General features: G+C 42.6%; 2 protein-coding genes across 6 annotated transcripts; one reads left to right on the forward strand and one right to left on the reverse strand.

Annotated features, from left to right (window-relative positions):
- Nucleotides 1–7,474: 7,474 nt before the first annotated feature.
- COL17A1 (collagen type XVII alpha 1 chain) lies at nt 7,475–50,376 on the forward strand (the record flags this gene model as incomplete). Of its 4 annotated transcripts, XM_082854270.1 has the most annotated exons (56): nt 7,475–7,526; nt 9,627–9,671; nt 10,919–11,023; nt 12,068–12,202; nt 14,424–14,471; nt 15,377–15,412; nt 16,431–16,478; nt 17,857–18,000; nt 19,230–19,388; nt 20,002–20,073; nt 21,392–21,463; nt 22,285–22,353; nt 23,437–23,598; nt 23,973–24,053; nt 25,187–25,231; nt 26,254–26,466; nt 27,047–27,268; nt 27,632–27,661; nt 28,040–28,066; nt 29,414–29,440; nt 29,543–29,605; nt 30,356–30,460; nt 31,233–31,295; nt 31,955–31,990; nt 32,623–32,676; nt 33,050–33,085; nt 33,617–33,652; nt 34,301–34,363; nt 35,562–35,597; nt 35,864–35,935; nt 36,717–36,743; nt 37,704–37,739; nt 39,550–39,585; nt 39,821–39,901; nt 41,029–41,064; nt 41,590–41,667; nt 42,549–42,602; nt 42,720–42,761; nt 42,924–42,977; nt 43,447–43,506; nt 43,819–43,845; nt 44,165–44,197; nt 44,278–44,352; nt 44,661–44,711; nt 45,184–45,309; nt 45,796–45,933; nt 46,263–46,331; nt 46,640–46,780; nt 47,265–47,354; nt 47,455–47,565; nt 48,049–48,195; nt 48,478–48,822; nt 49,285–49,422; nt 49,666–49,728; nt 49,884–49,964; nt 50,324–50,376. In XM_082854270.1, 56 exons carry the CDS (start codon nt 7,475–7,477, stop codon nt 50,374–50,376), a joined length of 4,548 nt encoding a protein of 1,515 aa, XP_082710396.1. The 4 variants fall into 4 exon arrangements, with proteins under 4 accessions (XP_082710396.1, XP_082710399.1, XP_082710398.1 ...); XM_082854273.1 differs by lacking the exon at nt 41,590–41,667 and having other exon boundaries at nt 22,285–22,357; nt 23,441–23,598; XM_082854272.1 differs by lacking the exon at nt 44,165–44,197 and having other exon boundaries at nt 44,278–44,343.
- A 1,886-nt stretch (nt 50,377–52,262) lies between these two features.
- Nucleotides 52,263–105,294, reverse strand: SLK (STE20 like kinase). Of its 2 annotated transcripts, XM_082855007.1 has the most exons (19): nt 104,545–105,294; nt 90,996–91,160; nt 88,753–88,801; nt 88,245–88,394; nt 81,691–81,763; nt 81,338–81,532; nt 80,444–80,525; nt 78,346–78,474; nt 76,629–77,999; nt 74,518–74,648; nt 74,167–74,290; nt 72,535–72,714; nt 70,006–70,098; nt 62,559–62,688; nt 61,835–61,959; nt 61,131–61,319; nt 60,451–60,576; nt 59,177–59,290; nt 52,264–55,979 (listed from the first exon to the last, which is right to left on the reverse strand). In XM_082855007.1, exons 1-19 carry the CDS (start codon nt 104,692–104,694, stop codon nt 55,833–55,835), a joined length of 3,723 nt encoding a protein of 1,240 aa, XP_082711133.1. In that variant the 5' UTR covers nt 104,695–105,294; the 3' UTR covers nt 52,264–55,832. The 2 variants fall into 2 exon arrangements, with proteins under 2 accessions (XP_082711134.1, XP_082711133.1); XM_082855008.1 differs by lacking the exon at nt 70,006–70,098 and having other exon boundaries at nt 52,263–55,979.
- Between the last annotated feature and the right edge of the window lie 38,870 nt (nt 105,295–144,164).

A 144,164-nucleotide genomic window follows, 5' to 3' on the forward strand; every position in this document is an offset into this window, starting at 1 on the left:
GAACAACAAGAAAGTTTTGTCAGTGGGAAAGAGAAGAAAAAGGCCAGTTAAGATAAAGTGAGCTCCAGTGGCCAGATTTCTTTGGTATTGTTTTCAGTAGTGTAAAAAGACTTGTGTTAAACTGTTTTATTTAAAATATGATGAGTTTATAATTCCTTCTCTCTCAATCAGTTTCTCTCTCCCCACCCTCCTCTACTTCCCCTCTCTCCCCTTGACAGCAAGAGGACAGCTCAGAGGTGAAGTTAAACTGTAGGTGAGTTGAGGCTTCTAGAAGTAGCCCCTGAGAACTAAGAACCAAAGTGCTGCCCGGGTGTCTGCGCTGGGAGGTTCTGATAAAGCTCAAGGGGTGGGTGGACACTGCTGTATATCACGCTTGACGATTACTACCCCTAATCTAAAGTAAAGTGGAATATCTGAAATGATATAATTAATCCAGAAACTTCCTGGAGGCAAACTTGGAACAAGAAAAAAAAAAAATCTGTCTTACTTTTACTGGCCAATTTGGGCCAAAAGGAATTCATTTTGGGGTGAGAATTACCAGTTGAGGTATCTCACTGGACCACATTAACTACTAACTGACAAATTACCACTTTACTTTTTGAAGTGTAGGCAAAGCCTGTGGTACCTCACTTCTTTTGAGAAGCGGTCAATTAGTAGCCTTAAGAGTTGGATTTGTTCTGTCCATAAAAGGTAGTGAGCGAGACTTTTAAAAGAAATTTATTTGGAGAGGAGAATTGTTTCTCCTTACACCCACATGCTTTCTCTTAGAGCTAAGGCACAGATCAAAGTCGGAACTAAACGAAAGCACATGTCCAGCCCCCCAGGGAGCCCTTCCGAGAGTCAGAGGGGGCTTGCTTTACTCTCAGCCCCTTCAAAACACTCACACGAATCTGATCAGAGTGGACATGGGGGCAGTTAAAGCAAGGAGTCCTGCTTCAAGCTTGGATAGAAACCCAGATTGGTGAAACCGATTTGACCTAAGGACTAACCACATTCTTAAATTATGCCTGACCGAAAGAAGTTTGCATCTGTCTGGTTTGGCTCATTTGCCATTGTTAGCGGCGGCAGGGTTTAACCAAACATGGCTCGCAACAAGCGGCATAATCACAAAGCCAGGGCCCAAGCTCCGTCACCCCTGGGTTATGAAAATGGAGGAAGCCAAATGCAGCAAGCTGGAGACCCATTGCTGGGGAGCCACGGGGGTGGGGTGGCGTGGAGTCAGAAGCCTCTGAAACAGTTAACGCTAGGGCATGGGTGTTCATACCCCCTGCAAACTGCTCGCCCCTTCTCTGTTAACAGAGCAAGAGCTAGTGGGTGGTTTTCCCACACTTTGGTTATTCCGTTGTTTTGTTTTACAATGTAGAGTATGCAGAGATTGGAAAGTAGAAAAACACTTAGCTTCTCTATTCCCTTCTTTGTGTCAAAGACCAAGTGTTTCATGAGTTGTTATAATAAGTTCAGTGAGGTGGTTTTCTGTTGGTATCAGCGGTTTGTGCCTGGGTTACACCCCATCTTCATCGGAATAGTTTCAGGTGGATGTGACATCATTTAAATGAAGGGGAAAGGAAAAAACCTCATACAAGTAGAAAAAGGATTTTGCATTGTGTTTTCTTACATAAGAAAATGACACAGGATCATTTTTACATCTTCAAAAGAACATTAAGTATTGAAATAGCCACAAAGCAGCCCCTTAGAACTATGGATGGAAATTAACATAATTTTGGAATTAAGAACTTGAACGACCTGCTTATCCTCGGTTCTAGTTAAGTGGCTCAGACATCCAAGAAGTTTAAAATTATGCTACTTGACTGTGCTTCCATTAAGTAGTGCTTTTGGAGGAAGGTGTACGGATGAGCACTGCTGGGAGAGGCAGGCTCAGACACGTGCCTGGGCATGTAACTTTCCTTTCCCTTAAGTTACACTTTTTAAAACTACCAGCACTTAAAATATTTAAAAAGGAAGTCCTGTGGGAAAACTATAGGCCCCATGGGATGATCCCTGTCCAGATTTGTGCCTCAACCCATCATTTTCTTTTGATAACTCACAGAAAGCTTCCCATTACCTCTGGTTTAAAGGAATCCACCTCCCAAAACATCTCTGCCATTTCAGACTATCAATCTGGGAAAGAGCTTTGGCAAAGTCAGCAGAGCTCCGTCCTGTGTACTTCAGGCCCGAGAAATCATCGTGTTAAGGCCATGGGATGCAGCCACTTAGGGGCTGCAGGCTGAGAGAGAGGCAAGAACCAATCTACCTGCACCCACCTAGGGGGCCTTCTATCCCAGAGCACCAGTCAGTGAAGAGCCCCCAGGCCCTGGAGGGGGGCATCTGATTTCTTAGCAGGCTGTCTCCTCACGCCCTCTGGAAGTTAGGGAACTCTTGGCTTTTTGCTGCAGATCTTAAGGCTTCATCATTGGGACCTAGGAAAAAGATGGGGGATACCTAGAAATGTCTGTTATATCTTGGGGTACAGAAAGAGCAAGAAAACACTTGCCAGTTTTGCTGCCTAGACGCTGAGACTCTTAACAAATGGAGTGGAGCTATCATCAGTCTGCCTTGATGGCTGCAAGTGGAGACAACCCAGCCAAACCCAAATTTATAGCTGCCGGCAGCAACTTTCATTAAAGGATCATAGTAAGCAATAACCTGTGGGAAGTTAAAGTTTCCATGGATTGTTATGAACAGTTCCTTTCAGGATAATATTTCATATCGATTCAGGTGCCATCCTAGGTGGCTCCCCACCAGCAGCCAGGGGCATTTTTTTTTTTTTTTTTAGCCAGGGGCATTTGAACTCCAAAATACCTCCTGCTTCATAGCTAATGACCAGTTGGGGGAAAATAATAAAAGGAGGAGGGATTTCAGAGGTACCAAAGGCAATTCATGCTTCAACAAAGGATTTCAGAGAGGGTGTCAGGTTGTAGGTAGGTTGGTGTGACATAAGTCATACAGGTAATAGCTGGAATGCAGACAGTCACAGGCTAGGTTTGGCCCTCTAATGAGGTTGGACTCCATTGTTAAATTGCTTATGGAGCCCCTGCTCTTTGGCTCTGGGAAACATACCTGCAAAGAACTGTGTCTTCTCAGATGCAGCCAGGAGTTTTTCCGTGGTGCCTCATTCCTTGCTGCATTTAAAAAACTCTGATGAGCAAAAAGTTGGCACGTTCGATCAGGCCCTGACGCTAAGTGTGTGGATCTTGGTGAATTTCCCTGGGTAGTTGACCAGTTGGTCTTGTGTGGTCTTGATTTTCAGTGGGACAGTCATTCAGGGCTGCACTAGGACTTCTGTCGGCCCTAGATAATTTTGCCCTTGTGGATGTCCTGCCTCCAGGAAAAAAACAAGCAATGACAACAACAACAACAAACCAAAGAAACACCTGCATTGAAAGAATATAATCCAGGTTGGATTGTGTTCATTTTTCCTTTCGATTATAAAAAAGTTCAAACATTTTTGTGGGCCCCTGAAGGTATGATGGGGCTAGGCACTGTGCCCATTGCACCTAATGGATAAGTAGACCCTAAGGTCACCAGGCAGGAGAAAAAGACTAAAAGCATTCAAGAAAGGGTTGTCCTGGGCAGAAGTAGCTTGCTCCAGAATTCTAGAATCCAATTTGAACTGCATCCAACAAATAAACGAGGAGGAAGGGAAGGTTGGGGGGCTGGGAGGAGAGAACCACAGGGAAAGCCAGATTTCAAGTCCCTGCAGAGCCTGAGACTGGGAACTACAGCCAAATGCACCCAGTTGGTCAGAGATCCTTGCCATGGTCTTCTGTGTGTTCAAGCCTGAATCACGCTCCTCCCCCACCCCCCAGCCCGGCCCCACCCCTTAAGTCAGCCTTGCCTTATCTCATCCAGGCTTCAGGACAGCGGACAAGACCTCAATGATTTTTCTACTCAGAACACAGAGTAAGAGTGAAGGGAGAACACAGATGACATGTACAAATATTTTCCTATGTATTTCAATAGATTTTACACTGATTTTCTTCATGTTTTCACTACTTATGTCTGTAAATAAGCATAGTAGGACTGGTGTGTTACGAAGAGAAAGTTTCATGTTGTAAGAAGTGTAAAGTATGACAAGTATGACCATTATGATTTTTATCCTGATTTGAATCCATCAAACATCATTCTCACATCCGAAATCTAAATAATGAAGCATGAATGTCTTGTATTCGTAGAGCTCCATATAGAACACTGAACATTATGGGATACATCAAAATGAATTAGTTGAAAGCACCATGTGCTTTGACAGATATCCTTCAGCTATGTGTTACTTGGGCAAAAAGTGGAAGTTTTATAGTCAGGGCACCAGATCTTCTATGTAAGACCTTTAACATTCAGCAGGGGGCAGCCTGCTCAATTAGACCTTAAAAAAAAAAAAGATCCCAATACAAAAGAATAGAATCCAAGGTGGAACTATTAAATTACTATCTCACTGATACAAGAAGTGGGAATGACTCATTAAAAAATATACATCGGGGCTTCCCTGGTGGCGCAGTGGTTGAGAGTCTGCCTGCCGATACAGGGGACACGGGTTCGTGCCCTGGTCCGGGAAGATCCCACATGCCGCGGAGCAGCTGGGTCCATGAGCCATGGCCGCTGAGCCTGCGCGTCCGGTGCCTGTGCTCCACAACAGGAGAGGCCACAACAGTGAGAGGCTCGTGAACCACACACATACACACACACACACACACACTATATATATATATATATATATATATATACACACACACACACACACACACACACACACACACACACGAAAGAATTATGCTTCGAATTCTAGGAACCAAGTTTTGAATTCAAGTTTGAATTCTAGGAATCAAATCACTATTATTCAACATAGTTTTGGAAGTCCTAGCCATGGCAATCAGAGAAGAAAAAGAAATAAAAGGAATCCAAATCAGAAAAGAAGTAAAGCTGTCACTGTTTGCAGATGACATGATACTATACATAGAGAATCCTAAAGATGCCACCAGAAAACTACTAGAGCTCATCAATGAATTTGGTAAAGTTGCAGGATACAAAATTAATGCACAGGGCTTCCCTGGTGGCGCAGTGGTTGAGAGTCCACCTGCCGATGCAGGGGACACGGGTTTGTGCCCCGGTCCAGGAAGAGTCCACATGCCGTGGAGCAGCTAGGCCCGTGAGCCATGGCTGCTGAACCTGCGTGTCTGGAGCCTGTGCTCCACAACGGGAGAGGCCACAACATTGAGAGGCCCACGTACCACAAAAAAAAAAAAAAAAAAAAAATCACCAAAATCTCTTGCATTCCTATACACTAATGATGAAAAATCTGAAGGAGAAATTAAGGAAGCACCCCCATTTACCACTGCAACAAAAAGAATAAAATACCTAGGAATAAACCTACCTAGGGAGACAAAAGACCTGTGTGCAGAAAACTATAAGACACTGATGAAAGAAATTAAAGATGATACCAACAGATGGAGAGATATACCATGTTCTTGGATTGGAAGAATCAACATTGTGAAAATGAGTATACTACCCAAAGCAATCTACAGATTCAATGCAATCCCTATCAAATTACCAATGGCATTTTTTATGGAACTAGAACAAAAAATCTTAAAATTTGTATGGAGACACAGAAGACCCTGAATAGCCAAAGCAGTCTTGAGGAAAAAAGACGGAGCTGGAGGAATCAGACTCCCTGACTTCAGACTATACTACAAAGCTCCAGTAATCAAGACAATATGGTACTGGCACAAAAACAGAAATATAGATCAATGGAACAGGATAGAAAGCCCAGAGATAAACCCACGCACCTATGGTCAACTAATTGATGACAAAGGAGGCAAGAATATACAATGGAGAAAAGACAGTCTCTTCAATAAGTGCTGCTGGGAAAACTGGACAGCTACATGTAAAAGAATGATATTAGAACACTCCCTAACACCATACACAAAAATAAACTCAAAATAGATTAAAGACCTAAATGTAAGACTGGACACTATCAAACTCTTAGAGGAAAACATAGGAAGGACACTCTTTGACATAAATCACAGCAAGATCTTTTTTGATCCATCTCCTACAGTAATGGAAATAAAAACAAAAATAAACAAATGGGACCTAATGAAACTTAAAAGCTTTTGCACAGCAAAGGAAACCATAAACAAGATGAAAAGACAACCCTCAGAATGGGAGAAAATATTTGCAGAGGAATCAATGGACAAAGGATTAATCTCCAAAATATATAAACAGCTCATGCAGCTCAATATTAAAAAAACAACTCAATCCAAAAATGGGCAGAAGACCTAAATAAGCATTTCTCCAAAGAAGGCATACAGATGGCCAAGAAGCACATGAAAAGCTGCTCAACATCACTAATTGTTAGAGAAATGCAAATCAAAACTACATGAGGTATCACCTCACACTGGTTAGAATGGGTATCATCAGAAAATCACAAACAACAAATGCTGGAGAGGGTGGAGAAAATGGAAACCTCTTGCATTTTTGGTGGGACTGTAAATTGATACAGCCACTATGGAGAACAGTATGGAGGTTCCTTAAAAAACTAAAAATAGAATTACCATATGACCCAGCAATCCCACTACTGGGCATATACCCAGAGAAAACCTTAATTCAAAAAGACACACGCACCCCAATGTACATTGCAGCACTATTTGCAATAGCCAGGTCATGGAAGCAACCTAAATGCCCATCGACAGACGAATGGATAAAGAAGATGTGGTACATATATACAATGGAACATTACTCAGCCATAAAAAGAAATGAAATTGGGTCATTTGTAGAGACGTGGATGGATGTAGAGACTGTCATACAGAGTGAAGTAAGTCAGAAAGAGAAAAGCAAATATCGTATGTTAACGCATATATGTGGAACCTAGAAAATGGTACAGATGAACCAGTTTGTAGAGCAGAAGTTGAGGCACAGAAGTAGAAGAAAAACGTATGGACACCAAGGGGGGAAAGCGGCAGGGGTGGGGGGTGGTGGTGGGATGAATTGGGTGATTGGGATTGACATGTATACACTGATGTGTATAAAATGGATGACTAATAACCTGTATAAAAAAATAAAATTAAAAAAGAAACAGGTTATGAATTTTTGATTGTTGTGGCTGGATTATGGGAACAGGGATATTCATTGTCCTATTCTCCCTGTTTGTATATATATTGTATTATAAAAAGTTAAAGTTGAAAGCAATTTAAATCTTTATCAGTGGGGAATGAGATAAATTATGGTGTCTCCATTCAAAAAAAAAAAAAAAATTCCCAATACGAAGGAGTAGAATCCAAGGTGGAATTATTAAATTACTCTCTCACTGATACAGGAAGTGGGAATGACTCTTGTTAAAAAAATATACACACGAAAGAATTATGCTTTGAATTCTAGGAATCAAGTTTTGGTTCTCAGCTTGAATAGTAGGGACCTATACTTATGAAGTGATGGTCATAGACATGGTTATTCATGGTTTCTGGCTTTTTCCATAGGGGGCGATGGTATGGATGTAACCAAGAAGAACAAACGAAATGGCAGTGAAGTCACTGAAAGACGTAAGGGCATGAAACGTGTCATTATAAAAGTAAAAAAATTTTTGGAAAGAGTAAATAATTTATTCCTAATTCTACCACAACTACTGTATCTTTTTTTCTATTTCTTTTGTTTTTAGTTTTTTCTTAGCTTTTTCTTTTTGCTTTTTTCCCCCACTGTATCATTTTAAATGTTTTCCTAAATAGACTATTTCTTCCTATAAGAAGCCTTTTGTTGATTTTTTTTTTTTTTGCGGTACACAGGCCTCTCCCTGTTGTGGCCTCTTCCATTGTGGGGCACAGGCTCCGGACACGCAGGCTCAGCAGCCACGGCTCACGGGCCCAGCGGCTCCGCAGCACGTGGGATCCTCCCGGACCGGGGCACGAACCCGTGTCCCCTGCATTGCAGGCGGACTCCCAACCACTGCGCCACCAGGGAAGCCCTGTTGATTTTTTTTAACACACGTGTAATCAAAATGTGTTCTGCTTTTTCTTCAAAGATGATAATCACCATTTCTATGTTCCAGTTTTTATAACCAGCATTTTTAATGGTTTCATAATATCCTGCTGAATGAATTTACAACAGCTTATTTAACCGTGTTCTATTTTAGGGATACAGGGCAACAGAAATCCAAGAGAATAATATCCCATTATTGCAGGGACAAAGTTGGAATCACACTGGTGTCACAGTTGCAGTCTACACTGAAAACTGAAAACAGACACATTTCTTTTGTGAAACTGCCCAAATAATAAACTCAGAGACATTAAAATAGCCCCTTAACAGCTCTGACTCTTTCATTTATCCTGTGACTTTCATATATTGCCAATAAAAAATTCTGGCTCCACAGACTTGGAACTTTTAGCTTAAGCAAGAATTTATTTTTATGTGTCATAGGATCCCAAAGGTCCACACAATGAGAGGTTTAGTGGAAGCTCAAGGACTATTATTCAAATCAAGCTGCCATTTTAGTCTGAAAAACCATTTCCTTTTACGCATGGAATGATGCTTCTGCTCCATTCATAACGCCATGTCGCTGCTAGGGCAACCAAGCTAAGGAACACGCAGGGTGAAGAAGGAAAGGGTGAGGGAGCAGTAAGACCGGTGTGGGATGCAGCAGTTGCCAGCAGCACAAAGTGATGCCCCACAATCTTCTTCATCCTTTTCTCCTTTCACCAGCCATACGTGCATACACAACACGCATATGAATATGCTTGGGCGTGTGCACAAGAAGGGTGCTTCTAGAAACCAGCGACCTTAGCTAGATAGGTGCTCCTTGATGTCCAACCCAGAGGGAGGTAGTGGTTGGTGATGGTCACAGGCAGAGCACAGAATTGGCCCAGTTACGGTTTCGGGAATCTACTCACCTCCCCATGCTGCTGTAGAGGAGAGAGTGATTCAGGAAGGCAAGAGGTTTTTCTTCTAACTGGTGTTTTCCAAAAACACCGGAAGCTTTTGTGACCTGTATAGACTCACCATCACTTGGAGTCTTCTCAGTTTCCGGAGGCAAAGGGACTGGTTCTTCAAGTCTGTCTTGGATGTTCATCTGTCCAAGCACCAAATGTGACTTACCGACCCCCTTCCTTCCTACACCTCCTCACACTCAGGGGTGGCCCTGAAGACTTTAGAATGAATTATGATGTCCTTGAGACACCCCCAAATTCATAAAGAGGTTCAAGGTAATTATTCGCATCACAGTGTAATCAGCCAGGATGATATGCTGGCCTCAGCTGGACCGGGTGACCACTTAGAAGGGGCAGTGCAGAGAAAGAGAGTGACTTGAGGGCCTGATCCTCCTTCAAGGGCAAATCCAGGCCTGGACTAGATCTAATTGTTATATGAGAGACATTAATGCAAGACAACTCATTGTTCAAATCAGTGAGTAACTAACTACTTTTGGTACCAAAGGGATATAAACCTGTTTTCCAGGTACGTTAAGCCCTATTGTTATTGCACCTATTTGCTTTTACAGTGGGTCAGATCAAATACCTTAAAGCACAAGTGTATAGAAGTCTATATTGAACCTAATTTAATGAGCCGAACCTGTGAACGATGTGAGACCTTGCCAAAGTACAGAGATTTCAGTACATTACTTAAGATCTCATCTTTTCTTTGTGTTTTTCTAGTTATCACGGAAACAATAACTACAAGACTTACGTCCTTACCACCAAGTAAGTGACCATCTTGAGAGCTTTCTTCTCAGTAAGTCCTGTGTGAAGGGCTCCACATGTAACATTTTCCGTGGGTGCTCACTCTCCCGTTGAGCAAGTCCAAAATATCTGAAATCTTTTATTTATTTATTATATATATTTTTTTGCGGTACGTGGCCCTCTCGCTATTGTGGCCTCTCCCGTTGCGGAGCACAGGCTCCAGACACGCAGGCTCAGCGGCCATGGCTCACGGGCCCAGCCACTCCGCGGCATGTGGGATCTTCCCAGACCGGGGCACGAACCTGTGTCCCCTGCATCGGCAGGTGGACTCTCAACCACTGCGCCACTATGGAAGCCCTGAAATCTTTTTTTCAAACAACTGTATTGAAATTACCTTATATCCCACAAAATCCACCCGTTCAAAGTGTATAATTCAATGGTTGCTAGTGTATTTACAGAGTCGTGCAGACCCTTTGCAACAATCTAATTTTAGGACATTTCCATCACTCAAAAAAACCCTCCACGGCCATTAGCAGTCACTCCCATTCCCGCCCTTCTCCCCAGCCCCTGAATACCACAAATCTACTTTCTGTCTCTATAAGTTTGCCTGATCTAGACACTAAAATTTCAGAAATCTTATCCAGCCTGGGCCTGGGGTGGAGGAGGGAACCACAGCCAGGCTTCTGTCTGAATCCACTTTCTTCTCGGGAGGTTATTAGGGTTAATGGATTCTATAATGGAGATCTGAGCCCTCAAACTAGCCCTGCACCTCTCGGGAAGCCTGGCTCAATGTGGGGAGTGGGGAGATCCCTCCATCCACACACGAGGTTGGAGCATGATGGGCTGCCAGGTGAAACACCAGCAACCCAGAGCTCTCACTCATCCCTCCAACACTTCCAGTGGCTGCCATGTCCAGTGTACCGACCAGGCATTCAAAAAAAGCAAGCCCAACCCAGGCCTTGGCCTCAAGGAGTTTTCGTCACTTGCTGACTTTTCAAATATTTAATTTTCCTAATCAGCAACTTGCTATGCTCCACCCAGGGAACTTTCTTTTTAAATTGGGTAGAATATTTGCTCTTGACATTTGTATCAAAAACAAACAAACTGAGAGCACGGCAGCATGTATCCTGCAGTGCAAGTGGGAAAGGGGCCCCAAACCAAGAGCCTCGTGGGTGAGAAGCCAGGGAAGGCTTCCGAGGGGCAGGGAACGAGGAAACCCTCTGCACTGACTCCACTTGTAAATTGTCACCTGCTCCTCCTTTCTGCAGAAGGGGGCACCAGCAATGGCTATGCTAAAACAGGCTCTCTTGGTGGAGGGAGCCGGCTGGAGAAACAGAGCCTGATGCATGGCAGCAGCGGCTACATAAACTCAAGTAAGTGGCTGCTGGTGTGAGGGCTGGGGTAGGGCAGATGGACAGGGAGAGAGAGGGTCCCGAATGGAGGGGGACCATTACCACTGTTTGTCACCCATTCCAAATACCCCAAAGAGCTGTGTAAAGGACACACATCCCACCAAAGGTGAGACTTTCAAATTACCCACATTTGAAGCCTACTTAAAATGGAATCAGTTATCATTCTGTCCCCCGATATAAATAACAATAATTAATTAAGAAGGCTTCCTGGGGAGTTGACTCCTTTCCCAATGAGTTACTCTCTTTAAGCCATCTCTTTTAGAAAAGGGTGTGCATGTCTGAGGGTTTACAGTTTGAATTAACAACAACAAAAGAAACTTAAGGATTGGGTTACTGTGCTAAGGAAATCTGGTGACATATGAACCCACACTTTGTGCATTTCCACTGGGCAAGCGTCCAGCACAGGCCTAGTTGTTCCCAAAGAAGCATTCTTTCATGGTAGCTTTCAAACTGAAACAAAACAAAGCAGGGAAAACACACACACACACACACACACACACACACACACACACACACACACACACACACACACACACACACACACACACACACACACACACACACACTACCGCTGAAGCCATTTTTAAAATCTTGGAATGACACTAAAGAAAAGACCCAAGACAGGCAAACAGCTGGGCTGACCCAGTGCAGCGCCTGCCCTTACCTCTCGAGGAATACTTCCACTTGGGGTTGTATTCTAGTCCACCCAGCAGTGCTCTACGATTGCAGGCCAGGTCCTCAAGAAACATCCCGCTTCTCCATTTCCATGCACTTTGGCCACAGACATAAAGGACCTCCCTACCTTCCAGTAGCAATAATTCCATCTCCCATTTCTGAGCAGCCGCAGGAATGCTGAGGGGTGGATCCTTTCGGACGTGCTCTCCTGAAGTCCTCTGGCCCCTCCACAGGGCCCTCCTTTATTAGGAGCAGTCTGTGTGCACTTAGTGGAACCGTATGTCGATCTGTGAAGTGCTCTGAGGGCCTGTGCTTTTTCCCCTCTTGTAGGTGGGAGCACACGAGGCAATGCCTCTACCTCCAGTTACAGGAGGGCCCCTGGTGACTTGGCCTCCACTCTGCCCAACTCACCAGGCTCGACCTTTGAGAGAAAAACGCACGTCACCCGCCATGGAACATACGAAGGTACCGGTCCCACAGATTTTAAGAGAGAGCTACTCTCTTCCCTCAGTAACTTCTCTCATCCTTTGAAGACTGAAGCCTCAGCCACCTGTCTTCACCTGGGCCTTCCCACCTTTCTTTCCACTCTTGTTTCGGTTCTTTTACGGACTCAGGTTTCTTGGGGATTTTGTTGATTTATCGACCCCTCATTTATTCATTTATCCATTTATCCATTTAGTCACTTTTTCAACTGGTATTTTATCAGATATGTACCAGGCGTTTAATGCCGTGCAGAATGCCTGGATGGACGCTTAAATGAGTCAGACCTGGATCTTGTCTTCAGAGGGCCTAGGATCTAATAGACAAGTTAAGATGACAGATAAGCTATAATGTAAAGTAGAAGGGGGTTATATTTCCAGATGGGTCTTCAGGGAAGAGTCTATGTGGGAGGTGGCATCTGAGCTGGGCCTTCATGATGTGTAAGACCTTTACCCGATGGAGAGCTGGGCTGTTCCAGGCTGCAGGAACAGCAGCACAGCGAAGACGGGAGTCCAGGGCTCAGGTACGAGCAGCAGTGGTACTTGTGTGAAGAGAGATGGAAAGACTCAGATTCGGTGCTAGGCCAAGACGTTTGGGCTTTATTCTGCACACAGTGAGGAGCCACAGAGATTTCTGAGCAAAAGCGTCCATCATGTCTGTGGTCCAGGACTAGAACTCTGGTTGCCATGCTCAGGACGAATAGGGCGGGAAGAGGCTGAACACGGTGACAAGTTAGGAGGTGATCAGTAGTCCGGGGAGGGGAACCTTGGCCGGGACTGCGGTGGTAGCAATGGGAGCCGACAGGAGGACCTGGAGTGAAAGGTGTTGCAGAGCTGGAATTGACAGGCTTGTTAATTATTCAGTTTTGGGGGGAAGGGAGAAAAAGGAGTCAGTGTTTCCACTGAGATTTCAGACACGGGTGGTTGGGTTCATTGTGGTCCCAAGAACTGAAGCAGGGAGGCCAGGGGGAGGCCTCCCAGTGGACGAGTTCAGTTATTTTGTCCTAAAGTGGAGCTGCTGCCACAGCTTTCTGCTGGGGGTACCACGCAGGCAGTGGGACACATAGGACTTGCACTAAGGGGAGAAGTCAAGGCAAGACACCCGGTTTGGGGTTTTTCACAAGGAGTTGTTAGTAGAGGTTGGAAAACTGAAGGAGTTGGCCAAGGAAAGAGTTTAAAAGCAGAAGGGGGGTTTCCCTGGTGGCGCAGTGGTTGAGAGTCCGCCTGCTGATGCAGGGGACACGGGTTCGTGCCCCGGTCCGGGAAGATCCCACATACCGCAGAGCGGCTGGGCCCGTGAGCCATGGCCGCTGAGCCTGCGCGTCCGGAGCCTGTGCTCCACAACGGGAGAGGCCACAGCAGTGAGAGGCCCGCGTACCGCAAAAAAAAAAAAAAAAAAAAAAGCAGAAGGGAACCTAGAAAGATAAAGTTGGGGGAAGACGGAGAAAGAACAGCCAGATCACAGAAAGGAGGAGGAGTCAATGGTGATGCCACTGAAGTCAGAGAGAGGGAGAGAGGGAGGGAGGGAGGGAGGGAGGGAAGTAGAGCGCTCATGACCAAGAAGGAGAAGGCGAGAGGAAGACATCTGGGTCCTGCTTCTAAGGTTACTGGAGCTCCTGGTGATCTGAAGAAACATTTTAGTGGAAAATAGACAAGCCAGGCGGCAAATGGGTCTAAGAGTGAATGGATATGGGTACCAACGATAGAGAAGCAGGATTAAGGATGGGTACCCCAGTAAATGATTTTGACCCACGGCTGCCAGGTGTAGGGAGAGCCCCAAACCTAGGCCAGGTGGATGGGGTCACCACAGTGCTTCCTGCTGCTCTGCCGGCACGTGGGCTTGTCTCTTCATTTCACAAGGCCCACATCCGGGACGAGCTGCATGGAGTCAGAGAACCCCTGGTGCTGACAGCACGTTCATTTGATCAGAGCCGGTTCGCTGGTGTCAGCACTGCATAGGGCCAATGCAGTCGAGGACATGAAAACAGAAAGGAAACGAAAACTTCCTGCTCTCCTTTGCTCAAACCTTGCCCCACCACAGTAGATCAGTGACCAGAAGGGAGTGCCGCAAGCACATCCATTGGGCGAATCCTGTTTAAATCTGGTGCTGAACACCCAGGCTGCAGAGCTTCAGAAAGGACCCACTCTCTGGGAAGCCGTTTGGGCCTAAAGGGCCATTTGTACTAAGTGTTTTTTTCTCTCTCCAGGGAGCTCCAGCGGCAACTCTTCCCCTGAGTACCCTCGGAAGGAATTTGGTATGTCCTATCCTTATTTTCTGGAGAAATGGTCAAACGTGCCTGGCGGGGATAGAGGGGGAGCATCATGAGTTAAGTGGATTCTTCTCGAGGAGTTTGACCTCTGCTGAGCCCTCTTCCCTGCTCTTTATCCTGAAGCATCTTAAGGGGACTGTCAGCCACATTAGTTTGCTGTCATAAGCCTTTGCTCGTGAAATGGCAAGTTATTCATACAAGGCTCAGGCTTGGACAGATAAGCCCTCAGGCCAGGCAACGGTCATAGGATTTTTCCTTCCACAGGACCCACAGAGACCTCCCTGCAAAGGGGAGCAGGGCTTAGAATGCGCAGATGTCCAACATCCCAGCACCTCCTCCAAAGCAGTCTCAAAGGGACACATTTTAACCAAATGAAACCCTAGGCTGTATCTTCACATGACTTTAAATCTTTAGTCCACATTCTTGGGTTCTCACTGTGCATATGAATTTGTGATATGATCATTGATTTTACAGTGATTATAATTTCATGCATTTATTTGCATACAGTGGGAAAATGAAGGCAGTCTCTAACAAAAGACCTGGAAAGGGAAGGACCTGGCAGTCTTTCGATACAGTTGATCAGTGTGGTCAGCCAGTCCGAATGGATCATGCTCCCAACTTCCTTAGTTAACACTAAGTGTGAGCCAACTTCACATTCATTTGCTAACTTAACACCCTAAATGCACTGAGGCTTACAAAACTTGCTCTGCCCCTTGGCTATGTGGGCATGACCTACTAAGCACCCACCATACATTAAAGCTTCGATCTGGATATAAATGCACTATGAAAACAACCTCCACCTCCCACCCAAATAGGTCTGCCTCCATGTCACAAATATTTAGCATGTCACCTCTTATATGTGCCTAATATTACTTTCCTTTGTTTCTCAGCGTCTTCTTCAACCAGAGGACGGAGCCAAACACGAGGTGAGCTCTGGTGCTGGATTCAGTTCAGTTCATTCAACCAGTATTTTCTGAGCTGCTAACGTGTGTCCAGCTGTGAGCCAGGAAATGTGAGGTGTAAAGAATGAATAAGTCACGGCTTCTAAGGAGCCTGTAGCATCTGGGCATCTTCCGCTGGCTCCACGAGGGTGGGAAGGGTAGATTTTGACAGCGACCTAGCAAGTACACGGAGTGGTTCGCACTGCTGTAGGTTGTCTGAAGGTGCTGGCGTCACATCTGGTTTCGCACCCAGCCTCCTGGGTGACTTTAACAAGATGTGCTATCATTGCCTTTGTGCAGCAAAAAGTGAGCACAAGCCCTTCTTTTTCATCGTTCCAGGGGACAAAGGGCTCCCTGAGAGTTTTGCACTCTCCACGACTGCCTGTAGATAAGGCCCTAGGAGGGAACGTGTCCTGGAGAAAGCTGGCCTTGATATATCCGGTGAGGGTGGCAAGGAGCGTGTGAGGGCTATATGGAAGGCAGAATTCTTCACAGGCCCCGGGAGTTCTCAATGACCAGTCTAAACTTCCCAGGGGCCTGGTTGTATTGGTAACTGGAAAGTTAGGCACATACCGACCACCTACAACTTTAGGCTGATAGTCCGAGAGAGGCCCATACTCCACCTGAAGCTCATAATGTTAAATCACCCACTTTCTGCCCTAAAGAGGCCAGAATGGCTAAGGAAACACTACAGGCTTTAGAATTGTCTTGTTATTGCGGAGAGGGCCCTGTGAAAGGGGCTGGTCATTGCCGATCGTGATGGAGTCTCGGGGCTCAGCCTGGCGTTTCTGCTCCAGGCGCCTGGGAGGTTAGCTGTGGGCAGGCTGGGGGGTGGAGAGAAGACGCCTCTTTCTAAGCACTCTTCCTGGGCACACCTAGCTTTTCTGTTCCCAGGACACAGATTGCAGAGCAGCCCAAAGATAATCTGCCGCTCAGAGCTCAGTGTCAGGCAGTGTGAACCAAGCTCCTTCATTCACAGCTTCTCCATCTCTCCCCTGTACAGAGAGCGAGATCCGAGTTCGACTGCAGAGTGCATCCCCATCTACCCGATGTAAGTGCTCAGGTCTTGGGAAGGATCCAGGAATCCAGGGCTACTGCTGTGTGTGTGTGCACGTGTGCGCGTGTGTGTGCAGTCACTCCATCATAAGTGACATGTCTAAGGCCTTCTCTGACAGGGACTCCGGGCTGGGTGCGGGGGGTGAGGAGCTCTGAGTCAGTCATGGTCCCTGATGCTTCACAGTTCACAGACTAAGGGGAGACAATAAACCTACCAACCATGACAGCTCAGGGAGCTGAGGGAGTGGGGGCCACAGGAGTCTCCCCGGGCTAGTCAGTCACTTGAAGGGAGACTGAAGGGTGGGTCAGCTAGACTCAGCGAGATGAGAGGGCAGAGACACGGGAGGAAGGTTCAGTGCAGCTGAAGGAAAAAGAGCAGGAGGGGACGCAGTGGGGCTGGTGAAGCTTAGAGAAGGCTCAGAAGCAGAGTGTGAGAGTCTGAACTCTATCTCGAATGTCAAGGATTTCCCGGTCTCTGTCTGTGACTGTGTTGGACTCCTGTTGTTTGCCATTTTGAAATGAGCCCAAATGGGTGAGAACCAAGTACAAAGACTAGGAGGAGAAAGATCTGGGTCGAGTGGCTCAGCAATCAGAGCCTGGGACTTGCCCAAAGAACTCAGGGCCTGGGCTGGACTCCAGGCCTGATGCTGTCTCACCTGAGTCCTTCCAGGCTCGGGGTGCTGAGCACAAAGGATGGAGCTCTCGGGAGAGGGGCTGCCTGGGCAGTCCTCCAGCAATGTTGTCTGAAGATGTCCTGTGCGTTGCCCTTGCGCGACGCCTCCCTCCCTTCTGTTTGTCACCTCAGGAGGCACGGGGTGCTCACTCCACTGAATCACCTCGCTACAGATTATATCAGCCAGAGGGTCTTGCAATTAACCCACAGGAAAGCAGTGTAATATTTAAGAGTTATGGGCCACAAATTCCATTTGACACTACAGAGCACACAAGGTCAGGGACCCAACACCTGAGGCATCCTGTACCCGGGATGAGACCACTGCTGAAGCATTTGTTTCAAGGGGTCTGGTGCTCCAACTGTCCTGGGTGTAAATGTTCCAGGATGACAGTGTCTTCCAGCCACAGAATCTTCCCTGTGCTGTCTGATGAGGTCTCATTAGGAAATATGTACTGAGAACTTTGACCTCCTTGTAGAGGCACTGTATTTATGCGGCCACTAATATTACAAAACACCAGGTTAATCGGTGCTATAAATGGACAAAAGGCAAAAATTATAAGGCTAACCAAAAATGTCCCGGCGGGTGAGGTGGAGGCTTCATCCTCCCTAGTATTCAGAGTGCCGCGAATGTTCCTCCCACTGCACTTGGGCTCAGGAAGGAATCCTGGGCCTGATGAAAAAGCGGAGGATTCCTTTACAGGGACGGAATTGGATGACGTCAAGCGTTTGCTCAAGGGAAGCCGATCAGCAAGCGTGAGCCCCACCCGGAATTCCTCTCACACACTCCCCATCCCCAAGAAAGGCACCGTGGAGACCAAACTGGTGACAGCCAGCTCCCAGTCAGGTAAGCCCCACAGCCCCGATCTGCTGTGGAAGGAAGGGAACAAGGTGGCAGATGTGTCCGGGCAGGGCTTTCAGGCTGTGGCAGAGACTTCACAAAACCCTGAGCATTGCTCTTCCTGCAGCGAGAAAATGTGGGATGCACCCTTCTCACCCCCATCTGGTCAACCATTCTATGTGCTGGCTATAGTCCGGCTCTAGATCCTAGAGATTCTCTCCCAGGAGATTCTTGACATGTCCTGGGAATGTGTTGGCCAGGTTTCCTGAATGAAGACTATTGGGGAAAGTTGCAGTGTCTTCTATCATTCACTCATTCATCCAATGAACATTTATTATATGCCAAGCACCGGGCACTGAGGAAAGACAGTGAGCAGGACGGACACGGCCACTGCCCGTGTGGATGTGAGGGCCTCTGGGGGGAGTCAAGCAGGATGAGTGTAGTTCAGCATTCATACATCACGTGCCTACCAAGGGCAAGGTCTCTGGAGGGAGATGAGGAAAGAAGCCAGTTCTGCTATGAGGTGAAGCTTTCCTCTCATTCACTACTGAAGAAAAACCATCTTGAGATAGTGATCTTGTGTTGTTCAATATAAAACCAAAACCTCAGGGTACTTTGTGACCTGAGTGGCTAACTCCCTCTCAGATAAGAAATAGGCAGAACTGACTTCAGACTTGAAGAAGTACCCATAGCCCCTCTTGGGGGCAGAGTGCCCCTTGGGTCTGGTTGGCACATGGGAATGTTTAAGGAGGGTTCAACCGGAGAAGGCTGCCACCCATGCGGCGTGGCCTTGGGACGGAGGGCTTCCCTACCTGTGCTGCTGTCTGCCTGGAATTCTACTGTAAGGGAGTCACAGGTTCATGGCATCTTGGAAGGTGGAGTCAGCAACAGAGGGAGAGAGAGACCGTTGGTGGGAACAGTGCACCAGGGGGTGGCAAAGGGGGCTTAGCAGGAGAAATGGGTGGACCGCAGAGCAAAATTTACCTACCTCAGATTTCACCAAGAGCCAACAAGAATTTCTAACCCAAGAGGTCAGGTTTTCACCAGCTCTGAGATTTCAAACAGAAGTGATATGACCAACTGTCCCAGTTCACCTCAGACTGAGGGGGTTGCCAGGGCATGGGATCTTCAAGCCTAAAACCAGGAAAGTCCTGGCAAACCAAGCCCACTGGATCCCCCCAGTACAGAGGGGGTTTGTCTCTCACTGGGGTGTGGTCGGGCATGTCTGTTTCCAGTGTCCGGCACCTATGACACAACCATCCTGGATGCCAACCTTCCCTCCCACATGTGGTCCTCCACACTGCCGGCAGGGTCCTCCATGGGCACCTATCACAACAACATCACAGCCCAGAGCTCATCCCTCCTCAACACCAATGCCTATTCTGCAGGATCAGGTACGTGGCTTGCAGTGCACATCCCCTCCCAGTGCTAAGCCCTCCACGCCTTATGATGGAGCTGAATGACCCCTCCGGCACTTGCCATCCCCAAGGCTTCTTAGAGGGGCTTTCTGTGGCCAAGCATCCCAAGATTTTTCCACTGGAACTTCAATTCAACTTCTATGGCATTTCCTCTGGTGGGTCCCCTATGGAAAGGACTACATGGTACCGTGTATCCAAAAAAAAAAAAATATATATATATATAATGGGAAAGAACATGAAAACAAATGTAAGGAACCTGGTTTCACTCCATGTGGATTAACTGTGTGACCTTAAGAGGTCATTTAACTTCTCTGGGCTTAAAGTGCCTTCTCTGTAAAATGGTCACTAACAAGAGGGGCTTGGCTGGAACTGATGTCCACTCAAACCCCACCGACCTGTGACCGCCCATTGGCTGTTATGACCCAAGGCACACCACAGACTAATGGTTGGTTCCGTGCTGCAAAGCAAGAGCCCAGGTTTTTCCTAAAAACAGAAATGTAACACAATGCAGTGCTGGCCTTTCTTCCTGTGCTTCTTTGCCCCTGTTCTGTGTGGACGTCCTCTCACCAGCCTTCCTCTTCCCCCACAGTCTTTGGAGTTCCAAACAACATGGCCTCCAGCTCCCCAGCTCTGCAGCCTGGAATCAGCACCAGCTCCTCAGGTCGGTGCTTGCCAGCTTGAAACAAACAGGGATGCTCTTGCCTAGTGAGGACAATGGAATGGTTTGTAGGGAGGATGTTCTTCCTGACCGAGAGCATGAGGACTTCCTCCACGCCCATGGCAACGTGGAACCAGCAGCCAAGGAGCTGCGTTAGAAGGCACAGAGCCTGCCCTCCATAGGAGACACGGCTCAGTCCTGGAGGGAAAGGGCTAAGGGGGAGGGCGCCGGAGACCACACTTACGTGCTTATTCTGCTCTGGTCCCCTTACTTAATGGGAGAGGTGGAGAGATGGAAATAAAGGGGCCAAGTGAGGCAGAGCTCAGGATGTTTTCAGGTGGAAAGCATTGTTAATTTAGAAAGAGCTTAACTTCACATCTTTTTATAAATATCGCAGTTCCTTGGCGGCTCAATAATGTTACTGCTTAACGTCCAAGGCAAACATAGGATCCTTTTACAGAAGTATGTGTTCACTCTAGTTCCACGTACATCGTAATAGCCTATACGTAAATAAGTGATCCGCCCACATCTTTTGTTAAAGCAATCTGCCTCCCCTCTGTGATATCATGACTAATAAATACGGTGATGGCTGGTATTCTTGGCTTCTGATTTTAACACCTCCAATTCACTAGAGTCCCACAAGCCCAGAAGACACCAGCTTCATGCTTTGTTCCTCCTGCCTTTGCTATTCAATCAATACTTTGCAAAGTCCTGACTGAGGAGGGCAGGCTGATGTTGGATCCATGATCTTGTGCCCCAAACTCTAGACAGGATGGAATAAGAGAAGCTGTTACCTGGGGAGGAATGAGCTTCTGCACATTGTTAAAAACAAACAAATAACCAGCCTTTGAAATCGTAATGGGGGCGAGGGGAGTTTTGTGTGTTTGAGCCAAGAAAAGAAAGGAGGAAAACAAGGGTCCTGCCCAGTCAGTGCTTCTTAGCCTCCACTGTGTCTGTATCCACAGTTCCCACACTGTACACCACGGCACCCAAGGGTCCTGCAGGGAAGGGAACCCCTGGGATATTTTAAATTTTTGAGGCATACAGCAACAGACCCTATGCGAACTACCGCTATTAAGTTGTGTGAACCTAACTACTCAATAAATGGAGCTTAGTAACTTTTGCCTGGGGTAGGGAGGTGGGGTATTAAAAAAATTGCCGTGTCAGTGAGAGTGTGGGAACTGAGAATGTCAGGGATCTCTGTCATATGCAAAGGCATTACTTGTGAAAATGGTTTGGGGAGCTCCTGGGACTGGCTGCCTTAACCTGGGGGGGCCTCATCTATGTACCTGCACTCACCTGTCCTCAATTCCTCTCACAGTGTTTGGCATGCAGAACAATCTGGCCCCCAGTTCACCTGCCCTGTCCCATGGCATGACCACCACCTCCACAGGTCCGTAACTGGGGTTTGGAGCCTAGGGGATGGGAAATAACGCCTCTTTGCAGCTATAACTCACAATAGCCCTTTTCAACAAGGGAATTAGAGGGGCAAAAATGTCCCTAAAAATCAATCGACCTTTCCCACCAAAGAAACAACCCTCCACACCTCGACCCAGAGATGCCAACCTGAATCATGTGCTGGCTCAGACATGAGTGGGAGCCTGTGCTGGGGGTGTCTCCTGTATATCCCCATGTCTCACTGCTGTCCTTGACAGCCCACTGTCACTGCAAGTCAATCATCTGGCTGACTTTATAGTGCACCCGGCGGGGTGGGGGACAGAAAAGGTGCGAGCCTCAGCCTTTGAACTCAACTTGCTTACTGTTAAGTTGGAGCAGAAAGTCTAAGACACATGAAACATCTGGGGGATCCTGTTAGCATGAATCAAGCTGTGCAGAGCAGGTGTTAGCTGAAGGAATTCAGAAGGGAAGGAGATGTGGGAGGGTCTGGGAGGACTTCACGGGGGAGGTGGCCTTTGGAATGGTCCTCCAAGGACAGGGATTATATCATAGACGTTTTCATCTAAACTCACTGCTGCCCCCAAGGTGGGAGAGAGTTGATTCCATTATTCATTATTATTCTGTTCATTATTATCGGGTTGGCCAAAAGTTCGTCCAGGATGCTACCGAAAACCCGAATGAACTTTGTGGCCAACCCAATATCTTCCTCTCACCTGGGGAGGCTGCCTGTCGGCCAGGGTGGGTCAGGCTGCTTCCACCAGCGTGGAGCTGCCCTCCTATGCTGGCTCTGCTCATTCATAGGTTCTTCTCTTGCAGCATATGGTGTGAAGAGAAACATGCCCCAGAGCCCTGCCGTTGTGAGCACTGGGGTGTCCACCTCCACAGGTGAGTGCTGTCCCCAGCTGCTGGGGGCAGGCTGGCCCACAGGAAGAGCTGTTTCTGAGTGACACGTGGCAGGAGGGGACATAACCCATTGGTGGTCTGAGGTCTGCAAATGGGACTCACCCCACGGGCCTCTTGGTTGTTTTCAGGAGTGGGCAGGGGGGTATGCCCCTTACCTTACCTTGGCCTTCCTGTCCCAGGGGGCCAGGAAGCTCCACGCCTGCCCGGGGTCAGGCACTCACACCCCAGCCCCCACCCTTGTTGGAAGCCCCTGGCCTGGTTACTGGTTACCCATCACAAGGGCCAGGGCGCCCCCCAGAAGCTGCTGCACCCTCCCTACTTCCCGTGGAATCTATCAACTTAGGCTGCCACGAGTCATGCGTCCATCTCTTCCGTTGCTCTGATTCTGGTGCGTTTCCCTCCATTCAACAACTCATTCATTCAAAAGCCGTTTACTGAGCACCTGCTTTGTGTGAGACCGTGTTCTGAGTTCCCGGATTACAGACATAGGCAAGGAGGCTAGATTCCTGCCCTCACCAGGCTGACAGTTCCAGTGGAGGAGGCAAGTGGAAACAAGTGGAAACAAGTATACAGGATAGTTACAGGAAATGACACATAATTGAAGGGCCGACATAATGCCGTGGTAGAGACAGGCCTGTGTGTGCGCTGGACGGAGTGGTCAGGAAAAGCGCCCCCAGGCTGCAAACACTTGAGACCTGCAGTTAGAAATGAACCCACTCAGTTGATTAAAGAAAGGCCTGCCTGACACAGCAACTTTTGACCATTCACTGAAGACCCTGTAATGTTCAGGTGGGGGGCAGCCCTTCAGGCCAGCCCCCAGCACTTCTGACGTTGACCCGACCTCCTGATGGCCAGGCCCAGCTAGGCAGGGGAGGGTGTCTCTGGTCCCCAAGATGCTTCTTAGTAACCACGGAGAGCAAGAGCAGGAGACCCTCCGACACACCCACTAACCCTTTCTTTTCCTCCACCCTCCTTCTCTTCCTCTTCTCCTTCTTCTGGTCATTTCTTCCCTCTTCCTCTCCCTCCACATTTTCCGTCCTCCTCACCCACTTCTTTCCTCTCCAGCCAGCACCACAAGTGTCCAGAACAATGACCTCTTGCACAAGGACTGTAAATTCCTGATCCTGGAGAAAGACAACACACCTGCCAAGAAGGAGATGGAGCTGCTGATCATGACCAAGGACAGCGGGAAGGTCTTCACCGCCTCCCCCGCCAGTGTCACTGCAAGTACGTGGGAGCCCACGAGACTTGGGTTTTGGAAGAAGGACAAACAGCGTAGACAAATGTCCTAGCAAGATGGTTTGAGACATTTGAATGATGAAACCACAGTCATCCCATTCAAATGGAAAATGGCTGACAAATAGGGTGTCCCAGGGTCTGCCTTGAATGCAGACAAGTCAGGGAAAGTCCAGCAAAGAGCTCCCAGAGTATCTTTGGGCAATAATAAGTCTCCTAACCACAGGCCCAGACCGGGGGGATTAACCCCGGGAAAGCAGGCCCTCTTCCTACCAGGCTAGCTTCTACCTCCACAAGCGGGAAAGGATGTGGGGTGGCGGGAGCGGGGAGACAATATCTGGGGTCATCGTGGGTTGTGTGCATAGCTTCTTTTTCAGAGGACACCCTAAAAAAGGAAAAGCAAGCTGCATGTACCACTGACACCTACCTAATGTCAGAAGCTAACGGTAAGAGCAAATCTGATGGCTGTCCACTTTGACTCCGGCCAATCCATCTGTCATTCATTTGTCTCCCAAGACCTCAGCACTCTGCGTGTGGTCCTGGACCAGCAGCATCTGTGAGACCTGGGAGCGCGTTAGAAATGCAGAATCCTGGGCCCTAGCCCAGACCTGCTGTGTCGGAGGCTGCATTTTAACAAGCTCCCCTGTTGAGTCACAGGTGCTAATTATAGAAGCAAAGTCTTCTCATGGTACATCTAAAGTCCACAGTGGTATTTTTTTCTCACCTTACTTGTCCTCCATAATTTTCAGAGCTAATAGAAAAAGGCTTTTCAAAGCACTTGCTAGCTTTATTTTTTTTCTTCCCAAATACCTGGCTTCTGTCTTGGATAACCACATTTCTTCACTGCTCTGCTTCCTGTGAATCTCTCCAAATCACTGATTTTAAGGAGGTCAGTAAAGGAAGAGAAAAGTTAAGTCACAGAACATTTTTTTTAAAATGCAAATGACATCAGTTATAATCCTCTCAAGGTTGGAAGCCAAGTCTTCTAAGTTAGCAGTTCCTTACATTTTAGGGGTGGAGGTGGGGTTTGGAGCCCAAAGATCCTTTTCAGAATCTGGTGAAAGCTATAAACAAGTTTTCCCAGAAAATTCCACACATGCCCACAAACTCAGTGGTCAGATAGCATCCAAGACTCATGCTCAGCCCTCCTCCAAGCCCGTCTTTGCCTTTCTGTTCCCTCCACCCCAGGTTAGGAACCTGTGTGCAGTCTTGTAACCAAGAAATCAAGAGTCATTTCTCACAGGCACATTTATTATTTGAATGCCATGATCATTCCTAACATGGTCCTCCAAAGAATGTCTTGGACTTTAGAGGTTGAAGGTCACAAGAAGGTTATGACACTGCTTTTTCCCACTGTGACTTGTTTGCCAAGCCATGTCTTCAACAATGTGATTGTTGCAAATATGAGATCTGTGAGGACTTAGTTAATAGATGTTCCTGCACGTGGCTGTTCCACAAGGTCCCTGGGGGCACATCTACTTCAAGCCCTGTCCCAAGTCCACGCACAGGCTGGACTGGACTGGGCTCCTGCAGTTGAAAGGCTCAGTCAAAACATGTGTTCTCGGTGTTTGTATTTCAGGAGACATGAAGACCGTGTCCGCAAAGGGCAAGGCCGCCTCTGCAGGTGAGTAAGACCTGGGCCCTGCAGTGACTGGAGCGGAAAGGGCTGGTTATGGTGAATGGAATAGATAACGGCCCCCTAGCCTGGAGCCAGGGCGTGCATGAGCCACCCAACTCTACAGATCTTCCCCAGAAGCCTTCAGTGGGAGCGGGGTGGAGGGCGGGAGAGGGGCTGGCTGGGGGCTGGAGCAGGGCTGCTGAAGGAGCTTAGCTCAGGAGATGTGCTCACGGGCCACACTGCCCCTGCTGGGTGCCCATTGTCTGCCCTTAGCTGCAGAGTCTGCCAGCATGGCAGGAGCAGCACAGCAAGGCTACTGTCGTGTCTTACAAACCACTCCCCTTCCCCCACCCACACGGGCTGCAAGGTGACACTAAGACCACACACTTCTCCAGTCGTTTACACTTTCCTCACTTGCTCCCATAATCTGTGAGAGAAGCAGATCAAGGGGTATCAGCCCATTTTAGATACTAAAAACAACACTTTCACTGAAACTAAAAAATAAATAAAAATAAAAAGCCTCCTGACCACCCCTTAAGAGCTGAGTGTAGTTCTAGGCACTGTGGGGATTACAAGGAAAGAGCCATGTGAACTGAGACATGAAGATGAGAATTATTCAGCTTTGGGCACAATAAAATGCAGGAGGTTGTAGCAGATCCACGTTCATAACCAAGGATTTTAAGCCTGGTCGTAACTGCTACATCCTCTGCTAATTACTCTACATGCCTTATCTCATTTCATTCAACATCCATCTCATGAAGAAAGGTCAGCTTTGAACTCTATTTTATAAAAAATGAAACAGAGAGGTTAAGTGACTTTCTCTGGGTCACACAGCTCAAGGCCAGGATTGTCAGACCTCCACTCTTCGCCAACCACAGCCCTGTGTTTTTTCCAGGAGCCACACAGGAACCTGAAAGCCCCACTCACATTCACTCAGGCCCACAGGAAGGCACCAAAAGTTGGAGAATTTGGAGGGAAGAGGGCAAGAGCTGCCTGCATTCACCTTACCCTTGCCCTCTCTTCCACAGACTTCTACGGCTACAACCACCACCGTGGGGGCGGCAGTAGCAGCGGCAGGGGCGCCGGCAGCGGGGTCTCCGGTGGAGGCGGCAAGGGCTCGTGGGGAGCAGCGCCAGCCTGGTGCCCCTGCGGCTCCTGCTGCAGCTGGTGGAAGTGGCTGCTGGGCCTGCTCCTCACCTGGCTGCTGCTCCTGGGGCTGCTCTTTGGCCTCATCGCTCTGGGTATGTGGTGATGGCAGCCCCGCTGCCTGTTCCGAAGGGCAAGAATCAGTGAATGTCCCAAGCGTCAGGGGCCAAGGGTCCAGAGATCATGGGTGCAGACCCCATGTTACTGCAGATGAGAAAACTGGGCCTCCAGGAGGCATCTGGCCAAGGTCCCATGGCTGCTCCCTGGCTGAGCTGGGACTCTAAGGCAGCTCATCGGTCCTGGCCCCAGGCCCCAACCCCGTGGCATCCTGCTCTAAGCACCTGGCTGCCCTTAACAATCAGGCCAGGCCTTTCATAGCCTTTTTACTTTCCACGTTCTGTTGCCCCTCACACCAGCTCCTGGGAGAGAGGGCCAGCTTTGTGACCATCTCAGATGATGGCCAGGCGTCTTCAAGGCTCGGTTCCAAATTTGAGTAGCTTATCCTGCTGGTAGCCACGACAGACTGTCTCCCCCAAAATATGCCAACAAAATGTCCGCATGGCATGAAGAAGCCGCCACAGACTCCAGAGCCCCCTTTTCAGGCTCCCCTGGAAGCTTGGAAGGCACTGGCTCAGGGGCCCCTGTGCTGACACTGCCTCCGTGTGTCCATTTCAGCCGAGGAGGTGAGGAACCTGAAAGCACGTGTGGACGAGCTGGAGAAGGGCAGGGGCAGCATGTTCCTTTACAACAAGAAGATGGAGAGGACCAGCCAGGACTCCGTGCAGGGTGTCGCGCCGAGGCTGGGCGAAGGTGTCGGCAAATCTGGGCTTGACGGCTACAGTCAGGAAGACCTATGGCAATTCATGAGGGGCAAGCTGATGGCAGAACAGGAAAACGGTGAGCACATCGCAAGGCAAAGGGCCAGTGGCTCCCGGTCCCGGCTCCTGTATGTGGCGTGGTACCCATTTAGGGCACTCTCAAGCTCCCCTCATTCAGCCCTCTTGACAGCCCTGGGAGGGAGGGAGGGAGGGAGGACCCATATTGCTATCCTGTTTTACAGCTAGTAAAACTCAGACCTGGGGAGAATTGCCCATGATCAAGATCACACAACCTGCACACTTTAGAATCAGATTGCTAGTCCTAGCCTCTGTTTCTTCCTACTGTACCACAGTGATCCCCTTCAAATGTGTGTGTGCATGTGTGTATGTGTGTGTGACACAGAAGATATGCGGCTAACTCAGGCTTTGCTGTCTCTTGTAGGAAATCTCCGAGGAAACCCTGGCCCTAAAGGTATCACAGTGGATGGAGCCCTTTCCCTGCTCTCATTTCCTGCACTTGGAGCTGGGTTTTCTGGGAGGATCGGAAAACTTCTCTGTTTTGCACATTGAAGGATGAGCAGTGGAAAGATCTTACAGAATCTGTTGGGAGGGTTGAGAATTGGCTCTACAGTCAGAATATCTTAGAATGAGAAGGGAACTAAGGCATCATCTAAGAGAGGCCGAGTGAGGTGCCCGAGAGACACAGACGGACACCGCGAGGAAGCTACACCACACGCCAGCGCACCTTGAAATGTCATTTACACGCTGTCAGCTGGCCTTAAGATACTAGGAGAGAATGGCCCTTGGGTTCTCACCCCATCTCACAGTTTTCATGTCTTTCTGATTTTAGGTGACATGGGAAGTCAAGGCCCTAAAGGTAAACAAAACCTGGAAAATTTTACCTTAAATATTAGCGAGGGTTGACCGTTTGAAGCGATCAGCAAGTGTCAGAAAACGCACCTCCCACTCCCCTGGCCATCTCCCCTTGTGGTAGGACCGGGAATTGCACACCCTCGGGCTTTTGGGACCCGGGGGCTTCACGGCAGAGCCAGGCTACATCTCTGGGGCAGCACGGTGGCGCTGGCCCCTTCTCAGGGATTCCCACGCCAGGGACCCTGAGGAGGCCTGCATCCAGGGCCTGCATCTCCCCCAGCTGCAAAGGGCAGCCTGAGGGCCTGCTACTGCACAACCCCTGGGGAGATTTCGAGAAATACAGATTCCTGGGCCCTGCCAGGAATCAGATGCTCTGGGGATGGACCCCCTCCCCCCAGGTTAATTCTGATGAACCAGGTCAGGAATCACTGATCCAGGTGAGAAGCCTGCTCTCAGGGGTTTTAGCCCAGGTAGGCTGGGAATAAAAGCCACCAGTCAGGAATGGAGCACCTGGAGGGGGGGAATTCAGTAGGAGCAACACCACCTGCCTTCAGGGGAAGTAGGGGTGTCTGGCAGGGAGACAGGACATAGTCACAGGAAAAGGTGCCCCTCAGTGTTGGTTAGCTGGGGGACAGTCACCTGCTAACTTGGGTGGCACAGTGTCACTGTAGGAAACTGATACGTGTCCTCAGAAAAGTGGTCTGACACTCACTGGGACAGGCCTAGGGGTGGCAGGAAGATCTTTCCAATCCCAGTGACCACAGAAGTGCCCCTCGATCTAGCTGAGTGGGATTCTCAAGATTCGGGGTATGTGGGAATTGCTGGAAGATTCTGGGCTCTACTCCCAGAGCCTCTGAGGAGCAGGTGTGGGTGGGGCCGTGAGCCTGTGGCCTGGATCAACCCCGGGTGGTTCTGAAGCCAGGGCTGCACAGACCATTCTGAGAATCACTATTGGGAATGACCGGGTCACCCCTCTCTCCTTCCCAGGGGATCCCGGTGCAGGAATTGGGGTTCCTCCACTCGGTGGCCCTCAACTTCAGGATTCCCTGCCCCGACACGCACACCCTGGGTCACCGCCTCAGCCCCCCTTCCTCAAGGCTCCAGCTTGCAGGTCCCACACCCCTCCTGACTGTAATATAGGATGCCCAGTCAAATGGGAATTACATATAAACACTGAATCGCTTGTCACTATAAGTAAAAGTTTATTCAATGTTTTCCTGCAATTCAAACTTAGCTGAGAGTCCCATGTTTTTACTTGCTAAATTTGGCGATCCCACCTGAATTCCACTGGTGGCTCCTTAGGTGACCCGCCTGAGTCCTCTGGCTGACTTTTTTCTCTCTGTTCCCACAGGAGATCGAGGCTTCCCTGGGACTCCAGGTGCGTAGCCTCTGATGGTTCTGCTGAGGTTGCAGGCTGCCCGGTCCTTGCTCCTGGGGTTTGGGAGGAAAGCAGGGCTGAGCTATTCTTGTGTGTCCACAGGTATCCCTGGGCCCTTGGGCCACCAAGGTCCGGAGGGACCAAAGGGACAAAAAGGCAGCGTGGGTGAGAACCGCTTTTCTGTTCACTTATTCCCTCATTCCCTCATTCATTCATTCATTCAGTGAATGTTCGTTAAGTGCCTGCTGTGTGTCAGACCCTGTTTTAGGTGCTGGGGAGACGTGGTGAAGAAAACAAAACCCCTGCCTACTTTTGGGTGGAGATAAACAATAGACATGATAAATAAGTGAAGCACATAGAGGGAGGCAGTGGCCCGTGAAATGGGGACACAGAGCCCAGTGGAGCCTTGGGAGGGCTGAGGGGTAATTGAAAATAGGGCTGGCAGGGAAGGCCTTGCTGAGAAGGTGACATTTGAGCAAAGAAGTGAAAGTGGGGCGAGAGCCAGGCCTGAGGAGATCTGGGGGAACCCTCTAGGCAGAGGGAGCAGCTACACGCCCTGGGGCAAGCGTGTGCCCGAGGATCCAGGAGCTTGGGGGCGGGGGAACAGGAGGAGTGGGGGCGGCTGCTGGAGCCCACTAAGAAGGCAGAGAGTCGAGAGGGAGGGGCCCTGGAGGCCTCGCGAGGGGTCAGCTTTTACTCCCAGTGAGTAGAGAAGCCGTTTGCAGGTTGGGGCAGAAATGGGACACGATCCACTTGCCTTTTCAAACTCTCTGGCTTCTGCTTTGAGTCTGGGCTACAGGAGAGAGAGAGAGGTAGGGAGTTGGGTGTGGACGCTCCAGGCAGGTGTCCCGCCAGCAAGGTGCTGCCTGGGGTGTCCTTCGCGGCCCTAACTGAGATGGACATTCCTGTCTTTAGGAGAGCCTGGCATGGAGGGACCCATGGGCCAGAGAGGGCGAGAAGGCCCCATGGGGCCTCGCGGTGAACCAGGGCCTCCTGGGTTTGGAGAGAAAGGAGACAGAGGTAAGACGTGATTCCTTCACCAGGAGGGTTAGCTGCGTCCACACTTCCTTGTTTCATCATTCTCCCTCCCTCTGTCTTTTACTAGCATTAGCTGAGCACCTGCCTTGAGCCAGGGACTGTGCTGGGCCCTGAAGAGACTGTGGTCTAATGAGGAGGCGTGGGCTGGGCTGTGCATTCAGGCCTGGGGCTAAGACCCCTGCAGTCTGAGTCCACAGAACATGGTCACAGGGAGAAATGATCTTCCCGGGAGGGGGTGGGGACGAGTCAGGGCTGAGGTGGAGAGCTCAGGGCAGGGCCTGACGGAAGACAGAGTAGGGTGCCTGCCCTGGAGCCTCTCATGGCTGGAAGGAGGCAGGGAAAGCTTCAGACACCAGCCCAGCCCTGGAGGGAGCTGGGAAGATGTTGCATTAGATACTTAACTGTGAGCCTGCTTTCACCAGGGGAAGTGAAGCACAGACACCAGAAATCCTCTCAAGGCCAAAAGATCGTGAGCAAGAATCTTTATTTTTAGCTTCACTCTCTCTTAAAAATATTGCTCACCCAGGCAACAAATACTTATTGAGCACCTACTGAGTGCCAGACTTCATGGAATATAAAGACTCTGGAGGTAGAAACTGAAGGTGTTTTGCTGATTCTTGGCCTCATGGAGGCCCCAGTGGATCAGAGACCACTGGCAGGGTGGGAAGTGTTCCCTCCACCCTGCAAAAGACACCACTGGGCTGGGTGGGCAACCAAACTGGGGTACTCTCTCAAAGTGCTTATTTCTCCCCAGGGGATGCTGGTCAACCGGGCATTCAAGGCCCACCTGGTGTCCCAGGTTCTGTGGGTCCCAAAGGTAAGCCAGGTACCCAGACGGTACCCAAGTTTGCCACAACCAGGATGGATCTCAGAGATCCAGGCGCTGGGATCCCAGATGGTCCTAACCCATGGTCCCAGGCCTGTGTGGGGTCGACGGGCCCACAGAGGGTCCCCCCACAAAGAAATCCCTGGGCATCAGGATCGGGGCTGTATTTTTGGCTCTGTGGTGGATTTGGGAGTCACGTTTCCATCTCTCTTTGATGGCCCTGTTATGTGGCCCCTAAGTAGGGGGATGGATCTGGAAACCAGAAGTCAGACAATTTCCTTGCTGGCTAGGGCCGAGATGCAAACGTTTGAGGGCAATATGTCTGGACAAGCCAGGCAAATGGGGCCTTCTCACAGTGTGACGCCCATCTGGCCCACTCTCCTCCCTGCCCCTGCCCCTACCCCCGCTCAAATGTTTGACCGGGAAGGAGCAAAGGGTCTCTTGATCCCAGCAGCTACAGCTTCCTGCCTAAGGAGGACTTTGCACTGGGATCACTCCTGGACCCACTGGCTCTGGGGTCCTGGTGTGCACACACAGCCCTCACCTGGGGGTGCGTGCCCCACTCCTTCCACCTGCCACTCACCATGGGGTCAGTGTCCCTGGCCTGTACCCGACCCATCTGACCATCGTTGTCGTGTTGTCCTCCTCAGGTTCTAGTGGTCTTCCTGGCCCACAGGGTCCCCCAGGTCAGTAGCCTTCTTCTCATAAATAGACGCTATTTCTGGGGAAAAGAGAGGGATGTTAATGGAGAAACAAACATTTTTAAGCAAATGAAGCAATTATAAAGAGAGCCTCTAAGAGACACAAAACTCACATCTGCACGTGTGTCCCCTGCGGCTGAGGCTGGTACCGATGGGTCCCCTGAGATCTGTTCTGACCTGACTTGGGGCACGAGGCCCTCCAGCAGCTTCAGCAGCAGGCAGCTCCCAGCCTGCCTTGATCTGAGCAAAGCGCCTGCCTCACCTGGTCCCCTGTGGGCCGGAGCTTGTCCCGCTGTCCTGGGAGTCTTGAGCTGCAGCCCACTCTGTGTTGCAGGCCAACGTCTCTGCCAGGGTCCCATGAGGGGTCCTCATCCCCGGGCCTGGTAATCTCAGGGACAAGGAACCTGCACCAGGACGATGTAGCAGGGACATGGGGAGGAGTCTGTGAACAGCAGCCCTTGACTTTTACTCCAGGGAGTGTGTGTGCCTATGTGTGTGTGTACATTTGTGTGCCAAATAGGTGTGTGTACGTGTTGTGTGTGTGTGTGCCGTGTGCATGTCCATCCCTTCCAGAGCTGGGGTCACTCATCCACCCATGTGGTTTCCTCTGTGTGCAGGCTCTGTAGGTCGCCAAGGGCTCCGAGGTGAAGTGGGACTCCCTGGCATCAGAGGTAAGCTGGGGGAAGGGGTTAGAGGGAGGGGACATCACCTTGTAGATGCCACTCACTTAAGAAGGAGGTCTGGGGGACTTCCCTGGCGGTCCAGTGGTTAAGACTCCATGCTTCCAACGCAGGGGGCACGGGTCAAACCCTGGTCAGAGATCTAAGATCCCACATGCTGTGTGGTACAGCCAAAAAAAAAAAAGGAGGAGGTCTGGGGGGACAGGGTCTGGTGGATATGCCAACAGCCTGTGCAGGCCAACAGGTGCATGAGGGGAAGGGGCAGTCAGGACTGCGGAGGAGCCTGTCTTCAGACACAGACTCTGCCCCTTGTTGGTCGTCCCTACCAAGGCTCTTTACACTAAGGTGTCCATTTCCTCTTCAGGTGACAAAGGACCTATGGGACCACCAGGACCCAAAGGTATGCTTCTCCTGCTGCTGCCCGGACAACACCACAGCCTGCCGACTCCTGGGAACCCAGATGTGACCCCTGTCCTGGTGTCCAAAAACCCATATGACTTGGCTCCTGGACCCTGGGGCTGGGAGGGATCTGAGATTCTAGTTGAACCTCTCAGGGAAACTGAGGCACAAAGAGGAGAAACAGTACCAGCATCACAATGCTCAGGGTGGCCCTCGGGGTGGCATCGATGCAGCAGAGGCTTCTCCCCTCTAGTGTGGTCCCCCTCTTGCCCACAGCACCCACTGGTGTGACAGCAGGGCCTGGGTCAGTGTGTGGGTGGGCCCTGACCCGGAAGAGATCTACCTAGTGTGCCTCTTGGGCTTTGTTAATGCCGAGTTCTTGCCAACATTCAGCTGACAGCAGCTTACAGGTGCAGTGGGAACCGTTCTGCAGCCCGGGGTCCCTCTTACTGGGTGAGATTCTTTTCCTTGCTTCTGACTGACGCTTGTTTCCTCCACCACCACCCCCACCCCTGCTCCATTTTTATTTTAGGTGACCAGGGTGAGAAAGGACCCCGAGGCCTCACAGGTCAGTCCCACACAGGAATCTACTGTGATCCACTAAAGACTTTTTGTAAATCCATTGGGTACTGGAGATGGGGGGAAAAAATACAGAAGTAGGAGACAGAATCTCTGTCTAAAACCTTCAGGGGACTTGCAATCTAGAAAAAAGCAGGACAAGATAAAATAAAGCCCTGAATGGAGTGTAAGCCAGCATCAACATGTATGGTCCAGACAGTAAATGTTTGGGGCAGAAGAGGGAGTTTATGATTATCTCTGATTCTTTTGAAGAATTGAGTTGGGAAAATTAAGCTCTTCCCTAAGTGGCAGAAAGTTTGCCTTACTTGTATCCACTTACCTCCTGCCAACTTGCATGATTAAAAAGGAATTTGACAGTACTAGTGCTTTGGCTACAAGGGCCAGCTTTTTGTTGCCAAGGAAATAAGACTCATACACAGGCCTCTTCAGACCAGGCGTGGCCTCTGGGCCAGTCCGTGCCTACTGCCGGGGGTGGGAGGCCTGACTTTAGAATCAAAGCTGACGCTGTGTCTCCAGCCTCTGGTTGGCACACCAAGCTCCTCTGGTTGGGGAGGTGGCAGGCCTGGGGGTGGCCGGGAGGGTAGAGTGTTCTACCACTGTCAAGCTCCTCCAAACACCTAGTCCATTTCCTTTGCAGGCGAGCCCGGCTTGAAAGGTTTACCTGGTGCTGTGGGCGAGCCCGGGCCTAAAGGAGCAATGGGTGAGTGTCTCACAGCAGCAGACGCCATGGGTCTGCCCCGCCGCAGTCATCGTCATGGCCCTAGAGTTGAGATTCTCCTAGAGCTGCCTCTCCCATTCTCTAATCTACCCACCCCCGGTAGAGGCTCCATTTACAGGCTGTTCCTGGATCTGGGCATCCCTCTTGGGGCTCAGAGAGCTGCTGTCTCTAACAGTTTCCTACTGCTCTGGAGGCGCTTGGCAGGATATGGTCCATTTGCCCCGGTTCCTGCCTCTAAGACCCTCAGGCCCTTGGGGAGGAGAAACAAGGGCTGAGGTTCTTTGGAACCCACGGAATTCCAGGCACAGCCCTGATACTCCAGGGTTCAGCCCTTTGGCTGACCCTTACTGAGGGACCTGTCAGCCAGGACAAGGAAGCTGGCTAAAGACCCCCCACGGGGCTAGGCATTTGACACCACATCCCAGAAGGGTCTAAGCCCCACCAATGGAGACGCGGTGCATTCATGATCTCATTCATTAACGAAGTGTTAGGAAGCGCTGAGGGTGTGCAGGATGCTGTGCTGGGCGAGTAAGATGCTTTACCTCCCTCGAGGGGAGATAAAGCTTGTGTGCGATGACAAGGGCCATGAAAGGTACAGGGTGCTATGCGGAAACAGTAGAGAGAGAAGTTTCTTCCAACCGGAAGGATGAAGGAGATGCCTTTTCAGATGGTTCTAAAAAGTAAAGAAGATTTTAATCACATCAATTTAGAAAATGCCACGCAGAGACATGAGTGAGGAAAGACAAAGAGGTGGGAAAAAGCAGGTGGGAAGAGCTGGCCCCAGAAGGACATCACTGTGGACGGAGGTTAGGGTGATGCCTACAGCAGAGGAGACAAGATCTTGGAGAATCTTGACCTCCAGGACCTGGACCAAATGAGGCCAACCTGTATTGAGCATCTGGTGTGTGCGAGTCCTGTGCCGTCGATGCGGGAGAGGCAGTGGGGGCCATGGAACAGTTCTCAGCAGGAGAAGAGGCATTACTGGTTTAGGAGGAGAGGGCAGGAAAGCTTTACCCTGCAGGTGTGACAACGACAGGGCTTCTTCCACGTCTGATGGCTGCAGGAGGGGATGCATGGGTGCCTCACCTAGGAGACAGCTTGGGAGGCTATAACGCAGTGGAGGGAGGGAGTACCAGAGTAGTTCCCAGAGTCCCTGATGAACTTGCATCTGCTTTCCTAGGACAAGCTGGCCCCGACGGACACCAAGGCCCAAGAGGTTGGTCACTCAGCTGCTCTCCTCACTCCCCCGGCCCGCCACTGCCCCCCCTGCCCACGTCCCAGCGCTCAGCCCCCAGCCCCCCAATCACAAGGCCAGAGGGCATACATCACGGGGAGGTGTGCAATCCCGGTCTCATCCCCCTCCTCCCTTCCACCTGCCAGCAAGTTACTCAGTAAAACCCCAAGAGACCATTGGCTCCAATGCATTCGCTGGTCAGCATGCCTAAAAGGCAACCGTTTCCACGTTGTTCATGCTTTCTCTAGGGGAACAAGGTCTTCCAGGGATGCCCGGAATCCGGGGCTTACCAGGACCTTCTGGAGACCCAGGAAAGCCAGGTAACAGAGTGGGAAGCGTGTGTGTGTGTGTGTGTGTGTGTATGTACCTTCCCTAATCCATTTTCCTCTAGCAGCTCATTAGGAAAATGCCACAACTGCTGGCTTGAGCCTTGCACAGCCGCTGTGAGTCCTGACACCTGAGTCACCAAGTCTGGCAACTTGGAAAAGAGAGATCAACACTGAAAGCAAGGAGTTCTAGAAAGGGGCAAGGAGTCTCCCAAAAATGCCAGTTTATCACCACCTCAGTGTCTGGGTCCCCTGTGGACCCCCTTGGGCCGTGCCTGGACCCTCGCCAATAGCCACCAGCCTGGGGAGATAAGCTGTTGTTAGGGTCTCCACCAAAGGCCTAGCAGGAGCAAGATCCTCAGGGCTGCAGGAGGAACAAATCAACACAAGCCCAGAAAGCCGGGAGGACGAGGTGGCAACCCTCAGGGGCCGATGAGGAACAGGGGGCCCCTGGGCTCCTTTGGTGGGCGCACAGATGGAGAGCACCCAGCACCCTGGGGGCAGCATTAGGGCTCAGTGAGTGTGTGAACTTTTGGGGCTTGTAGCTCTCAGACACCAAAGGGTCTTGAGCCCAAATGGGCTAAGAACCATCCCCTGATGGAGCAGTGAGTCAGAAAACTGCTCTCGTCCAGGGCTGCGAGGACCCTGGAGTCCGGCTGCCCCAGACACGGGGTTCGTCCTCCTGCGCCCACCAATCCCTTCCGCCCGCTCCTGCTGCTGAGGGGTCGGCTCCTCTGCCCTTCAACTCTCCTCTCATGTCTTCTACTCTCCGTAGGTCTCACAGGACCCCAAGGACCTCAGGGTGAGTCATCGGGTCACTGCCACTTCAAAGGCCACTGCCAAGCCTCCCAATCCCGGCATTCAGCAGACGCTTCTCCAGTCACCTTAGTGTGTCCTCTCCTTCCCTCACTCCCCCAGCAAAATGGGTTCAGGTCATTCTGATGTGAGTCTTGAGAAACACCTTAGGAAGGACAAATATGCACAGAACAATCTAGAAAGCCATTCTAGGAGAATGAGGTTAGGTCACGTGTGAATGCTGTCTGCTTGAGCCTGGTCCCCTTTGGTGCAGGGACCCCCAAGAGGAGGCTCCAGCCCCAGGAGTCCCATTAGCCCCACAGAGGCCCACATCCCCTGTGGCACGGTAGGGAGTGGGCACTCATCTCATGCAGAAGGGCCCGGCCTCCCTGGGACAGCCCCAGTGTAAAAGCCTGTCTGATAGTTGGACAGTGTGCACCCACTTGGATTTGAGAAGCTGTCACCACACCAGCCCCAACTCCTAAAGGAAATTAGGCAAAGATGTAAAATAAAATCAAACAGCATCACCCCTCAACAGTTGAGCGCACAGGGATATCTTTCAAATGCTCCCTGGGGGAGTTGTGGACAAAAGCAAGAGGGGGTGTTGCATCAGATACAGGAAGCCCAGCCCCTACTCCCCCAGGCTGCAGGGCCGGTGGGTTACAATGGCCGCTGTGCAGGCTGCAGGGGGCGCATCACCCAGAGGGACTGGGATCCCCCAAAGCTGGACCTGTGAGCCTCTGCCTCCAGCCCAGCTGTTGCTCCATTTCCTAGAGAGGGAGAAGGGCTCAGAGCAAGAGGCTCCCTCGAGGGAGCTGGGCTAAGGTGGAAGGTTGAGCCAGGTGGGTCTGCAGGTTTCAGTCAGCAGTTGTGGCCTTGCCAGTGACACAGCGCCAGGTGCTACCACAGGGGGTCTGGAATTGCTGGCCCTCAATCATCCTGACTGACTTGTTTTCAATCACACCAGGACTTCCTGGGACCCCCGGCCGACCAGGGGCTAAAGGTAAGTGATTTTCCAATTTAGACAGTCACCAGTCATTTTGGCAGGAGGGGAGGAATTGGCAGGAGGGGGAGGGCCCTGTGTGGCCAGAGCCTGGATCAATAGTGGCATCTAGTGGCTTCAGTGGAAGGCTGTGAGGCTGGGGAGCCAGGGATTCTTCTGACCAATTAAGCCCTGAGTCCTCAAGCCCCACCCTTCCCCCCACAATCCAGAGCCTCGCTTTGGTGCCTGGCTGCCTCCAAGCCCTCGATGGAGGAGGATCTGCAAGGGTGCTGTCCCCACCGCTGACTCTATAATGCCCCCCACGAGTGCTCTGTTCCCTCACTTAGGCGTGGTCCCCCCATGATGTGCCTCTTCCCTGGGACAAGTGTTATGGTCCACACAGGCCTCAGTGTAACGGGGACACTGCCACCCCCTTTCTGAGAGGGGGCTTTGATGCAGGCAGGGAGGAGCCTCTCAGATGTTACTAAGAGGCCAAAGTCAGAGTTCTCAGAGGGGCATCCTCAGGACTCGGACCCTTACATGTAGGGCGACATTCGCATCCGGTTCTGGGCCATCAGACCCCAACCCCGAGCCAGTCCAGGAAAGGGGCTGCTCAGGGACAGCCCTTCTCCTTCTGTCCCTGTGACCCCACGTTCCTGAACCCTGACGTTCGGTGGAGCTGCCCTCTGTCACTGTCACCTTGAGGGGGGGGACCTGCTTTCCAGAAACTATGGCTAACAACAGGTTGGGCCAAGGAGTTCTTTCAAGAACATCCCAGGCAGACACGTCTCTGGGTCCACAGATCTGCTCACGGATTGATGGCATCTTTAGTAAAAGATCAGAGGCTTGGGGATTCTCAAGGAGAGACACCCTGCCCTTCTCCAGGGCCTGTGACTTTCTGTCCAGCGTGCACAGAGGTGGACATTGTACCTGACACTGGATTGTGTTCCAACAAAAAGAAAGTCAAGTGCTTTCTCTCGGCCTTGACCTCGAGGGGCTGGCAGATTGCAAGCTTCCCCAAAGGGGGAAATCAGTATCACCCCTCAGCGTGTGGATGACTGAATTGCCCACAGGCCTTGGGAAATGACAAAAACGTCCCAGAAGAACCTCCAGTCAGGGTTTTTCCATCCTCTACTTCACTCACTTGGTTCTGAAGAATGTGGATTTCCATCGTGACAGCCTTGGGAAAGTGTGAATCTGACATTCCCTTCTTGGAAGTCCTCCATGCACATTCGCATTTTCAACCCTCTAAGACACAAGGCAGAGAAGAGATCTGTTAACCTTTACATGACTCGGAGTTTCCCAGACCACGGAACCCCCTCTTGACTCTGTGTAGACCCTACTACTGTCCCAGGGAATTAGCACCTGAGGGGCACTGGGAACCAGGCTCTACCCCGCAGGCTCACTGCCTCTGCTCTTTGACCTCTCAGTGCTTTTTGCACCTAAAGCAATTCCTAGTAAGAGCCTGCAATGCCCAGTGTGGGAGAAGATAGAGTGTGGGAGGGGGAACAGCTCCTGAGTCAGCTCATTCTGGCCTCACCACCAGGCAAACTCTCCAACATCCACAAATGAAGCCCCTTCGCAGAGTCCCAGCTTCTTCCAAAAGCTAATGTGGGCCAAGAAGATTGATGCTCGAGCCTCCAGGGTCTCCAGTGCAGAGATTGGTGCTTAATGCATCCTGTATGCTCCCCTTCAGTTCATTAAAATGCCTTCAGCCTGAGGGTTAGAAGCCCAGGAGTGGGTCTCAAATGCAATCAGAAGCCTTGAAAATGATTCATTGAGCCACTAACTGATCCTGGGAATAACCACTCTCCTTTGCCTCCCCTCCCAGGTGAACCGGGAGCTCCAGGCAGGATCGTGAGTTCAGGTAGGTAGACCCTGCACTGTGTACAGGGCGTCCGCCCTGGCTCTGCCTCAACACCCTGCACGTCCGCGGGCTCCGTGCTTTGGGCAAGGTGCAGTGCTGAACGCTTCCAGTCAGAAATGAGGAGGGTCGGGGGATTTCAGACGTAATACTGGCCCAACCTGGCCCACAGCCTGGCCTGGGTCCCCTCTGAGCGAGGAGAGTGGGGCTCAGCGTTCAACGTGCCTTCTGTTTTCAGAGGGATCATCGACTCTCACTGTCCCAGGTCCCCCCGGACCTCCTGGAGCCATGGGACCTCCAGGACCTCCAGGTGCCTCAGGTCAGTCTGTTATCTTGCTTTGCCCCAGATCAGCATCAGGCCTTGCTTGCATCTGACTATAGCAGCATTCGCTCAAATCCTGAAACCCGGGCCGGAACCCGGGGAAGAGTAGGAAGGGGCTGAGAAAGCCCCTCCCAGACAGGCTGCTGAGCCCTGGTCACTCCCCAGCATGTATCCTAAGCCCTGCATGGCATTGCTTCACTAGGTCCCCGCAGTACCATTGGAGGCTCGAGCAGGTAAATGACACGCCTAAGGTCACACGGATAAGAAATAGCAGAGTCAGGGTTGGGCCCAGGTCCTTCTGCCTCCAGAACCAGTATTGACGTGTCAGAGTCAGTCCTCAAATTGTTTCCTCTTGGAAAACAACTTGATAATATGCATCAAGAGCAACAAAAGTGCGAGGAATCTATTTGAAGCAAATAGCCCCAAATTGTCCAACAATAATGAGATGGCTACAGAAATATGAAGACTTAAAGTTGTTAGCAGATGACAGTGCTATTTAAAAGGGCAGGTGACACAACGTTGTAAATCAGCTATACTCCAATAAAAAATTTTTAAAAAATAAAAGAGCAGAATACTCGATAATGTGTTCTCTGTAGTTGCAACTATATTTATATACGATAAAAAAAGGCTGGAAGGAAATACAACAAAATGCCTGTAAGTTAAAGAATTGTGGGTGATACTTTTTTCTATTTATCCAAAATGCCTGTTTTTTTATATCTATTTTTTAATTATTTAAAATGTTTGTGTGTAAATGAAATACATTATCTAATATGACCAGTGCAAGTGTGGATCAACCTTCCCTCCTGATAAACTCCAGGGAGACTGGGGACACTGGGGGTGTTTAGAAGTCCCTAACCATCGGAGGACAGTGTCAGAGAGGGCAGTCCTGCCCATCCCAGGGGCCCCAGTGCCTGGCAGAGGAGTTCTCACTGGAATGGACCACAGGGCTGGTCTCAAATTGCTTATTGCTTTCAAATAAGCAAGATGACCTCTTTGGGCCACTGTTCCATGCCTTGTGAGGAAGGTACTTAATGTACCCAGACACCTGTCTTTTCTTCAGTTCTTTCTAGAACTCTGCCCCTAGAGGTGTGATAAAACCTTTTCTTCCCCAACCCCATTTCCAGGCCCCATTGGCCCAGCTGGTCTCCCAGGACAGCAAGGTATGTCACACCCTGAAAGAACGCATGACTGTAGGCTGTGGAGAGCTTCCTTCCTGGGGTGGCCCTGCACCCCATCTTTAAGTGAGAGATGTGCATGTTGGGAAGGGAGGTGAGGGGCCACCGGGCTCTTCTCCAAGGCCCCGGCAAGCTCCGTAGCCAGAGGAGACACCCCGTCCCACCTTCTTCCATGTTTCTGAGAAGGTAGGGGTCCTCCCGAAAGGGAGGTTGAGGCTCTTGGGTCAGGATCAAGCTCAGCTATTTTCACAGGCCTCAGGCCTCTGGTGACCAGATCCTGAGAATCGTGTCACTGTCCAGCAACTTATCCAAATATCAAAAAACGGACTCCAGGTCCTCCTGGGGTGTGTCTCGCTCCCAGCCAACACTCTGGCCCCGCCCACAGTCAGCTCAGCCCCGCCCACAGTCAGCTCCGCTTGGCCCTGCCCCACCCCGAGCACCTGGGCGGCTCCAGAGAGAAAGCACTGACAGCTGCAGGCGGTGTCCCCCAACTCTGTGTCCTCCCCACAGGCCCGCGAGGGGAGCCAGGACTTCCTGGTGAATCGTTCATGGGCAGCAGCAGCTCCATCTCTGAGGTCCTCTCCGCCCGTGAGTGCCACCGTGTTCTCCGGGACAGGTGACACAGGGGTGGGAGTGGGAGAAGTGGCCATGCACTGGGGCCTGCGGCAGCTGCACCAGTGAGTCATCGTGAGCCCCAGTGTAAGGATGGCCAGTTCCGCTCGCTGAGAAGGAACAGCAGGGGTTTTATCAGCTGTGGAGGATGAGTCACAGGGGATAGCACAGCTGTCAGAGAGGCTCTCCGGATTCCAGGAGGCCTCTGAACCCAGCCCTGTGAGTGTGACTGGAGGAGTCCTGAATCCCCCACACCATGAACAACGACGAGGGTCCCTGGGTTCTCAGCCACAGGCCCGGCCTAGGAGCGCTGACTCCTGGGTCCTCCGGTTCCCAGAGTCCTTTAAAGAGCCCAGGCAGAGATGCCGCTGGGCCTCCCACCTGGGCACCTGGCCACTTGAACAGCAAAGACAACGCTAGCCCTGGTCTAACAGTCACCACGTGCCAGGCGCTGTGCCTTGTCGTCCCACCGAGTCTGCACAAGGCCCTTGTGATGTAGGTCTTGGGCCTCTGGTTTACAGTGGAGGAAGCTGAGGCTGAAAGGTCAAGAACTTGCCCACAAGCTGGCAGTGATGAGGCAGGATTTGAACTCAGGCTGTCTGACACCGAAGCCATGCTCTTAATCATCACTGCACACCCCCATCAGCCACCAGGGAGCTCGACTCAGCCCTGCCCTGCCTCTGAGCAAAAGGCATCTCTAGCAGAGGGGGCCTTGGAGGGTCCTGTGCCACAACCCATGACCCATGGCCTGGTGTGTGGGTGTGAGCACAAGCACCGAGGATCCTGGTGAGGGGTGAGGCTGGCGGAGAGCAGTCTCATGACAGCTTTTGCTCATTTCTGGTTTCTCCTTTCCACAGAGGGTCTTGATTTACGAGGTCCCCAAGGCCCACCTGGACCACCTGGGCCACCAGGTGAGCACCTCAGGGATCTTTGGAAGGTGGGGAATCTTGGGGGCAGGGGGCTCAAGGCACTTAGTGAGGAAGCCAAGATCCTGGGTTGCATTGCCTCTTCCTCACCCTCTTCTACAGGACCATCCATTCCAGGACCCCCAGGACCCCGAGGCCCAGCAGGTGAGAGCTAAGCAATGGGAGATGAGAGACGATGGGACCCAGAGCCCAGGCTTCTTCCGGGCCGGCTCTTAGGAAAGAGCTTCTCTGTCACTTCTGCTCCTGGGCAGAGTGTTCCTGGCCCACCTCTTGGCATTAATAGGTCTTGGGTGCTCTCTTACCTAGGGGAAGGCTTGCCAGGCCCACCAGGCCCACCAGGATCTCTCCTGACCAGCTCAGGTAATGCTGGGGAGTCAAGTTGCTCCTGTTCTCTACCTCAGCCCCAGCCCCAGCACATGCCATGGTCATGGGCACACAGCCTTTCTGACCTACTCACCATGCTTTCTCCTTCTGACTTTCCACCGTGAGTGTGTTTGCATAAACTCCATGCTACCGGCTGCGTGGAGAGAAGGTAACTGATGCCAACCCAGCCACCCTGAGAATCCCTGGTTGCCCAGCCTGGGGGAGATCTGCCTTTGGGAAGCTTCTGGGCCAACTGGGGAGACCTAGTTCCTGTCCTCAGGGAGCCCAGCTCTGATAAAGTAGGTAGGACACATGCTCATGAAATGAGATAAATGCTGACAGTATAACATAGAAACATATGGAAATAACTTTAGAACATACTTTAGCCCAGAACTTGTCTCTAGTGGAAAATTCATCCATCCATCCATCTATCGTCCACACTCAAAACTGTTTCTTTCCTCTACAGAGACCTTCTTCTCTGGCCCTCCAGGCCCACCTGGCCCCCCAGGCCCCAAGGGAGAGCAAGGTGAGCACCGTGTCTTAGGGAGCGCAGGAGCCTGTGTGAACCCCAGCTGACCCAGCTGGTGGCCGGGAGAGTTCTGATGAGGCTGGATGAGCGGGCCTTCACCCTCCTGCCCTATCCCATTAGGAGCTCAGCAGCCTGCAGCAGGGCGTGGGGGGGGGGGGGGTCGGAGCTCTGCCAAGAATATCTGCCTCTGCTTTGTCCTGATGGGAGGGAGAGGCACGAGGGGCCCTGGAGCCCCGACTCCTTCCCCACGGGCCCCTTGCAGTCACAGCATCTGGGTGGGACCTGTCTCATGACTGTCTTCTCCTCCAGGTGCCCCAGGCCCCCGAGGACACCAAGGTAAATAGAACTGGCATCAAACAAACCTGGGGTAGGGGTGGGAGTGGCAAAGGCTGACCTTCCAAGATCCCTGAGCTTCTTGAGTTTGGTCCAGATGAGGGTAGATCAGTGTGTCTCTGATGGTTGAGAACTTACATGCGTGCGTGCGTGTGTGTGTGTGTGTGTGTGTGCGGCAGCTCTAGATACCACCCAAGGGCCAGCGCTGCCCCAGCCATCATGAATCTTGGGGAGCCTCGGGAGGGAGGTGGTGTCTTGGGCTGGGGCACGGGGAGAGGGAGGCCGGCACAGCTGACTGTTCCCTCTCTGCTGTGTCCCTCAGGCGAGCGAGGCCTCCCAGGGTTCTCAGCCTCAGGTAAGTGCTGAGCCCCCTGCTGCCGGCTCTGCCAGAGCCTCTCCCCACCTGGCTGACTGCCCTGTGTTGTTGGCCTCCAGGCTCCAGTTCTCTCGGACTCAACCTACAAGGACCGCCAGGCCCACCCGGCCCTCAGGGACCCAAGGGTGACAGAGGTCAGTGAAGGCGGGGAGGAGTGGGAGCAAGGCTGGCTCCCAGAGCCCGAATAGAGGGCAGCGAGTACTGGCTGATGCTACAGATTGGAAGGAAGAAGAGGCTGAAGAGAGGAGAGCCTGGAGGGAGAAAGGGACGGGGGTGGGGATACAGTCTCTGCCCAGGGAAGCTGTGACACCATTGCAGAAATGAGACTGAGAAACATGGGACAGTTGTTGAGCCACAGCTGACAGTGTGGTTGAACTTGAGGAACCAGGGGAGGCTTCCTGGAGGAGGTGATGCAAACAGAGCTGCTTGTTTTGGATTCCAGGTGATCCCGGAGTCCCAGGGGCTCCCGGCATTCCCAGTGGGCCCTCTCGAGGTAAGAAGCAAAGGTGCCCAAAGTTCTTCTCTCCTTCTTCAAGCGAGGCTGATCGTGCCAGTGAGGATGTTAATTAACGAATTCATTCACTTATCCACGACTCAGTGTTGATGAGATACTTTCTCCACGTGCTGGGATCTCTGAACTGCCTTTAAGGAGGTTACAAGTTAGCGGGGGTGGGAGGGAAGGATGCCTGCACGATAAAGATGACTAGCAACGCCGATGATGAATGACGGCGAGAACAGAGCCTGGGAGCTAGGGGTTCAGGGGCGAGGGAGGCCATGTGGGCGGTGAGCAGCTTGCCGTAGGAAAGGGAGGGCTCGGCCTGGGAGAGCTCCTAGGAGCTCTTTGCCACTGTCTTAGTTCTCCTACTGAGAAAGAATCTCCCTCCTCAGACTGTAAAAGCATTGCCTGGGCTCCCTTGTTGGACCCCAGGGTGGAGACACCAACTCAGACGCTTTCTCTCCTGCAGGGGAATCGTCATCGAGCACCAGGTTCATGCAGGGCCCGCCAGGCCCACCAGGGCCCCCCGGGCCTCCAGGCTCCATCAGCAGCTCTGGCCTGGAGATTCAGCAGTACATCTCTGACTACATGCAGAGTGAGTGCCCGGTGCCTGAGTGGGGCAGCGTGCGTGCGTGCGTGCGTGTGTGTGTGTGTGTGTGTGTCCACGTATTGATACATAGACTTCTCCTCACCCCAGCAGAGGCTCGTACACCCACATGCTCATCCACATGCACGTGTGTGCACACACACACAACTTTCACACTGGTGTGCACTCCCCCAACCTCATCCGTGTGCTGTGGAGGTGAGGGTGTGATTTCCACACATGTGGGCACCAGAGCTTTGTCAAATGGGTGGCTGACTGGAGTCTTGTTACTCTACAGCCATGGAGATCCACCTGGCCCAGCACAGTCTGCCTCAGTTTCTCCATCTATAGCAAGGGGAGTCTAGGCTCCCTGCTGGCCCTGCCTTGGCTGGTGTGGGATGGGTGGGTGCATTTCATCAAGTACTTCAGGTCACCTCTGTGGGGAGGACACGCCCTCTTGGTGACAAGCCTGACTTTTCTTTATTTCTTTGTTGGCAGGTGACAGTATCAGGTCTTATCTATCTGGAGTTCAGGGTCCCCCAGGCCCACCTGGTCCCCCCGGGCCTGTCACCACCATCACGGGTGAGACTTTCAACTACTCAGAGCTGGCCAGCCTCGTCGTGAGCTACTTACAGAGTAAGCCTCTCCCCAGCCCCTGTAATGACACCTTCCTCCCAGGGTCCACGGTTATTCCTGGAGTCTCGTCTCTTAATTTGCTGTTTGCTTTGCCCTTTTTCTGAATGTGATGTTCAATGCTGAATTCACGGTAATCAGGCCGCCGAATCTAGCTTCAAAAAAGGTTTGTTCAGATTAAGAAATATAGACATTATAAATAGCCTGCTACCACCCCCGTGCATTCACTGCCCCCAAACGGAAACAGCTGGTTGACCGGGTCTGTGATTCTGGAGTAATGAGTGCGTTGCTTCAGTACCAGCTAAGCGGGTAACCGGTTTCCTTCCCCACAGCTTCGGGGTACAGCATCAGCACGTCCTCCACCTCCATCTCCTCTGAAGACATCCTGGCTGTGCTCCAGCGTGAGTCGGCTGTGGTGGGCTAGAGGGTGGGGTGCCTTCCCTCTCTCCTGGCCGCACTTGTCAGGCACACTTGGCGGTCCCTTGGGACAAGGAGCCACTCCCTCCTCGCTCCCAGCAGCCAGCTGGAAAGGGGGCATCAGCTCTCCCCTCTAAGGCCAGGCAACCGGGCAGGAGCCCCTTCAGCTCCCGGAAGCTTGTTGATGTCCCCCTGGGGGTCTGAGAACCCCCAGCTCACACGTCACTCGGGCCAGTCTGTGGGGAGGTTAGGCTGGACGTGTGGTCCATACCGGCGCCTCCTCTCCTTTCAGGGGATGACGTGCGTCAGTATCTACGGCAGTACCTGATGGGCCCTCGGGGTCCCCCAGGGCCACCAGGAGCCAGTGGAGGTTGGTCCCTCCAGTCTTTGGACTACGCAGAGCTGAGCAGCCGCGTCCTCAGCTACATGTCCAGTGAGTGTCCGCCTCCGTGGCAGGGCGGGACATCCCGGAAATGGCCCCCTGGCCCTCTCCCGCCAGGCTGCACCCAACCCAGAGGGAGCGGGGGCGCTTCAGAGCTGTTCAAACCTGTGGCCCCAGAGCAGGTCACGGAGCTGGGCGAGGGAGGCCAGAATGAGTGTCCCGGGCACCGTCCTGCACACGACTCACACACACACTTCTCTATGCACACACGCACACACCCAGCAGGAGGAGGGCTGTGGGCACTTCTGACCTGCTCTCGTCCCCGGCCCTGGGGCCTCTCCTCCGTGGCGCCGTTACCCAGGGTCTCGCGTCCGCGTTACCCTCTGCCGGTCTCTTCCCGCTGCCCCTCTCGCCCCTATCCCAGCCTCCGCTTCTGTTCAGGTTGCTTCTGTCTGGCTTCCTCTCTGACACGGTGTTTCCATCTGCCCTTCCCTGTCTGATCTGCATCCATCGCAACTTGGGATTTGTTCCTCAGGCTCCGGAGTCAGCATTGGGCTTCCTGGCCCCCCGGGGCCCCCAGGCTTGCCGGGAACATCCTACGAGGAGCTCCTCTCCTTGCTCCAAGGTACGGCCGAGCAGGGCCATCTGACCGAGTGCTTCGGGGTGGACGGCAGAGTTCCTTGGCCCAGGCTGTGACCGATCCTTGCTCTTCCTTGGTGTCTCAGGGTCTGAATTCAGAGGCATTGTTGGGCCCCCAGGTCCCCCTGGGCCACCAGGGCTCCCAGGCAGCGCGTGGTCCAGCATCAGCATGGAGGACCTCTCATCCTACCTGCAGAGTAAGGAGTGAGGCAGGCGAGGGCTGCAGCCTGACCTTCAGGGTTCCCGCGGGTCTGAGCCAGGGCAGCCATGCAGGGCTCAGCCCAGGCACCAGTCCTCCTAGAGCGGGTACAGGGCCGGGCTCTGGGGCCCTGGAGGGGGACACACTTGACGTTGAGGTGCTTTCAGCCCTGGCAGGGGGAGAAGTGGGGGGACACCATGTGTCCAAGTCACGAGAGAACTCAGGGGCCAGCGGGTGACCAGGTGCCCAGCCGGGAGCCCCAACTCCCAGCGGCAGAAGGGCTGAGGGGAAGGGATATGATTTGGGTTGAATGAGGCCCGGGACTGGGGGTGGAGAGCAGCGGGGAGCAGTCACCCCAGGGGAGGACGGGACATGCGTGTGGGGGCCTCCCTCCCCGCCTCCTTCCAGACGGGCCCAGGCTGGGAGTTCCGCGGTCCTGGCAGGGGATCCCTGATCTTTCTTTCTCTTGCCCCCTGCTCAGCTGCTGGCTTGTCATCCATCCCAGGCCCTCCTGGTCCCCCTGGCCCCCCAGGCCCTCGAGGGCCCCCGGGTGTCTCAGGAGCTCTGGTGACATACGCAGCTGAAAACAGCGACAACTTCCGGAGCGAGCTGATCAGCTACCTCACAAGTGCGTGTCCCTGACGTCACTCTCCCTCCTCCATCCCCTCCCAGACCAGGCTTCTCCCTGTGAGAGGGGCAGCCAGCGGGGCTTGAAGGGAACTGGAGGCCAAACACATAAGCCGCCCTGGTCGGTCGAGGAAGCCCGGCTTCCTCCCAGCCCACATGCTCCCGCTCGGTGCGAGTTCACATGCTGCTCAGGGGTGCTGGGGCCCTGGGAGAGACACCCCCCAGTCCCACTGCTTTCTCTCCCCCAGACCTGGCTCCCACTAACGCCGCTTCTTCCCCACAGGCCCTGACGTGCGCAGCTTCATCGTCGGCCCGCCGGGTCCTCCCGGGCCCCAGGGTCCCCCCGGGGACAGCCGCCTGATGTCCATGGACAGCTCCTACAGCCGGGGCGGCAGCTCCTCTTCTCTCGGTCGGGCCTCTTCCCACAGCTCCTCCACGGGCATAGGAGGAGCAAGCGGAGGCTCCCTGGGCGAAGGGGGAGCCTTTGGCCTGGACACGGGCCGGGGCCGAGGCTATGGGGCAGCGGCAGAAGGCGGCACGTATGGTGGTGACGGTGGTTTCGGGGCCAGCTTTGCTGGAGGTCTGGATTACAACGAGCTGGCTGTTCGGGTGTCTGACAGCTTGCAGCGTAAGTGGGGACACATAGGCTTCAGCGCTGCGGGGTTACGGGAGCATGTGAGCATCTCCACATCCAGGAGGACAGCAGTTCTGGAATCAGACGGGTAGGGACTGAAGACAAGCTTAGTTCAAGGGGCCCAGTCGGGACTGGAACCTATGCTGCAGGGAACAGAGATGCTGGGGTCTTTGTCCTTTGTTTTCCCAGAAGAGTCTATATGACTATGAAGGTTTTCTGGTGGGGCTGAGGGAAGGCTGTTGACTAAGCCTTTCCCGGGCGGCTCACCAGCACAGCTATGCAGTAAAAGGCCTGTGAAACAAGCCCACGGAGGCGAGACGTGCCTGTCAACAGGGGAGACTAAGGAGGCTCTTCCCTCGCTGCCGCACAGAAGAGTTTGGGATGGGAGCCAGACAGTCAGAGGGCACCGCGCTCCCACCGTGAGGCTGCCTGTGCCCACCACTCTGGTTTTTACAGGTCAGGGCCTGCTCCAAGGGATGGCCTACACTGTGCGGGGCCCACCAGGCCGGCCTGGGCCCCAGGGGCCCCCTGGCATCAGCAAGGTCTTCTCCGCCTACAGCAACGTGACCGAGGACCTCATGGACTTCTTCAGAAGTAAGGGCATGCCCCGATTACTTTCCCAACACTTCACTTGCCGTGTAGTCTGCTCCACAGAAACCAATCTCCCCAGAAACCTTGTTAACACTTGAGATGCTGAAAATCGGATGAATTCTGAACCGTTTTCTTCTTACAAGTCCAAACTCTACCACTACCTGCCTGTGTCAGTCTGAACGAATCACTTTACTTCCCAAGCTCCAGGACGAGCTCTCGTCTAAGGCCAGTTTTTCCCCCTTGCAGCGTATGGAGCCATCCCAGGACCCCCTGGGCAGAAGGGAGAGATGGGCATCCCTGGCCCCAAAGGTAAGTGGTGGCAGGAAACAGCCACGAGGATCCCATGTTAACGACTGCCTCTTGTGGGAAGCAGCTCCCTTGCCAGCGCCGTGCTGGGAACGTGTGCGGCTCCTTCAGGCCCTGCGCTGTGCCTCGCTTAGCCGTGCCCCCTTCTGTCCTCCTAGGTGAGATGGGCCCTGCTGGGCCACCAGGTCAGCCTGGGCCACCCGGCCCTCGAGGACACAAGGGAGAAAAAGGAGACAAAGGTAAGCCTCACTTGCCACAGTTCCTGGAGTGCTGGGAAGCAGGCCACGTGTTCCAGAGCAAGCCTGAAAATTTTAGGCAAATGCCAGCTACGAAAGGCAGGTACTGGCAACAGCATACTTTGTGTAACTATCAAATGAACAGCCAGGGAGAAAGGAAGAAAAGTGTCAATGCAGGGAGGAAGAGGAGAACCAGGCTGGTAATGAAATAGGGTAATCAATTTCAATCAGCTGACAGTCTTACAGAAGAGTTCATCTTTCAAGCTGGTTTTTAGTAGTCACAGTTACTGTAATTACCCAAGCGGAAGTCTCCACAGACCACAGGACATTTTCTAACTTCCCATTCATCTTCCAACTTCTAGGTGACCAAGTCTATGCTGGCCGGAGAAGGAGAAGCATCGCCGTCAAGCCATGAGCGACCCTTGGCGGAACAGCCGCCTGGACCAGTTCTTGCAGTGGCTTATGGCGCTTATGTCAAGACCTCTCCAGAGGGTAAAAGCTGGAATCTCACTGTCCTACTGAGGCAGCACAGCAACTAGAACCGTTATCTTAGTCTGGAGCAAAATATATGTATGTAGAATTCAGTCCAAGGTACACAGTCTGAAACAGCTTCACGGGGTAGACCCAACAGTGGCCGCATGCAGTGTGGGAGGATGAAGCTGGCCTCCCTGCTGTCCAGGCCTGAGCTCCTCGGCTTCTTTAACACTGAGTTCAAGCCCCAGCCTAGGAAAGCCAGGTACATAAAAGTTGTTTCAGGAGCCCTTGAGCTTCACCTTAAAAATGAGCCCAGAAAATGGAAGATGGGATGGGGGGGGGGGTGCCTTCCTGGGAGCCACTTGATGGGACTGTTCTGGTCAACGCTGCAAGGCTGTGCTCTCACCTCCTCTCTCCTCTCTTCACTCTGCATTCTCTAGTCATAGACAAAACTCTCAGCTGAAAAAACTTAAGAAATCCACTTCCCCTGAAGGTGGTGACAGGGTTTCTACTAGTATTTCTCACTATGTATCACATTCCCACTTAGGAAGTTTGACTGCAGCTATGATCTGTCTCCATAGGTCCACGCTAGAGTTGATAGTATGTTACACTGAACTAGGTTGCAGCCAATAGGAAGAGAAAGGCAGGGGGCAAGGAGGAAAGAAGGGGAGGGGAGGGGAGGGGAGGGAGAGCAGACTGCCTGACACCGGAAGCCGGCACCCCTGCTCTGCACTTAGGAAACGCATGGGGGACTGGGCGCAGTTGGTTTTATTGCACTTTTCAATGTCTACAAATATTCACGTGGTCTATTAGATGAGTCATTTCAATTGCAAAATTTCCAATTAAAGGGTTTTTTCTTTTTTAATATGCTTAATGTGATCCATCTAACCAAAAAAAAAAAAAAAAAAAGAAGGGAGGGGAGGAGGGAAGAAGGAAGGAAGAAAGGAAAGGAGGAAAAGAAAGAGGGAAAGGAAGAAAACATTTTCGGTTAATTAAGTTTGACATTTTACTGTCTAATGAAAACTTATGTATAATGAATGAACGCATCGTGCCTTTCTCATATGTTAGTTTTACCTAAAGGCTGACTCAATTTGTTTTTGTAATAGTAGCTTTAGAAGCTCAAGTATTATATCCCCTTTAATGATTCTGACCTTGATTAACCAGACTTTTGAGTTTTGTCCTAGTTATGAGATCTGCCTATCCAAGCTATCCCAAAGTCTTCATAGAATCGTATGCCCAAGAGAAATACGGTAAAAGCCCAAACTCACTAGCTTCTCTGGACAGAACCCAGGTATGAGATATGTCCTCAGCTGGATGGCGGTGGATCTTAGCCTCTTTTGTTTCATAAAAAAAAAAAAAGTCAAGCATGAGCTCCACAGTATGCAATGCTCCTGGATTAGAAAATGACATGCTGTGCCTCCCTCCATCCAAACTGACCACGTGCCAAATGGTCAGCCTAGTATGTCTACTGAATCTTGCGTGAATGATGAAAAGAGGTTGTTTTTAGCAGAAGTGACGTCACAGTTTGTGAAATGTTTGGTGAGAAAAATAATCCATTCCAAGGGGAAAAAAGGACATAAAAAAAGGTATATATACATATGTTGATGGAAATATTTTAAGTACCACCCAAAGGCGGGGTTTGGGCAATGAAAGACCAGTTACCAGTCCCAAGTTACCAGTAAAAAGGACCCTCTTGTGTGTGATGACTACAGATGGTCTGGAATGCTAGTAAGTCTGAAGGGTCAGAAGATCTGGAGGACTGCGAGTTTTAAAATATAATTAGGATTTTAAAAAATGCTACAAAATGTTCTCACACAGGACAATCTAGTTTCAAATAGTCCCAATAAAAGACTGCTTCCCAAAGTAGAGTAAGAAATAACTTTATTTTTCATTTGCCAACCCCATGATTGAAAAGACATGTTGCTCCCAAATAGACAAGAGGCATTTTCTGAAACAAAATTCTTTCTGAAAATTTAGCTTGTGAAGTTATTACACTGCAAATCAGAGAAGGATTACAAAAAGCTACAGCCAACATTTAAAACTGGTATCACATTCTACCCCAAGCTTGGTAACAGAAGTTTTAAAGCTGTATCAAAACCATGTCAGCCACAGGATAGCAACAGTAGTGGCATTAACTGTTGTGCCTTCAACTTAAGAAAAGCATTTAAAATATCCCATTTCCTATAAAAGATCATTTCCCAGGAAAGAACTGATTTATTCAACCAGAAGCCTATTAGAACTGGAACTACAGAGCTCGCCGCCTCCACCTCACAGCTCTACATTTCCCTGTAATCAACAATATCTCTAGCTAATCATTTGACAGAATTTGGCTTCTCAGAAGAGTCTTTGTCATTTAAGCACAGTGTGGAATGGGGAAAAAAGTGTGTAGTTACAAGGGAACTAGGAGACTACAAAAGACAATCACTTCTGAAACTCACTGATGCTCAAGAAATCAGAGACCCTCCATCACAGTGGGTCTCATATGCCTGAGAGCTTTGTGCTTGAGGAAACACTACTTAGAGGTAGCTCTGGTTCTGGTTTATATTTAATTACAATTTGCTGTATCCTGTCACAGGAAAGTTTCAACATTTTCAGCAAGGTATAAGCACTCCAAATTTCCTCCTTACCCACTCTATAGCTTCCCCATAGAAAACGGTAAGAAAAAGCTTAACTGTGAGTCCATATAGTATAGCGGCTAATTCAGCAATTCACACCCGACCATGGATTGACAGGACTAGGAAAGGCAACCTGGTGCAACGAGCTCCATGAGCTAGACCTGCAGAAGCGTGGTGGCCTGGCATGTCCACAGCACGCAGGGAGAGGAGGGGAGGCTGAGTAATTAGGGGGCACACATGGAGAATTTCTTCTATGCATTTCATAGCACATTCTGCCACAGCAACAAAACCACCAACTCAGGAATGCCTTTGACTGCACTCTTTGATTTCAAAGATGTCTGTGTCCCTCCCCAACCCCCCACCTACACTTCATGCAAGAGAGAAGGATCACACTTCTGTACGTGAATACAGGGCCTACAGCAAGAAGTGGGCAGGGATGGGTACAAACAGCATGGTCTATACAACAAAATACCTTTTGAAAAGATTTATGTAACTTTAAGTATTAAAATGAAGGTTTTTACCTCTACATGAATATCATTCTGTAGTCCTGCTCCTACATGCACATGGTCTGGTCACTTTTGAAAGAGAACTCGAGCGTGAACAAGGAATCCAAAGGGCAGTTTTACGGGAGATGCAAGAGGTGCTAACAAACTCACCAGCGTGTCAATCGTTCTACTCTGAGCCTCTTTATTCAATACTCTGTCAACTTGAAAGGAAGAAAAAGAACCAAATATTCAGACCAAATTAATTACGTGCCATAAACTATTCAGCACACAGGATATCCTTTAAACGATACTGAAAAAATGTCCACTGCCTGAAGTATTAATTTTTAAAAAGCCAATAAACTGAAAATTTCAAAGGAGAAAGTGGTATGAGAACCTTCTTCCTCTCTCCCTCTTCAAATAAATCATTAAATACACTGGGTAACATTATACTGTCATTTCTATCATAACAATATAAACAATTTCCATCATCACCCTGAACATTACTTTATAAAGATATATATTTTAAAAGTCTTTCAAAACATTTTTCAACCCAGCATTTGAGAATAAAGCATTAAAAGAGTTTCGTATACAGTAACACATTCATGTGATAAGTGTATGAATTTACAACCATACATAATATATATATATGTATATATATTTATATAAAAAACAAACTTGGCCAGAAGTTAAGGCTACCTACAAAGTTGTCCAAGTAAATTATGCTTGTCAAAACAATTACAAAATTAAAATCACATGCATTTTTAAATCATCTAAACCACTGAAAAAATAAGGTTCAGCATTCAAAGTTTTCAAATTAACTGCAAGAAAGTGCTACAGATATTTACATTTTCTTAACATGAATCAGTGTTCCCACAAAGTTCCATTTGCATTTTTCACGAGCCTCAAATGTAATATAACTAAAAACTGAAATTTCTACAATTTGGTACCTGGCACTCATGACAGAACAGGCGCACATGGCAGGCAGCAAGCTTCGTCTACAAATGGACTGTCTCACACCCGAAATACGGTTTATAATACTGTTTCGAGCTGACACGTGCTTGAAATTCTAACCCTCAAAAGGGACTAGAGTGAACATTTCATTAATAATTACACGTATCAGCACCCTCATGATAAAGGTTTCAGGCTTTTCCCACTCAAATCAAAGTAAATAATTTAAACATGGAACAAAACAAAACCAAAATATAAATGACTTGATCTCAAAACAACGAAAAGTCATTTCTGATATTTGCCTAAATATTTTAAATTCTTAAAAACTATTCTGAACAAATGCCTCTTTTAAGATTAATTTCATAAAAATATATTCATAAATATAACTCAGAGCCTGCCAGCCTCCAACAGTTTTAAACAGAATTTGCTAAGATGGGAGAATTCATTTAACCAGCTCATGTATTATTTTAGGAAATAAGCTGAGATAGCTATATCTGTATTTTTTTTAATTTGGTGAGTTTTACATTTCCAATTTGGACATCTAAAAGCTACCGTTTATTTTTTTCATCTTTCCAACTTTGTACAACATATACTTTAGGATGAAAATTTCTATCAATTGGTAATAGGAGCAAGATTTAAAAAACAATAATGCTTAATGCTAAGGGTGTTTTGTCCCTGTTGAATCAAAAAAGGAAATGCAATTTTAGACTCAACTGAAATTTAGTGTTTTAGGCACTATTTTAATAAAACTAGCACCCTTAATTATTAGCTCATGTCTAAACAGGTAAGTATTTTAGACAAATTATTGAAATAATTTTTCTCTTTTAAGAGTTTGATGCTAACATTTAAAGGTAACAGATTTATTTACTGAATCAATATCATATTTTGAGCAACTCATAGTTTTTTCATGAGAGCTGATTCACCAAAAAATTAATCCAACTCTCTACAGCAGTTTCAACTATAGATTTTAGGCATCATTGAGAAGTTAAGTCAGGAAAAAAGATATTTAGTAATACTTAAGTGACGTAACAGGGTTTTTTAAAATAACTTTAAACATTATCTCTCTACCAGTTTTTCAGGTAACAGTATCTAAACAACACAATTTTTAAGATTATATACAAAAATCACCTTAGGGAATTACTGCAAGATGCTACTTTGCCAGCATGGCCCAGCATCTGTCTTAGTGCCTTTCCCTTTATCTTTGCTAAACAAAACAAACAAAAAAACATCTGGAAGGTGAGGCAGGTGATTGTCTTCGTGAGCTCTCTGATACAGACTATGGCAGAAGATGAAGAGAACAGAATGACATACTTAAGAAGACAAACCCAACCACAGAATGCTTCCCATTGTTACGATCCAGTGGAATGCAAGCTAGGAATAGGATAGAATTTGGAAATCCGGCTCTGTGTTGATGGGTTAAGGCATTCAGACTCCCCGGTCATTTTAAAGAACACTTCCTGTTCCTGTAGTTTCCTAGCAAACTCCTCTTCCAGTGTCTTAAAAAGGAAGGGAAAAAGAAATTATGCACTGGTATTAAAAACAGAATTTACTCTGACAGCCCAGATAAAATTATTTGCCCCAAAGACTTTGTTATCCTAAGGGAGAAGAGACTGCTCAACAGCTAGGACCATAGGCTGTACAGCCAGCCCAGGGTTCAAGTCCTGGCTCAGCCACATGAATGGATAACTTGGGGGTAATTACTTAACTTCTCTATATTACAGAATCATTTCATTCTTCTGCTATGAAACAGCGATAATACCATCTACTTCGACTGGGTTGCTATGAGAGGATTAAATGTGGTAATAAAGTACTGAGCACACACTAGGTACTCAACAGACGGCACCTATTATTAACTATTGATATTAACTGTCTCTTCCACATGGAACTTACCATTTTCTGTATTTTTATTTTGATTACTGACGTGCATGTCTTTTCTTTCACACTGAACTATAAACTGTTTGAAGGTAACACCTAAACCAGATTCATCTTTACAACCCCACAATATGGAACAAATATAGTAAGTGCTTGATAAATATCTGAGCTATCAATTACTTTGTGGACAAGTGACTCAGGAGAAGTACTGCTGTAAAAATACAAAGTACAGGAAAAGATGGAAGTATAGGAAGGTTTCTCAGAAGAGGAAAACCATGAGCTTAGTTTCAAAGGAAAGATAAGAATTTGACAGACAGGATGGGGAAGACACGCCAGACAAAGTGAGCTGAAACAATGCACAGAGGCAGGAAACTGTGGAGTTGCTGTGAGTAACGGTGATTATACCCAGTACTGGAACATGAACCGGGAACAAAGTGGCTAGTGGGAGACGAAGCTAGAAGGGCTGATATGGGCAAAGTGTGGCACTATGAAGGCTTCAAAGTCAAAGTGAGGCGTTTATATTCTACTCTGTTGGAACTGAAGATTTATCAACACCACTATGACAGTAACAGAGATGCTCTTGAGGATAAACACTCTGGTGATGGCAGGCAAGTAGGAGGAAAGGGAACAAGAGACCAGAAGGACCATTAGGACATTACTGAACAATTTTAAGCCAATAGTAGGAAGACAGTAAAGGGAAAGAGAAATATTATGAAATAAGAGTCAAAATTATTTGTCATCTGATTAAATGTGGGGTGTGATGGAAATGAAAGGTAATTCAGGTTTCTAGCCTAGATGTCAGTTAAGAGAACAGAAATGTTAGCAAGAACACCTGATGGTGGGTAGGACTGGAGAGGGGGAAAGATGAGATGGAGATGAAAGAAAAAAGATTTTGAGTTTAGTTTTATCTCCACTGAGTTTACAATCTTTAGTCAACGTTCAACAACATTCAACAGGTATGTACTGATCATTTACAATGTGCAGGAATTGTTCCAGAAGCTGGGTATATATCAGTGAACAACGAGATAATGTCCCCGCTTTCAAGGAGCTTACATTCTGGTGGGAGAAGACACACAATAAAGAAATGTGTCTGGTGGTGATGAATATTATGAAGAAAAACAAAGAAAGGTTGAGGGGATAGAGAGTGTTCGAGGTAGGCATTGAAGCTATATTTTATATACAGTCATCAAAAAAAGAAACCTTTGATGAGATGACAATGGGACAGAATGAATGAAATGAGGAGGAATGGAACATCCATATGGAAAATGAGAGCTGAGAGCACGAACCGATAATAAAAACAATAAAATAATAACCATAACAACCATTCACTGGATCCTGACCACATCTCAAGTCCTGGGACAAGTACTGTACACGCATCACTTCCGTTAACTGTCTTAACAACCCCAATTAGGGAGGTAGTAACATCCTCATTTTACAAATGAGGAAAACTGGGCTCAGAAGTGTTAAGAGACAAAATTAATCAGTGTCAGCACTGAGATCTGAACCCAGACCTGTATGACTTTATAATTCATGTTCTATACAAGTTTTGGAATTGTCCTTAAACGTGCAGCTGAAGCCATGACAATCTACAAGATCATCAAGATAAAGAGCAGAGGTAAGAGTGTAAAAGTGGAAAATGTCTACATTTCCGGTGACTAGATGACAAAGAAAGAGCACAGAGAAAGAAGAGAGTATGTCACAAAAGTCAGGTGAGAAGAAAATTTTAAGAAGATTTTTAAGAAGAACAGGTAGATAATGCCACTGGTGACCACTGTCAACCAATTCAACTGGGGAGGAATTTGAGGCGAAAGCTAGACTGCAAAGGGTGAAAGGAGGAACTGGAGAAGGGACTTCTCACTTTCACCCCTCTGTGTACCCTTTGAATGCAGAAACACATGAATGAACTACCTATTCAAAAATGTAACAAAAAACAAAATTCAAGTTAAAAAGCCACACTATTAGCACATGGTAGGTGCTAAATACATATTTCTTTGATTAACCCATTGGGTGAATGGAAGAAAGGAATGGTTGAAATGTATAGCAGGCAGGAAGCCCAAGAGAAAATAAAGGTTTAAGTTTGACAGTTGGCAAAGAGAGAGAATCATACAGTAATAGCAAAGACAGAGTTGAAATGGTTGACCAGTTGGACAAGGCTAGCAGGGAGTCAAGTGCAAACAAAGAAGATAGCTGGCTGGCTGGCTGGCTGGCGCAGTGTAGGAAGCCATCCCTATTTTACTAAATTGTCAATTAACACAGCACACAAGGGCCGTGTAATCTGGCTCCAGTCGACCCATCCAGACAAAGCTGTCATCCCTTCCCTCTCTCCCTCCCTAATGCTTACACACAGGCACACACTCCCTCTAATGCTACAATGATAGGGAGCTACTTATGATTCCTGTACACATTATTTTCACTCATTCTCTTTTCTGTACTTAAATTGCCCCCATTCCACTCCAATCTGTCTGTCCTCCTAGCAAGCTCTTACTCATCTAACAAGCCTCACTTGGCTTACAAGGCATCTCCTCTCTGACCCTTCCTGACTTCCCTGAGCAGACTTATGCACTCCTCTTCCTTTGCTGGCACACTGTGCTCCTCTGCTCTGGATCTTGTGCTTACCTCCTTCAGACAAATGCTGCTACTGATCTGCAACGGCTTGTCAACTAGATTCTGAACCTTTCGGGGACAGGGACTTTGACTCTTCATCTCTGTGTCTCCTGTCCCTGACACTGTTCCTGACACATATTAGGTAAAGAGCCAATAGCTGGGAGGATGGAGGGATGGATGAATACAAGCATATTTTAATTAAAGCTTTTAAAATTACCTTTTTCCTAGGTCTCAATTTCTCTCTCCATTCCTTTAATTCTTGGCTGTGTTCCTCATCTAACTCCTTCAGTTTCTGAGTCTCATGCTCAACCAAGAGGTGGCATTTTTCATTCTGAAAATAAAGTTTGGATTTAAAAAATTTCAGATCAAGTTAGCAATTTTTCACAAACACAATTATCTTCCAAAATAATAAAGTATTCATTAAACATAAAGCTATTACTGAGGTTGAAATTCTCCTCTAACAACCGAAGGCCAAGAATTATGAAAAGAGTCATAACTTCATTTTTGCAAGTTTAGAGGCTAGATCTGTTATCCATATGAAAAGAACTTGAATAGAAAGAAGTAGTTTGATCCTGATTATCCTTCTAAGAAGGTTTACTCACAAAACTGACACTTCAGAGGGCAACTTGCAAGCATTTTATCCAATGGTACCAGAACATGGGGTTAGAAACTATTCCACTCTAGTAAATTAAGCAAATATGTAGCATATCCACAATGTATACACTACTCTGAAACTGTAAACATTTTAGAAATTATATTACATTACAATACATTATATTATATTAGATTATATTAGAGAGCTGCGTACTCCAGGTAAGGTTCAAAAACAGTCCTCTCTAAAGTAATGTTTAAATTCCTTAGGAAAAGAATTCTCATATACTTATCACCTTTTTCAAAAACCTTGAAGAAAATGAACTATTTCTCCTTAAATAAAAAGAAATTTTAAATTCAGAATGATAAAAAAAAATGCCTACATCATTTTTAAAACTTTGTTCATCTTCTTTGCAAAATACACTAAAAATTCTCAATAGTACTTTTGAAAGATGTAACTTCCTTTTTTTTTTTTTTTTTTTTTTTTACTGGTACGCGGGCCTCTCACTGTTGTGGCCTCTCCCGTTGCGGAGCACAGGCTCCAGACGCGCAGGCTCAGCGGCCATGGCTCACGGGCCCAGCCACTCCGCGGCATGTGGGATCTTCCCCTGCATCGGCAGGCGGACTCTCAACCACTGCGCCACCAGGGAAGCCCGAAAGATGCAACTTCTTATATCATAAATTAGCTTCATGTTTATACTAATCACGGCTGTGTAAGTTCTAAACAACTGCGATACTAAACTGATCTTCCTTTGGGTCTACAGAGGAAAGAAAACCTTTAAATCCCAGCATCTTCACAAGCAATGTGCAGCTTACTCTGAGTAGCTATTATTTCCTCAAAACCAGCCACCTGTACTGTGCATCTAGTACCATCTTTGCATTCATGCTTCTGCAGCTAACCTGCAGCTGATGCAGTTCTCGGACATTGGCTTCACACTGCAACTGAAGATCCCGCATTTGATTTTCATGTTTTTGATGCTGAGCCATTCTCTCATTTTTCTGCCTCTTTTCTTCTTGAGAGGCAAACTATAAGTAAGAAAAACAAAAGATAAATATGGTTAACAAGTAATGTAATTTCTGTAACTTCCAAAGGTGTAATTAGGGAATGTAACAAAGCTTAAAGTACAATAAACTAAAGCTTCAAGTTGTAATATGCTGGGACTCAAAGCTGGAGTCTACGTCATGGCTTTGGTGGAGTGTAGGGAGGTGGAGAGAGACTTCTGATTAAAACCTTCTTCCTCCTACCTGCTTAGTGACCTCAGTTAATTTGCGTGTGGGATCTGTGACTGTAGAAGTATAGTGAGACCACACGTTTGACTGAAAAGCTGGCCAAGTCATCTTATTCCCAGAGCTGGTCTTAGGACCAGCCTAGCCCTGGATCTGGTGTGGGGCATGGAAGAGAGCAGCTCTCCGTGGCCAGCACCCGGGGGAGATTGAGTTGGTATATGCCATATGTGTACAGAGCCATGGTGAACATCAGCGAGCCCAAGGTAGCGCCAAATGTTTACAGCACAATTATGTGGTACTCCTAAAGGCCACTCAAAACGTTTAAACTTAAAGAGAGTAATTTTCTTATTTACTTGTTTAATTTTTTCACGATCCTGATCTGGTGTTGCTGTTGGGTTAATTCTCAAACTCTTCTTAAACATGGCCATGCGAGTCTTGGCTTCACTGCGCTGAATCTTAGGCAGTCTTGCTCTTTCTTGAGTCTGTCTGTTTTTCAACTCCTCAATAAGTCGTTGATTGTAACGCTGCATTTGTTCTGTTTCCTAAGAAAGTTTCAGAGTCCAGTGATGTAGATATAATACTCAGTACCCACATGTATGCTCAAACATGTCATTTTGCTGTTGCTTCCCCAAATTACTCTCTCCCTTGTTGCATACCAACCAGCAAAATACTAGGCAAAAAATAATTTATAAGAAAAATAAGCTATTAGTAATAAGAGATTCATATTGACTCTCGTATACTAAGTACAGGGAGTCCACATTTTTAAGATACCTGAACCATAAATGGAGCCAAAATAGCTAACTCTGAGAGACAAGATGAAGATTATAATGTATAAGAGGTCTTTAAGCATTGTAATTAGTTACCTTCCTTGGAATTTGTAGAAAAGAGTTTGCAATCGTGACCAACATACAACTAATTACTCCAAATTTCAAAGAAATTTTAGGATAAAAGAAAGGAAACCTGAACTTTATTCTGTAAAAAATATAAGTTTCAAAAATAAATAGCTCGGCACACTTTAAAATGAACAAAAAAGTGAACAAATTTTCCTTTCATTAACCTTCTCATGGCGCTTAAGGAGCTGATGTCTTTGCATAAAATACTGATCTTTAAGTTGCTGTTTGAGCAGCTGGTGTTTTTCTTGTAAGTGTCGTTCTTCAAGCTCCCAAATTGCAGCTTCTCTAGCTAGAAGAAGAAAGCAATTTCAAAATGTAACTTTGCTCTTTTTACTAATGTACTTTGGTCTTCATTTTAATATTTACATACAAGTGTTCTAATACACTAATTAATACACACGGACATTCTGAGCTATAAATGCAATATTACCAACATAAAGATAATGTCCATTACCACTTTCTGTTCTGCTCTGATGTCCTGTAAACAGAGAATGCCCTACCCACAACACCAAAATTCCATTTAATCATCTTAATGAGAAAGAAAAAAAATATAAGGTATTTGTTAGGGGAAATAAGTGCTTAAAATTTCATTCTATCATGTAGCCAATTTAAGTATACCAACACTGTAAGGCATAATGAGTACATAAAATTATTCAGGTATATTTCTACCATCATCTGGACAAAAAAGATGTTTTAAGGATTATATGTTTATGTTCACTTCTATTGCAGTATTTCTTAATTTTATAAAGTATTTTCCTCTTATTTAAGTTGCTTCATCTTTCCCTCTACCACTCTAGCAAAAGAAAACATTCAAATAATTTCCAAGGTATATCTCTGCAATGTTTTGAGATATATATATACATACATATGCTGCATAATTTCATATACCTCTCATGAGCTGTTGTTTGTTATTCAGGCACTCTCTTTCAATATTGGCTAACTCTGCCTTCTGCTGTTGGATGATCTTTTTCAGAGAGCCATCTAATTCTTGTTGTTGCTTCTGAACAAACTCTTGTTCCTATTAGACATAGTTAACCATCAGTTAATAAGTATCTACTGAGCAAAACATCCATTTATCTATACCTCTGTATATATTAGTGATTAACAAGGTTTCTGAACCAAGTTTCTAAAGTCAACTAGATTTAAAAATCACCAAAATTAAATAGTATAGACATAACATAAATGTATTAGTCACCCAATTCAAGCCCAGAAAGGAAGTACTAGAATACATAATATTCTAAACTATTAAGAATAACACATACAAAAGAAGTCCATAACCCACTCATAATTAAAATGCCCTACATCTTTGGGAAAAAAAATAAATTTACAGTTTCTAAAACTGACTATTCATTTCACTAGAGTGTGGACAAAACAAGAATAAACAAGAAATGTCTTTCAGGAAGAGAGGCAATAAAGAGCAAACAAGAAAAACATACCGGGATTTTAAACTCTCTATTTTTCTATTAATAAAGACGAAGCCATACCATGGCTACACTAACAGAGAAAGACAGATTCTGTATCTTTAGCCTGTGCCTAAAAAGAACAATACTTTAAGGATTTAATGAGAAATAATGCATTGCTAGAGAAATGTGAACTAGAAATAGGAAAATGAGTTAACATTTTATGACTCTACAAACAAAATTCCTTATAATTAGAGAATTCTACCAACATGTAAGGGATTCACTCATTCATTCAACAGTATTTACTGAGTACATACTATTTTTGCCCGAATGCCAAACTTATACTTTCAAAAAAAATCCTTCAATTACTGTGTAAGGAAAGGGAAGGTTGAAGTGACTTATGGTCATTATGCTAGATTATACATTTGCAGAAGGAAAGGAAGCATACTCAAATTGAAGAAATGCAAATTTTGCCAGTAAACATTTGGCTCTCCATCCCTCTCTTGGCTGTTACAGCAGTTTGTGATCAGCTCAAGGGTATTCTGATCAATTTGAGTATAGATTTAGAAATTTGGGGTTGAGCAGCACTTCACCTATAATCCCTCCTCTTGCACATCTAAGAGATATAAAACCTCAAGATCCATTTTGGAACTATTTTTTAGGCCTTGGACAGAGTCTGACAGGATCTAGATCACTACCAGCCTGGTCTTCAGTGCACAAAGAGTGAGTCAGCAGTGCTCCTCAAGATGCTTGTCTTACTACTGTTTCTCTGGAGGTGAGAATCAGGTCTTACCATCCATGACATCCTGTTAGTTTGTTGTCACAAATGCTGCTGTTTCATCTACATCATGATTTGTATTTTAGCATAAATACAAATATACAGTTGCTACTGTATAAGACTAATAAACTGTCTCTATAAAATACAATTGCCAGTTGCAAGTGGAATAACATGTACTTTTGTATTTATTGAGCTATGGTCTTATGTACTGGGGACAGGAAATGTACTTATGTGTCGTTAAACAAAAATATCACGCAAGTTGTCAGTTCCGTAGATATAATAAATGCTGAGCAAATTTATACAAAAAAAATTTACAATTGCCAACTTGACTACAGTCACCTACATCGCTTTATCACAGCAAAGAAAAAAATAAAAACTCAATGAATATTTAAATTCAACTATCTAGAATAAGGCTTTTGAGCTTTATTTAAAGAGATGCAAAAATCTCCATCCTATCTTATAAGCAGTTATAACAAAGTAAGTTGTCAAGCTTCTCTTTTCCTACAGTAAATATCATTTGTAATAAAAATTAAATTGATTCTCTAATTTCATTGTGAAATTTCTATGTGCAAACTTGTTTAATAAACAATATAACCTGCAGATATATCAAAAGTTTTCTTTTGTTCAACATTTTTACCACTAGTTTGCATAAATAACTTTTAAAAAATATCTGTGTGGACAGAAATAATGGGTCCAAATTATCATAAATAAAAATATTACATTTATAGTTATCAAAAAAATCAAGTGTAAAAGATGGGGCAAATAAATATTTATATGAAACTAAAAAAGGTAAACACAGTGGACCCTTGAACAACACAGGTTTGAACTGTGTGGGTCCACTTAAACGTGGAGTTTTTCACTAAGTATGTACTGCAGTACTACACATTCTATGGTTGGATGAATGTCCAGATGTGGAACCACAGATGCGGAGGGCCAACTGTAAAACTATATGTGAATTTTCAATTGCGCGGAAGGTCAGCATCCCAATACCTGAGGTGTTCAAGGGTCAACTGTATAAGCCAGTGCCACTAAAAAAGTGAACGTGATTTCTTGTCAATGCAGTTTTTGGTCATATTATTATATTTATGTCTAAATTAAACAAGATAAGAGTTCAGGTCAAAGAAAACCTTTATTAAGCACTTAGTAAATGCTGGGGACTGTACTACTTACAGGGTTACTAAAATTAATAAAAGACAGTACTGCCTTCAAGGAGTTTCCACTCTATTGGTCCCAAATTGGTTTTATCTGTCAGCCCATATAAAGAGTAGTGGGTCCCTTCCCTTAGTAACATACTTTGAAAAGTTCAAAAGTAAACCACAGAGAACTCAAAGCAAGGAATAAGGGTCCAGAGATCAAGACTCAAAATGAATGACAAGGAACTACAAAGGCATGCCCTGAAGCGGCCAGTATATGAGGAAAAAGGAGCTAAGACTGTTATATAGAAGCGGGCAGAACTAGCACTGTGCTGCTCCAGAAGGTAAATAAAGATCAACAGGTCAAGGCAGGCAATGTATGGAAGCGTTTCCTAACCATCAGAGTTTGCAAAGACACCAGCTGCCTTACAGAGCTATGGACTTGAAGAATCAAGCAGAGTGTGGATGATTACACAGTCAAGAATACTGCACATTTGATTTTTTTTTATATTAAGGCCAAAAACTACCGAAAAGGTCCGTTACACATTAATATATTTTATTACCACAAAAGAAATGAAAATTTAATTATCACTGAGCTTTCATTAAATTTCCTAACTTCAAAAGCCAAGTATAATACATTCACAGTGGAATCTGTAATTAGAAATTACTCTTAGGATCTAAAAGAAAAGTGATCTTACATTCCAAAAAGACTGCACAAATTACACGCATTTAAAAAAATAATAACAGATCAATTTGATCACTAAGAGTAACAATTTCAAAATGGACACAGAAATTGTAAAATGAGTGTTCTTTAAATGTACAAGTTTTAATTCTGATAAGGAATCTTATCCTATTAGTCAGATAACTGTGAACGTTAAAATTACAGCTTTGGGTTCTAGAAAACTCTAAGAAAGGGTTATGATACGTGGCACTATTTGTACATCATCTGGTCACTTTAACTTAAAAGCTAAAAATGGTAATGATCAGAAAAGTGTTCGTAATTCATAATTTCTCCCTCTCGTCAAAAAATAATTAACATTTTGACTACTCTTTCAGAAAACTATAGAGTCCAATGGCTGACAATAATATAAATAAATAAATAAATAAATAAATAATTTCAGGAGGGGGGAAGGAGGGGTTGAAATCAAGCTGTATTCTATCTACTCCAGTTGTGTATATCAAACATCACAAACAAAAATTACAGTGTTAAATAAGCTAGTCATTTCCCTATAGAAACTGTGAGAAAGAATACAGCCTGGAACTCCAGACTTAATTTAAAACTGCAACATGGAGAATAGCAACCCACCATTCATTATGGACAATTTGAACAGTGAAAACTAAATGGAACTAAAATCACCACTTTTAACATGGCTTTTCTGACCATATCCATAATTAAAACATCTACATAAACATATAGGCAATCAAAATGTCACTTCACACGAAGATAAAAATCTAACCACAGCATTCAATTTCTCACATGTGCAAAGTTCATAAAATACTATTGAGAAGATATTTCTTGAAAAAGGTGAAAATCTCAGATTAAAATTTGTGGTGGTGTAGACAGAAAAAAGAACACTGTAGTAGAAGTGTTCTAGTTCCAGCTCTACCACTAATCTCTTTTGTGACTTTAGGCAAATCACTTAGTCTTCTGTGCCTCGATTTCCTCATCTGTAAAACAGATACACTCCATCCCTATATTAGGGGTTGGCAACGAGAATCAAATGTGAACTCTTCAAAGAATACTGTACTATAAAGTTCATGTCAGGTTATTACTATTGTCATCACTGACATTATCATCTATCAATCTTCTAGATTTACAACAAATGAAGCTAACAATGAAAAGGCACATGTGAGCCAAAGAAAAAGCAGGTAAAACAGAAGAAGGCACCCTCCCACAAGGCACGCGGGACTTACGTCCTGCATTTGGGCGTTGAAGACTGCACAAGATGACAACTGAAAAGACTGAATCATGACCTGAGCAACGCCCTGTGGATCAGAATACAACGCACTTCCCAGGTAAGAATAGAGCTGAATGACTTTTTGTAAATGGAAAGAATAATTATACAAACGCAGAGTTTCCTGAGGCCTGGAACAAGTCACTTAACAAAGGGGTCTCTTTCTCATCTGTAAAATGAAGGATTTGAACTAGATCAGTGGTTTCCAAACTCTTAATTTGCTGCCATTGTTTTTAAACCAGTTGAACTCTCTTTTTAAAAAACTCACCAAAACAATCTCAGTTTATAAAACAGATGTAAAGTGGTCCTGCTCTGGAAGCAGGGGCCCAGAGCCCTACTGTCCTTTTTTTTGTTTTTGTTTTTGTTTTGCGGTACGCGGGCCTCTCACTGTTGTGGCCTCTCCCGTTGCAGAGCACAGACTCCGGATGTGCAGGCTCCGCGGCCATGGCTCACGGGCCCAGCCGCTCCACGGCATGTGGGATCTTCCCGGACCGGGGCACGAACCCGCGTCCCCTGCATCGGCAGGCAGACTCTCAACCACTGCGCCACCAGGGAAGCCCTGTCCTCACTTTTTGAAGGATTCTCGAGATGCTTCTTCCAAACTCAAGAGCTCCTGAGAGTACAGTTTGAAAACCACTGGACTAGATGATCAAATACATTCTAGTTCCACGACCATATGGCTATTATTCATAAACTCTTTAAAAAGTTTAAAATATTAGACTCAAGTTATCACGTGTTAACACCTTCATCAAAAGTGGTAGCTAAATAGAAATACTTTTGAAATTTGTTAGATTACTAAATTCTTCATTAAATTTACAGATAGAAATTTACTACTGCTTTCAGCTTTAGTTGGAAAATACAGGCTAGCCCCTCAAATTATATGAAAAATCATCAACAAAGTTTTATTAAAGCATTGGATCACTTACCATTCAACACTAAATCCTCAATTTCAACTCTGGAGTCTGACATATTACCTTTTGGAATTAAAAACTTTACATTCCTTTACAAGGCTAAACCAAATTGTTATCTTCTGGTTTGAAATCCAAATTACCCCAAAATTGATGTGTGGCCAGCAAGGACTTCCTCTTCACCTATTAATAAGACATGGCCAACAACCACTGGGCCAAGCCAATAATTTAGATTAGGCACAGAAGGGGTAGCTTAAATACAAGAGGCAGTATGATGTGGTGGTTCAGTGTATGAAACATGGAGCCAAACTTGCCTAGATGAGAATTCTGGCTCTACCACTAACCAAACGCGTGAACGTGGGAGAGTCATTCAACCTCCTGTGCTTTAGTTCCCTCACCTGTTCATTTAGAACAGTATGTGCCATACAGTAAATGCTGTGTTTGCCATTATCACCTTAACTACAGGCATACCTTGGAGATGCTGTAGGTTCGGCTCTAGACCACCGCAATAAAGCAAGTCACATGAATTTTTCAGTTTCCCCAATATATAAGCTATGTTTACGCTGTAGTCTATTAAAGTGTGCAACAGCATTATGTCTAAAAAACATACATACCTTAATTAAAAAGTAGTTTATTGCTAAAAAATGCTAACCATCACCTGAGCCTTCAGCAAGTCATAGTAGTAACATCAAAGATCACAGATCATCATAACAAATATAATAATGAAAAAGTTTGAAATATTGTGAGTATTACCAAAATGTGACACAGAGGCACGAAGTGAGCAAAGCTGCTGGAAAAATGGTGCTGACAGACTTGCCCAATGCAGGGCTGCACGAACCTTCAATTTGTAAAAAACACAATAACTGCAAAAGCGCAGTAAGGTGCAGAGCAATAAAACGAGGTGTGCTTGTAGTAATTCCCATACCAGGCCAAGACAAAAATTTTCATTGGCTCACAGGAAGAAAAAAACAACTACATTTATTCAAATAGGCTAGTTTTATTAAAATTTTAAATTCTGAGATAGTTTCCTTATTTTTCATGGTGTTAAAATCATCTCTCTTTTGAAATGATGGTGACAAATAAAGGGCAGTTTCAAATAACCTTCCTTGTCAAAAACAAAAAAAATTTTTAATGGTAACCCATTTGTCATGCCTCCCAAAGGGTTTTGTTGCTTCTATGTTTCTTTTCATGAATCTATAAAATCCAAAAGTCTGGGAACCACTTTTTAAATTACATAAAACCCACATTAAAAAGATAATTTAAAGCAACAAATAAATAATCCATGTCTCTTCTTCCTTTCATTAACATCTGTAAATACAAACTGAGCTCACTTTTCTCTTTGCCTCCCAGCTGAGTGCAAGCTTAATTAAAAGAAAGGTGATCCCAAGTATAAAAGACCTCATACTCATGTGAGATACTTCTAGAAAAGTCTGTTGAAAATACCAATTTATCTATTTTGTAGAGAATTCACCCATCAATTGGCTCAGCCTTATCATAATCTAGAATCAGGTTTATATAGGTAAAAACTGTCTATTTTTGTAACTGCTGGATTCTGAACCAAAAAGAAAAACAACATACTTAACATTTAAAATCTGGTTTTAAGTTGCTTACATTGTTGAGTTTAACAGTAATAAGTATTTGATCTACCATTTAACATTACCATTTACCAGGCTTGCAGGATCTCAGTTCCCCCGACCAGGGAAGGAACCCAAGCCACAGCAGTGAAAGCCCGGAATCCTAACCACCAGGCCATAAGGGGACTCCCGAATTAATGGCCTTTTAAATATGCATTCCTTTTGTATGCATAAAGCTTATATACTCACCCTCTATATTCTTTTGCCCTAAAAATCTTCTATCAACCATTGACATTACCACTTAAATACAAGCTTCCATCATGATTAAAATAAGAATACAGTGGATTATACATTAACATACACGTTTATTTCATCTGGAGTCAGCTTTCCAAACATTTCACTTAATTTCACGTTAGCAACTTAAATGTCACCATTAGTGTGAATTTAGTACTACATAAAGAATGCCCTGGGAACCTTTGTATAAGGAGACGTCAACAGTACCGAATTTACCCTTTCAACCATGGTTTACTGAGCTGTGAGAATATTGCCGCTTTCTGTTTTTAGTAGCATTAAGCTGCTGCTGTTACCTGAGCATGCTGGCTTTGTGCAAGCTCCTCTTTCCTGCGTTTCATGAGCTCTTTTCTCAGCTCTTTGGGTGCTTTCTCCACTTCATTTATAACCTACAGTGTATAAGCATGCAGGAGGTGGGGAAAAACACTTTCTCCACAGCAAGCATTTATGTGAGCAGACAAGCTACAAGTCAAGTCAAGTTGTTAAAAAGCTCCTTTCAACATGCATTAGCACAGGTGTTAGTTTGGTGAAAAAGAATGAAAGGATAGAACATGCTTAATCTCAGTGCAGAAAGGGACATTACACCATATAAGGAAAATTAGTTGCTTAATTATCCCTACATATCTTTCTCTCTTTAGATCCTAAGACAATCAGTAAAGAATTACTTGCAACGCTAACGCTGAACTAAAGGTGATAAACTCAACTGACCCTGAAAGATCATAAAATTATAAACATATCTACTGACATTGCCTGAAATATTGGATATAAGGAAAACAAATGCCATTCATTTATAAATCTGTAAAATTTCATAATTGGCTTGATAAAACCAATGAAATAATTCTAAATGAAATCCACTTAATGAGATCAAAAGAAAAACAAAAGGGAAAGTAAGCACTAGAATACACAAAGGAGAGACAAATGGACACTAAGTTTTCTTTTTTCATAATAAACTATTTTATATATGGTGCAATAAAAATGAACACATCTGATGATTTTGGGATTAGATTAGAAAAACATTCTCCTTTGCTGATAATTTAAGCCAAAATCAATTGTCAGCTTTAAAATCAGTAATATAACCCCTCATAAAGTAAGTTCATATGCTATGATTTATTATACCAAATAAAGTATATTATAAAATGAAGTGTATTTTAGAGCTCCTTCTTCCAATCATTTCAAAACCCTAGATATGTATTCCACCTAACAATAGATCTGTAATCCAACTACGAAAGACGATCACGTGTTTATAAGTAGAAGCACCAAAAGCAACCAGATTCCAAATCACCACACGCCATTGATGGTCTGTGAAAGAGACTGATTTTGATTTAACATAGTGTATTTAAAATTTCCCATCAGTAATCTCTCATGAAACCAAATCACCATGAAAAAGAAGAGACTCCCCAAATGCAAGAAGTTTAGCGGTAAGGAAAAAAATACAGAATAGAATTATTTAAAATATGCATATCGCTATCTCAAACATGTTCTCTGGCTAAACCTCTCCTAGTCCAAAACAGTAACAATAACTAGAAACTTCTATATATCTATAATTAAATCATATACTTGCCTACAAAATTTAACCTGATATTAAAAAATAACCTCTTAATAAAAACTACTCATGGTTTCAAGAAAATTAATATTTAGTTAATACAGTAAAGGCATACATCATGGTATATAGAGCAATTCTATATAAAATATAATAAACAGTAATAAAACAGTAATTTTTAGAAATGGTAGCCAAATCAAAAGGCTATATACCATTTCATTTATCTTTACCTAAAGAAATCATAGAATGCACTGTATTTATTAACGCTTGATTCTATCCTTTTTAGAGCAGATCCTCAAGTTCAGCAAAATGATGTTCCATTATCTGCATAATTTCATTGTTAAAATCAATGAATCTGAGTACTTGGGACATGCAACAATAGTGAAAATGTATTCACTAGTTTGGCTGATATTAGTGTGTTCCAAAACTAATAAAACTGATCATAATATTGTCCTGGGGTCTTTCATATCATGAAAAGATAAATTCTCCTCTTACACTAAAGGAACAGAATAAATTATAAAATTATCTCTCAAAACTGCTAATATGTAAAAGCTCTCTTAGTGTTATTTTAATTGGGGAAGAAAAAGACACACTAATACAATATGTAAATCCTCTTTCTGAAACAATGACAATCTTTCATAGTAAATAATACCACAAATAGATTCTATGACAATATGGAACAGTTTCAGGAAAAATGAAAAAATTCATCATAATCAAATGACTTTACAGATATTTTCCACCTGTGATTCTTCAAAGTATCTCACAATTTGATAAACTTAAAGATATTATTTCAAATTTCAGCTTACTCAGCTTTTGTTTTGACACAAAGTCTAAGAAAGGTAATCAAGCTAATCAAGAGAAAAAAATTTTTAAGCATGAATTAACTATTACAAATAAATATTAAGATGAGTTATTATTGCCACCGGCAAACAGAACATAGTATGCTTTCTTGAAAAAAAACATTACTATGTCAGGCCTTAAATGTTGCATTAATAAAGGAGAAGTGATAGGTTGAAAGGAAAATGGATTACACTCAATTTGAAGACTTGGTTCAAGGGTTAGCTGGACATTTAATAATAGTTTGTGAACTTGAACAGGCCATTAAAACCTCTTCTACTCCAGTTTTCTTGGCAGTAAAATGAGATAACATCTGACCTTACTACTACCCTACATAACTGCTGGGAAGACCAAAAACAAAAATGAATGAGTGCCATTTAACTACCAAGTATTATCTTAATTCCTTAGACAGTCTTAAGTGTACATTAAAAACAGTAGTTACACTTACCTCTTTCTTTCGGTTCTTTAACATATTCTGAAATTTGTACAACTCTTTCTCTTGTTCACCTTTAATGCGTTTGGCTTCATCTCGTAAGCGATTTGTGTGTTCTTGTTCTAGACGTTCAATAGTCTGTTTCTGCTGTTTTTCTAGATTCTCAATCTCTTGGTCATATTGTCGTTTCTTGCTCTGTAAAATGATGTAGCTCAAGATCATTTAACTTTAACATTAACGTTCATATCATTATACTGAAGATGTTTACTAAGAGCACATAACTGGCATTTAAATTGAGTGACGTCATATGTACCCTCTGCAATACTGAACAAGTTCAAATGCACTCAAATATGTTTTAAAAATTTTTCAAAAAGATGTGCATTTCGTATTTTTCTAATATGGGAAACACTTTTTTCTATTGTACAAGTGTAGAATGTTCAAAAATTTTAGACAATCTAGAAGAATATCCAGTTGCTATGAAACACTAAAGAAAATTTTCAATATTTATCCTATAAAATTTTTGATAAATCAAAGGTCTCATTTGAAGTCTATTTTAAAAACGTACCATTACTTGTCATTTTCAAATTTACTCTTCCTCATTAAGATTCTTAAACATATTTCATTGATACAAACCTTTTAGAATTATAAATCTACTCTCTCAACAAAAGATTCCTGCTTATATAATACTTGAGTAACATTGCAATTTTAGACACAGGTATTTGTAAAGGGTGTTTCCTTTTTAAAAAAATTAAAAAGCAAAATATTTTGGAAAATATGGGGGGGGAGAAACAGTTTTTATAAGGTTCTGAAAAAACAGAATATAAGTACTGTAAAAATACTCAAAGAGAACAAAAGTTCATAATTTTCTTAGGAATTCTAAGTTATGATCCAACATATGTAATCAGCAATGCCAACCTTCACACAAAACAATCCTTACCACTTAAAATTATAAAAATGTAAGTACTATAATCAACCATGAATCCTATAACATTTCAGATGATCTTTTTTCTAACCTACATTAAGCTACATGTTCAACATAAGTTACTGAAATTTTATATCACATTAATAATTCCTTTTCCAATTTTGAACACAAAGTAAAAATTTAAAGACTCGGTGACAATTACCCTTTACAAGTCAGCACTAACTTCTCTAGCAGCTGTGAAAAGGTATGTGGAAGCTTAACTGTAGTAGCTAGAGAAGTAAGTGTATTTTGAAAAATTCCCCAGGAAGTTCTAATACTCAGCCAAGTTTGAAGACAACTGCTCTAGACTGGTTTAAATCTTGGATTCTAATTCTGAGAGGTCAAATTGTAACAATAAAAAGTTATACAGCAACAGGCACACCTAAGAACTTTGCAAACCATCTACTAGCTTCATGATTCCAGGTTTTCATGACAGATTTAATCAGAGAAAAATGAAAACACCCAACACACTGTAAGTCAGGCAAAAGGAGAAAAGAAGAGGAGAGAAGAGAAGAGAAGAAAAAAGAAAGCATCTAAAACACCAAAGAGATAAAGGCGAGAAATGCATCACAAAGCCAGAGAAATCTAGTAATCAGAGAACAAGTTCTAAAACCTGCCAGTGGTGGGTTTTTTCTAAGCCTTAAATTTCTTTATTAACAAAAGGGTACAAAATTCCAAGACTTTACCACCATCTCCTGCTCAAAACGCCGGAAAATTTGCTCTCGCTGTTGTTGCAGTTTGCCATTGAGCTGCTGTTGGGCTCTTTGCTCTTCTTTTTGAAGAAATCTTAATTCCCGAAGTTCCTGACGTCTGATAAAATTTAATGGCAAGGATAGAGAAAGACAGCAAAAGTTACACCTTTGAAGTAATGCTTTAAAAGAAAAAAAACTTTAAAAGTAACATTTATTTTCAAATGGAAAAGTAATACAAGAATCCAAAATTAGCCAAGACTTTACTCTTGTTTCTCTATTCTTCAGACTCTGCAGAGACTTGAGAAGTCACAAAACCAGTTTAAATCATGTTGTTTCTCTACTCACCTAAGAAACCTCAATTCTTCAGTTTTGGAATCACTATCTGTAACTATCTTTGATGTTGTTACACTCACTTCGACACCATCAACAATAAATTTGCGTGTTTTCTTCAACGTTTTCTTTTGTCTTCTTGTTTCCTGAGTGAGATTTTATTTTAGTTAGGCTTTATATGGGGAATACCAGAGAGAGAAAACATTTTCTTCTTTAAAAAAACAAAAACAAGAAACTGAACAGCTATGAAGACTACACTATAAAGTATGAATAGAAATCAGTAAGACTCAACTTTGAAGCCAATTATATCATCTCACACCTCATTTGACTTTCACATGATTTTACAGATAAAATCAATTTTTTTTCAAGTGAAATTATGCATTTTGATGATGTACATGTAGAATTTTTATACCACATCATAATTAGGCACAAGTGGTAACAAGCAATTCACAAAAAAGAGTAATTAGTACAACTTTCACATGTTAACCATTCTTTCCTCTTTTTATCTTGTAGGTTCGCAGATACCTCTGCTTTTCTGTTTTAGAAACACTTACAAAGCAATTAAAAATGAATTCCTGGGGCTCATCCCTTAAAGAATCTAAATCAATAGGTCTGAGGGTGGCTGAGAATTTCATTTTGAAAGGCTCCCATATAACTTATAAACACTGCCAGGACTGGGATTCAAAATCCATTTCATCAACAATAGTATCACCAGCCCTCTTCCATCTCAGGGCTGGAGATGGATGAGTGATTTTAGAGTTACTAGAAAGACAGCACCTTTACTGTACTCCCAAAATACCAGATCTGCCTGTCAGCTATTGCCCAAAATTCTTTATCAAGACCAAACTCTTCATTTCTCAGTTGGTTATCCAAATGCTTTTTAAAAGCAAAGAGAAATAACAGAAGTGTAACACTTCTACAAATACTTCTTGGTAAACATGTAAGTATTCAGAACAGATAATTACTTAGTTTTGATAGGTGGAAAAGGTTAGAAAGCAGAGGGAGCAAAAGGGGAATGTGAAAATACTACATTCAAAATGCATTAGAATTTTTAAGTTGATCTTTGGCACTTACTAATCACCTTTCTTCAGCCTCTTACTGTTGTACTCTCTAGGCTTCCAGTATTCTCACACTGCTCTCCCTAAGCCCTGAACTACGGCCACCCTATCCAGACTTCATCTAAAACCTAAAGTGGGCATGCTCCAAAAATAAATCTACCTCCCTGTAACCTCCAAATTTTCCATTTCTTCAGTTCCTACTAAAGTATCCACAGCTAATATCACCTTAATTCTCACAGAAGTAGCTGAATTTTTTGGAAAGGCTAACTATTAAGTCAGTGAATGAACTTCAGATTAATGGAATTTCAGCAGGGAAACAACCTGAAAACTGAAGACCATCTAGGCAATACATGTAATAATTTGGGGCAGATACGCAGGCTGATCAGTCATGCCCTGGCGTCCTATCCCTAAGGTCAATTTTCTTCAGTTCTTTCTGCTTTTCTGCCACCTGTCAATCCAGAGTCTCACCTGTATCAGAATTCCATGGGATCTTTTGCTATAAATACTTATTCTCTGGCCCCACTCCATACTTCTACACAGCCCCCCCCAGTAACTCAGATTGGAGAATTATGCTTAACAGCTCCAAGTGTTCGAGGGTTAGCGTTTGGCTTTCTTCCCACGATGATTCTCACGGCAGTAGTGATTGCTATGACTGAGGAGGTAAGAGTGGTCACTGCACGTGCCAGTGGTAACAAGGGCTGTTTATATCCTAAACATTCTTAAAAAGAGATCATTCTTTCAAGTCCTCAATTCTTTCATATACTGCTGATTCTTGCTACAATTATACCTAGGTATGTACAATAGGAAAACCCAAATTCCAGTAAGCAACTGTATTATACTATTTCTATCAAGTTGGCAAAAATAGATAGGTACTACAAAAAAATTTAAAGATTACATCCAGAATCTTAGTTTTTCTTTAATTGATTGCCCTCATAGGCCTTAAGAATTTTATAGGGTTAATACTACACTGATTTAGTGTTGTTTTGTTTTCAAGATGTCAGTTTCACATAAACTCTCAACTGCCAAAATAACAAAGAAACACCCAAACAAGGACCCGTGCACACTTACTTGTAAAGATATTGATCCATTGTCTTTAGTTTTGCTTAGGAAGCTAGAGATGGATAAATTCAAGTCAATGCTGCTATTATCAGCAGTGGAACCAGTGCCTGAATCAGTATCATTTTCCTTTTGATTCTCAGATTCTGGTAACATGGTTTCAGTTTTTGATAAAGCACCTATTTCTCCTTTATTTTCTGCATCTTCAGGGTTGATATTAATACTGGGTATTAGAACAGGCTGAGGTTCACTGGGCTGTGAAGTGGCAGGAACTTGAGGTTCTGCCTTAATTGGCACTTCGCACGGGATATCTTTCTGCTCTGTGTCCATCTGAGCAGTGGCTTCATGAGCATCCCGAGTTTCACTTCCTAAAGCCTTTTGGTCACTATCAGTCACCGCACTTCTGACCTCCATTCCTTCAGTGCTACTCGATTCAGTAATCTCAACTTCATTTGTCCCGAGCTCCTCATTGGTCTCCACTATGTTCTCTGAACTGCTGATTAACTGTTCCTCACCTTTACCTTCTACAGAGTTTTGATCTATCTCATTAGTTTCAACTATTTCTTTAATAGAAACTTCTTCAGTACCACCAGCCTCAGGACCCTCTGTGGACTTGACCGCTAATATCTGGCCTACTTCACCCACTTCTTTCCCATCATTACTCTGAGCATCCTCAGCACTGTTTTCAGTTGCCTTCTGAGCAATGTCTTCTGCCTCATTTGTTCCCATCACTTTGCTTGTATCACTGATCATATCTTTTTCAGTTTTGTCATCTCTTCCCAATTCCTCGAGGGTGTCTTCCTTTGTAAACTCAACTTCACTTTCAATTGCCTGAATATCTGCCTCTTTTTCTCCAGTCTCCTGAGAAACTAAATCCATTGTCTGAATAGCAGTGTCTTCAATTTCTTCAGATTTTATAAACTTATTTTCCAATATCTGTTGCTTTTCTTGATCCCCTTCTTCCTCAGGTTTCAGATTCTGTTCAATATTTGTTTCTGAAGTTATCATTATGTTATTTTCTTTTCCTTTATTGACTGAATTAATGTCCACTGTTTCATGGTCTTCTGTGTCAGGTAGATTTTCAAGCTTGGGTCTCTTCTCCTCTCTCCCATTTTCCTCGATTACTGTTGCTCTATGATGAAGTTCAGCCATAGCTTCTAAATGAGTATCATTAACATGTTCATTAATGCCTACCACAGTATTTTCAGGTTCATCGGTGGTGGGTTTTTCAGTAAGAATTTTACTGTTAAATTTATCTTCAGAAGTATTACGTTCTGTTTTTTCTGAGACAGATTCCAAAATACAAGCATTTTGTGAAAGCTTATCTTCTTCAGAGCTCGCAATACTAAGGTCAGAGGAGGCACGCTTACTTGCAGGTATCGGCTAAAAAAGATTTTATACAGTTTTAGTGTTAAAACATAATTTCAAGATGGTAACCAAAATAACGTTTCATATATAAAAATGATTTAATTCATATATATAATGATTTAATATCTTTATTCAGTAAAATTTGATGAAATTATAAAAATAACTTAAAGAATTGACAAATCTTCACATAATAAATATGACAAAAATGGGCAGCAAGGAGCAAACTTAATAAATCTTCACCTCTAAAATTAAAGGTTTTTGTAATGCTACCCATCAATTAATTCTTAGACACAGCTGCAATCATACCTCAAAACTCAACTCTAAAAATGACCTAAATGAAATTTCCTTTCTAAATACTGACCAGAGAATTTTCTGTTTCCTCATCATCATCCTCCTCTTTGCCATCTTCAACTTCTTCTGTTACTTCAGCCTTTGCCTCTGCAATCAATTCTCGAATTGGTTTGTTGGAATCAACAGTCACAAAGGGATGCTGTTTAATCATTAAAAAGAGCATACTCAGTAACAACTGAAATGCTTGTGAAGTAAATTTCAAATATATAAAACACATTGTTATGTGGCAAAAACATAAACATATAAGTAGGAAAAATACAAACAACTTCAGATGATATTACATCTGGGAAAAGGAGGGGGAGGGAATTGAGCAGGAGTAGGGGCTGCCTGCAACTGTATCTGTACCTTTTTTTAAGAATCTGAAAGAAATATGTCAAAAATGATAACATATTACATCTGGGTAGTAGGTATATATACTTTTCTGTATGTCTGAAAACTTCATAACCTAAAATCTAAATTAAAATTTAAAGCAAGTTTCAAGTACATTACTAGTTTTAGAAAGTAACAGTATGTTTACAATATGTTTAATTGTTAGAAAGTAACAATATGTATAAAGCCTCAATAAAAGAATTACAAAAAGCTTTAAAGTTCCGTTAAAAGTATCTACCTCCTACACTGTTGGTGGGACTGTAAATTGGTACAGCCACTAGGGAGAACAGTGTGCAGGTTCCTTAAAAAACTAAAAACAGAGCTACCATATGACCCAGCAATCCCACTCCTAGGCATGTATCTAGAGAAAACCGTAATTTGAAAGGATGCATTCTCCCCGATGTTCACTGCAGCTCTATTTACAATAGCCAGGACATGGAAGCAACCTAAGTGTCCATTAACAGAGGAATGGATAAAGAAGATGTGGTACATATATACAATGGAATATTACTCAGCCATAAAAAGGAATGAAATAGTGCCATTTGCAGAGACACGGATGGACCTAGAGATTGTCATACAGAGTGAAGTAAGTCAGAAAAACAAATATTGTATAATATCACTTATATGTGGGATCTAGAAAAATGGTATAGATGAACAAAGTCACAAATATACAGAACAAACTTATGGTTACCGAGGTGGGGAAGGGGGCATAGGACGAACTGGGAGACTGGGATTGACATATATACACTACTATGCATAAAATATATAACTAATGAGAACCTACTGTTTAGCACGGGAACTCTACTCAATGATCTGTGGTGACCTAAATGGGAAGGAAATCTAAAAAAGAGTGGATATATGTATACATACAACTGATTCACTTGTTGTACAGCAGAAACTAATACAACATTGTAAAGCAACTATACTCCAATAAAAATTAATAACAAGTGTCTATAAACATCTGTTTTTTGACATAGTTCAAATATTCTTAAGAGTAAGAAGATATTTTATTCACCTCTGTACACTCAGCACTTGGTGTTTGTCACAGATTAAGGCCTTCAAATGGGGGGGGTAGTGAAATAATAAGAGAAAGTGTGTTCCAAGGATATACTTGTTGTACAGAGAAAGGAAATTTTTCCCGCTTCTCCCCCCAGATAAATAGATCAACCGAAAAAACTACAATGGAGGAGCTGTACTCAATCTAACAGCAACTGCCTCAAGACTTGTCATTCTATTTCTCTACCTATACTATTATTGACAAAATTTTATTTCAAATATTACAAACAAGTCCTGCTATAAAACAAAATTATCCAATCACTTTAACACCATTTTTTAAAAGTTAGCAATATGTACTGAACATTTACCCTCACTGTAAGGGACATTAAAAAAAAATTAATTAGCTCATGGCCCCTGCCACCAAGGTGCTTGTTTTCTAGTAACTGGAGAGACAAAATGTAAGTAACTGATAAAGTGGAAATAACTAAACAAAATGAAAAAAACACAATTAAACCGAATCAAAAAAGCATACGAGAAATTTAAAAGCTAAATAAATGCCCTTTAATAACAGCAGCAAATGTTTGTAAAGCAAATGTTAACTACTACAATGAACCTTGAGTGAGTCTGCATAGGGAAACTCAAGTGGAGAGAGGGCACACTGAAGAAATCTGAAACTGTATTCTTCTTAAAGAGATGTTACAACAATTATATGGTTTGCCATTGTCATACTACTCTTATCTTACCTGCAGTAGCTGAGATGTAGTCCACCTGGAATCCACATTCTTTTCCAAGCATTTCTTTAGAAAGTCCTTAAAATTTGAAGACCTTCAAAATAAAATTTTAATAATGACATTCTATTTTTCTTGTTAATAAAATCAAAACTCTGAGAAACTATGGTTAAGTTCCATTATGTATGTAATAGTATTAATTCAACATAAGAAAACTAGTTATGAGAATATTAATATTTCATAAGTCATTTATCTATAAATATAAGTTACATATATGTAAATAGATTCATAGTTTAAGTCATTAAGATACAGCCATATATCCATAAGTATGCTAAAAATCACAAAAATTCTTCCATTTTATATATATATATATATATATATATATATATATTTTTTTTTTTTTTTTTTTTTTTTTTTTTTTGCGGTACGCGGGCCTCTCACTGTTGTGGCCTCTCCTGTTGCGGAGCACAGGCTCCGGATGCGTAGGCTCAGCGGCCATGGCTCACAGGCCTAGCCGCTCCGCGGCATGTGGGATCTTCCCGGACCAGGGCACGAACCCGTATCCCATGCATCGGCAGGTGGACTCTCAACCACTGCGCCACCAGGGAAGCCCCCTTCCATTATATTAAACTCCATAAATACAGATCAATCACATATATGCCTCACTTTCTCATAGTACAGAAAATATCTCTTTCATGTAGAACTCAAATCACTGGTATCTTTTAATTTATGGGGAAAGTTAGTTACAGGAGTTTATATGGTCCTTAAGTCTTGAAAATACACCAAAAATCAGTTTTCTACTTCATACAATCTTTGTACCATGTACCTAAATTTAAATACCCTTGGAAAGTTGGAAGAATAAAGCATCAAGTTTTGCTTCTTAAAAAAAATTGTTTAGGAATACTTTACCATTTTGATGGCTGTGCTAATGTAGGGGGCTCAGATTTTGCTATTTTTAGCAGCACTCGCATTGGATTTAATTCATGATGAGGTGGTTCTATCTCAGCCATTTCTATTAAAGTGATACCCAGGGACCAAACATCAGCTTTGTAGTCATAGGGTCTGTCCTTAGATGTTTCACACATGACTACCTCAGGAGCCATCCTATGAAGACAGAGAACTGAAAATTAAGATGTTTAACTTAAGAGCAGTGATCACAAACCACGTGAAAGATAGTATAATTGATTATGTGGACAAAATTCATGAGTAATAATAACTGTTGACATAACTAACGCTGCAAATCCATAAAACTGAATACATACCAATAGGGTGTGCCGATAAAGGAATCTCTCCTTTGAATTGTCCTTGTGTTTTTAGCTGATACTCCAAAATCCGCTTGAAATAATCATACAAAAGTATTAATGACAGTTTTTAAGCAAAGGACGCTATATTCAACATAAGGGAAAAGCATATCAAGTCTTTAATAAGGCCACTGTTATTAAAGGGTAAGCAAAATAGAAAGATAAATAACTTCTCTATCATCCTAATTTTGACCACCCTCTTTCTACCATACACCCACCCCACAAAAAAAAACTGCCAAAGAAAAGATTCCATCATTAATACACTTGATACCACCATCCTTACACATCTTCAGATCACAAATTCTCCAGAATTGGAAAAAAAAAAAAAAAAGTAACTTTAAAATAGATCAGTCTATCCACTTCACCAAAATAAACGCCAACTAGTGCTATATGTGACAATTAAATTAAGGGACATTTTTTCTATAGTGTGAAAAACAGAAATTATACCAAAGCAGCCTTTATGACAGCATATGTCTTGCTAACTTCCTCATAAAATTATACCACAAAGAAAAAAATTAGGAACGATGCTTTCTAGTTTAAATTATAGGGCACAGCAACATTATAGGTTTATCAGTTTTTAACTCCTTTTCAGCTTAGAGCTCAATCATTAATAGCAACATAAAATTGCTATTGCTGCATAAATTACCTCATGCCATATACATTTAACTTTTAAAGTTTCATTTGACATGCCATGATTCTCAAAACTGAATAAATACCAAAAATCCTGTATTTAGTATTCATGCCCAAAGGCCTAGCACAGAATATACACACAATAAACGTCAGCTACTGTTATTAATCATATGTGTAATTTTAACCTTTGTGATACTTTGGCCGTAGAACTCTTAAAACTCATGAAATCCTGCCCTATATTCTAATTATTTATGTCTATTATATAGTTCTTTCTTTTCTTTTTTTGACCATGTAGTTCTCCTGCTTAAAACATCTTGGCAGCTACCTACTGCCTGTAGAATGATGTTTAAGCTTCTTAATATGGTGTATGAAGTCTCTTGTTACACTAGATATTTCATTAATGTTTTATAATTAAATTAATAAATGAATTTGCCAATAGAACATACTATACTTGGAAGATATATCTGCAGAAAATGCAACATAAATAGATGTATTCAGGACTCTCCATCCCTATTACCCCCCTACTTCCTCAACTTATAACTTGCCATGTTTCCACAGGATGGGATTGAGATCACAATATGAAATTCCTGCCAGAAGAGGTTTTCTACTCAGGTAGAGTCAGCTCAGTACGTATTCCAGTGTGTTCCTAGAAGCTACTAATGGTCTATTCTTTTTAACTGTTTCCCCCTCAGAACATGACTGGGAAAGGAGGTTGAGAAACAGGCCTAAACCACTAAGGTCCACTGTCAACATTCGTACCTCTCGAAGCACTCTTATGAGCAGGAGGTAAACTAAGGAGGGACAAGAAGCCATCTTCATTTTTGTGCAAAGGGGAAAACTAAGGTCATTATGTGCTTTACAGTTCTACTTATAATGATATGGCATATATATGCTGGTCTGTTAAAATAGCATTTTACATACTTATTTCCATTTGTAACAATGTGATCTGACAAAACCATAAAAATTTGATTATTGTATATATGGTTCTTGAGGATAGTATGGTTCTACATGCATCTGTGTACACTTAATACAATGTCACAGAATTGGAAGGTTCTCTGTATTTATGAATTAATGAAACAAAGTGCAACTATTTTAAATGTCAACCAACTCAAAACTATTTTGGCATTCCTAAATCTTCAAAAATATACTTATTTTTAATGATGCATTATTTTACACAGAAGTATATTCCTGTATTCAAATAAGATTTCAGTATACTTACAGAAAAACATGCACTAAAAAAGATCAAAATTATATTTCAAAACGTGCTACAAGACTAAAAAATGATGACATAAAAGAGTAACAGAAGTCAGAATTTTAAAACTCATAAATGAGGTGACAGAACTCAAGGGAAGATCAGAAATAAAAAACAATTTTAGAAACAAAGGCTAAAGTAGGAGGAATGCAAGAGCAAATAAACACAACAAATGCACACCCATTACCACTTCGCACCCATTAAGATAGTTATCATCAAAAATACAGAAAATAACAAATGCTGGCAAGGAGGTGGAGCAACTGGAACTCTTGTGCATTGTTGTGGAAACGTAAACTGGCGCAACCACTGTGGAAAATGGTATGGTGGTTCCTCAAAAAATTAAACAGAGAATTACCATATGATCCAGCAATTCCACTTCTGGGTATATACCCAAAAGAACTGAAAGCGGGGACTCAAATAGATATTGTACACCCATGTTCATAGCAGCATTATTCACAAAAGCCAAAAGGTGGAAGCAACCAAAGTGTCCATCAATGGATGAATGGATAAATAAAATGTGGTGTATACATATAACAGAATATTATTCAGCCTTAAAAAGGAAGAAAATTAACACATGCTACACCATGGATGAACCTTAAAGACATTATGCTAAGTAAAATAAGCCAGTCACAAAAGGAAAAGTATTGCAGGATTCCACTTACATGGGGTATGGAGAGTAGTCAAGTTCACAGAGACAGAAAGGAGAATGGTTGCCAGGGGCTGGGGGAAGCAGGAAATGGGGACTTAAGTGTTTTAATGTGTACAGAGTTTCAGTTGAGGAAGATGAAAAGGTTCTGGAGAGGCGTGGTAGGGTTGGCTGCACGACAGTGTGAATGCGCCGTATGCTACGGAACTGTGCACTTAAACATGGTTAGGACAGTGAATTTTAAGTATATTTTGCCACAATGAAAAAAATGAAGAAAGATAAAAAGAACCTGAGAGAAAGTTATAAATACTGATGATTGTCAAGCCTGACAAAAAGTCTCCAAAGGAGAAAGTCAGTGCAAGGGAACAGAACAAATACTCATATCTATAATTACAGAAAACCTTCCTCGGGGGTGGGGGGTGAGCGGGAAACAAAAAAACAACACTTAGAAAAGTTTAGTCAAAGTTTAGTCCTTAAAAAAAAAGTCTTTGACATCTAGGCAAAAAGATCACATGACTTACACGAGAAAGAAAATCAGATTCTCATCAGACTTTTCAATAACACTTTATAATAGAAGAAAACAGAGGAACATATTTTAGATATTCAAGGAAAGAAATGTGAACCAAGGATTTTCTATCCAGCAAAACTGACCTTCAAAGCATAAAGGGTAGAAGTGTTACCATTATATAAGAACTCAGAGAGCCCTTTCAGAGAAATCTACCAGAGAATGAGCTTCAGACAACCAACATAACCAAAGAGACATGAGCAAGAGCGGTGGTGAGCGCTGAACACAGAAATGAAGGTTAAAATGAGTAATTACAGAATACTCCAAATCTATCTTCAATGTTCTTGAGAAGCAAGATTCTCAGGATAGAAGAAAAGCGATACAGATGTAATACAGAAGGGGCTAAGAGAAGGGGAAAAAAAGGCTTTACCCTGAATTTGAATAGGTCATATGTAGGAGCTCATGAGAGCCTAGCTCTGTCCTTTGTAAAGGCCTAGAATGAAGGCAAATCCAGAAACTGTAAGCATGTCTAACACTCAGATTGTGGTCTTGAAATACCATGTCCTACTAAAACTTCTTCTTCAGGGCTTCCTGAAGAAATGGCTAATTACAGGTCTGAGGCAGGAAATGTAAAAGATGAGCCTGAAACATCTCAACCTAACAGACGGCGAGGAATCTACCAAAGATTAGTAGAGTCATGTCAAAAAGATTAACAAGCCAGCTTGAAGAAGCTCCCACTGACCAAGATGGTACAACGTGAGCTTTAATAAGGATAAAAGTTGTAATAGATTTGAAACCTATAAAATAAAATTACATTCATGAATTAATAATGCCATTTAAAAAAATACTGGCCACCAACTAAGGATGAGAGAGAACCAATTCATTGTCTTTAAAGCTAAATAAATAAAAGGAAAGAATCAAGCATTTTTCCTGTCCTGTCTATAGGAACTATACTCCTGAATAACCAAACAGTTGAAGGGAAGTGTCTTTTTATATAAGTATTCCTAATTTTATAATGATGATAAATGAAAATAATGAAATAACTGATGAATAATTACACCAAAATTATTATCAAAAATAATAAACGAAAACGAAATGATGTAATTCATTTTGCCACTCCAATCAAAGAACGGATCCAGGCATTAAACATCAACAGCTGCTAACATCAAAAAAAAGATCAAAAAGCCGGTATTACATGCCTCCCAATGAAAGAACACAAAACCACCTATAGTCTTGCCAAAAAAGTCAAACTTGAGACTGATGAGGCTTTTGGATTCATCTGCAAATTGAGGGAAATACAGAGAGGAACTTACTAAAGTCATCAGGAGTACACAGCAAAATGCAAGATGAGAGAAACTCTACAGGTCCAACAGCCTAGGTCCTATACATCAGTGTTTCTCAACCTTTTTTTCATCTCTCTCCTAAGGAGCCTTTTTAGACATTTTTTCCGAATCCTCCCTCCCCCCCATGAAATTTTAATGCCACAGATATACTGTATATCTGTTTGTGTATATCTGTGGGCCTTTGGAGGGTCACAACCATGGTAACACTAAAATTTTTTGTCCCCAAAGAACCAACTTTCTTTGAGAAAGCATGCCATGAGAATGAATGCCATAGATAAAATGTAAAGAGAAAAAAGGAATGACAGGGCGGTGGGGGGCAACCTATAAATTAAAAGAGACTTAGAAGAAAAAGCAGGTTTTAAATATGGGTAAGTCTAAACTCTAAAGTCTAGACATGAACACTGGGTGATAGAGCCATAAAGAAACACAAGGAAGTGATTACTGTAAAAGTCAGGATATAGATTACCTGTGGAGAAGGGAGGGACAGTGTGATTGAGAGCGGGCACATGAAACAGCTGCTAGGGAGCCTGACATAGTTCTAGTTTTTTTTTTTCGTTGAGGCATGCGGGATCTTTCGCTGTGGCGCGCGGCCTCTTTGTTGAGGCTCGCAGGCTTCTTCTCTCTAGTTGTGGCGTGTGGGTTTTTTCTCTCTAGTTGTGGCTCTCAGGCTCCAGAGAGTGTGGACTCTGTAGTTTGCGGCACTTGGGCTTAGCTGCCCCGCGGCATGTGGGATCTTAGTTCCCCGACCAGGGGGGATTGAACCCACGTACCCTGCATTGCAAGGTGGATTCTTTACCACTGGACCACCAGGGAAGTCCCATTCTATTTATCTAGGTGGTGGTCACAAAGCTATTGTGTACAAAGCTACAAGTCAATAAGCTACACAACTGTTAGTGTGGTTTCCTGTATCTGTAACCATTTCTTAATAAAAAGGTTAAAATTTAGTAGTATATCAAATTATACCTGTTTAGATGTCATGACAAAGTGAAGTGAAATGACTATGATCACTGGTATCAGCATGGCCTTTGAATATATTTTGTTTTTAATATCCATGCAAAATACCCAAATTTAGACTTCATCACCAGATTTTTTTTTAATTCATATCTTGGGGATACTTACTTCTATTTGTATGCGTATATGAAATTCATTAATTTCCCATCTAAAATCTACATCTATTTCTCCTTATGAAATTATCATTTATTCCCTCAGTGTAAAAAACAAAATTAAAAATTCTAGTCTTTACATTTATTTTAGGCATCTTTTTCAGACTTAAGGTTAGTTACTTTGTTAGTTTAGCCAAGATACCATATCTACAAAATAGAATATAAAACTAAACATGGAAAAAAAAACCCACTAGATACGAGTTTTGGAAATGAACATAAAACTAAGTTAGTGGTTTTACATACTATAGCATTTTCTAAATGTATTATATTTATAAGTATTAAGTCTACATACAAAAATTTAAGGGAAAAATAATTAGCCGGTCTTTTAAAAGTGTGCCATTTTAAAAATAAAAATCCATCCTTTCTTACTTTTTAAAGAGTCTTTATGTGAGGTACCTATACTTAGGAATTCTGGGAGTTAATGGATAATTATGTATCCAAGGAAGTTTTGTTTTGTTTTTTGTCCACACTGCATGGTGTATGGGATCTTAGTTCCCTGACCAGGAACTGAACCCGGGCCCTCAACAGTGAAAGCACCGAGTCCTCACCACTGGACCGCCAAGGAATTCCCTCCAAGGAAGTATCTTAAAAATTAACACTGAGGAGATACGGGGATATATGTCTATGTATAGCTGATTCACTTTGTTATAAAGCAGAAACTAACACACCATTGTAAAGCAATTATACTCCAATAAAGATGTTTAAAATAAATAAATAAATAAATAAATAAAAGCATACAGGAATTGAAAGACCTGTACTCTGAAAACTATACAACACTGTTGAAAGATATTAAAGAAGACCTAAATAAATGGGGAAAAAAAATTAACACTGAATAATTCTCCATGTTTCACATATTTGAATACAATTCTCCATGTTTCACATATTTGACTTGTAACAAAACAATATTAAGTTACAGACATATGGGGGAAATCTCAAAGCACAAATTCAAATGTTTTATATAAAGGAATAAACTCACCCAACTTAATATCTCCATCTAAGGTAAAAAGAATGTTTCCAGCCTTTAGGTCTCTGTGGATGATTTTATTATCATGTAAGTAGTTCAATGCCTCTAAAGTCTGCTTACAAACTACTTGTATTTGGGACTCAGTTAATGGTCTCTCAAGCTCTACAAGGAAAAAAGTAAACAAATCTGCATTTTTGTACAGTGAAAGCATACCAGCAGGCTATATAACTTTACCATCACTGTCAAAGATCACACACAATGAATTGATTTTTAAAAAACTATACACAAAACTTTCTTCACATATTATACTCAATGTTTAATTTTAGAATTTTATTACAATTATCCAAGAATATAAAAATAATTAGGCTGATTTCTTAACTTACTGAATGTCTCTAAACAATAATATATATGTATAATATATATGTATATATGTGTAATATATATGTATAAATGTTTGAAATCATTTGACTTTTTAAAGTATAATTTAAGATATAAACATGAAGAACAAAAAACCATTTACCAAGCATCACAGCATCCACTGCTCCACCTGCACAAAATTCAATGAGGATCTGCAGGCAAATAAAAAAGCATGTGTCTAACATGACATTGAGTTTTGAGTATTTTTTCTTCAATTTAGCATAAAAGATAAAGAAATAGCTATAAAATAACCTAGGTTACAGAAACAATAGTATGCTAACAACCATAAAGATTTTCTTTGTAAAAAGAGTTACAAGTCTTAATGATATACAACTAAGAAAGCACAAAGAAAACACATTGTGGAAATATGTGCATTTTTGTTAATCTTCATTTTTAGTGTCCCTGCTTCTGTAAAATTACCAGGTGTAGAATTTTTATTCAGGACAGTATTATATATCCATTTCATCACCACTGAAAGATTTTATGCTCTCCTTTTTAAGGTAACTATTGAGCAGTAAGTGATCAAGTATATTTTTTAACTTTATTTCTAGGAATAAACCCTGAGAAGAGAAACTTTTAGTTTTTCTAAAAAATAGGAGAAAAAACATATACAAAAGCTTCAGATCCTAGCTCAATTATCACTTCCTGATGGATGCCTTCCCAGACCTCCCTGGTACATACCACCATGCACCTTTCCTTCTTAACCCTTATCACAGTTTTAATTTTATGTTTATTATGATTGTTTGATTAATTAATATCTATCTCTCCCACTAAACTGTCCCTCACAGTTGTCCAGCTTTTTATTTTGTAATAGTCTCAAGTTAAGATCTTATCTATTTATGAAGTTGTCTAGGAATTCATTTTCATTACTATCTCTGGAAACATTCTGCTAGAACTCTGAACAACTATATTAGAAGGCACCACACTAATAATAACTACAGATTTTATTTTTAATTACATACCTTAACAAATTGTGTAGCTTCACACTTTTTTTCTCCTCTGTATAACAACACTTTATTTTTTATAGGAGCTTGCCAATAAATTATTTGGAAATTCATTATATCATATGAAAAATAATTTGAGAGACAGATCATTACTCATCCTAGAGATGAGTCAACAAGTCATAAAGGTTAATTGACTTATTCAAGCTCCTGCCTAGCGTCACCAAAATCAAAAAATAAAGGCCTTCTGATTCCCAATCAGGTACAGCTTGTACAATCTACTCTTCTTTCGTAACACTTTGTTTCTTCCTTCAAGGAGAAAAAACTAAAACTCCATTTCAAAAAGTCCTCTTGATTAAATTAGTATCGGTGCAGAGCAAGTGACTGACTGGTTATTATACTAAATATTAACATTTTACTTATATATTTATTTATGCCTAATAGTTCCTAAAAATGAATAAAATTTTTACATACAGACTTGGCCACTACATCATGCACTAAAGTTGGGCTTGATAATATGTAAGATAAATGTTGGGTTGGCCAAAAAGTTTCCATAAGGAAAAACCTGAATGAACTTTTTGGCAAACCCAGTATTTAACACTTCTAGTAAGCATTTTATAATTTATTACATGATTTATCAAAAGTTTAGTATAAGAAATTATAAACAACTGCAAAGAAAACAAAAGAAACTCTAAAACATTTTAAGTAAATGCTTAAATTTAAATCAAGACACTTAAATTTAAACAAGACACTTCAAACTAACAACATTGTAAATCAACTATACTTCAATTAGAAAAAATAAAATTTTAAAAGTGCTGGAAAAAAAAAGACTTCAAAGAAAGAAAGAAGTTCCAACTGGGAAAAAAAATTAATTAAAAACAAGAAAGGCATCTAATTTCATTATTTAGGAAATTTAATATTCTTAACGAAGTTTCTACATTTGAGTCCAATGCCAAACAATCATGAAATACAGTACAATCTGAAATACACATCAAAACATCTGTTGAAGGGGCTTCCCTGGTGGCGCAGTGGTTGAGAGTCCGCCTGCTGATGCAGGGGACACAGGTTCGTGCCCCGGTCCGGGAGGATCCCACATGCCGCGGAACGGCTGGGCCCGTGAGCCATGGCCGCTGGGCCTGTGCGTCCAGAGCCTGTGCTCCGCAACGGGAGAGGCCACAGCAGGGAGAGGCCCGCGTACCGCAAAAAAAAAAAAAAAAACATCTGTTGAAGCTAAGGATAATTAAGTCGTTAATGACCCTCTCATCAGCAGGTCAATTCTCATTCAAGTAGCATAAGTGACTAAAAAGAAGAGGTAGTACATAAAATAGGCCTACAAAACTTATAAACCTCTTTAGGACAATTAACTCATTTTGGTTATTCCTATAGATTAACAGAAAATACTTACCCAAAGATTGTTCTCATAATAGAAGGCATCTAGAAGCTTCACTATATTAGGGTGATCACAAGATGCTAATATATCAATTTCAACCATGTAATCTTCAAGTTCTTCTTCAGATTTGGTGTCAATCACCTTTGCAGCAGCTAAAACATTGGTCTCTTTATTCTGGGCCTAAAAACAAAAGTATCAAAAGTTCATGCTTATAACACATACTTGCTTTTTAAATTTTTTTTTTAATAAACTTTAGTTTTTAGAGTAGTTTTAGTCTCCCAGCAAATCTGAGCAGAAAGTACACAGAGTTCCCATGTACTCTCCTCCCTACACATGCACGGCCTCCCCCGCTATCAACATTATGCACCACAGTGGTACATTTGTTACAACTGATGAACCTATATTGACACATCATTATTACCAAAAGTCCACTGTTTACATTAGGATTAACTCCTGGTATGTGCTCTACGGGTCTGGACAAATGTACGATATGTATCCACCATTATAATATCATACACAATAGTTTCACTGCCCTAAAAATCTCTGTGCGCTGCCTATTCATCCTGCCCTTCTTCCTAACCCCTCCACTGATCTTTTTACTGTCTCCATAGTTTTGTTTTTCATACAGTATGTAGCCTTTTCAAATTGGCTTCTTTCACTTAGTAACAAGCATTTAAGATTCCTCCATGTCTTCTCATGGTTTGATACCTAATTTCGTTTTAGCGCTGAATAATAGTCAATTATATAGATGTGCCAGTTTGTTTATCCATTCACCTACTGAAGACATCTTGGTTGTTTCCAAGTTTTATCAATCGTGAATAAGGCTGCTATAAACATCTGTGTGCAGGTTTTTGTGTGGACATTAAGTTTTCAACCCCTTTGAGTAAGTACCAAGGAGCAGAATTACTGGATCATATGGTAAGAGTATGTGTAGTTTTGCAAGATACTGCCAAACTGTCTTCTAAAGCGCCTATACTATTTTGCATTCCCAACAGCAATGAATGAGAGTTCCTGCTGCTCCACACCCCTGCCAACATTTGGTGTTGTTGGTATAAATTTTTGTCATTCTAATAAGTGTGTAGTGGTGTCTCCCTGTTTTAACTTGCAACTCCCTAATGGCATATGATACTGAGCATCTTTTCATATGCTTATTGGCCATCTGAATATCTTCTTCAGTGAGGTGTCCAAATCTTCTGGCCATTTTTTAATCAGACTGTAGGTTTTCTAATTGTTGAGGTTTAAGAATTCTTAATATATTTTGAGTAACGGTCTTTTATCAGATATATCTTTTGCCAACATTTTCTCCAAGTGGCTTGTCTTCTCATTCTCTTGACATACTTATTTTTTAAAGATAGCCTAAACATAAATATTAACTGATGCATGCTTTTCACTGTGCTAAGTGCTTTATATACACATACGATAGAATTTCAAATTGCAGGCTCTACTGGGTCAGACTGGTAGGGCTCAAATTCTGATTCTGCCACTTGTTAACTATGTTGCTTGGGCAACTTACAAACTCCCTTTTTTAGTTTTAGCTTCCTCATCAATAAAACATACTTATATCTCACGAGTTTGTGAGAATTAATAAATACTTGCCAAGTGAAAAGAATACATATAAACATTTAATACAACACCTGCCACACATAGTAAAAAAGATTCAAACATCTTATCTGGAATTATTACTATTATTATTTAATCCTCAAAATGACCCCATGATATATTAGCATCCCTACTTTTAAGAAGGATAAATAAATTTAGAGACATTAAAAGGCTTCCCCGAGGTCATGTAGAGCTAGTAAGAGGCTGAATCAGGATTCAAATCCTGGTTGTTTCCAAAGCCCTTTCTTTATTTTAATCATTACCCTTTCCAGTTTCCCTATACTTCCATCAGTTTAATTATTTTTCATTGTTTTTAGTACTTTAACTTTTCCATTTTAATTGAATAACTTCTCACCTCCATTTATTAGAAATGAAAGGTTTCCAAATATGTAGTAGAAGCCAAGATCATTTTTTTAAAGTTAGGAATCAAATCTTAAAATACTAATGGGTTTTTAAAAGACATTTCAATATTATATATGTTACCATCACTTCAGTAAATCTATCACCTTAAAAGAAAAAATAGCAAACTTTCAAAAGCTAGTAATAAGTGTTTTAATAAACAAATAAATGTCCAAATCCCATTTTTAATAATTTATAAGGAGATAATTTTACAAAAAAAGAATGCATGCACAAAATATTCATCAAAGCACTGTTTACAATAAAGAAAACTTAATCAGCCTAAATGTCCATTAACGGGAACCTACTTAAATCATTCAGTATGCTTCTACAATGGAAAATTATGCAACCATTAAAATTATTTGACTAACCAATTAATATTTCTTAAGATGGGACAAAAGCCACAACATATCACTGAATGGAAAAAAAGTAACTTACTAAACACAAAAGGTATGCAGTTTAACAAAAACTACACATCCATTTTCACACAGGGATAGCTACATAAGAAATATCTGGAAAGACATCATCAGTGGGGATGGCAGAGTTTCACGTGCTTTTGACTTTTTCTATATTTTTCATATTGTTTACATTTTTAAATGGACATGTATTATTTTTACAGAGGCAATAAGATACAAAAAAATCAGTCTATGGGATATTTCTTAGGGATCTATTGTCTAACCTTTGAGATGATGATGAAAGAATAAACAAACCAGGTATCAGCCTATATATAGGAATTCTCCTAAGTACATTTTGCTACATTTTACTTCCTTAGGTAGAAAGAATAAACAAACCAGGTATTAGCCTATATATGGGAATTCTCCTAATTAGATTTTGCTACATTTTACTTTCTTAGGTAGAGGTAAAAATTAATACTAATTACTAACGAAGTAACCCTAATGTTTAGGGTTCACAGAATATGTATGGATAAAAAGATAACTTTATCAGTCATAACTACCACTCTAGAATAATATGCTAATCTACCATATTTTATCAAATCTACGAAGTCTTTTAAGATGTGCCATTATCTTACGCTCCACTAAGGAAGAAAAACTGCCAGGCACTTTATCATTTAGAACTTTCACATTATTCCTTTTTAAGAGCTCTTCTGGATAAATATAGACAAAAATTCTTAGCGTATATTACCCTTGTGCATACATGAAAAATTAAACACTTCTTCACATTTAACTCTTGAGTCACTTTTTCACTCAGAATTATCTAATGTCTGTGTTTTTCCACAAAATATCATTCTCTAGCCATGAAAAGCTTTGGTGATGCAGCATTTCTTTAAAAAGTGCCCCTCTACTACTGTCTCCAAAATTTTCTTTGAAGCCACTGTCTCCCATTTTGCAATTATAATGCTGATACTTTCTTGATCTTACCACAGGTGCGAAATGAAGCTTTCAGATGACAACCAGGACTCACATTCTTTCTTCAAAACGTTCTTAAATGGTTTATTGATGGAAACATCAAGGGTTTGCAACTGTATGACACCAGAGATACAACTACGTTCACAAAGCATAAGCAATGACAGATACATCACAACTGCCATCTGGCGAACAATACTAAGGCGTCAATCAATAAATTGGGACATATCCCAATTTGAGAGATGTTTAAAAGTTAAAAGTCTGGGCTTCCCTGGTGGCGCAGCGGTTGAGGGTCCGCCTGCCAATGCAGGGGACGCGGGTTCGTGCCCCGGTCCGGGAAGATCCCACATGCCGCGGAGCGGCTGGGCCCGTGAGCCGTGGCCGCTGAGCCTGCGCGTCTGGAGCCTGTGCTCCGCAGTGGGAGAGGCCACAACACTGAGAGGCCCGTGTACCGCAAAAAAAAAAAAAAAGTCTATCATAACTGGTAAAATATGACATTACGTTTATCTCTCTAAGAAAGACACTACAGTTGAAAAAATAATAAATAGAACTCGCCCTCCCCCAAGTCAGGAAATAAGCCAGTGAGAAATAAGCCCTTCTCTCACCATTTTAACTTAACACTTTGGGAAGAAAGAGTACAGAGGAACTGTTCTTAAAGAGGAACACTATAAAATACAAGCCCTGGTAAGAGACCAAGGATATTGTGAGTAAAGTTAAAAGTCATCCTGCTTCTGCATGCCTCTACCAATGTCCTGGAAGATTTTAAAGATGTGTATTTTACTTGTGAATAGAATGGCATGAAAGGGGAAAAATAATTAATACTAGATAATCTCTAAAGTTCTTTGTAGTAACAAATTTCATTATTCCATTGCCCTGGGTATACTAATTAAACCAACAATAATACCATTTGGTTTAATATAAATAATAAATAAAATTTACATTAGAAAATATAGTGCTTCTTACATTATTGTTTGAAAATAACTTGATTACTCATCAGGATCTGATTCCAGAGAACTCTAAAAATCAAAACTGAAATAAACGTTGTTAAGTGTGTAAAACTATCAACAAACATAATGCAAATAAAGTGTTAAAAAGAAACAGTCTCGGGACTTCCCTGGTGGCTCAGTGGTTAAGAATCCGCCTTCCAGTGCGGGGGACCAGGGTTCGAACCCTGGTCCAGGAAGATCCCACATGCCACAGAGCAACTAAGCCCGTGCGCCACAACTACTGAGCCCGCACTCTAGAGCCCACGAGCCACAACTACTGAGCCCACGAGCCACAACTACTGAAGCCTGGCGCCTAGAGCCCGTGCTCCGCAACAAGAGAAGCCACAGCAATGAGAAGCCCTCACACTTCAACGAAGAGTAGCCTCCGCTCGCCGCAACTAGAGAAAGCCCGTGCACAGCAACGAAGACCCAATGCAGCCAAAAATGAATAAATAAATAAATTTATTTTAAAAAAAACCAGTCTCATCTACCACCTAAAGCATGAAAATTCTTCACATAAAGATGTAATTATAACTAAACAAATGTTAATAAAAACAAGAATGAAATAACGAATATTCAGATATTAATTTAAAGGAGACATAACTTAAATACATAAACAGTTTTCAGAGATCAGTTGTGATCACTTAAAAATCACTATGTTTTTATCTTCACGAATCACAGGAGCCAAGGAAAGAGACTGGAATAACTAAAACTCAGAAACCTGGAGGAAAGATTCTGCAGAGCTGAAACTGAGCTCCCTGAGGAGAGAGTGCTGCTCTGCTCAGCTGCTGCTGGCAGCTCTGAACTTGGAAGAGGATCTTGTGGGGCTAGGGTACCTTTTGAAGAAGAGGAGACTAGCCAATTGGAGCTGGTGTTAGTAAGGGCTGTGATGAGGCTGGCTCTGTGAGTGCTGGAAAAACTACAAACTGAATTCAGGACTACTGTTGCTGGAGTGAAGAATTTCCACTAGGATGATGGTCAAAGTAACAGGAAAGCAGACAGGGAGCCCACAGGAAACAAAGAGAAAGGTGTAGGTTCTTTCTTCCTCCTCCTCCTTGCAGCCTCCCTCTAGTGCTCCATACTTCTGAAAACTAAAAGTGAGCAGCTGGCAAGTCAGAAATGTGATTTGCAAAATCTTAGAACAGCATCACAAAGTAGAGCCATAGAAGGGGGTGTCTGGAGCTGAAAGACACGAATTTAATAAGTGGCATAATCCTTCTAAAACAGATGAGGATTATAGATGGGAGAACTAAGACACAGAGTAGTATTAAATATTTGGTTATGCAGAATCTAAAAAGAAATGATACAAATGAACTTATTTACAAAACAGAAACAAACTCATACTGGGAAGGATGGGGGGAAGGGATAGTCACAGAGTTTGGGATCAACATGTACATGCATGTACCAGGCCCCAGGTTCATTCCCCGGCACCTCCAGCTGTTAGTTGGCTTTCAACAAGCCCCTTAAAGGCAGACTGAGCTATTCTTGGGGCTTCCCTGGTGGCGCAGTGGTTAAGAATCCGCCTGCCAATGCAGGGAACACGGGTTCGAGCCCTCGTCCAGGAAGATCCCACGTGCCACAGAGCAACTAAGCCCATGTACCACAACTACTGAGCCTGCACTCTAGAGCCCACGAGCCACAACTATTGAGCCTGCGTGCCACAACTACTGAAGCCCGCGCACCTAGAGCCTGTGCTCCACAACAAGATAAGCCACCACAATGAGAAGCCCGCGTACTGTAACGAAGACCCAACGCAGCCAAAAATTAATTAATTAATTAATTAAAAACATCATTTGAAGCACTTTTCCAGTATGATTATGCTATCAATTTGACAGGCAGTTAAGTTCACCTGTATATACTAACGTGCATGTGTTGATATATTTTCAGTTTTACAAACAAGCATTTGTATATATGCTCATACAGGCATAAAACTTTACCTGAAAAGATACACAGATATTATTATAGTGGCTAAATTCAGGAAAAAAGACTGGCGGGGAAGGCTTTCATTTTTCAATTTTATCATTTTTTGTATTGTTCAAGTTTCTAACCACATGAGTATATCCTTGAGTTTTTTTAAATTAACAGGTTATCTAAAAGGTAGAATTATTTTTATATATTCTTCTTTATACTTTGCTATATTTTCAAAATAATAGTATTTACATTTCTAGAAATAGAGAAAATATATTTTTGGTTTTTTTAGGGTAGAATAGAGCGTCATATCAATCCACAGAAAAAAATTATATTCCAGATGAATTAAAATTCTTCATAACTGAACTATTAAGAAGTTTAGAAGAAAATATAGATAAATATTTATCTAATTTCTGGGTAGGGAAGGCTTTTCTAAGCATGAAAGTGAAGGAAAAAAAAGCAAAGTAACACACTGACAGATTTTGTAGAATAAAGAACATTATATGTCTTTATATCAAAAAAGCAGCATAAACTAAAGTAACTAAAATAACTGCACCATTATTATAAAGTGCTCATTTTCATAGTACATAAAAAGTACTTTCAAATCAACAAGAAAACAACTCTATTAGAATATGAATAATTCAATTAATTTTTAAACGGCAATCTCTTTAAAAATGAGAGAAATGGAAAATGAAATAAACAGATACTCTTTTTGTCTACTGAAAAAGCAAATACTTTTTTAAAAGGATAAAAACTAACATTGAAAAAGGTCAAGGAACAAAGGCACAGAAATAGACCATTGTTGGGGTGTTTCAATAGGTATAACCCATGTATATATATGTAAGTACACAGAAAAACATCTAGAAACAGATACATGAAACTGATGATGAGGAGTTCCCTGGTGGTCCAGAGGACAGGATTCAGCGTTTTCACTGCCGTGGCCTGGGTTCAATTCCTGATCAGAGAACTGACATCCCACAAGCCGCGCAGCACGGCCAAAAAAAAACCCAAAAAACAAAACAAACAGAAAAAGAAACCGATGATAATAGTTACATTTATCGAGAGAAGAGAAGGAACAATAGAGTAATAGTCAAAGAAACTAATTTCAATCTCTAATAAGTTAATTTTCCCAATAAATAGAACTTCTTTAATTATTTGTATTGGATTGGCCAAAAAGTTCATTCAGGTTTTTCCATAACATCTTACAATATAATTAAAAATTAATTTAAAAATAAATTTATAAACCTTTCTAGAGTAATTTCACAGTAAACATTAATAAATGCTCACGTATTTTGCCCTAACAATTCTACTTCTAGGAATTTATCCTAAAGAAATAGGAAATTCATAGAAATATACCATGTGTATATGGACATTTGACATATGATGGAGGCACTGCAAAGCAATACGGAAAGGGTGGTCTTTTCGGTAAATTGCGTTGAGACAACTGGGTATCTACACAGAAAAAACGAAACTGGACCCCTATTTCACACTATAGACAAAAAACAACATTAGTTTAATTACAGACCTAATGTATAGGAAGAAGGCAACACCATAAAACTTTAAGAACATAACATAGGAGGACATCTTCATCACCCTGGGTAAGGAAACTTTAAGACAAAAAGCACTAAGTATAAAAAGTTAATAAGCTGAATTACATTAAAATCTGAAATGTCTATACAAAAGAAGGATATCATAAAGAGAAAGAAAAGACAAACTACAAAGCAAGAGAAAATAATGTGCATCATATATAACTTGAGAGGATTAGTTAACAGAATACATAGACTCCCATAAATCAATGAGAAAAAGAAAAAGAATCCAAAAGACTTTAACAAGCACTTCAGAAAAGAAGAAATCCAAATGGCCAGTAAGTATATAAAAAGGAACTCAACCTCATTAGTAATCAGACAAAGAAAACCCCAGCAGGAACAGGAATTGACTGTAAATGGGCACAAGGGAACTTCAGGTGGTCAAAAGCGGATTCTAAAGCTAGATTGTAGCGATGGTTGCACAACTGTACAAAGTTATTAAAACTCATCAAGTTATAAACATAAAATAGGTGAATTCTGAGTTATATAAATTATACCTCAATACAGCTATTTTTTTAAAATGGGCAAACAGGAAATTTCCACAAAAAAGAAAATACCCAAATATTCGATAGGCACATGACTCAATTTTTTTAGTCATAAGGAAAATGTAAATAAAACCACTTCACACTCACCAGAATGGCTAACTTAAAATATTAATAACAGTATTAATAACAATAGCAAGTGTTGATGAGGACAAAGAGCAATTGAGAAAATCCCCATCCCTTACTTATGGGGGTATAAATTCATACAATCACTTTGGAAGACTGGCCATATGTAAGGGATGGGGATTTTCTCAATTGCTCTTTGTCCTCACCAACGCTAGTTCAAAAATGTATTTTTGACCTAGAATTCTACGAACAAACTATACATCAAGTATGACATTATAATACAGACATATTCAGACAGGCCTGGTCTTAAAAACCAAACCTTCCATTCATCCTTTCTCAGAAGACTACTGAAGGCTGTACATAACCAAAATAAGGAAGAAATTCCAATAGGAAAAACAAAGCATTTAAGAGACTCTTGAAGTAGTCTGAGCTCTTAAGACTTCTGGGGAGGAAAATTATAAGCCATTATTGAGAGATATTAAAAAAAAGACCTACAGATAAAACATATGCATAGGTAGGAAGACTCAGTATCAGGGAGACGTTAATTTTTCCAAAGTTGATCTAAATATAAATTCAATAAAACCCCTTCAAAAAGGCACAACAGGTTTTTTTGTGGAACTCAATTAAGCTAATTCTAAAATGTACATGAAAGCACTAAAGGCCAAGAATATACTAGACACTGCTGAATAAGAACAAGGGGAAGTCTTTCTCTAGCAGAGATTTGTTTCAATGCTTTCCTAATTAAGACAGCAGGATACTGACAAAGGAATAGACTCATAGATCAATGAAGAGACTAGAGATCGCAGAAACAGACACATGTTGCAGACAGCACTGCAGAGCAGTGGAAGAATAGTTTCCCCCAGTGATGAGTCTTGGGACAACTGTGTATTCATCGGAGAAAAAAATGAAATTGGACCCCTATATCATACCATTTGCAAAAATCTATTTTAACATTTAGGGTTGTAGACCTAAATGTTAAAGGCAAAATCATAAAGCTCTTAGAAGATAAAATAGGGGATTATCTCCATGATCTCAGGTTAGGAAAGCCTTTCTTTTCTTTTTTTTTTTTTTCCCCAAAGATCTAATTAGCTTTATTAGGTGATTCATCAATCAGGCAGCATCCCATCCAACAACTGGAAGGACACTCCAGGAAAGAATTTCTCAAATACAATACAGAAAGCATTAACTGAAAAAGAAAAAACAAAGTTGGAGTATATTAAAGTCAAGAACTTCCTGTTCATAAAAAGACACCATAAAGAAAATGAAAAGACAGGCACAGAATGAAAATGTATCTGCAATAACCATAACCAGCAAATGGTTAAAATCCAGAATACACTACAAATAAACAAGAAAAAGACATCCAAGAGGAACATGACCAAGAAACTTGAACACAAAAGAAGAAATTCCAATTACTAATAAACCTATGGAAAGAATCACTTATTAGCAGTCAGAGAAAGATGTATTAAAAGCACAAGGAAAACTATAACATCAGATTGTCAAAACTTAAAAATTCTGACAATATCAAATGTTGGAGAGAATGCAGAGCAAGGAAATTATCGTACGCTGCTGGTGGGAGTGTAAACTGGTATAGTATGGCATCATCTAGTAAAATTAAAGATACACTACCCTATAACCCAGCAATTCTACTCCTGAGTCTTAGTGAAACTCATACATATATGCACCAGTACTGTGTATAAAAGCCAAACACTGGAAACAACTGATATATCCATTAACAGTACAATGGTAAATAATTGGTGATGTAACCATATATTGGAATTCTATGCAACAATTAACTACATACCGCTTTAGCGATAACAAAGACAAACCTCACAAACATAATGCTGACTTCAAAAGAGGCAAGACACAAAATACACTCAATGCATACAAAACTAAAGTTATCATGTTTAGTTATACACTCCTAGATAGTAAACTATGAAGAAAGGAAAGAAATGAAAAACTTACAGATAGGATAGTGGTTTCTTTTAAGGGGAGAGAGGAAGTAATTCAGAAAGGAGGTGGGAAGGATTCTGGGGTACTGGCAGAATTCCTTTACTCTGATGGTTGTTAATATGAGTTCACTTTACTATTGTTTGCTAAACGTACATATATGTTTTGTACTTTTCAATACAAAGATTATATATTTCACTACTTTTTTTTTTAAAAAGGTGCATGCCCATCAGGGACATAAAAAGAATCACTTTCATCCAGCACACAGTCAATAGTTCAGCTTCAATTCAACAGATCATTTCATGTCATTCCTTTTTTTTTTTCTGTTAAAAGCAACATAAATCCAAACATAAAAAATTGTGAGGGATACTACATATCTTCATTTATGTGTCAAATAATACTATTAAAAGGAGAAAATAAATTTAAAATTGGGAAGATCTTTCAGGCAAGAAAGTAACTGTTACAGAGTTGTATAGTGCAGGACTGAGTGCAGAGCATACAACAATATGACGGAAAAATGATTGCCTATTTAGAAATTTAACCTTTGTAACAGTTACTAATTTCGATAAGCAAATGACAGTTGCAATCAACTTCAGAAATAGTTTTCTATTATATACTAATACATACAATTGTAAAAAAAGCTATCAAAGCTTTTTCTCTTACACAGAAGTCTATACATTTAAAATTTCTAGAGAATCTTGTACAATAAAAAAGGTTACAAAAAAGGCAGAACAGGTCAGATAAGTTTAAATTTAAAATTTTCTTTTTAAAAAAATCTCAGAGCTTACTCCTTGAAAGCATAAAAAAATGAAAGATGAAAAGAAAAGATGCAAAGAACTCACACTCTTCAAGTATCACACTAAAATAGATATCAAGCCCACAAAAATTATCCTTGACACAATCTTATAGTGTTCAACTACATGGAGTAAGTCTCTTGTTTTTCAAAATTTTTTCAATTGGTGTCCCACTATAGGAGGATACATTCACCTTGCAGAGTCATTAAAGAATTAAATCACATAGCATTAGCATGCCCACACAATCTGCCTGTGCCAGAAAATGGTTTACTATCTTCGTAGGTCCCTTTTCCTGTCCCATCCCATATTTTGTTTCTGAGCTGTAAATGTAACAACAGTAATTTTCTGCCATTTTCTGAGCCCTTTTTTGTGTCTCACATTTTTTATCTCCTTTAATTCTCACACACTAAGGAGTAGGTCTTACTGATGAGAAAAATGAGACATGGAACGATTAAGTAACTTGTCCAAGGTCACAGGCTGCTATTGAGGGAGCCAAGATATAGTCCAACTCTGGAGCCAGTGTCTTAATATTACACTGTTTCTGTTCAATAAAACATTTTATACCATGAAAACTGCCCATAATCACCTACTGCCTTCTAACTACCAGATCCCAGATGCCTTGAGGATTTATTTTTGCCTTTCCTAGATAACTGCATACTCACAGAACATTAATGGGTAAAAGAATCTAAACATTTAGGGAAATCTATGATTTCCCACCTCAGAAAAAGGAGGTCCAAAGACATTAAATTTCTCGAAGATCTCGAAGCTGGTTTGTAACAACCAGCAATAAAACACAATTCTTAACTCCCAGGAGTGATCTTCCCACTGCACTAAAAGCCCGGTCTACCATACATTCTATACTGTAAGCTCTTGTTGAAATCCATAGTCTACCCTCCACATTAGGCACTGAAGTTGACTTTGTCAACTTTCACAGCACATAGTAGCTTCAGTCGCGCTCACAAGCAGGTAACACACATTCCTTCATTTCCACAAATATAAAGAGAAATGCACTATGTGCTAAGGCAATAGAATTAATCCAAATGTATATAATTTTGGCCCCTAGTCTTATCATAAAAACATAAATACATTAACATGTGACAAGTGCCATAGTAAGCAAGGTGAACAATGTGTTTTGAAAGCACACAGAAAAGAGTAGATATTCCAGACTAAGAATGAGGGGCTGTGAGACGCATTAGAGGCAGGGCAAAGGCAGACAGTGTGATGATGCTTAGAAAGAAGGAAAAATGCTATCACTTCTACCAATAGACATTAAAGTAAAAAAAAAAAAGTAACAGTAAATATGGGGTCAGAAGACTTGAGATCAAATCTAGGCTGTGACTAGTGTGAATGTGAACAATTTGAGTCTCAGTGTCCTCATCTATGAAATGTAGATACTACTGACCTGCATATCTCGCAGAACTCTCATGGGGGCCAAATTATGTGAAAGTACTTTAAAAACTGCAGAGTCCTGTATAAACTTAAGTTATTTATATTTTCACTTCTAGGCAACCCTGTGGGTCCTTCCCCTTGAACTGTCTCATAAAATCCTCACCCTTCAGGATTAAAATATTCTGATGACATCATTCATATACTCCTTACAAGACAGTAAACAGTTAACCCATGTCTTCCTATTGAAACGGCAAACCTCTTTCTACTGAAATGAATATCTGTATGTAAAAATATGTGTATATATGTAGGTGCATTTTTTTTTTAATTTCTTAAGCCCTGAAATTGACTTCTAGTCAATGCTTACTATAATTATATTTAGAAACTAATACCAGATGCAGGTTTTCTTCCAAAAATTTTCTATCAGAAATTCCACTCCATTTTACAGTATGCTGTCAAGCCACCAAGTCAAGAATAGTCTGCAAGTAGCAATCACTTTGCTCTCATCCCCAAGAGACTGGTTATGTATGAGCAATAGATACAACCACATATATACCCTGGACCCCAAAAGGGAAACTGCTTTAGTGTAAGTATATATACGAATGCAAACAGCTAGTACACAAATAGAAATCCACTGAAAAGTATAATGAGTTTCTGATTTGAAAATGCTTGAGGGCCACAACCAGACCCCTCCTTTAAATTAAAGAACACCCTCATTTCCTTTAACGTTTAACAGAGCAGACGGTAAACCTTGCCTCCGTTTGGCAACCACTCTTTAAACTACATCCAGGCCCCATTTTGTTCAACCTTAAACCCCACCTCTTAGCTACTGCTTGGATGATAACCTAAATAAAGTTCCAGCGTACGTTTACGAAGTCAGAAGAAGGTCCAAGAGACAGGAACAGGACGCGGGAGCGAGAAATCCTCGTGCCACTCCGGGCCACGGGCTGTTTGATCTCACAAGTGCAACTTCCCGTTTCTCCCTCTTACCTTGTACACTTTCCCAAAGGCTCCGTCGCCCAATTCTCCTATAATTTCCCAAAACTCCTCGGGGTTTAGGTCCCTCTTCACATGTTCGTACTGCTTCTTCTTCTTCTCGCTCCCCAACTTGAAGATCTTACGGAAATTGAAGAAGGACATTCTTCCTCCCAACAGAGTTCCTTACACTTAAGGAGTAAAAACAACAATAAGAGGCAAAGTTTCTCCTCCCCGCTCTCCCGCGCGAGCCCGGCGGGCGACGGCGGGCGCTGGCTGTCCGGGCTCCCGCCGCTCCGGCCCGGCAGTCTCCGGAGAAGGCGGGGCGCGACTCCCGCTCCGGCCCGCGGGGTGGGGACGCTGCGCGGGCGGCCCCTCTGCCGAGCCCGGCCCGCGGGCCGCGCGGCTAAGCGCCTGGCCCCCGGCCGGCCCTCGGGGGGCGGCACCTGCCCGGACGCTCGTCCGTCTACCGGCCCGGCCCGACGGGCCCGAGTGGTCCGGACGCCCGCGGCCACCGCGGTTAGGCCCGTGTCACGGCGAGTCTCCAGGGGCGTCGGCCACTCCGGGATAGGGACGCGGCCGGCGGCCTCTGAGGCGGGCAGTCGTCTGGCCGAGCTCTCCCGCCCCGGGCCGGGAGCCCGGGGTCTCCTCCGCAGCCGTCTGCACCCGCGGTGCGAGGTCCGCGCGTCCCCCTGGGCTCTGGGGCGCAGCCGCCGCCGCTGCCGCTGCCGCAGCCGCTGCCGCCGCCGACGCCGCCGCCTAGCTCCCTCCCCAGCCCACGCAGCCTCGGCCTAAAGCGCGCGCCAACGCCGACGCCGCAGCGCGCCCGCGCGCTCCCCCGGCCGCGCGCCAGGCTCTCCGCGCACTCGCGCGGGGGTGGCCCCTCTGGCCCCGCGCACGCGCGTTGAGACCCGCAAGCTGGCGGCCCTGGGAGGCTTGCTTGCCCCCGGCGCGGGGTGCGCTGTTGGTGCTTGAGCTGGTAGCTGGTTGACGGTTGCTCCGGGTTTGTCCTCCAAGCCCCAAATTCTTGTCAGCCAACGGCTTTGATGGAGTTGCCCCTTTGCGTACGACCCTGTTGGTTTTGCTAGCGGATGTTTCCTCCATTCTGGATCTGGGAAAACACGTAGCGAGCGAAAGCTGAGCTGTCCCGATCTGGACCTTTTCGTTCTCAAACGGGCCCCAGAGTGAGTGGGAAGTATCTGTGGTGGCTGTTTGCTTTGGATCCAGAGCTTATGAGCTCTGTGACCTTGGGCGCCTAACCTCTCCGAGCCTCAGTTTCTTCATTGTGAAATGAAGGTCCTTAAAGTCCCGACCTGGGGGTTGTGGCGAGGAGTAAATGAGGCAATGGATGTAAGCCCTTTGCAAGGTGCCTGCACCGGCAAACGCTCAATTTCAGTTCCTGCTGTTGTTACAAGTGTGCATGTAAGACAGACATAAACATATAAAAATTGTTTAAGCCCGCTTCTTGAGTGATGACCACGACACTCCCTTGAGGGTAATCTACCTTCTTCTGGCCACTTCCATAGCCGTAATCCTGGTGTCACCCTTCGTGACTCCATACGAACCACTTACTAAGGCCTTCACTTCCTCATCTGCCTCCGGCCCCCTTGGACAGCACTAGTGGAAAACGACCTAATGTGGGTGCTGGCTGCAATCTGTCAGATGGTGCCGCGCCTTCCCCTCCACTAGGAGGGAGCATTTTCAGGGCAGTGGCTGGTTAAGCATCATGATATGCAGGTACCTACCAACATTCCTGGCATGTGATAGGAAGGCAGATTCCATGAATGAATGCATGCATGCATGCTATCTGGAGCAGAGGCCATTTTGCTGTCTAAGTACCCCTACCAAATCATTTTGTCCTCCAGCCCCAAAATGGCATAACAAAACCCCTCTTGTAGTAAGAGGGGTATGATGATCTTGTTTCTCAAGACTATTTTTTAATAGGTTTATTGAGGTATAACTGATATACAATAAAATGTACATATTTAAAATATATACTTTTAGGTAACTATACTCAGTATCTTGTAATAACCTATAATGGAAAAGAATCTAAAAAAGAATATATATATTTTTATATATATATATACACATATGGTCTGAATCACTTTGCTGTACACCTGAAACTAACACAACATTGTAAATCAACTACATTTCAATAAAAATGAGAAAATAAGTTATTGTAAAAATAAATAAAATAAAATATACACTTTTATGTTTTGACAAATGGAAACACCTGTGAAAACAATACCATAATTAATCTTTTCTTTTTTTTATTTTGCGGTACGCGGGCCTCTCACTGTTGTGGCCTCTCCCGTTTCAGAGCACAGGCTCCGGACGCGCAGGCTCAGCGGCCATGGCTCACGGGCCCAGCCGCTCCGCGGCATGTGGGATCTTCCCAGACCGGGGCATGAACCCGCATCCCCTAGCATCCGCAGGCGGATTCTCAACCACTGCGCCACCAGGGAAACCCTATTTTTAATTAGTATCATTTATGTAGTTGGCTTTAGATGTAAAGAAAATACATACTCATTGTGGGAAATGAAGAAATGCACACAAAAATTAAAAGTGCTATTATTCTACCATCCAGAGATAACCATTGGAAAGATTTCATTATATTTCCAAACAGGACTTTCTGGCTGTGCATTAATTTTTTTTACATGGATAAAATTATAAAGATTGCATATAAATATTTGCATCCTGTACCTTTCATATTTCAGTGTGATTAGTAATTGTTTTCTTCCATCATGAGATATTTAGATTGCTTAACAACTTTTCTCTGTTTCAGATAAAACATTGATAAATATCTTTGTTCACAGATCCTTTTCCACATATTTGATTATTTCCTTAGGGTAAATTACCAGAAGTAGATTTGGGTCAAAGGGTATAAGTCTGTTTCCTTTTTTTGTTCTTTTCAAAATAGAAAAACCTTTACTGTTTTCTCAATGAAAAGATAGTATATCCTTGGTGTAAATTAATTCAAATGAGACAGAAATGATAAACTAGGAAGCTGTCTATAATTCTCCCCTCCTGCCTTCACTCTCCCAGACTTCACCCTCAACCTAACCACTGTTAAAAGTTAAGCCTTAATGAGCAGGTGGGAACTTTGGATGGTAACAAAAAAGTTCTAAAACTGGATTGTGGTAATGCTTGCAAAACTGTACGCATTTACCGAAAGTCATTGGATTGTAAACTTACAATGGGTGAATTGTATGGTATGTAAATTATACCACAATAAAGCTGCTTTTAAAATGTTATAGATGACCAAATTTTTTTCTATGCATATACCTTTTTAATATAAAAATGGTATCTGATATGGATCATGGACATCTTTCATGTCAACACAAATAGATCTATCTTTTTAATAGCTGCATAGAGTCCCAGTGTATAGCTCTACCATCATTTATTTAAGCATTTCTCTACTGGCAGGCATTTAGGTGGTTTCCAATTTTTTGTCATCACAAACAACAATGCAGTGAGCATGCATATACAAGCATTTTTGTGTGTTTGTCTGATTATATTCCTTTAAGATAAAATTCAAGGAGTGGAACTGCTGAATCAAAGAACATATTTTTAATTGTTTTTACTTGTATTGCCAAATTGGCCTCTAGAAAGGTTGTACTAATCTCTGCTCCTACTAACAATGTAGTTATGAGAATGCCAGTGTCACCAGCCCCTCAATAGCACCCAATCCATCTTTTTAAACTTTGTCAAGATAGTCCAAAATAATCTCTCATTTACAATTTTCTGATTGTTGGTGATGTAACACCTTTTCAGATGTATACTGGCCACCTTTATTTCTTATTTTATGAATTGCCTCATCATATCAATGAATAATATCAAATGACATGGTCAGTAGTATATAAATGAGGTGATCAAGTCCAACATACTTTGGTGAAATGATTGTGGAGTTAATAATAGCTTATATAGTTTTTCCATGAAGTTACAACCACAGAAATTATTTAATAATACCAGGTGAGATGATATTTAGTCAGATTCAGATTTTCCCAATAATGACCATGATATCTAGATGTTTGTGTTAACTGTAAATATAGTTTGCCTTCCTTGAATTTTTAATCCTTTAAAAATTAAGTTTAAACAGTGGCCACGTAAAGTATTCATTTAATACACAATGTTTTGTCTCCACTCACTGACAGATTGGTGAGCGGAGAACTGTCTTCACAATTTACCAGATAACTAACCTTCACTGATAATAATAAGGATATCATTAAAAATTAAAAACTGAATATGTATGGAGTGCTTACTACATGCCAGGCACTGTGCTAAGTGGTTTACATGTATCATCTCATTTAAACCTCATATAAACCCTTTGAGATAAGTTCTGTGATAGCTCCCAAGTAAAAGTGAGGAAAACTGAGACAACATTAAATATAAATAACATAGTCATGACCTCAGAGATAGTAATGGAGGATCTGAACTTGAATCTAGATCTTGGTAAACCAGTTCCTTAGCATTTAACAACTCCACTATGACTGTCTCCTTAGCCGTACTGAGCTCCTGTAATAGCTGTCTTACAGGATTGTTGCCACTGTTATTTCTTTCTCCTTCCCTTTGTAACTTGGAAACATACTCTACTCATGGTCTCCACTTTGTGAGCTCCCAAAAGTATGTGTGTGTGTATGTGTAAATATGTTTATATGTGAATGTGTGTGAGTATGTGAAAGTGTATGGGTGTTGGGTGTGTTTGTGTATGAGCAATGAATATGTATGTGAATATATGTGTATGGGGGTATATGTGGGTCTGTTTGTGTGTGTGAGCATGTGTATATTTGAGTATATGTCTGAAAGTATGTGTATGTTTCTCCCTCTAGACTTTGAGGGCAGGGACTGTGTCTTGCTCATCCTTACACCCCCTGCATCTAGCCCCATGTCTTTGTCGTATTCTATAAATTTTTGTTGGATAATGAATGAAAATAAAAGAATTTTATACCTAGTGAAATCAAGTTACATGTCAATTCCTTTTCCCTTCCAAACTTCTAATTTAGGCAGTAAATTTGCTAATAAGTTCTTTAAATGCTACCGTGGAGGTTACGTGGAAGGAGCAAATTCCTTTGGTGTACGAGCACCCTGTGGTGTAAATATATTTTTCTATCCTTGTGAACTTACACTTTTAGGAAGGAATTTTTTCAGGTATTTTAAGAAAGTAACCTGCAATTATGACAATTATTCTCCTGAAATAGGATTTGTGTGTCATTCAGGAAACTACAGATTTTTGGTCATTTTTTCCTGTTTTAAAAGTAAACAAATTACTTGATTTAAGCTATTTTTGATTCAAAAAAGGAATCCAAAACTTCCTCCCTTCTACTTCATCTCCCTTTCTGCGTCATACAGAACTGTTACACTCACACTCCCACCCTCTCCTCATCCCTAGCTGCTTCTGCTCAAATGAATCATAAGCATTTCACAGTGTAATGACAAGTCTTAACATATTCAGATCTTAGGAAATTAAAAAAAAAAACTGTACAGACATACTTCTCTTATAAGTGGTATTCAAATTCCAGTTTAAAAATCTAGATGCCATAACATCTTTTCAACTTCAAGGATTTGAATAATCCATATCAAATTTATTTCATTCAGACATTAACTAGCCACAGCATTCAGGCAACTAAGCCTGTGAGGTTGATAGAAGCCTTTGTGCTAATATGGCTCCATAGTTGTATGTATTATATTTCTTCTCTCTTTGCTACATAAGACATATGTTGGATGTGATCATTTTGAGCACTGGCTCAAAATTACTTGTCCTGTGATTAACCAGCTCTGTGCACAAGTCACTACTCTACACCCTGAGGATTACACATGAGTTTCACTTTTAACAGAGGTGTCTTCAAGGAGTTGAAACAATTCAGAACGACCCAGAAAACAGGATAACTGCTAAGGTAAAATTTTTGTAGTAGTTTGCCCTTTCAGAATGATCGTATGGTCTCTAAGAGCCCTGGCAACTATAAAATTCTGTTTTCATGGTGCCCCTAATTCTAGTTGCCTTATCTACTAGTAACTGTGCCCATTTTTCTGACACAATTTTGACTGAAGAGTAATAACTGTAGTTAGGAATTTCAAAAAGAAGGGCATGTCTGCTGAAATTCATGGAGAATCCCGTTTCCACTGAAAACTATTCTTGGGATAACCCTTACAAAATTTACCTAGTGAGATGTCACACTGTCACATGTGCTGGGGGGAGGGAGGGATATTTTCAGAGTAAAGTCAGTGGCTATCTTCCAAAAGAAATTTTTAGATTTTTCCTGTAAAGAAATAACTTTCCAAGCCCTTGTTACCATCTTGTACTTCTTCCTCTTCCCCTTCTAATCTTTTAGAACCTAGTGCCTCACCCAGGTTTTTAACGAAAACTTTGTTACTGCAAATTCCTGTTTCACGAGGCTGTCACAGCAATTACAAACCACAGTTTGTGGCTTATTACAGTAAATCATTAACACTATCATGGGATACTGCCTATTTGTCTGGGTGATCACAGTTTTTTTTTCAATTTCCGTGGCTTGTATTTTACGTTGCTGCAGGAAGAAATTAACCAATATATATTTCTATTTACATGCATATATATTCTCGAGTTTTTAAATCCATGTGAACTTCATAAAATGGCATTTCTCACAAAAACGAACAAATTATATGTAATTGAGGGTTCAGCTGTGTAAATATATAGAGTTGAGTCTTTAAATACCTATTTAGAATTGCTACCTTTCATTCACTCCTCCATTCAATAGATAGTCTCAATTTGCTACTATACGCCAGGCATATATTCTAGGAACTTATAGTCTAGATGGTTAAGTGGGATTTAGACAAACAATAAAGGAGAGATATTATCTTCTAACCCAGTGATTTTCAACTGGGGGTGATCTTGCTTGCCCCCCTCCCAGATATTTGGCAATTTTTGCAGACATTTTTGGTTGTCACAACTAGGGGAGAGGGTGCTTCTGTCATCTGGTGGGTAGAGGCCAGAGATGCTGCTAACATCCTGCAATGCACAGGGCAGTTCCCCACCTAACCCCCAACAAGGAATTATCCAGCTGAGGTTGAGAAACCCTGTACTAACCTTTAGTATTATAGTCCTGGATGCTGGTTACCCTTGAGGGAGTAGTGACTGGAAGAGGACAATGGGGTGGGAGCAGAGCCAGGGTGGAGGGAGGTTTCTGGGTGCTGAGTACACGGGTGCATTTATTATGCAAAATTTCTCTAAACTCCGCTCTTATGGTTTGTGCATTTTTCTATGTGTATAATTTTAACATATATCCACTACATTTTTTGAAACTCCTTCCACCAAGAGAAGTATCTATGTTCCCTCCCCATGAATCTTAGATCTGTGACTGCTTAACCAATATAATACAGCAGAAGTGACACTTGTGCCAGTTTCTAGACCCCGACTTTAAGAAGTTGGCAATTTCCACTTCCTGTCATTTGGAACGCTCACTCTTGGAACCCAGCCACCATGCTCTAAGGGAGCCCAAAATAACCCACGGAGAGGCCCATGTGGAGGAAACTGTGTGGAAGGAAACAGAGGCCCCAGGCCCTCAGTCCTGGTTGAGCTCCCACCTGACAGCCAGCATCAACCTGCCAGCCAGGCGAGTGAACCATCTTGAAGTAGATCCTCCTGACTCTATTCAAACTACCCCAGCTGACATCCAGTGGAGAAGAGCCAAACCTTCCCCACTGAGCCCTGCCTAAATTGCAGATTCATGAACTAAATAAACAACTGCTGTTAATTTAAGTGACTACGTTTTAGAAAAGTTTGTTAAGCAGCAATCTATAACTGGAACAAGGTTAAGTAAATCAAAACTTTACTTTAAAAAGGAGTACTACAGCCATATATCTTTGGGAAACTCTTGGCTAAATAAAGTTTTAAAATTTCTCTTACTGCAGAACTTTTAATGGGTTAATGTGTTTTGCGTTTCTGCACAAGATTATCCACTGTTTCTCAAACATTTTTAACCGTAGAATCTGCATTTTACAGTGCCATCTTGCAAGAAAGGTGCTCAATAGACCAGAGTTTAAGAAAACCAGACTAACCTTTCAGTAATTCAGTAATTGAAATTCTAACCCTTAAAATTGAAGAGTTAATATCAAGATAGTTTTAACTAGAAAATTCACATGTAATCCAGTTAATTCTGGTAATAAAGTGAAATGCCTTAAATTTGCCTAACAAAATTTAAAATTATTTTAATGGCAGTTAAAAAGCGTAGATGGCATCTCAGTAGCTATTTCAAAGTCCCTGGGGTCATAATCAAATAATCAAATAAGTTAAAAAAAATAACTCTACATTCTGTTTTTGCTTGGAAAGTAATAGTAGCAATGTGTACTTCAATTTATTTTTTTTTAAGTGAAGTATAGTTGATTTACAATGTCATGTTAGTTTCAGGTGTATGTATACTTCAATTTAGGTGTTGAATGTTATAGAATGCTTTCCATGTTTCCTAAAATTCTCACCTGATCTTAAATTGAACCACACAACATACTTCTAATATACTGATACAAAGTTGTCTATTTATTTGTCCTTAAAGACAACATTGGGGACTTCCCTGGTGGCACAGTGGTTGAGAATCTGCCTGCCAATGCAGGGAACACGGGTTCGAGCCCTGGTCCGGGAAGATCTCGCATGCCGCGGAGCAACTAAGCCCGTGTGCCACAACTGCTGAGCCTGTGCTCTGGAGCCCGCGAGCCACAACTACTGAGCCCGTGTGCCACAACTACTGAAGTCCGCACACCTAGAGCCCGTGCTCCACAACAAGAGAAGCCACTGCAATGAGAAGCCCACGCACCGCAACGAAGAGTAGCCCCTGCTCGCCGCAACTAGAAAAAGCCCGCGCGCAGCAATGAAGACCCGACACAGCCAAAACTTAATTAATTAATTAATTAATTTTTAAAAAAAGAAAACATTGGACTGAAGTGGATAAATTTAAAAATTATATCCTGTCTCATGTCTAGTGGAACTCAAGTTTATTCATTATTGTCATCATCCAAAATCAAATGGAGGTTTTGTTTTGGTTTTCTTATCAAAGACCAATTCACAGTCCCCACACACATTCAGTTTCCCCGTGTCTCAGCTCAGATGTATCACTTCAGCATGAGGGAATTTTGGAATAAAAACTGTAACATCAAAGTATAGCATTGTGCTGAGTAGAATATTGACCAGCTTCACAAATACCCCTGTCATCATTCTCCTTTAGCCTTTCAGATCCTCCACTAGAACCTGACCTCTGCAGATAGAGTTCTCCGATCAGTCCTTAGTCCCCTCTTATCCTGGATCCACAGCACCTTGATTTCCATCCCCTGGCCTTATTATCAAGTCTTAGCCACCCTGATCTATACTTGATTGCTGGAAAAGTTATTGCTGACTCTAATCAGCTCCCTCTCAAACCAACTGAATTAGAAATTCTGGTTTCTAGATTCCTCTCTGGCTTGGGGAAAGACACTTGTTTGGCTTTTGTGCCAAAGCACACCATCAAAGGGGTCTGGGAAGGCTGAGATCCAGCACACATTTCATTAATCAGGCTGAGAGCCTGTGAGTCTGTCAGCCCAAAGGGACATCTTTTCTGGTTTCAACAAAGGTGATTCATAAAGTGGTGGTATCACTGGCCTCTAACATAGACCTCAGTGTCATCACTGAAACCTCTGGGGTATTCTCTTTCCATCTTTTCTATTGTCTTAGGCTCTGTGCTATCCCATGGCATTTCAGAAAGGTCTTTTAAATATGAGACGTTCGACAGGGTGACCTCTAAAGAATTTTGTGTCCTCAAGTCCTATGACCCTATATTCTATTCTTCCTGTCTCCCCCCTTCTTATGGACTTAGTGCCCTATCCCTGCACCTGAGAAGCTGTCATCTACCCACTGCTGCAGCAGAAGTTTCGGTTCTTCCAAACCCACCCCAAATTATCCCTTTTTCCAACAGCCTCACATATAGATGTGCAGACATCCAATTAAATTGTAAAGGTAAATCTTATTGACTTCTATGACAACGTTTAAAATCATTGAAAACTATGGTTACTTTTTAATGAGTTTTTTTTTCAGAGAAAACCTAAAATAATTGTAACATGTTGTGTTCCTTACCGAGGGCAGGTGAATATGGATGTCCCTGCTCAGATAGCAAATTCACCCTTGCTTTGCCTTTTAGTTCTATTCAGGCCCTTTACAGATGGATGATACCCACCTACACTGGCAAGAGTGGATCTTCATTACTCAGTCTACCGACTCAAATGCTAATCTATTCTGAAACACCCCTACATACATATACCCAGAAATGATGTTTTACCAGCTTTCTGGGCATCCCTTAGCCCAGTCAAGTTGACGCATAAAATCAACCATCACACCATACAATGGAACACTACTTAGCAACAAAAAGGAATGAACTATTAGATGTGCACAGTAACATGGATAAATCTCAAAAACCGTGTTGAGTGAAAGAAGCCAGACAAAAAGGAGTACATGGAAACTAAAAGGCAAACTAAACTACAGTGATAAAAATCATGCCAGTGGCTGTTGGGAATGAAGAGGGAGAGGACTTAGTGGCACATGGAAACTTGGGGGGGGGGTGATAAATGTGTTCATTATTTTGATTATGGTGATGGATTCATAGGTGAATATTTATGTCAAAACTTACCAAATTGTATATTTTTTTTCAATTTTTAATTAATTAATTAATTTTTGTTTTTGGCTGTGTTGGGTCTTCGTTGCGGTGCATGGGCTTCTCATTGCGGTGTCTTCTCTTGTTGCAGAGCATGGGCACTAGGCATGTGGGCTTCAGTAGTTGTGGCTCGTGGACTATAGTGTACAGGCTCAGTAGTTGTGGCACACGGGCTTAGTTGCTCCACGGCATGTGGGATCTTCCCAGACCAGGGATCGAAACTGTGTCCCCTGCATTGGCAAGCAGATTCTTATCCACTGCGCCACCAGGGAAGCCCAAATTGTACACTTTAAATACATGCTATTTGCTGTGTTAATTATACCTCAATGAAACTGAAAAATACATTTTAAGGATGTTATCTAATCAATTAATAATTATAATCGATTATTGTGACCTTGTATCTTATTCAAAGGCAATTCATAGGCTTCTCCTTAGTAATGGTAATAATAAATCCAGGTTTATATTACAGATATGCAGCTAACTTAAGTTTACAGTCAGGGTCCCTAAGCAAAACATTAAGAAATGGTCCTTTGATAACTTTGTTTATTGAAAATTTATTTTCATAGGAAAGAAAAATGGTATTATGCAGGGGTGACCTGAGTGGGCTTTGGCCCCCCCAACATCTCTGTTGGCAATGACTCCCTTCATTCTTTGAGATGGACCAATATTATAGACATAGTTTTTCTCAATGTTATGTAAATGGTTAGAGGTAAATCCAAACCAATAAGCTTCCAGACATACAAGTCTGGCCACCACTGGGAGAGATCTCCCCTTTAAGTGACTCTTCCTACAATGTGGAAGCCACTTTGGTGGTTTTTATGCCTTTGATTAGCACCAATAATTATACTGAGATTTGTAGAACATTTTGTTTCTGATTGGTATTCACTAAATTTCTCAAAATGTAGGTTTCCAGTGGAAAACTGTAAGTTCTTTGCTCCCCTTGAACCTTTCTGCCTCATTCAGGAAACCATCTTAATTCCATTCCACAGCTTTGCCTTTCAAATGTTTGCTGGTTCACATAACAACAAGGATTAGGGAATTATTAAAGGATAAAGACTGCTTTGACGCCAGTATTATTGCCATCCAACCCCAGAACCAATCTTGCTAAACCCACAAACTCAGAAGCACAAGCTCTCTTCCAGAGCTTTCCTTTGTCTTCCTCTCAAGCCACATGATTTACTTTCCCAAAGGGAGGTTATGTTCCATTATGTTTTGATAGCATCCAGATTCTCCAGATAAACTCATTTACAAGGTGGTACACTCCTGTAAACCAGGCCAACTTAATTATTTTCCAATTACTCACCCCTTGATTAAACTGGCAAAACAAGCTAGCTTGATTTTTAATATAAAAGCACTGTAATGCACTGATGTGCTTCTTCAGCTTCAATAAAACATCATTTTTATTAAAGAATGAGGGTTTCTGTGTAGTCAAAGTATTACTTATATACGTACTACACAGAAGGAAAAATTCAGTATTCCCCTAATTCCCAAGAGCAGGTAGCAAATTCACCAGAGGATTTAAAACCACTGCAATAAGAGTCAAACAATGAGTGGGTGGAAGTAGGGTTTAAAAAAAGAAAAGGTGATGTTTCTGATATGGAAGACATTTCATCTTTTACAATTTGCTTAATATGAGAAGTTAAGAGCTCAAGAAGACCAGCAATTAAATGGTGTTGGTCGATACTTTAATATGAGGAGGCAATGTTTGAGGATCAGTAGCCAAAAGCCAGCGCTGTTCTAGCTGTATCAGCTGTCTTTTTTTTTTTTTTTTGGCTGTGTTGGGTGTTCGTTGCTGTGCACGGGCTTTCTTTAGTTGTAGCGAGCGCGGGACTACTCTTCGTTGTGGTGCGCGGGCTTCTCATTGCAGTGGCTTCTCTTTTTGCAGAGCACAGGCTCTATGTGCGCAGGCTTCAGTAGTTGTGACACACGGGCTCAGTAGTTGTGGCTCACGGGCTCCAGAGCACAGGCTCAGTAGTTGTGGCGCCTGGGCTTAGTTGCTCCGCGGCGTGTGGGATCTTCCTGGACCAGGGCTCGAACCCGGGACCCTGCATTGGCAGGTGGATTCTTAACCACTGTGCCACCAGGAAAGCCCTCAGCTGTCTTTTGAAGGGCTAACCATGTGGGGTTCTCCTGACAAATTTACAATGCTATTGAGCCTGCAGGAAAATGGGCTCTGCAACAGAAGTGGTGTTAAATAGGCCACCCAGTTACCTCTTCAGAACTGAAGGACTTACTCCTTTTGGGCGATGGGAGACCAGAACTGACTCAGCTCAATAGTCTCCTCCCCCGAGTTCACATCTTCCTGTGACAGCCTCATGCATTGACTGGTTGATGCCAGAGTACATCAAGGTCTGGCCCTCTCACCCTGATGCAGGACAGCTCTGAAGAGCCATCCCAGCTCCAGAGATCCCAATAGGCTTAGCTGAGGCCATTGTTGAGACTACTTCACAGCCCACCTTCTTCCTGCCCAATCCTGCTTCCTTCCCTTCCTTCCACAGGTGTTGAACCCAAGCATGCTCAAGTAATAAACTTGCAGCACAGTTATCTCTGTCTCAGAGCTGGGTTCCCTCAAATCCCCTGTTATTCCCAGCTGTAGTGAGATATAATTGACATACTGTGTAAATTTGAGGTATACAACGTATTGATTCGTTACATTTATATATTGCAAAATGATTACCATCATAGCATTAGCTAACACTTCCATCATGTAACATAATTACCATTTCCTTGTTTGTGGTGAGAACATTTAAGATCTACTCTCTTAGCAAGTTTCAAGTATATAATACAGTATTATTAACTATAATCACAATGCTGTACGTTAAGTCCTCAGAACTTATTCATCCTATAGCTGAAAGTGTGCACACTTTGACCAATATCTCCCATTTCCCCACACACCCCAACCCCTGGTAACAACCATTCTAGTCTCTTTTTCTGTGAGTTCAGCTTTTCTAGATTCCATTTGTAAGTGATATCATACAGTATTTATCTTTCTCCGACTTATTTCACTTAGCCTAGTACCCTCAAGGTCTATCCACAAATGACAGAATGTCTTTTCTCATAGCTGAATAATATTCCATTGTGTGTATGTAAGTATGTGTATATGTATCTCATCTTCTTTATCCGTTCATCCAATTATGGACACCTAGATTGTTTTCATATCTTGACTGTTGTAAATAATGCTGCGATGAACATGGGATCCCAAACCCTTCCTGTTTGTTTTCATCTTATTTTTTAAAAAAATAGTTGAACAACAAAACAGGATATAAAATGGAAGATTAAAATCATACCCCTACTCTCCTAGCTTCCCTTCCCAGAAGGAACCACTGTTAACTATTGCTTGTATATCCTTCCAGAAATGTCCCATAAATCCATAACCCTATACACATGTATGTCCCTTTTTTCGCACAAATGAGAGCATAATGTCTAAAATGTTGTGCAATCTGATTGGTTTCATTTAGATATATTCTGTATATCTTTTCATATAAGTACATACAGATTTCCTCCTAGTGGCTCCATATTATACCATTATACAGATACACCATAATTTTTTAATCAGACTTTCCTACACAAATATGTAGGTGTTTTTTTGGTTTTTCTTTTCACAAATAATATTGCAAGGAGCATCCTGTAATGTTACCTTTGCCTATTTGTGTAGTATATCTAAAGCGTAGATTCATAGAAGTAGAATTCTTAGATCAAATGCTGTGAGAATTTTAAAAAAAATTAAGATATTGCTAAATTGTTTCCCTAAAAGGCAGTCCCAATTTAAATTCCAAAAATTCCCAAAATCAATGCAAGAGAATGCCTCTTTCCCTTGTACTCTCACCAGTTGTGAGCTTAACAAAAAGGTTTTCATCTTTCCCAATAATAATAGGTGGGAAATATTACTTCACACCCCCGCAAACCTATAGAATGCCTTTGTTTAAATTTTTTAAAGGTGTCCCCTCTGGGTGAATGAATTTTAAAAGTTCCCTCCCCACTCCCAACTTTCTAGCTGGACACAGACCATGCCAGAATGTGTAATTTTCCATTCAGAACTCTATTTCCACACTGCTCTTCCCTTGGCCAGTCACCTTTGCACATTGCCCAAGCTGAACAACTCCACATGGCAGCCCTGGAACCTCACTGTTTGAAATTGCGTTTCTTTAACTATGCATTACGTCCATACAACCCTTGGTACTTTTCTTGGTCATTTGTTTTTTCATTTTTCTTTATGGAGAAAACTGTTCTAAGTAGCTCAAAACCCATCAAGGTGATATTTTCATGAATCTGTATAATACCCCAACAGAATAGATGAATTGTAAATAATGATATCATTTGGTACCTTATTTACTGTATTGAAACCAGTTGACTTTATTTTCGTTTTGTTTATTTATTTTTAAAGTTTTGGCCTCACCACATGGCATGAGGGATCTTAGTTCCCCAAGCAGGTGTTGAACCTGTGTTCCATGGGAGCACAGAGTCTTAACCACTGGACCACCAGGGAAGTCCCAAGTTGTCTTTAAATTTAGTGATTCTGGGCCATTAGCTCATCTGCCTCAACTAAAATTGTATATCCAAATGTATGAAGCAATTCCTAGACCCTTGTCCTCTTTTAAGAGCACTAGAAAAAATGATAATACTAATAGATATCATTAATCAAGTGTCTGGTATGAGCTGAGCAGATTAGAAGGCAGTATAGCTTAGAGGCTTCACACCCTCCCAGCTGTGCCTAACCTGTGACACAGACTCTAAGATCTCATTGACTCTACTCTGGCCACTGTACACCTTAGATAATTTACCTAATCTCTCTGAAAACACCCCTCCCCTCTAAAACGGGGATAATAATAGTAATAATAGTACCATCCTGATGTTCGAAAACACTTAATATGATACCTAGTAATTGCTCAAAAATTGTGATCTATTTTGACTGGACGTCTTACATACGTTATGTGACTCTCCTGATTTTAACCAAAAAACTTCAATAAGCCCCTATTGCCAGCACAATAATATTGTTTTTGAAACTGTGTTCTCTGGGACTGTAGAGGAACACTGGGGCTGCCATAGGGAAAAGGACTGAGAGAGAATAGTTCCATTCTTATCTGTCTATTATACTGTTCCAAAGAAAGCTTAATATGAAAAAAAAAAGTTTCTTTTTTTTTTTTTTTAAAGTGGAAATTTCTCTGAACCATACAGGGGAAATCTTGGCTTTCAAGGTCTTCCAACAGCTTGGCCTCAACCTACTTTTCCAGACTTATCTTCCTTGATACTCAGCCACAAACTTATCATCCTATCCACTACAATGGTGTATTTGCTACCGGCACACTAGATTACTCATTCCTTAGAAATGGGTCCACTGTCATTTATCTCAATATTATCGGAGACTAGCAGAGTGTCTGACACCAGCAGGCGTTCAGAAAATATTTGTTTCATTTATTTCAGTAAATGAACCCTCCACTTCAGTTAAATTTGTCTCCTGGACACCTCTCAAATGTGTCTTGTATCTCCTTCCTGCCCTTTGTTCATGAATATTCCCTTGTCCGGATGGCCCTTCACCATCTCACCTCCACCAAATGCTTAATTCAATCTTTAAGGCTAAAATCAAATTGCGTGTTTCCTATAAACTCAATCCTGACCCTTCTAATTGGAAGGCCTTCTTCCCCTAAACTCATATGGTTTATGAGTTGTCCGTAATTCACTCAGTGATTTAGCACGGATTACTTTCTATTGACGTTATCTGCATGTCTTATCTTCCTGTCCTGGAGAGCAGTGACCATGTCTTAAAGTCATCTGCTTTCTTTTATTGCTTAGCCCAGTCTCAATGTGCTCAATAAACATTTAAGAAGCAGATTAACAAAGGAATGAATGTTTTGTCCCTTGATATCCCAGCCAGGGTAGCCCCAGAAAATGGGGGACACACAATAGGTAAATAAGAGTGAGACAATGCTTCTAAAAGTTTCAAACAGGGACTCCCGGAAATGAGCACTCTTGCCCCTGGGGTAGGTGATCGAGGAAATCCTCAATTCCATATCCACCAAGGGACAGCTGTATAGATTTACAACAGTGTAAGGTTAAGTTCAGATAACAAAGCAAAGATAAAAAGAAGACTTTTTTAACTCTCTACAACTGTACAATAAATTAATATATTTGGAGAGCAATCCCTTCTTTCTGCAGCATCCCCTGTGAAGTTGAAGCTGTTTGGGCAGCCTAGGCATTTATGAAGTGCAGTGTTTCAGATATCCATGGCTGTGTAACAAACCAACCCAACACATGGTAATTTAAAATACCAATGTTATATTATGTCTCACAATCTTGTGTATTGAATCTCTAGGCATCTACTTTTCAGGCTCAGCTGGGGTCACTTATGTGGCTGTAGTCATCTGACCACTTGCCTGGAGCTGGAGGGTCCAAGATGCTCTCACTTACATGTCTGGCAGCTGGTGCTGGCTGTCTTTTGGGACCCAAAAGCTATCCTTCAGGTATGCTAAACTGGGCTTCCACACAGCATGAAGCATCTCAGGATTGCAAGATGGCAAAAGAAGAAGCTGCAAGGTCTCTTTATTTATTTATTTATTTTTGGTGTATTGAATCTTTGTTGCTGCACACGGGCTTTCTCTAGTTGCGACAAGCAGGGGCTACTCTTCATTGCGGTTCACGGGCTTCTCATTGTAGTGGCTTCTCTTGTTGTGGAGCATGGGCTCTAGATGCATGGGCTTCAGTAGTTGTGGCGCACAGGCTCAGTAATTGTGGCTCATGGTCTCTAGCGCGCAGGCTCAGTAGTTGTGGCACACGGGCTTAGTTGTTCCATGGCATGTGGGATCTTCCTGAACCAGGGCTTGAACCCATGTCTCCTGCATTGGCAGGCGGATTCTTAACCACTGTGCTAACAGGGAAGTCCAGAAGCTGCAAGGTCTCTTAAGGTCTAGGTCCTGAAATTCACATAGCATCACTTCTGTCACATTCTATTAGTCAAAGCAAGTCACAAAGCCAGCCCAGTTTCAAGTGGTGGAAAATTAGACTCTGTTTGTTGATGGGAGGAGTGGCAAAGTCACATTTCAAAGGGGCGTGGACACTGGGAGCTGGGATTCATTGGGGACCATTATCATGACCTAACACAGGCAGCTCCAGACATTCATTTATATGACCCATGATTCTGCTGAGTGAGAACCACCTGACTACTTTTGGTCAAGGGACACCGACTTCTTACTGAAGAAAAAAGTCGCGCAGTTGTTAAGAATCCACCTGCCAATGAAGCGGACACAGGTTCGATCCCTGGTCCAGGGAGATCCCACATGCCACGGAGCAACTAAGCCTGTGTGCCACAACTACTGAGCCTGCATGCCACAACTACTGAAGCTCGTGCACCTAGAGCCTGTGCTCCGCGACAAGAGAAACCAAGACAATGAAAAGACCACACACTGCAATGAAGAGCAGCCCCCGCTCACTGCAACTAGAGAAAGCTCATGCACAGCAACAAAGACCCAAAGCAGCCAAAAAGAAAAATAAAACAAATTTATTTTTTAAAAAAGTAATATAGACTCATGGGAGAAAATTTAGAAATACTGTCAAAGCAAAGGAAAGAAAAAAGCAATCACCTATAATACCACCACCCCAAAATAACCATTGTTAAGATTTAGGTTTACATCCATCCAACCTTTGTTCTAAAATATGGATAATAATACATAGTCTACATAAACTATATATTATTGTACACATTCTTACCAGGTGCTGTGCTATGTACTTTGCATAGATTATCTTATTTAACACTCACCATAATCCTATGAGATAGATACTATTATCTCCATTTTTCAGAAGAGGAAATTTGAGGCCTTAGCTAACTTGCCTAATGTCATATACATACACATATTTATGTATATATATCAACCATACTGCTGTGAACTCTCTTTTTTCCTATAATATTTTATCATGAAAATTTCCTTACTTCTTAGCTTTTGTATGGGCTAAATCAAAATTGAAAAGCAACAATGACTTTACAATATCTGAAATCTGGTTCCTGGCCATGATTGCTTCTTGAGCCTGTCAGGTGGCTGCAGATTAGAGCGAAATAATGATGTATGCCCTTCTCTACAAAGTACTAGCTTTGAAATTTTAATCTTTCATAAGAGCCTCAAGGCTTGATTTTGGCAAGGTTGGTTAGTGGAGAAAATAGCATCTGAATTTTTTTGAATGTTATGACACATTTCTTAAAAGCTCAGCAGCAGGAGTGCAAAGTTGGAACACGTTCATTTCCCCAGGAAGCCAAGAAGTGAGAAATGACAGGCATCACGGACCACAGGGAAATCACAGCTCGTTCCAGGTATAAGGTGTTTGTGGTTTGATACAAGATAATATGTTTCATTGATCACCTACCTCTCAGTAAATGAACGTGTCCTTCCAGTGCACACATCTTACATTTCTATTTTTAATCACTAAATTTGGGGCAAAAATTGACAGGGGTTTGTGATAAGTGGGAGGGAAGTGACAGGTGGAAATGTTTGGGAAGAGAAACATACAAGGTCCCTTTTTACATGAAACTACAGATTAATAACATGAGAAGAAGTGAAAATGGCAAATGTAATATGAGAAGCAATATAAACATACAAAATAAAATTATGTTCTTAACAATTACTTTGGAAATTTAATGCTTATTTGTTCTTGTATATGAGAGGATGACTTATTATGATTCACCTCAATTTCTACCTATCAGAAATAGAAGATTCAGTAAGCTTTGCTGGAAAAAAATTTTTTTTAAATTAAGCCCTTTAACCAATTATTAAAATCATGCTCACAATTCATTTCCAGCTAGCAATATAATAATAAAGATAAATTTATGAACGGAGCATTTTACTAATAAAAAGGAAAATTTTGTGTAGGCCTAATGTTGCTTTTAACTTAACAGATATCTTTTTTTTTTCAACTTTTGAAGAACTGTATGAGAAAAATAAGCCAACTAAACAGAATGGAATTTCTATGTGCCGAGTGTTATGTAACCCTCCCGTGGATATTTACCTTTGTAAATACTAAACCCTCAATTTCAAACAGTACCATATGCCCAATCAAGTAGAGATTAAATGCTATTGGTTTGGTTAAATTTTAAGGCACATTGGTAAACAAGTTCTTTTTCATATGCCAACTACAATAAGTTGCAAATGGCTGACTAGAACACTGAGTTGAAAAGGATTCTGAGTTTGAGCGTTCAAGTTCAGAAGGGGTTCTGAGATAATTTAGTGGCTTCTGCCACTGGTAGGTGATACAGGGAATGGCAGCATGCATGCCCTCGTTGCCATCTCAGCTAAGATGTAGGGAAATATTACTTTACATGAAACATTTGCTTATTAGTAGTACTCTTTCTTCACAGTCATTTGACACATATTTATTGAGCACCAACTTTGTCCTAGAAAATGTTCTAGGTTCTGAGGATACAGCAGTGAGCAAAAAAATACACACACACACACTGACATTTGAATATAGTACTTTGCTATTTTCAGAGGTTTTTCTAGAAGATATCTCATTTAATCCTCACTATAGCCTAGCAAAATAGGTGAAACAGGTGGTGATATCTACATATTGCAAACGAGGAGAATGAAGCATAAAAAGTTTGAATATACTTCTTTAGCTTAAGTATATTCACCAAAAAAGCATAGAGAGAAAAAACAAGAGCAAACAAATACTTAATGGTGAATCTGTAAAGGCATTTTTATCAAAATAAAGAGTAAGAGTAACCATTTCCTTTTAATACTGTACAGGAGCAATATAAGATTTGGAAAGGAAGAACCAAAGCTGTTCTTATTTACAGTCTATAGGTTATCTATAAATTCCAAGAAGTCCACATACAATTAATATTAGGGCACAAGATTTCTGGGTACAAAATCAAAATATGAAAATCAATAGAATTTCTATGCATCTTAGTACTAACCAGAAAATGCAACAGTAAAAAATCTCAGCTTTAGCTATTTGTAGAGTTTGACAAGCTCAACCCAAAGTTTTCATTGAAATACAAAGGGTCAGCAGTACATGAGACAATAATGAAAATCAAGATAGAGGAATATTCATACTACCAGATATCAAGGCCTATAAAATTGTAGCAATTAAGACAGCATAGCTTTGACCCAGGGACAGAAAAATAACCAATGAAGCAGATTAAAGGACCTATAAACAGAACCCAGCACAGATGGAAATTTGATATACGGCAAAGTTGTAGTACCATCAATTGAAAAGATAGACTAGTCAGTAAATGGTCTTGGGGGGAGTTCCCTGTTTGCCTAGTGGTTAAGATTCCAGGCTTTCAGTGCCGTGGCCCGGGTTCAATCCCTGGTCCGGGAACTAGTTCCCACAAATTGTGTGTCTTGGCCAAAAAATAAATAAATAATAAATGGTCTTGGGACATCGGCTATTTTTATGGAAAAAAATAACATTCATACTATACTACACACACACACACACACACACACACACACACACACACACACACACGCATGCATACACACATGCATACACACATGCATACAGGCTCAGAAACTTTTACAGATAGATTAAAGACTTAAAATGAGAAGTTTTTAAAACTTTCAAAAAGAAATACAGAAAAATATCTTTACGACCATGAGACAGGAAAGAATTCTTACACAAAGCAGCAGCAGAAGGAGAATAATAAATTAAACTTCTTTCTTTTTAAATTTTTATTTTATAATAAATTAAACTTCTGTCTAACAAAGATACTTTAAACAAAGTAAAAAAGATAAGCTACAGATTTGGAGAAAGTATTTACAGTGAACGTAACTGACAAAAGATTAATTTCCAAAATAAAAAAGTATTCCTACAAAACACTAGGATAAGGAAACCCACCACCATCATGGGTGAAGGGACAGGCACTCACAGAACTCAGTGACAAACAAACATTTGAAAAGATGCTCAGGATCACTCATAATCAGCAAAACACAAATTAAGGACTTCCCTGGTGGCGCAGTGGTTAAGAATCCGCCTGCCAATGCAGGGGACAAGGGTTTGTGCCCTGGTCCGGGAAGATCCCACATACCACGGAGTAACTAAGCCCGTGAGTCACAACTACTGAGCCTGCGTGCTGCAACTACTGAAGCCCACGTTCCTAGAGCCGGTGCTCCACAACAAGAGAAGCCATGCAATGAGGAGCCCGCGCACATCAAGGAAGAGTATCCCACGCTCGCCGCATCTAGAGAAAGCCCGCATGCAGCAACGAAGACCAAACACAGCCAAAAAATAAACAAATAAAATAAGGAAAGAAATAGAAAAATATCCTAAAGACACACACACACAAATTAAAACAATGATTTCACACCTTCAAACTGGCAGAAAAGTTTTAAAAGCTAACAAAATTCAGTGTTGATGAAGATGTAGAGCAAGGGATATTCTCAAACACTGATCCATATAGTCATTCAGGGATACATCAGTCGTTCAGGCTGATGGAGGTTCCAGATCTTCCAATACTGCCATTTTAAAACATGCTTCCATGGTCTCTGCAGCAGGGAAGAGAGCCCAGAGAATTCATTCTTCTATGCTTACTTTGGAACTTACACACACACACCACATCTGCTTACAGCCCATTGACACAATGAGTCTCATGGTACCAACCTGCCTGCAAAGCAGGCTGGGGGATGCAATCTTTTTGTGTGCCCAGGGAAGAGGAAAATGAAATAGGATTTGATGAACACATGGCATTCTCTCTGTCATAATTGACAAAATATTAAAATTTTATAAAACTGGGTGGTAGGTAGATATTAATTTTATTATTCTTTATGTTTACATTTTTCATAATTATTTAAAAGGGAGGAAAATGAAGAACGACTAAATGATCTGTCCAAAGCTGCGATGCTAATAAGTGGTGAATTACACTATAACTGTTCTCTCTCTAATAAAATTTTCCTCCAAGAGGCAAATCCAGGTACTGAATTCAGATTATTCATTTAAGACATATATATTGAGTTCCTATTATACTCCTGTCCTTGAAAAGGGCGCATTACAAAGGCAGAAGAAACAGACACATAAATTATTGCAATACATTACAATTATCACAATGGAACATTAAAAAAAGTATGTACAGAGTACTTTTGGTCATTAAAACCTGGTAACATGATCACTGGAAACTTCTTCATGGTGGTCTTGATTCCCAGAAAACTTTTGAATGTGCACTAGCAGTGCATGAGGTCAATGTAATCTTCAATTATGAGAGCTGAACTTTTGTGGAGAGTTATTTCAGGAAATTCCTGAAGCAAAACTTCGCCATGAACTCCATCCAGTTCATACTCAACCCGTACAGACTTGCTAGGGAGGTGATGCTAAAACAATATATACAGTCTTCTTTGACCTCACGTCTTCAAATAAGAAGCTCTTTGCTCTACACAAAAGTAGAGTGAAATAGTGAAAAGGAGAATTGTTCCATTTACTAGTATTGAAGTCTTATGCCTTGCTGAAGCCTCTAGGAAGACAGCTCTCAAAGCATGGCACACTTGTGGAGGTCAGAGACTGAAAAAACCTAGTGTATTTTCTAGACCATCCTCCATGACCAAGTACATAGCTGCTTCTGATAATTTACCTCCTTATATTCTCATCAATGCAGTTTTAAAATATTCCCCTTATGTATACAGCTATGTTTATCAAATGAATTCCATAATCTAGTTCATTCATTTATTCAACACAAAGTTTGGAGCTGGGGATATAGTGATTAGCAAAACAGACATGGTCTCTGACTTCTTGGAGCTTATAGTCCAGTTGGGGAAAGAGACATTTATCAAACAAGTACACCAATAAGTATTCTTATATATGGACAAGACTTATGAAGACAAATAAAGGGTTCTGTGAAAGAGAATAGAGACTACTAAGGATTCTTATTTAGAATGAAGGGATTCAGGACTGCCAGTCTGGGGTAGTGACTAGTGGTAGATTAGACTAGGGAAGTGGTAGAGGAACGTTGAGACATTTGTGATATCTTTTAGTGGTTAAATTGCTAGGATTTGATGATTCATAGATATGTAGATGGAGGGAGAGGGAAGGTCCAGGATGACTCTCAGGACCAATCCTCAATATAAAAATTCCCCTCATATTCTCAGAATGCTTTTTCTCATCGAGTTTTACAAAAACACTCATATTCATCTATGTACTGTTGCATTCCTTGCATAAGCACTTTATCCTTAGATACAGATGTTTTCTTATCTGGCAGGGGGATCACTGCGACACTGGCCACATTTAAGCCTGCTGCACTCAATGCCATTCATCTTCTTTCTTTTTTCTGTCACCAAGATGATGCTAAATCCAGAGCTAAAGGCTCTCACTCCCCTACTGCTCTCTGCAGTTATTTTATACTCTTCAAGGATTTTTAATTCACATTTAATTTATTATATCACATTTACATGTATATTAACATGGTACAAGTTTTACAAGGACAAAGGGTACACAATGAAAAGTAGGTCTCCTTCCACCCTGCAGCCCAGTTGTCTACCTTCTCTCCCTCAAATCAGCCACCATTATAAATTCCTTGAGTGTCCTTCAAGAGATAAGCTTTGCATATGCAAGCAAATGTTTTGTAAATAAATGGAAAGATACTATGATGGTTAATTTTATGTGTCAACTTGACTGGGCTAAGGATGCTCCAAATAGATAATAAACATTATTTCTGGGTGTGTCTTGAGGGTGTTTGTGGAAGAGGTTAGCATTTGAATCAGTAGACTGAGTAAAGAAGATCCACCCTCACCAATGCAGGTGGGCATCATCCAATCTTCTGAGGGCCTGAATAGAACAGAAAGGCTGGAAAAGGGTAAATCTTCAAAAAAAAGGTAAAGCTGGGAGAGACATCCATCTTCTTCTGCCCTCAGACTTTGGTGCTCTTTGTTCTCAGGCTTTCAGACTCCGACTGGGACTTACATCGTCAGCCCCAGATTCTACGGCCTTTGGACTTGGACTTACATCATCAGCTCCCATGGTTCTCAGGCCTCTGTTCTCAGACTGAATCACACCACTGGCTTTCCTGGTTCTCCAGCTTACAGATGGCAGATTGTGGGACTTCATGCCCTCCATAAGCCCATGAGTCAATTCCTATAATCTTCTCCTATCTATCTACCTATCTACCTATCTATCCATCCATCCATCCATTAATCCTATTTGTTCTGTTTCTCTAAAAAGCCCTAATACAGATACTATACTCGCAGCTCTGCACCTTGCATTCTTCACTTATTATATCTTTTCATATAGGCTATTTAATGACAGTGTACAATTTAAATTGACTTGATTTGATTTAATTTGATTAATCTGTCCTTTATTGATGGACATTTATGTTGTTTCTAATTACAGGCCATTACAAACAATGCTGCAGTAAATAATCTTTACATACCTCATTTCACACATATGTAAGCTCCTCTACAGAAAAAAAATCCTGTAAGTAGAATGCAGAACCAAAAGGTATGTGCATTTGTAATTTTTATATCTATTGCCATAATTTTAAAGGATACTCCAATTTACACTTCTATCTGCAATATATTGGAGTCCCTCCTATCTCACATTCTCACTCACATATTATGTCATCAAACTCTTTGATCTTTGACAAAATGAGAAGTATAAATATTACTGCATAATTCTAATTTGCATTTCTCTTAGAGTGAAATTGAATGTCTTTTCCTACAGCTCTAACAGTGGTAAGGTTTAACTGTGAAATTTGCACATCTGTTACTTTATGTGAAAGAAACTTTTCAAAGTTAAAATGAATAAAAAACGTTCTTTGATCAACTATGAGTAGATAGAGTGTCAAATCTGGTTGTACTGTCCTTTAAATATGAAGATGCACAGATCAATTTTGATGAAGTCATTAATTTGCAGACATTAAGTTTTGAAATGTTATTACTCATTATTGAGATTGAACTAAAATTGGCATATGTTCTTTCCATTTTTTCAAAAGGAACAAGCATTCATCCATATAACAACATGGGTGAATCTTAAATGCATATTGCAAAGTGAAAGAAGGCAGAAAGATAGTCTACATTCTGGGAAAGGCAAAACTCATTAGAGATGGAAAACTGATCAGCCAGTCATTGCTAAGGATTTGGGGAGAGAGAAGGACTGACTAGGTTATAGGGCCATGAAACTATTCTGCATATTACTGTAGCGGTAGCTACACAACACTATCCATTTGTAGAAACCCACAGAACTTTACAGAACATGTGTGAACCTTAATAATGCAAAATTTTTAAAAAGTCAACTAGGAGGATGGGAGAATCCTGGGATGGAATACAGCCTGTGACAAAAGAATCTAACTGTATTACTAATGTGCAACATGACCTCACTAAGGGAAATAGGGAAAAGAGATGCTGACCTACCTAACTTTGGAAATGACTGGAAACTGTAAGACTAAAGACAAAAGAAAGAGTACATCAGACTATACTCTGGTTGGTAAAGGTGTTTCTCCAGGGGGACAAGTTAACAATTCTGAAACTGCTATATATGTATGCCAGGAGTGAGCAAATAAGTAAATGGCTGGTGGATAGCCAGGTTTCCCACTATCAGTGAGAGAGGTTACAGATCAGCAAAAGGAGGAGGCTAGAATGAGCTTTGTGGTTCTGGATTGGAATGGAAGAATTGGTATGCACTCATGTTAATCTTAATGCAGATATTGATGGATAGATATAGATATAATCTGCATCCTTATATAGATATAGATTACATAACCTGTAATCATCTATATCTAAATATCTATATATGTTCTTATACACAGGTTAGTATACATGCATATATTTCTTAGCTCTCTCTGCTGAAAGGGCTTGGAAAGAACAATACTCTAGTAGCAACAAGCACCCCTTGTGCCCAGATCTTGGTTTCTGACACCATTCTCCAATAAAAGGAACCAGGGCTCCTTGGAGAAATGGCTGATTCTAGGACTGGGTCTGGGAATATACAAGATGAGCCTGGAGCACCTTGTAGTGCCAGAAAGTAAGGAAGTGCTCAAAAAGTAAAACTATGAGGGTATATCAAAGGGACACCAGAGCTAATTGGAAGAGCTCCCAAACGCCAAAGCAGGAAAAATTGGGGCAAAAAAAAGACTGGATTTTAGTCCAAAGTATAAAATAAATACCCAAGAATCTATTTTAATATAAATAAATGATTAAATAGATAAATAAATGGATGAGAAGAGACAAATCTCCCCATATAAAAGAACGCCAAATAATCCCCCTCCACTACCTAAGGGTGGGTTACACTTAGTGATTTGCTTCCAAAGAGCCCAGTATGAAAAGGAGAGGGAAAGGTAGCTTTACAATGAAGAAGCCTGGCAAACACTACCTTGGCCAGGTGACCAAGGTTAACATCCTCAGTAATAAATCATGTGGATAGCATGGACCTTGGATAATTATGTGCTGAAAATGGCTTAATTTCTGTGGTCTTCTTCCCCAGAACCTGTAACACCAGGATAACCGTGAGAAAAACATCAAATTAAGGGACATTCTACAAAATTCCTGACCAGTACTCCTCAAAACTGTCAAGGTCATCAAAAACAAGGGAAGTCTGAGAAACTGATATATCCCAGAGGAGCCTAGGGAGACATGGCAACTAAATGTAATGTGATATCCTGGAGAAGATCCTGGAACAGAGAAAGGATATTATGAAAAAACTACAGAAATCTGAATAAAGTATGAGTTTAGTTTAAAACGATGTATCAATATTGTTTCATTAGTTGTAACAAATGTACTACACTAATGTAAGCTGTTAATAATAGGGAAAACTAGGTGCAGGCTATGTGGGAAAGCTCTGTACTTATCTTTGCAACTTTTCTATAAATCTAACACCATTTTAAAATAGTTGAAATATGAAAGATAAGATTGATAGGTAGATAGGGGAATGGATAGGTGGGGTAACTATCTGATAAGGCAACTATAGTAAAATATTACTGGTAAAATCTACGTGCTGGGCGTATGTTATCATTAAAACTTCTTCAACTTTGCTGTATGCTGGAAAAATTCATAATAAAATGGCAAAAATACATTCATGGAATTAAAAGCAATCTTACTAACTTCTTCCTTTTTGTACTACAAGCTTTCCTTCTGCTTTCCTTTCTTATTTATTTACAGGCCTGATTATCCATACAAAATTCAAAAAAAGAAAATTTTCACTGCTGCATTTCTCTTCTGGCCATTATCACTATTCATTTCTTTCATGATTATTACTGAAAATAATTTATCAGATGGAAGGGAGTTTAAAAATTATCGCTCCTGGGTATCAAATCACTAAATATGGCACTGCTGAGTACAAGTGAGAGTGGGTTACCCATGGTATCCCCCGGCCCAGCTCTGGTTTTGGGGAAAGGCAGTGATGGAGGGAGGTCAAGGCCATGAAGGTAATTTGGCTGGGCTGTCTGTGGGGCACTGAGAGACCAAAGGGCAGCACCTGCAGTGGCCGCGTGGGGACTGGCAGCCTTGGCAGGGGACAGCAAGGGCATCTGTAGGAGAAATCGGGCACTTTTGGCCCAGGCATTGGCTGCCTTGGCCACAGACAGAATCCCAGGGAGCTGGAACAGAGTCAGAGGAGGGAAATGCTGATGCCACCTGGTATCTGGGGGAAGAGCCAGAGAAACATGATTTTATATCAGGATCCCAATTTTATCCCCTAGTCAGGAAACATGGGTTAAAGCTTCAGCAGCACCTTTATATTTTCTATGCAAATTGCTGGAGAAAAATTGAGGAAAGCATTAATATTTTGCTGCCTTTTATAACTCATTTGGCTCCTTTTTAACAGTTCCTCCCCACCTTCCTAATTTGTATAATGATGAATTAGATATGCAACGCAGTTGTCAGCTGGGGTCTCTCTGCCAATCCATTTTTGGCTCAATTTCCCTGGTTTTCTGAAAATTTCCAGGGTACTTAGGTTCTCTGTTGCCTGGGGTTTTAACTTCCATATTAGAGTCTCTGTTTTGTAGCAAAAGAATCTGAACGTGAAACTCCGCTGCCTCTTACACCCACAGTAGGAGGCACCACTTCCCTGAAGACTTTAGGGGGTGATGGAGAGGGAGTTTACAAGGCAATGCAAACAACTTCAAATGCACTGGTCTGCTGGCGAGAAAGGCCCAACTGGCAGGGCTGCTGTCACCACATCCTGGACTTACTTCAAAACCCCATTCAAAGCTAGAAGCCTTCTTAGTTACCAGCAAAAGGACCAAAGCAGTATTCACAAGTGTGGAAGATGCTGACTGCAGAACCCTAAGGGCCTACCACGCATTGTGCTCCCTTCTTAGTAGTGGAAGGCATGAAATGCAAATTTGTCCTTTACTTTGGAGGGGATGTCCCAGTATAGCCCAGCCTCTACACCCCTAAAAACTTCACTGATGTACAAGAGCCCTGGATTTTTGTAGGGTTTAACTCCCACCCTCTGATGCATAAGTATCTCACCAAAGCCTTCAACTTATTGGCACTTCCCGCTCACCTAATGTGATGAATATGGTATCATTGATACAGCAGACCGATGTGATATGATGTTTTCTCCAAGCTTCCAACAGTCATCCTAGCAGTGTGATGGCAACATCTCCTGGGGTCCTTGCCAGGATGAACTCCTATATCATAGGTGAATAGAAATTTCTCTTAGAAATGAGTTCTTCCTTAACCAGCTTTACGTTCTTCCCTGCCTTGATCACGTATACCCAAGATCTATATATACTCTTCCAGCTTCCGCCAATACAGCTTTTCTGAGACACAGTCTCTTTTTTTTCCCATCGCTTATGTTGTGACTTAAACCTAGTTGTTGGTTTTGGGGGTGGGGAGTGGAGGTGGCAGAGTACCTTAAGATCCTTTGAGGAAAGGAAGTATTTTTTTTTTATTTTATTTATTAAACTTTAGATGATTTCAAATATTGTGTTAGTTTCAGGTGTACAGCTTCAGATTCTTTTCCATTATAGGTTGTTACAAGATACTGAATATAGTTCCATGTGCTATACAGTAAATTTTTATTGTTTATCTATTTTATATAAAGTGGTGTGTATCTATAGGAAGTGTTTTCTTTGAAGGCAAAAATCTCTGTATAAACTTCAAAAGTGAAGAGTGCTTTTAACCTGGAGAGTAGGTCCCTTCTATAGCCCAAAGGATTCCGAGGAAATCTGGAGAGATTTATAAGGACATCGACCCACATGTCCTCATTCCATATCTCAGGATCTCATTCTTTCTCAATTAAGGCCATGATTTTGACATAGCCGACTTGTTAGGATTGAGAATTCTGTCTTCACTGGAGCTCTGCTACCTTATGATTTAAGTTCTGGGCCTCAACCTCAGGAGGTTCAGCCTCTCAAATTGGTCATTAATCACTGTCAGCCTTTCTTGTCTCTCCCCGATACATAGATAGTGGCCAGTAACACTCATTCCGTTGTCCTTAAATTACTACTCTCCCTGAACCTCTGGGTGCCCAGAATGCTGCACCCTCCAGTACATACCCTTCCGCTGGCATCCCGCCCCAGTTTGCTGCTGGTGAAAGTTTTACAATTGCACTGCTACTTTGTCAGGGCCTCCACCTACCACTAGTGAGGGGTTTTCATTACCAGCTAGTCAGCAGGTAACCCAGCTCCAAAATCTTATTCCAGAATCTCTTCCCTAGGACCACCCCAATTCTGTGCCAGCTATTGGAGGGCAGATTTCTCCAGACTCTTGAACTCTGAGATTTGCCTGTAGGGGTATATTAGGGAGTGCCCTCAGGAGCTGCCTCTGTGAGGGAGCGAGGGAAGCAGGATTGGGTAGTGGGAGAAGTTGACTTGCAAGGCAGTTGTAACAGAGGCCTCAGCTGTCCCCACGGGCAGCTCTAGGGCTGGGACGGCCAATCAAGAGACACCCTGAATTGAGGACTGGGGCTGCATCAATGGCTTACAGCTCCTGGAGGCAGGGCATAATTTGGAGTGAGGCAGCTGCCTGAGTAGGGTCTCAACTGTGAGCTGACACTACCAGCAGCTGGTGAAAAGAGTGCCTTGGTCCTGAAGTGGGGATCTGGGTGGTTTACCGAGACATTTACTACAGGTAGGGTGGCCGGGGCAACCAGGACTGAGGGACAGCACAAGACATATGAATATCAGTGCTGAAACTGGAACAGTCCCAAGCCCTTAAAATACTAAAGGGAGCTGCAAATTTGCCAACTACTACTTCTCATAACAATGAATAAGTCTTAGTACAATATAAATTAGTAGTTAAGATGCTGGGCTATTGGATGAATATTCAAGGGGGAACTTTTACTACAAAAGGCAAATAGAATATTTGTGACAGTATTTGACTTGTAAACTTTAGTGGGTGAGTCATGGAACAAGAATATCAACATCTCTTCAGTGAAGTTTCTGACATAAAAACAGAATAGAAGTTGCTTAAATAAGGCCACTATAAGGAAATAAAAGATCATATCAGAAAAACTAAAAACATAGACATCAGGTTAGCTAGCAACAGCATCAGAATCATCTGGGATCTTGTTGCAAGTGCAGAGTCCCACCAGCAGAAATACTGATTTGGCACCTCTGGGGCAAGGTAGGGGAGCATAGGAAGCTGTCTTTATAACAGGTAAGTGACACCAGATCACACTCTAAGAGAAAAGGCACCGTTTCTACCATCCACTTTCTCTGAGCCCATGGATCAATCACCAATTATGTTTTTAAGTTTCTAGCAAGTCAGGTTGCCAGATAAAATACAGGTCACCCGGGCTTCCCTGGTGGCACAGTGGTTGAGAGTCGGTCTGCCGATGCAGGGGACACGGGTTCGTGCCCCAGTCCGGGAGGATCCCACATGCCGCAGAGCGGCTGGGCCTGTGAGCCATGGCCGCTGAGCCTGCGCGTCCGGAGCCTGTGCTCTGCAACAGGAGAGGCCACAACAGTGAGAGGCCCGCGCACTGCAAAAAAAAAAAAAAAAAATTATATGATTAAATTAAATGGTATGAAAAATTATGGGTGATATATCAAAATATAATACAAATTATTAATAATAAGAAATTATTCATTGTTTATCTGAAATTCAAATTTAACAGGGCATCCTGCATGATTATTTGCTAAATCTGCCAACCCTGCTATCAAGGGAATTTCCAAGCACACAAAAGTAGAAAGGATAGTAGCAGAAACCCATGTGTAACCATTCCTCTGCTTGAACAATTATCAATATTTTGCCCCAATTATTTTTTATTTAAATTTTGTGCCTACCATTAGGTTCTATGCAGTGAGAGATACAGAAAAAATTATGTCCTTAGTAGCTTCTGGTTAAGTTGAGGGTACATGATAAACATTCAAGAAGTAAGTGCTAAAGCATATAATTCTGACTGTAAGTTCCACAGGAGTTCATGGAAGGGAGCATCACCGTTGACTGAAGTAGTCTTGGATAAAGTGAGCCTGGAGTTGAGACTGTGTTAGGCCTGATAAAATCTGTATAAATAAGGAAGAAGTGAGCAGGCTGTCTAGGTAGGGTAACCAGCATGACCAGGTTTATTCACTTGGCTCTATAAAAGTCTCTCTCCATTTGAAAGCACTCACCCCTCATGCTTCACACTTTAATCCTCCGGGCCCACAGCAGCTGTCTCACATCAGGCTAATAGACATCAAGCACTACTGCAAATTACATCATCAGAACCGATTAGCTCTTGAACATGTCAGCACAATGGTTGCTCCATCTTCTCCGGGTGACTCGTTAGTTAACCTCTGCAATATGCTGTCTTTGACATCATTGGGGAGTTCAATCTTTCCTTGATTGAAAGTAGCCCTGGGGAGAATTATAAATTGGTAAGAGAAATAAAATTCTATTCCATCGGCCAGCTTTATGCTAATGCTTATGAAATGCTATGGCTACTTGAGCCTACAGGCACATGTCAAATAATTAAGAAAAATGAAGGATGATGCTGTATCTTATCTATTGAATTACATTAACATTAAAATGGTCTATGCAAGTGACAATAACACAAAATGTGGGGTCTTCTGATTTAATAAGTTTTCCCTTTTTAATTCCTCTCAACTTTAAATGCAACTAATTCAAATACTAAGGATGAAAAAAATTTTAATACTTTATTGAAATAAAATATAGATACAGATGAAGAAACATTAAATGACCAGTATCCTCAGAATCCCCCTTCATGCTCCCTTCTGGAAAGTCACCACCCCCAACAAAAAAGTAACCAGTATCCTGACTTCAAACACCATAGAATACTTTTGCCTGGTTTGCATTTTATGTAAACAGAGTCATACAGTACGTACTCTCTTCTGTGTATGGCTTGTTTCACTCAACATCACATTTGTGAAATTCAAGAGATGCTAATTTTAAAATGACTTTTGTTATTAAATAAGTAATATCTAGTCAACATTAAAAATTGGAAAACACACCATCATTTTTAATTAGTTTAATGTCTGTACATAATTTATTTGATCAAGATTATAAGCTTTTACAAAGGTCCTGCATAAAAAGTTCTCATTTTTTTTTAATTCTAAAGAGAGCAAATATCCATTTCTTTTTTTTTAATTGAAGTATAGTTGATTTACAGTGTTGTGTTAGTTTCAGGAATACAGCAAAGTAATTCAGTTATATATATAATATATATATATTCCTTTTCAGGTACTTTTCCATTATAGATTATTACAAGATATAGAATATATCAATAATTCCCTGTGCTATACAGTAGGTCCTTGTTGTTTATCTATTTTATATATAGTAGTGTGTATCTGTTAATCCCAACTCCTAATTTATCCCTCCCTCCCACCTCCTTCCCCAGAAAAGTTCTCATTTCTTTTTGATCTTTTTGTTAATCCTTTTATCCTGGTCTATTATTATGACTATTAATCCCATTTCTCCAAAACTTAATCCTTAGTCAGCTCCTAGTGCTTTACAATCCTTGCAGCATGTTTATAATAAGAAGAGGAATGTAAGAATAAGATGCAGAAGTTTATTTTCCAGCTGGTGTGCTCACTGGTAGCTGGTAGCCACTAGGGAAGTAGTTATGTTGCCAGCTCTGCCCCTGTAAGGACATCTGTCATCTGTCAGAGCAACACTCTAGGGCTTGCTCAGAAGAGTGGGTGTGCATCTAGGACTTAAAGTCAAGAATCAAGGTTTGATTGTGTCTACTCACCTCATTATAAGCATTACTCCAATTCAAAATTGTCCATCTATCTCATAAACTACCCAGTAAGCACAGGAACCTCCACCCTTGGCAAGACATTGTGTAGATTCGTGGCTTAATTGACCAGGCATAATGTAGTGCACAGGTGCCTGTCACATAAGTTAACTCACCGTGAACCACAACCGTGCCCAGCATTGCCCTGAGATACAAGCTTTTTTTCCCAATTTTTAAAATTGTGGTAACATACACATATAACATTTACCATCTTAATCATTTTTAAGTGGTACTAAGCGGTACTAAGTACATTCATGTTGTTGTGCAACCATCACCACCACCTATACCCAGAACTCTTTTCATCTTGCAAAACTGAAACATTGTACTCGCTGACTAGTAACTCCCCTTCGCTCCTCACCCCAGCTCCTGGCAACCACCATTCTTCTTTCTTTGAGATACGGACTTTTAAAATACAAAATGCAAAATTCTTTCTCATGCACTTAAGCCAGGCTCCTGGGACACAAGTTTCCCTTATCGGAAGTCGTTCTCTGCCCTCCAGGATGAACCCCAGCTCATTACCTCCTGCTGTCTTCATCTTTACAGAGGTCATCATCCTAATGTCTGGATCCCCTTTGGTGAAATCAGACCACTTAGGCAGGAAGGAGAGGTTACTTCATTTAAACGTAAGGACCTAGACAGTATCTCAGCCATCTCTTAGTGTCAATTCCAGTTCTTCCCATTCCAGAAAGTGCTCCAGTGGATTGCACTGGTTCACACAGTGCCTTCTGCTGACTTAGGAATCTTCTCAAACTCCATGTGGCAGGATGGGCTGTGAGTAACTGCTTTCTCCAACTAGGTAATTTCTGACCTTGTTCTAAGATTCAGTCCTTTACTTCTTATTTCTTGGCTACCTTATCCTGCCTGACCCAATGGATCTGCTGTTAACTAAAAGCCCTGCCATCAGAGACTTCCAGCCATAGCTGGTTGAGAAGATCAGCAATGATCTCCCCAAAATGCAATCACAAAACTGGACAAAACTGACCAAAACGAGACTTCTCCGGCGGTCCAGTGGTTAAGATTCTGCGTTCCCAATGCAGGGGGCACAGGTTCAATCCCTGGTCAGGGAACTAAGATCCCGCATGTTACAGGCCTTAAAAAAAAAGACCAAAATAACCATTTCAGCCTTCTGAGAATAGATCAAAGACACACAACAATCTGAAAAGTGCTCATGCTTGAACTTCAGGTAAGAACAGTGGGAGTCTGTGGCATTCTGGCCCCTCCCATTCTCCTCCCTGCCCCCACCCCAGGTTGGCCAATGTAGATGTTCTGTCAGGGCAGAGCAGGCTGTCAGTACCAACAATACCTCTGCCACAGTTGAAGGGGCTCATTCAATTTGGAGTGCCCATACCTACAGGGAGAAATGAAGATTACCAGAGATGATAATTATACGGGCTAATATAAAAGACTGCAGTTATCTATTTCTCATGTCTTAACTTCTTTAAATACATACAATTATTTAAAGCAATAATTACAACATTGTATCGTTGGTTTTATAGCATATATAGATGTAACATATACGACAATAACAGCACAAAAAGGCAGAAGGGAATAGAGATATATTGAAGCAAAGTTTCTATATTTTTCTAGAATTAAATTAGTATTAATCTGAAATAAATTGTTATAAATTAAGTTGCATATTGTAATCCTTAGATTATAATCCCTAAGAAAAACTAAATTATTTTTAAAATTAACAGAATAATTTAAATGTTACACTGAAAATATTTAACACAAAAGAAGACGGTCAAGGCAGAGAAGAAGAATGAAAAAGAGAATTGAGCTATAGAAAACAAATAGATAAATGGCAATATAAGTCCAACCATATCAATAATTACATTAAATGTGAAGAGTCTAAACACCCCAATCAAAATGCAGAGATTGTCAGACTGGAAAAAAAGGCAAGATCCAACTATATGCTGTCTACAAGAGACACATCTTAGATTCAAAGACGTAAGTAGATTGAAAGTGAAAGGATGGAAAAAGATATTCCATTCAAACAGTAACCATTAGAGAACTGAAGTGGTTATATTAATATTAGACAAAACAGACTTTAAGACAAGAAATATTACTAGAGACTAAGAGGGACATTTCATAAAGATAAGAGTCAATACATCAGGAAAATTTAACAATTATAAATATACGTGCACTTAACAACTAGGACTCAAAATACACCAAATGAAAACTGACACCTATCTCAGAAATAACCCAGGTGAAAAAAGGGGAGGCAGGGTTACTGTTTCCTGATCCCACCAACTCTGTCAGGTCCCTCACCTTATTCTGCCAAGTTACGTAGCATTTATCCTGACGTGTTGTAATCATGGGTTTACTTATTTAGCTTACTTAGAGCATTTTTGCCATTTGTATTCCCAGTGTATTGCACTCTTTAGGACATACAGTTTGTTTTTAAAAATTAATTGATTAATAAGTGAATAACAACCCAGGTAGAGTGGGGAGAAACGAAAGAGAGTATGGCGTATTCCAGGAACTCTGATGCCTTCAGTAGCATTTCCCAAATTGAATTCCTTGAGATGTTAATAGAGTTTGGTGCTCAAACTTGACCCACTCTGTTCATTTCTTGGACATTCTCAATGCATATTACTGTGTAGAAATGTGTTTTCATCCTTTCTCAAACTCATTTGCCCAGACTTTTATTAATATCTTGAGGAAGTACAGCTCAGAACAGCATTGGGGATGCTGACCTAGAGAGTAGGATAGCTATGAGGGGTTGGTGGGAGAAGAGCCTACAGAGTTGGGTCGTGGCCAGGCCATGAGGAACCTGTTATGAAATATAAGGAAACCTGAACTTTACTTTGCAGACTACATGTAGTCATTGAAAGATTTTAGACAAGGGAGTAACATTGTCTAAATTACATTTTATAAGGATCATCCTGGCAGTAACATAGATGATAAATTGGAGGGAGGCCCAACTAGAGGCAGAAGGACTGGTTGGAAGGTGATGGCAGTGATCCAGGCAATAAATGATGAAAGTCTGGACTATGGCAAATGGGAACAGGGAGGAGGGACTAAACTAAGAAAACATATTTAGGAAGCAGAGTTGACAGATCTTTGTGATTAATTGCATCTAAGGGTGAGAGAGAGGGAGATATCCATGAAACATTCCAGTTTTCTGACTTGGCGGGTGGTGGTGATGTTCACGAGATAGGGAAGAGAGGGACAGAACTATGGAGGAAGAGGTTTAGTTTGCAGTACCCAGGAGTGTCCAGCTGGAACTTCAGATGTGGAGCTCAGGAGAAAATTCTGGGCTAAATGTGAAGAGGGGAGAGTCCCTGGAATATTGGTTCAGTTGAAGCCATAGGTTTGGATTAGGCTACTCAGTAACAGTACATGGGATGAGGAGGAAGTGGGCAGGAGATTGAACTTTGGGGAACATCAATATGTAAGAGATTAACAGAGGAAGAGGACACTTCAAAGGAAGAAACAGAAAGTTAGAAGGGAAACCCAAAAGGATAACAAGAAACCAAGGTGGGTAGGAAGAGAATATGATCAGATCAACATGTAAAGCTAGAAAATCAGAAAAAAAGATGAAACATGATAAGGAAAGGAAAGTGCCATTGTATTTGAGAATTTGAATGTAATTGTTAACTTTAGGAGAGAAGTTTCAGTGGAGTGGTGGACTGGGGTAGAGATAGTTGAAAGTTAAGTTAGGGTGAGCCAAATGATGATAGATCGAATTAGAGATGAGGAAGTGTGGATGAGGAATGCATATAACTCTTCAAAGAAATTTAACTTTGAACAGAGAGCAAGAGAGGGAGAGAACAGTAGTTCAAGGGCTGGGGTTTTCAGAGATGCTGTTTTCTTAAAGCTGAATGACATTTAAAAAGAGGGGAAAGCCTGCGGATATGCCCAGGGGAAGCCAGAGAGCGGGAGCAGGTGACATGGCAGGGGACTGAGCAACACCGCTGAGGAGGCAGGAGAAGTGGTACAGGTGAGGCCCCTGCAATAGACCCAGCAGTATTTTCTTACACTAGTCTTTTCACCGTCATTTGGTGAATATCCCTAGACGTAATTTTTAGAATAGATTCAGTAAATTGGGTAGAGAAGTCATCTTACATATTTTTGGATTCCCTACCATAGTATTTAGATGCGGCAGGTATCCCTGAAATTTTTTTTTTGTGGTACGCGGGCCTCTCACTGTCGTGGCCTCTCCTGCTGCAGAGCACAGGCTCCGGACGCGCAGGCTCAGCAGCCATGGCTCACGGGCCCAGCCGCTCCACGGCATGTGGGATCTTCCCGGACCGGGGCACGAACCCGTGTCCCCTGCATCGACAGGCGGACTCTCAACTACTGCGCCGCCAGGGAAGCCCTCCCTGAAATTTTTTAAATTCATTAAATCATTCCTCTGATCAATAATCAACAACACCCTATTGCTTACAGGGAATAAAAATAAAAATTAATTCAAGCCATTCAGAATCTAGCTAAAACCTTGGTCTCCAGCCTGCTTCTGCTGCAGCTGCCCTCCCCAGCCAGGCTGCTGTGTTGGCTTTTGCCCACAGACATGCCTTGCTCATCCTGCGCCTTTGCCCTGCTCTCACCCCATCACAATACTATCCCTCTCTTTACTTATAGGGAGACTGAGAATAAAATTCCAACCTGTCATGGTCTACGAGGTCCTCTGGGACCTGCTTTCTGCTTATGCCTCCAATTACGAATGCAACCACTCTCGCCTTGCTCTCTTCTGTTCCTCCAATAGGGAAGTATTTTCTTGCCTCCAGATATTCACGCTTACTCTGACCACTGCCTGGAATGTTCTTTCCTTAGCATTTTTCGTGGCTGGCTCCTTCCCATCTTCGGGTCTCATCTCATCCGTAGATCTGTATAAAGTAGATAACCCACCCCATTATGAGTGATCATAATATACTTTTAGTTCCTTCAAAGCACTAAGAACAATCTGTACTTATTTTATTTATTTATTTGTCTGCTGTCTTTCCTCTTTCCCCCAACAGGATGGAAGCTCCATGAGGGCTGTACTTGATCTATCTTATCTCCTCTTTACCCCGCAGTGTCCAGTACAGTGCTTGACAAGTGCTTGACAAATACGTTTCATGAATGAACGAGTGAATGAATGAATAGTTCCTCCATAGTTTCAAACTCCACCTTAAATCCCCACTCCATAGTGAATGATGATAATAGCTTATATGTATTGAGTGCTTACCTTGTTCCAGTGGTTACATATATTATCTTACTTGATGAGCCCCCTTCTCTTCACTCCCAATTTACCTCCTGTAATCCACATAGTTATTATTCAGGCCATGCAATTTAGCCTCTTGCTTTGTTATTTAATATATTCCTCTTTTTGCTCCAGTGAAATAAAAATTCTTAATGCTCCCCCATAGCATACAGAGAGTGCTCAAAGTATGCTGAGCGGCTGAAAATGGCCCCCCAGGGTTATAACATTAACATAATAAGAATGTTGATAAGTTGTCTTTATTATAAACTTCAAACTACTCATCCACTCATTTAAACTTCGAATCTAACTCAGCTTGCAAGTGGACAAACTCTATTCTACCTGTCGAAAGACATTCTAAAATGCCGAAAATGGTTAAGGCAAGACAGTTTGCGTTTTGAGGTAGAAGACATGCAGTTCAACACCTCATTTTCCAGAAGAATTTCCTAAAGTCTTAACGTTCTAGAAAGGATTGTCTAGTCTGTCAAACATGCTTGCAAAGCCAAGTTATTTCACATTGAGAAGCCATAAGAAAAGATCCTAGCATTGTGTTGACTGTTGGGTTTTGAAATATCTGCTTTGCAGTGTTGTGGAATCCCCAGCTGAAAAGCCGTCCAGTCCCTTTGCACATCTAGGCAGTGGCCTGAGGAAACTGGAATCTATCCTGATGGAGATGACAGGGAAGAGGATCCTCCCAAACTCCTCTAGATGCTTCAGCAGTC

This window comes from Leucopleurus acutus, assembly GCF_964270905.1.
Source record: "Leucopleurus acutus genome assembly, chromosome: 14".
NCBI lineage: Eukaryota > Metazoa > Chordata > Mammalia > Artiodactyla > Delphinidae > Leucopleurus > Leucopleurus acutus.

Coding starts and splice junctions, on each gene's coding strand:
- SLK (XM_082855007.1), bottom strand. CDS start 104,694: ATGTCCTTCTTCAATTTCCGTAAGATCTTCAAGTTGGGGAGCGAGAAG. Junction 81,533..81,690: donor TTTATCGGCACACCCTATTG/GTATGTATTCAG, acceptor CTGTCTTCATAG/GATGGCTCCTGAGGTAGTCA. Junction 72,715..74,166: donor GTTTTGAGCAGGAGATGGTG/GTAAAGTCTTGG, acceptor ATCATTTTACAG/AGCAAGAAACGACAATATGA.